Source organism: Monodelphis domestica, chromosome 2 (genome assembly GCF_027887165.1).
Source record: "Monodelphis domestica isolate mMonDom1 chromosome 2, mMonDom1.pri, whole genome shotgun sequence".
NCBI classification, from domain to species: Eukaryota; Metazoa; Chordata; class Mammalia; order Didelphimorphia; family Didelphidae; genus Monodelphis; species Monodelphis domestica.
The window spans coordinates 241,803,865-241,948,043 of NC_077228.1; the positions used below are offsets into that span (position 1 = coordinate 241,803,865).

General features: G+C 37.8%; 1 protein-coding gene across 2 annotated transcripts; it reads right to left on the reverse strand.

The window, feature by feature from the left end:
- Window positions 1-408: 408 nt before the first annotated feature.
- Window positions 409-76,651, reverse strand: DHRS7C (dehydrogenase/reductase 7C). Of its 2 annotated transcripts, none has more exons than XM_007482978.3 (7): window positions 76,633-76,651; window positions 72,976-73,135; window positions 48,646-48,758; window positions 44,944-45,154; window positions 39,360-39,452; window positions 2,452-2,607; window positions 409-661 (listed from the first exon to the last, which is right to left on the reverse strand). In XM_007482978.3, the coding sequence occupies exons 2-7, from the start codon at window positions 73,127-73,129 to the stop codon at window positions 453-455; spliced, it is 936 nt and encodes a 311-aa protein (XP_007483040.2). In that variant the 5' UTR covers window positions 73,130-73,135; window positions 76,633-76,651; the 3' UTR covers window positions 409-452. The 2 variants fall into 2 exon arrangements, with proteins under 2 accessions (XP_007483040.2, XP_007483041.1); XM_007482979.3 differs by lacking the exon at window positions 76,633-76,651 and adding an exon at window positions 73,425-73,576.
- Between the last annotated feature and the right edge of the window lie 67,528 nt (window positions 76,652-144,179).

Below are 144,179 nucleotides of genomic sequence, written 5' to 3' on the forward strand. Positions count from 1 at the left end.
TTGAGAGCTTTATTAAAAATATTATGGTAGTTGGAGACACCATGAATTTGATAGCTTATTTGGACTATCTTTTAAAAGTTTTGTTTCATATGAATTCAGTATATTTCCTTGTTTGGTTTGGGTGAGTTATCTGTTTTCCCATGAAGTAGGTACACCAAAGGCTCCCTTTTTCTGGTTGTCAGCCTTTAGGACTTGGGGGAGAAGAGGGTCAAGGTCTGTCCTTGGTGTGAGGACTATCTTCAATAACCTATGGAATTAAACCAAGTAGAACCAAAAAATCTCTTCGCTAGTGCTGGATCTATCATTACCTGCATTGGCCAGTGTCTTCTACTAGGCTCAAGATGAGAAATATAAAGTTGCCCTTATGCTTAGGACAACTTCTGTGCTAAGTCAAAACTGACCACTTAATTACTGTCAAAAAACAGTTTATTTCCATCATGGTCATTGTCATGTTACCTGTCCTCTGGGACATTTAATTTCTCCTTGACTCCACAGGCCACCACAGCAAAAAAGAACTCTGGAAAAAAGGTGCGAATGTAGATGGCAGCCTTGGGGATGGGGTTGGCTATGAAAACCTCCTGCTTCTTTCGTCTTATTGTCTTCATCACTTCTTCAGCAACTTCCACAGGGTGTACCCCATAGGCGAATTTTCTAAAAAAGACTGGGAGATCAAGGAGAAGGAAGAAATAACTAATAATAAGGATGCAAATTAAAATCACTCTAAGTTTTCAATTCACACTCAGCAAATTGGTAAAGCAAACAAAAAATAAGTCAATGTTGGAGAGACTACTGGAAGACAGGTATTCCTTGAGTTGGTCCAAACTTTCTAGAAAACAATTTGAAATTATATAAAAAAGTGACTAAAATATATCTTTTTATCCTAAGATAGGCCATATGTCCCAAGGAGGTTAAAGACAGAAAGAAGAATTCCACATAAAGCAAAGAGAGAATTATTGTTGTTGTTTTTTTAAAGCCCTTACCTTCTGTCTTAGAATCAATACTGGGTATTGGTCCTAAGGCAGAAGAGTGGTAAGTGACAAGGGCATTGTACCCCCAGAAACTCAGGCAAACTATTATCAGGGAAACTCCCTTGCTCCCTTGCATCCTTGTGACTCTGAACCTAAAAACATCCAATGACCCCTCTGGGGTCGTGAGATGACCATCCTCCTTTGATTGTCCTCTAGATTTGAGATGGACAGAGAGATGCACCTGCAGGCTACACCTCGATCTTATCAGGCTACATCTCAGACATCTGTTTGTTCCCTAAAACTAAGGAATCTTTATTTCTCCAGGCAGATGATCACCCCACCTCACCAAATGCCTGGGTGACTAACACTCTCTGTTGTAAAAAGTATAAAATCCCCAGAACTGATGTTGTCATGGGGAACAGCCTTTCCTTTCATGCTGTCCTCCCAAGGAACTGCTCCCCATCTTGCTGTTCCACCTTGCTATCCTCCTGGCCACTCTCAACATTACTTTCTAAATTAATAAATCTCTTTTTTGTTTTTAAGCTAAGTTTTGGAGTCTTGCATGCTTGCATGCTTGCAAAAGATATCCTTCCCGAACCCCAAGGGTATCCTTCCCGCCCATAACATCTGGAGTCCATTCTGAGTCGGTGGCACTCCCAGGGGTCAGTGACCAGAGGAGCCAGAGTTCAATCCTCGCACTCTGTGCAGTTGCGTGTGGCGAGCAGCTCTGTTGTCGAGGCCTACTAGCCCTGAACCCCTTTTGCCCTTGATTAAAGAGTGATTTTGACTATTTAATAGTTCTGTGTTTTTTCTAGTTAACAAGGCACACAGGATGGTCAAGTTCATTCTGTCTAAGTCTCATGACATGACTGGGAGAATGAAACGGTTTTGTAGCATTTCAAGCATTCTAGGAACTTTGTGAACCCAGACAAGACAGGTCTCATGTTGGACCCACCATTCTTAATCTTTTCTGGGTCTTGTCATCCCCTTGAAGCAGTCTATATCCCTTCTCAATAAATGTTTTTAACTGCATAAAACAAAATAGCTAGGATTATAAAGGAAATTAATTATATTAAAATTCATTTGTGAATTAAAAAAAAACATTCATAGACTGTGAATCAAGAACCCCTGTCTTAGATCCAATCTGTCCATTGCTCTTCCTCTACACCCTTTGGATATAATACAGCTAGGAACTTCTCAAGGTCTTCCAGTCCAGATCTACATGTTTTGAGCTATGCCATGATCCCCTCCCAATGATCCCCTGCACTTTGGATGTTGGTATTGTGATATAGGGGTTGTTATAGAAAAAAAGGTGGTAGGTGGCAGAGGATTTGCAACCCCAAATTGTGGATTCAGCAGAAAAGGACTATTCCCAGAAGTCATGATGTTAGGGTGCCTGGTGCGCTGACAAGAGGTCTTCCCCAGGATCTGTCCCTTATGTCATCCTTCTTTGACCCATCCCTGTGTAACTCAGAAATCTCACATTTCCAGATGGAAGCTTCCCAATTCCCTGGCTCTGTATACATGTGGTAAGATCTGATGAAAGTTGGGCTCACGGTGCTAATGACCACTTCAAATTCCTCCACTTCTGCTCTGAGACAATCAAAAAATCCCTGGGCAGCATGTTTTGAAGCAGCATCTAGAAGACAAACAAAGCAGAGAAGAACATGTATGAAAGACCACATTTCTTCTTTTCTGTGATATAGGAGAGTCTTTTAGCGGCAGATACCTAGAGAAGAAAGTCATCCATTTCTAGGACTAGGGTTTGTTTGTTTTTTTAACCCTTACTTTCTGTTTTATATTTATTTTAAGGCAGAAGAGCTGTAAGGGCTAGGCAATGGGGGTTAAGTGTCTTGCCCAGGGTCCCACAGCTAGAAATTGTTTGAGGTCAAATTTGAAACCAGGACTTTCTGCCTCTTGGCCTGGCTCTCAATCTATTGAGATACTTAGCTGCCCCACTAGGGCTAGGTCTTAATGAGATGGGATAGAGGAGTTATCTAATGCTTCCTAAGGAGACTTTGTCCCACTGAGATAGATCTATTGAGGAAAATCAATATTATGCTATATATCATTTGATATTTATTAATCTATTAATATACCCTTTTCTGTCAAAACCTCTCTTAGCCTATCTCAAAAGAGAACTCTTCCATTCTAGCTGAGGAATGTAATTACTCCCAGCCACTGAGGCATCTATGTGGGCAGAAACTCTTAATTTTGTTGACTATGTAAACAGAAGCCAGACAAGACTAGGTCCTCCCCCAGAGATATGCCCCTTTGTCCTGGCTATTCCCCTTATCAAAGTTGAGGGTGACTTGTTCTAAAAAAGGGAGGCCAAGGCAGTAAAAACCTATTTGAAGTGGCTTATGTTTTTCTAATCCAAATGGCTGGGGGGCAGCTGTCTATTATGAGCAATTGGTCATACCTGAAGGCTGCCAGAGCCTATGAAAAAATTCATATCCTTTTGTTTTTTAGGGGAGATTTCAATGATGTATTGTCAAGAAGACAGACCTGGACTTAAAGGCTCTTTGACCCTTATTTGGCATCTTTGGTCACTGAGAGAGATTGTTGACCTCAACTCATTAGTTATTTTTGTTAGACTGTCTAATAAATTTATATCCATAACATTCTCAGCATTTCATTCACAATGCTGTTCATATCTACTCATACCTTAGCAAAGGAATCGACATGTTATAAAGGTCTAATAGTTCATCAATTCTTTTTTTCCCAGTGTGTCCTAATCTTCTTTTAAAATTTAAAAATTATTATTTATTTATTTTTAATATTTTATTTTTAAATTTTGAGATCCAAATTCTCTCCCTCTCTCCTATCCCCTCTCACACTTATGGAAAAGGCTATAATATCAATTGTAATGTGAAATCATGCAAAATATATTTCCATATTAGCCATACTGACATGGGCACTGTACCCCAGAAATGCAGGCGAACTATTATTAGGGAAACTCCCTAGCTCCCTTCCATCCTTGTGACTCTGAGCCTAAAAACAACCAATGACCCCCCTAGGGTCCTGAGATGACTATCTACCTTTGATCATCCTCTAGATTTTAAGATGGACAGAAAGATGCACCTTCAGGCCACACCTCGATCCTATCAGACATCTGTTTGTCCCCTAAAACTAAGGAATCTCTATGTCCCCAGGCAGACCCCAGTATGATCACCCCACCTTATGCCTGGGTGACTAACACTGTTGTAAAAAGTATAAAATCCCCCGAAGTGATGTCATCAGGGGGAACAGCCTTTCCATTCATGCTGTCCTCCCAAGGAACTACTCCACATCTTGCTGTTCCACCTTGCTATCCTCCTGGCCATTCTCAACATTACTCCCCAAACTAATAAATTTCTCTTTTTTTTTTTTAAATTTTTTTTTATAACCCTTACCTTCTGTCTTGGAGTCAATACTGTGTATTGACTCCAAGGCAGAAGCGTGGTAAGGGCTAGGCAATGGGGGTCAAGTGACTTGCCCAGGGTCACACAGCTGGGAAGTGTCTGAGGCCAGATTTGAACCTAGGACCTCCCGTTTCTAGGGCTGGTTCTCAATCCACTGAGCTACCCAGCTGCCCCCTCTCTTTTTGTTTTTAAGCTAAATATTGGAGTCTTGCATTCTTGCAAAAGGTATCATTCCTGAACCCCAGGGGAAACATCTGAACCCCACAATAATACTAAAAATAAAGAGAAACATATAATTCAATTTGTACTCAGAGTTCATCAGCTCTTTCTGTAGCATTTCTTCATCATGAGTTCTTTGGAATTGTCTTAAGTCACTATATTGATCAGATTAGCCAAGTCTTTCATAGTTTGATCACCATTACAACACTGCTGTTATTATACACAATGATTTCCCAGTTCTCATTTCACTTTGCATCAGTTCATATGGGACTTAAATATAACATATTTAAACATAAATATGGACATAAAACATATGGTTTTAAAAAATCATCCCTTCTGTCATTTTTCATAGCAGAATAGTACTCCATCATAATCATATGCCATCACTTGTTTAGCCATTTCCCACTTGATGACCATCCTTTCTATTTCCAGTTCTTTGCTGCTACAAAAAAATTGCTATAAATATTTTTGTACATATAGCTTCTTTTGAAACAAAAAGTATGTACAGTTTTATAGCCCTTTGGGCATAGTCCTAAATTGCTCTCCATGATGGTTGGATCAATTGGCAACTCCAAAGAAAAATCTATTAGTTTCTCAATTTTCCCACATTCTCTATAACATTTGTCATTTTTCTTTTCTTACATATTAGCCAATCTTATAGGTGTGAAATGGTATCAAAGACTTTTAATTTGCATTTCTCTAATAAGTGGTGATTTGGAGCATGTTTTCATATGATTATAGGCAGCTTTTGTTTCTTCATCTGAAAGCTACCTGTTCATACCCTTTTTTTTAAAAAATAAAACCCTTACCTTCCATCTTGGAATCAATACTGTGTATTGGTTCCAAGGCAGAAGAGTGGTAAGGGGTAGGCAATGGGGGTCAAGTGACTTGCCCAAGATCACACAGTTGGGAAGTGTCTGAGGCCAAATTTGAACCTAGGACCTCCTGTCTCCAGACCTGGCTCTCAATCCACTGAGCTACCCAACTGCCTCTCCTGTTCATAACTTTTGACCAACTGGGGCCTGGCTACTGACTTGTTGGGGTTTGAGGCCTTAGATGCTTGTTTGTCAGCATTGTATTGCTTTCCCTTCTTGCCCTAGTGAAACAGACCTTTCTTGCCAACTTTTTAAATGATCTTGGATAGGAAATTCCTTCCCACCCACACCTCCCCTATAGAAATATTTTTGATTCTACTACTCTGGAATTCATTTTGAGGTATTTGAAAAATAGTTATTTGTACAGAGAGTTTCTGCTTTATTCTGCCATCTTTTTATTTGGCTTTTTAAAGACAGTAACAATGGTTGATATAAAACATTTCTTCCAAAAGTCTGATGCTTACTCACCCACAGGTATATACAGAATCCAGGGCAAGGGTGGGCACTTAAACTATACAATGGTGGTGAGGTACACATATAGTATACATATATGGCAATGGGGTAACTCACAGTTCCTGATTAATGGAAGTCTTTTCTCCCTTTCTTGAGTCCTCATGAACTTCTTTGGGATGGTGCTCTGCTAGGCTGTGAGGATTTGTACCTTTGTAGAAGTCTAAAGCTGCTCTTCTTCATTGTGTTTAGTTTTTCCTTAGTCTGCCTCTCTCTTGTGTATAATTGAAAATCTGTTACCCTAAAAAGAACTACATTTTCCTGGAGCCCACTGACTTCCTGTCATTATGTACTTCCTGAGGGGATAAATATTGAGTGGGCAGTCCTGCCCTTGCTCTTGGGCATGCGGCAAGCATGATGACAGTGGTGAGTAGGGAATTTGAAATGGCTGATCAGCTATGGGCTTGTGGTCTTTATTTTTTATCCTCTTTATTCCTTGATTTCTAATGATCATTAATAAACCTCCTAAAATATAATATTTTATTATTGAAACTAATTTTAATTTTTACACTTGGTTGCATGTGTTGTCTCTCAACAGTCCATTTTCTCCAATGACATTATCAGTGGAGGGGTTTGGAGGGAGTGTAACACCCCTTCTAGGATCACTTCCTTCCCCCCATCCTCCTTATTGCTCTTTGTTACAGGTTCAAGGGTCTGCCTCCCTAAAGTGTTCATGAGTCTGGAGTCATCCAGGCTTTGCAACTGGTCTTATATTGTCCTGAACTAGCTAGTAGTAATATAGAGATCTGGAAGTATGTCTGATTTTTTTCAGATAATTACAAAATATTTTCAATCTTTATTCAATGATCTAAGTACTTCCATTCCTCCTAAACTGATTGCTCATTCACACCTACTTTGCAATTTTGATTTACTAATTAATTCAGTCAAGAAATCTGGGCTGAGGGCAGTTAGGAGAGAGAGCCAGACCTAGAGTTGGGAGATCCTGAATTCAAATCTAGCTTCAGACACTTCTAGTTATGTGATCCTAGGCAAGTCATTTAAACCCCAGTACACAGTATTTATTCTAAGACAGAAGATAACGGTTTAGAGGAAAAAAAGAATCTGGATTGTTTGTGATTTCATTAATTGTAGTGGAGAGACAAACATCTAGTCTGCCATATGCAAAGCAATTTTCAGAAGGTGAGCAATAGCACCTGTCATGAGGGTAAGTGGTTCCTGTAGGAGGTGACACTTGAGCAAAGCTTTAAAGGAAGCTAGAGATTCTAAGGAGAAATAAAGAAGGAGTGCACTTTAGGTGTGATGGACAGCCTTTGTAATGGCATGAAGATAGGCCATATGAAGTTTATGGGAAACAGAAAGTACGCCAGAATAGAGGGTTTACAATAGAGCAACCACACAAGCTTGGAAAGGGAGCAATACTCTGAGGGCCTTTTAAATTCTACACTCTCAGGCAATTTATTCTATCTATGATTATTTTAAATGAGTTATCTCTTATAATCTCTTCTTGGAGGGCTTTGTAGAAAAGAGGCTCCTGTTGCAGTCTCTTAAGTGAGTAAGTAACATTCAGACCTTGTGCTTTAGGAATATCATTTTAGTTACTCTGTGGAAGATATATTGAAGAGAGAAAAGACTTAAGGAAGGAGAACAATTAGAAGACCATGATAGTAGTCAAGCAAAGAGGTCAGGAAGGCCTGAATAAAGCTGGGGGTCATAAGAGTAGAAATTTTTTTTTATCACATTTAGTCATGTGAGAAACTTCTGGAGGTAGAGTTGACAAGACTTGGCCATTGACTGGATATTAATGTGGAGGGAGAGGGAAGAGTTGATAATTTGGAGGTTGCAGACTTGGTTAACTGGAAGGAAGGATGATGCCCCGAATAAAAAGAAATGTTAGAGAGGAAGGGAAGATAATGAGATCTATTTTGGACAAGTATGATTTGAAATGCTTATGGGAATCCTAGTTAGAGATGTTCAATAGGAACTGGCAACATGGTTCTCAAAACAGACTGGAGCTAAATGTATAGAACAAGGAGTTATCTACATAGAGGAGATTATTGAAATCCCAGGAACTGATGAGCAAGGCAATCTCTGCCTTCAAGTGTAAGGGGTAAAATTATGGTTGGACTGAATATTTAAGAGTATGGTCACCTGGAATTAATTACTTAATTCCAAATGAATTACTCAAGTCAGAATGACTTTTATGGTAGTCTATTTACAAATAGAGAGAGTGAAAGTAAGGAAAATGAGAGAGAGAGAGAGAGAGAGAGAGAGAGATAACTGCTCTGGCTTGGTCTGAACCAGGCAGGACTTCAGAGGCCCCAGCAAAGGGGGCACAGAGGTTAATAAACAAGGATTATAGCCACAAGGCCTCCTCCATGATGAGGGGCCTCTCTGGAGGCTAGTGCTTCCAGAAAAGCCAAGGAAAGGGAGTCAGCCTTTTTCACTCACCCACATTACAGTCCAAAGAGAAGAAGTCTGAGGTCTCAAGCCTGAGCTCCTCCAAGGACAAGTTCAAAAGGGAAGAACCTCCTCACAGGAAGTTATCACCATATTTAAAGACAGTTCTTTGCATCACTTCCTGTGCCTTTGGTCCACTTTTATATGGACCAATGGTGGCTTTAACTTTGCTTTGGACTGCCCAGGGGGCAGTCAGTTGTTTTTGATTTGTCACTCATTAGCATATGTGGTGTCATAGACCTCCTCCTCCCCACTTAAGGATGAAGTAGAGGTGAAAAATTCCTGGTGGATAACATCTTTAAAGAATAAATAGGGGAGATTTAATCCCATCTTTACATAAGGAATTTATATTTTAATAAGTGGCATTAAAAAGAACAAGAAAAAGATATGTTCTTGGTATGGAAATGGTTAGGAAACATCATGTTGGACTGGTTCAATGTGAGAAAAAGTAAGCATACTGACCTATATGACCATGTGCAAATCATTTAGCATCTCAGTTAAAAGATGCAGAAAAGGTGTTGACATGCATTAGCAGTAAGTTTCCTCTTAAGGGAATTCCTGACACTAGTATAATCACAAATCCAGTCCCTGCCCTTAGATTATCCCTTGAAGATAGCTCACAAGGACTGATTTCTACATTTGAGCCATAAAATAAACATCAATTTTGAACCCTGGAAGAGTCTTGGTACTTAATGAAAATACTGGACTCTATACAGAGGTAAAAAAGTTATCATTTTGGGGGGGCTTCAAGTCTCTTTTTTAAAAAAGGAAAAGACTGAATCTCTGGGAAATGTGATTAAATTCATCCTTTCCCCACCATACTTCCTCCTCACCCCAAATTCTTTCTATATTCTCTTTTCCCTTTTATATCATATTTCATCTCCTATTCATCTTTTAAGACCATCCATCTGCTCCATGAAGTCGTCCATGACTATAATACACTATGATATCCTCTCCTCCAATACAATAATATTGTCTGTACTATAATTGACAATTAGAGTTATTTAAAAACAGAACAGACTGCATTGAAATATTTTCCTCATGCTAGTATTCAAGCTAAAGCTAGGCTAGGTGTTCACTTGTATAGGATATAGAGGGAATCATCATTCAGGTGCAGATTGTACTAGTAGGCCATCAAGTCTTCAGAATCTAAGAATTGGTGATAGATAGTTGTGCAAATTCAATATATTCAACAATTTGTGAAACGTATATGAATCTTTTGTGTGCATAGTTAGGTATTAGGGAAGACACACAAGTCTCTCCAATATAGTTTTTTTTTTTTGGCTATTGTATCACACTGTTGACTTATTGACTTTGAAGCCAGCTAAAATCTGTAGACATTTTATAGATTATTTCCTAATAATACCATGCTAATTCCTAATAATACCATGCTAACTTTTGTTTATGAAGCTGATTTTTAAAATTCAGGTACAAGACTTTACATTTATCCCTATTGAAGTACATTTTTATCAATTTGAGCTCATTTACCTCACATATCAAGATCTTTTTGGATCCTGACATTGTAATGAAGAGTTTATTATTCTTTCTAGTTTTATGTCATTTGCAAATCTGAAAAATGTTTTTCTTTTTTAAACTCTTACCTCTAAGCCTGGCTCTCAATTCACTGAACTACTCCCTGAAAAATGTTTTTCACCACAGGACCAAGCACAGTTTACCTAATTCTCATTGGAAGAATGTAAACTTACTTTAGCACAGACACTGAGCCATTAACAACCAATATTTGAGACTGGTTATCCAGAGTTTTTTGAATCCACCTAATTATATCCATCTATGTTACTGGCTAATTCACATTTTTCCATCTTATTTGTCAGAATAGTATGAGTTATTTCATCAAAAGCTCTGCTGAAAATCTAGGCAAACTCTATCAAAAGCATCTTCCATACCAATTAATAAAATAATCTTGTAAAAAAGGAATTATGAAAGAAATCATAAAAGAAAACTGCCCAGATATTTTAGAAGCAGAGGATAAAGTAGAAATGGAAAGAATCTACTGGTCATCTCCTGAAAGAATTCCAAAATGAAAACTCATGTACTTATGCAGAGTTAAGTGAATAGAATCATAAGAATAATTTCTACAAAAGCAACAACATTGTAAAGACAAATAACTTTGAAAGTGAAAAAATCCACTAAATGCAATGACCAACCATGATTCTAGAGGACTGCTAAGGAAGTCTGTGAATAATTCACTGACTGAGAGATGATGGACTCAAGATGAAGAATGATATATCTCTTCTGACACAGCTAGTGTGACTTTTTGTTTTGAATATTTGTTATGAAAATTCTATATCTTTTATTTTTTATTTCTCCAGTTGAGAATGAGTGTGAGGGAAAGAAAGTCTAAGATAGGATGAATCCCTCCTTTTCCCCACTGACTATACTCACACACAAAGAGAAAGAAAGAAAAGGAATCAAGCATTTTTTTAATGAACAGAAGAAAATGGAAGGAAGAACAAAGAATAATTGACAAACAAGAAAGCCTTGAAAATTAAAGTTTGAAGTAATTATGTATTTTATATAAAAGTGAGCTATGAATATATGAAGTTTGCCATTTCATGTGCAATCTTTATTTTCCCATTTTATTCTACAGATGCAAATGTTCATTTTACTTGGTATTTGTTAAGTTATGAATAAAAATTGTTGTGAAATATTGCATATATATTATCATTTGATGTGTTGGTTGGTTTTAATTACTTTTCTTATCTGTTTTCTTGGTTCTTTATTACATGGGATAACTCTTGGGAGGGGGAAGGGAGAGAGATATCTTTAGAAAATAAGGTGATATAAAACAAAAGATTTCAACAAAAAAATTTAAAAATAAGATATGGGTAGGAATTCAGCAGGGAAGGTATAATATTTCAAGTTTAGGAAGAATATACAAAGGTACAAAAGTATGGGGGTATAGATGAATCTTTTTTGACAGGAGCATAGTATAATGAGGGCAAATAAGGGTGGTAAAAGTCCTTTACTATACAAAGGAGTTTAAACTTTACTTAATAAGTAAATAACTTAATAAGGCACCACAGAAGATTTCTAAGCAGAAGAGAGACTTGACTAGATTTGTGTAAAAAAAAGATTGTTGTATTTACTCTGTGAAGTATGGATGGGAAAGGTTGAAAATAGGAAAGCATGCTAGAAGGTTATTTCATGGACCTAGGCTGGTATCAATGAGGGCCCATTTATAAGGATTGTATCAGCAGAAATAGAGAGGAGGAGATTGAGGTTAGAGATATTTTCTTAATTTCTTATCTACTAGGTTGTAAATTACCTAAAAGAAAAGGATTGTTTCATCCATCTTAGGATACTGCATAATGCTCAACACAGAGATTTATTTTAATAAATTCATGACAAATATTTGTGAAATGAAAGTATGAATGACTAAAACAGTAATCTTTAAAGTGGAATGCACACAAGTCTGATACACAACCCAGTCTGCTGGAATGTAAAATATTAGAATGAAGGAGGGCAGCACAGCAGTTCCACTCCCTTGCAGCTGCTGCCTGCCTTTTCTGTTCTCTTTTCTTTTATCTTTTGCTCAGTGCAAGCTCTACTAAACTGCTGGTCAGGAATGTTCCTCCCCAGGCATATATGCCAGCTGGCTGGCAATTATTCTCTACCTGTGCAGAGCTCTCATCAGTGGGTCTGAGGTTCAAGTAGCCAAGAACAGAACTCTCACATTTGCAACACTACTTCCAAAACATCTCTGCCTCTTAAACCTATTGAACAGCTGAGAAGCAAATAAAGGTCATCCATGAACAGGAAACCAGATCCTTTTTCAAAATAGTTTGATTTGTGTCTTGCACTGACTCTTGCTTGATGATTTTTCTATTCCCCAAGTCTTTTGCAAGCTCTTGCTTATTAGTATGCTGTAACTCTGTGTTATGTATTGATAAATTTGGTTCTTGTGTGTTTGTTCCTTCCTGTGGATCTGCTATTATATCCTAGTTTTGTTCTTCTGCTACAGACTTCTCTTGTTGTTTTGAACATGCATTTTGCAATCCATCATCAGTTTGCAATGGAATTGCATTATCATGGTGACTTAAGGATGGTGTAATAATGTTTGTGTTTGCTTTTTCTTGTGCAATTATTATTGGTTGGAATTCTTTGGCATAAGGATTGGCATAAGGAAAAGTTTGACTTTTCTATTGTCATTGGTATGTTCTTTTGTAATCTCATCCCTGCTTTCAGTATCATTGTCTCCAGGAAGTCTGCTAATTTGAATGTTCTCTGTTATTGCATTTTCTCGACATTGCTGTTTGCTCATGTGCTTCAATTAATTCAGTTGCAGTTTGTTTAGAATCTTTAGAACCCTCTACTATTTGTGTCTCATATGGTTCTGTTTTTGTTTTTTCTATTTGTTCTATATTTTCTCTTTCTAAAGTATTTTCTTTTCTTTCTGTTAAGTTACTTTTGTCTTGTGCTGAGAAATGTTGCAATTCACTCTTACTTGGATCTAATCTTTCATGTTCTTTTCTTTTTAAGTTATAATGTCCTAATAAGTTTAAGGTTTGTGTATTACAGACTGTTGCTAGATCTGTTCCTTTCCCTTTTTTTGTATTTTGTTCCACTGTTTCAAAAATTTTCTCTTTAATCTCTGTTACATCCTTATCTAATTGGATTTCTTTTTCTATCTCCTCTTTAGTTTTATTTTGTGCTTTTGGAACCCCAAATTCTATTTGCATGCAGTCTCCTTCCTTTTTATTTTCCCCCATTTTCTTTCCCATTTTTCCTTTTTGATGTTACCCCATGCACCTGGCTTCATAACTGACTTTGTTTAGTAGCACATGAGACTACTTGCAAATAAGGTGGTTTCGCCCCTTGTTGGATGTATCTTTCCATGGTTTCTAAATTTGGTGCTTGCAATGAATTCTTGAAATTACAATTACAACATTTTGTATTTGTTTGTGTATTGTTGCTGCTATACTTTATGCTGCTTTTTCAGGACCTCTGTTTGTTATTAGCTTGGACTAATTATGCCTTTAAATAACAGTCTCAAGTCATATGACCCATTTTTTAGTTGTGTCATCTCCTCTCTCATGGCTAAAATCATCACAGCCATTTCATTGTCTTTTGCTTTTTTCTCATAAATTAGATGCACACCTTTTTTATGGCATAGAATAATTGGATTAAGAAGAATAATGTTCCAGCATATGTGGGAATGAATGAAATCAAGCGACTTACACTTATATTCAGTCATTGAAAATTTTCATAGATGGTAAGCAGAAAATAAATATAATCTGGAATCTTGACAAAAAATAAGTTGTAAAACATATAAAAGAAATGTCTAATCAAGGCTAGATAACCCACGGAAAGTAATAGTTTCTTTGCCGTCTTGTATCTTGAAAAGCTTTTTGCAACAGAAAAAAAAATGTTTTTTTTTTTTTAAGTCTGGCCCTTTAAGAGTTGCCTCCTCCCTTCAGAAGGAGTGGTTTCTTTTGGCTATGGTATTGTTAGGCTGATTAGTTGCACTCAACACTGCTCTCAAAATGGCTGCTTTCCACAGTCACATAGGCTTTTGAGATGTATGTAGGCCCAATTTCTCTGAAACTTCTCTGACAACTCCAACTGACTTCTTTTTTCCAAATTCTTGACATAATAGGTTGGAAAATGTAGCTGGCTCTGCCAAAAACTGTAATATTTATTGTGAAAATGTGTGGGAAATGAAGAACAGAGGATATGGAAGGTTTTGTTGCAGGGAATGGAATTGTTGAAAAGGAGAGAGGGAATATGGCTACTGGTGAGGTAAAAGGAGAGAGATGGCCCCTGCTGAGAGGCTATTTTTTTTTTTAAAATGGGGTTCCTGAGAAATGGGCCACTTGCGATAGCCTGAGGGGATGTCTTCTCTATAGAATGATGTTGCAGATACCCCAGAGCAGGAAAGCCCAGACCCTCCTGAGGGACAAGCCTCCCCCCAGACTTAGTCGCCCAGCAGGGGTCCAATAAGGACAGTTTATAGTTGAATGCTTGTCCTGAGGTTCAGCTCCCTTTTTGTCCCCTGAAATGTTAGTCCTCTTATCTGACTGCAATATCCAATAAAAATGAATTTTAATAACAAGTTGGATTGGGAGGGTATCAGGGAAGAGGGAAGAGGAATTCTCTAGATGAGGTTTGAGTCTCTCTCAGCTTTTGAGCTGAAGCCAGGCCTCACAGGCTGGTGGATGGTTTCTCTTATTCCTCTCTATGCTATATATGTGCTAGCTTGCTTAATTTCAAATTCTTAGCAGGAGACAGCAAGAGGAAGAAAGTTCTGATCTTCAGAGCTGGTTGGGCCTCTCTCTTCAGTCTGACACCCCTAAAGACTGGCCTTACAGTTCAAACTGCTTCCCTTAAGTCCTTCTGTTGATGACATGATCACAGGAATTGAGGAGGAGTACAGAGTTGGGAAAATCAGGAAAATAGAGAGGTCTCTATCCAGAGACCGGGAGAAAGGCTCCTTCCAGTTCCAGGGCCAGGAAGGAAGTCCTAGTCACAAGACCAACTGCCACTCCCAGTTTCCCCTTCCCCCACCACCTGTCAGTCTTGTCAATATCTTCTCCCTCTAATATTCCACCTGCTGTTGGTTCCAACTCAGTGACAGAAAGTCTAGAACTTGTTTGAGTTTTCCTTTCCACAACCCTAAGACCTTTTCCCAGAGGAAAAGCATTCCAGAGGAAAAGATTTTAAAGCATCCCAGAGGAAAAACATCAAGAAAAACTGCTAGAGAGAAGAAACAGAGAAAAAGCTGAAATGGACAGCTAAGATTTTGAACTTTACAAATTTGTTTTACTAGAGAGAAGAAACAAAGAAAAAAACTGAAATGGATAGCTAAGACTTTGAACTTTGTAAATTTGTTTATATAACAAAAGGACAGAAGGAAAATGAGACTTATATGTAAGACTGGGTGGGTTGAAATAATAAAACAAAATTAATTTCACATATTAGGGAAATAGCATGCATCACTACATAACTTGGAAGAAAGAAGAGATCCATTAGTCAACATGAAAAGTGGAAATCTGAAGAATCTTGATAAGTATTAATTCAACACAACACTATTAGACACAAAACACAAAATCACAAACTGACATATTGGGAGACCTTGTTTAAATAAACAAGTGTCTGAAATTGTATTTATGCAAAATGTAAATATGTATATACTTAGGTCCATAAGGTCTTAGGCAAATAGAAAGATCAATTGTAGCATACCAGGTATATTAACATCTTAGAAGTATGATTGGTGTATTGATATTGTATCTTATGAGTTCATATACCACACTCATGGTCATGTTACTTATTGATTATTGTATTTCAAAATCTTCAGTCCAAAGGACAAAAGAATTCCTGAGCAGGACAATATTTGCCATAGGGTCTTAGCTCACACCTTGAGACCACATTCCTTACCAAGTCACATGTTTTTTTAACCTCCTACTCGTCAATTGAGCCAATGTTAAAGCCTATGCCATGCCACATATTCATTAGCTATCTCCCACTCCACATTCCTAAAGTCTTCAATAAAAGTTTGAGGGCACGTGTAGTATAGTGCCCCTTCTCAATACCATCAGAGGGGCATAGCAAGATGTAGCCCATATTTTTTTTAACTCCTTGTCTCTGAATTTTTATTCCTTTATCTCTCTCTTTCTCTTCTCTATCCATTTTTTCCCTCAGTTTCCAATCTCCTTCTCAGGTGTCCACTCACAAGAATTTTAATATGTAACTATAGGAGGTTACATTATGGCACCCAACAGATTATAAATCACTGAGGAGACGTATTGGGTTCAAGATTGGAGACGGATCAGCAGACCTGCACTTGGCCAGTGAGGTGAGTTGCTGTTCCATTCTGGAATATGGATCAAAAACCTGTCTTTTCATATTGTGAAGTCTTTAAAACTAGGAATTAAGATCTCAGAAGTTTAGCTCCAGGTGTTACTTAAAGTTATCTTGAAATGTCCTAACTTTCCAGAACAAGGAGTATTTACTAAACAAAATGGCATTTAATAGGTAAAACTATGAAACAAAGTAAAAAGAAGACAGAATATTGCCAACAATTTGGATCACATGGAATATAGTCAGAATACTACACAAAATGTGGAGAGTTAAGCTGTTTCTCATTTTCCACCCCCACCTTTCACTAATTCTACTAACACTTACATATCACTATTGGTCTTTCAACTTTTATGGCTTTAACTGACTCTATCAATTCATTCCCTACCCCCTTATTCAAGGCTGCTACAGAAGCTGAGACTGTCTGACCCTCCCCCACCTTAGGAGGATTCTCTTTGTCCTCCCTTCCCCCCACTCCTCCCTGAATTTCAACCTCCACCTCCACAAAAACCTAAAGTAGGATTACAATCATCCTAACTCTAGAGAAGAAAGCAGGTAAAACAGCTTCTCCAACAGAAATTAGAAATAATTCTGAGAATGAAGAAGTAAATTTAGAACAGCCTAATAATGTTGCATTCCTGACTCTTAAAGAGATCAAAAACAGGGTAATTCAGTATGGTAATGAAGCTCCCAACACCAAGTTGCTGCTGGACAAGATAAGCTAGCAATCTCTAAGGCCAAATCATTGGTATCAATTGAATCTAAGCTTATGTAACTTGGAAACCACTATTTCAAAAGTTATGCAAGGAACAAGCTAGAAAAAAAAATAAGTAAATCCATGTGCCCATTACCTATGATGAATTAACTGGCACAGGTAAATTTAGAAGTCTTAATAGTTAATTGTTATATTCGGAACAAACCTTTAATCACATTGGGCTAGTTGCTAAAAGAGCAAGGTAAATGGTAACTAAACAATGTAATGTTAAAGAGTTCTTTGAGGAGAGAATTCCTCAGAAAAGGGCTATAAGAAAATGCCAAGACATAAAAATTTTGGTCCACAAGAATCGGATGGCAGTGAGGGGGCCCCAAGCAGGGAGCTACTCAGCACAACATGTATCACTGTAGAACATCTGGCCAACAGACCCCGGTCAGGAGACATGAACATGTCAACACCCAACACATAGATTCCAGGAGAAACTAGTACCGACACCCAAAACATAGATTCCAGGAGAACTTGTAGGCCACGTATGGTGGTTAGTGATATGCTGACAGGCTCGGGTATAAAAGACTCTGCACTCACAACTGCAGGCGGAACTCTTGTGCTGAGCTTCCCCTGGCGCGGACCAGAATAAAGGACCCTTCCTGCTTAATTGCATTGTCTGTGGGTTTTTCCTTGGTGGTGGGCGACGCACTGGACCCTAACATCTGGGGGCTCGTCCATCTGCCTCGTCCCCACCTTGGAACCCCTGGATAAAAGGGCAAAAGGCACTGCCTTGGACCGGACCTTCAGGTGAGCCGAGTGGGGTGTGAGAGTGTGTGTGTGTGTGGTGACCGCATGTGTATGGGGGAGAAGAGGACCCTCAATGAGCATACGGCTTAGTGAATGACACGTGCCTACGGTTTATATAGGCCATTCTATGCTACGCTCTGAGGCCCATCCCGTTCTGGGGTGAGGGGGTTCACCCCCGCGGCATCGGTCTGACCCTCCCACCTGTTTCTGAGTGTTGACTTGGGAGTACCGCAGTTCTGCGTTATTCGTGAGAAGGCCAGTCGGGAAACTAAGGAAGCATCTGTAATCAGCGGGAGGGGAAGGATACGGTCCAGGGCAGGCGCCGAGATCGGAACTTCCAGGTGGTTTGAGTCCCCTGGGACAGAGGTCTGACTCGGTCGTACAGAGTTAAAGTCTCCGTCAGGTCTGACTCTGTCGTATGGAGTTAAAAGTCTCCGTCAGGTTGAGAGAGCCCCGAGCGTGGAGCTCCGTGTCTCCGCTAGGTGGCCACTGCTCTCAACTAGTTTGAAGGGAAAGGGGTTTGAGTCCCCTTTTGGGAAGATATTGCACCCCTAAGGGAGACCAGGGGACACCCCGCAATCCCTAGGTGATTTTTTTACAGCCCCAGGAGGCCCTCATAAACACACTGGGTCTTTTTGGCCACACGGGAGAGGCTGGGAAGCCAGCCTCTGACGAGCGGTTGCCAGTATCGGAATTTTTTTCCCTTTCCGGTATCACCCCCCTCCTAGCCCTAGCCTCCGTGACCTATCTCCTCATCTTCGCCTTAACCTCAGGACCCAATATGGGTCAAAGCCAGTCTACCCCCCTAGACCTGGTCCTCCAACATTATGAGGACTTTAAGTCAAGAGCCGAAAACCTGAGCCCGATAGTTCATAGGGGAAGGTTGCAGACTCTCTGTAATGTAGAGTGGCCCACTTTTGGGTGCGGGTGGCCCCGAGGAGGTACTTGGCAGAACAGTATCATCTCTGCCACCCGGGGATGGATCCTCCTCCCTGGACCAGAAGGACACCCGGACCAGGTCCCTTATATTTTGACCTGGCAAGACTTAGCCTTAGATCCCCCATTTTGGCTGAAACCCTATACGGAGGCTATCCACATTCTAGTGGCTTCACTAGACGATAAGAGCAAGTCCAGGGAACAGCCTGAGAAACCTGATCCTGAAAAGCCCTGCCCGCCTCCAATCCTCCCGCCACCCGAGGAACCTCTCCTTGACCCACCTCTACCACCCCCTCCCTATAACCCCCAATTGTACCCTCCCCTCCTCCTTGAGGGAAATGAGGCAGCAGCAGTACAGGGAGCAGGCTTACTCAGCCCTTCCCCAGCCCATCGCACCAGAGGTCGAGTACAATACAACTGCTGCCTCCCATTCCAGCGGAAGCCCCCTCCTCTACCACCTTCCTACTGGTCCGCACCGTCGGACCTATGGTAGAAGGAGGTCCCCTGGTTTTTCAGTACTGGCCTTTCACTTCTTCTGACTTGTATAATTGGAAACATCAAAACCCCCCCTTTCTCTGAGCAGCCCCAGAAACTAATAGACCTGGTTGAGTCCATTTTTCTCACCCACAGTCCCACTTGGGATGACTGCCAGAAATTACTCCGTACGCTTTTCACTAGCGAAGAGCGAGATAGGATCTTTGCGGAAGGGAAAAAGCTGGTCTTGGGGGACGATGGGAGACCCACCACCGATCCTGTGCGCCTCGCCGCGGCGTTCCCCACCGAGCGACCTGACTGGAACTTCGCCACTGATCAAGGTAGGGAGTGTCTTCAGTCCTACCGCCAGACTCTCCTTCCTGGGCTTCGGGCAGCAGCCCGTAAACCCACCAATTTGGCTAAAATGGATTCTGTTAGGCAGGGCCCCGAGGAGACCCCTGCCGCATTTCTTGAGAGGCTGCAGGAAGCTTTTCGCATCTATTCCCTGGTGGACCCGACAGCACCAAATAGCCAGACGGCTGTTCTCCTTGCCTTTGTCAATCAGTCAGCCCCTGATATTCGCAGGAAGCTCCAGAGGGCCGATGCATTTACAGCCCAATCTCTAGCCGAATTACTTAAAGTAGTTGAAAAAGTTTTTAACTCCCGCGAAACCCCTGAGGAACGAGCTGACAGATTAAGACAGGAGGACATTGCTAGACAGGAACAGAGACAGAAAGAGACTGAAGAACGGGAACTCAAGGGTTTGTAGGACCTCCAGTCCAGGGAAGAGAGGGCTAGAAAGCAGCTAATGCGGACCCAACAACATACAGCCCGGGTCCTCGTGGCAGCTCTAACCCAATCCCAACCCCCTCCCCTCAGTGAGCAACCGCCTGACTGGAGCTCACAGGGCCCTTGCTTCTTCTGCAGGAAAATTGGCCATTGGCAGTGTGACTGCCCCCGGAAGATGCAAGGCGGAATGAGGCAAGGCCGGCAGGGCCCCCCTCCCTCAATGTGCTGGGATGGCCCCTCCAACATAGACAGGGGATGGCCCAATAGAAATGTTATCGCCTTTGCTGAGGATGACTGAAGGGGACGGGTCTCAGGTCCCCTCCCTGAGTCCTGGGTTTATATTGAGGGGAAACCCCTTCCCATGCTTGTGGATACCGGAGCCGAACATTCGGTTCTCCTGTCACCCTTGGGGAAGACCAGCTCCAAAACCTCCTTGGTCCAAGGGGTGACGGGGTCTAGCCGATACCCCTGGACCACGGCATGGACCATCAACCTAGGAACCCGCCAAGTTTCCCACTCCTTCCTTGTCATCCCTGAGAGCCCGGCTCCCCTTATCGGGCGGGACCTCCTCCACAAGATCGGAGCCCACATTCACTTTTCTCGCGGGACCGTGTCCGTCATGGATGATTCGGGGGCCCCCCTCATGGTCCTTACCCTAGCCCTCCAAGATGAACACCTTTTATATTCTTACCTAGGCCCCCTGGATATTCCCCCCCCCCCCCCCCCACCATGTGCGACCATGGGTGGACTCCATTCCTAAAGTCTGGGTGGAACTTTCCGGAGTAGGGCTGGTCATAAACCAACCACCCATTATCATCCCCCTCAAGAGTGGGGCCACCCCTATACGGGTTAAACAATACCCGATGTCAGCCGAGGCCAGAAAAGGCATTCAACCTCACATTAAGCGCCTTCTAGCCTCTGGGAGCCTTACACCTTGCAAATCTCCATGGAACACCCCACTCCTCTCCATCCATAAACCAGGCACAGGGGATTACAGACCCGTTCAAGACCTACGGGAAGTCAACAAGCGTATTGAGGACGTCCACCCCACCGTCCCAAACCCGTATACTCTCCTTAGCAATCTACATCCTTCCCTGACCTGGTATACTACTTTAGACTTAAAGGATGCCTTCTTCACCCTCCCACTTGCTGCTGTTAGTCAGCCCATCTTTACCTTTGAGTGGGTCTCCCCTGAAACCCACTCGACTATCCAACTCACCTGGACTCGACTTCCCCAGGGGCTAAAACTGAGCCCGACCATCTTTAGCAATGCTTTGGTGGAAGATTTGAAACCTTTTCGCCAGCTACACCCCGCTGTGACTCTTTTTCAGTATGTAGATGACTTGCTGATTGCCTCTACTACAGAGGAATCCTGCAAGGAGGCTACAAGAGACCTCTTCCTCTGCCTCAAGGCTGCTGGCTACCGTGTCAGTGCCAAGAAAGCACATATAGCCCGCTGAGAGGTCACCTTCCTTGGCTATCGCCTGCACGATGGCCTCCGCTGGCTCACCCCAGCCATGACCAGGCCATCCTTTCCATCCCCACCCCCTCCTTGCCTCGGCAGGTACGGGAATTCCTGGGATCTGTGGGATACTGTCGCCTTTGGGTGCCCAACTTTCTTTGGACAAGAGATATTTTATCTGTAATGAATTTTAGTCTAAATTTTAGTCTAATGTTAGGTTAAGCACCACAGTGCAAATAGAATTTTTAAGGCTTTTAATTAGATATGAAGCTACATTTGCTGATCCAGTCATGTGACTTGCTTCTAAAACTATTTGGATATTAAAAAGAAAATTCCTCCAGCAGATTGATAAATTAATTCTGCCACCTGGATGACTTAACACCTCCATCTTAGGTTAAACATTTTTATCACAAGTACTGGAATTAGTCAACAGAAAAGTTAATATTCAGTACAATTGTTTAGATGAAAAGCCTAAATTGGTCTATGCTTTAGAGAAATTTCAAATATATCCAAATTTTAAATATATAGGGACAATTGTTTTTACATAGGACATTAGGTCACCAAGAATAGAAATAAGTAGAAATGGTTTATAAAACAAACTTGAATGATTTTTAGAAACATTGACAAAGGTGTTTAAAAAAAATTAAACACAGAAGAGCTGATATAATCATTAGTTACTTTAATAGAAAATTAATTCTCCTGCTGGGAGCCATCAGGCCACAACGCCTTGACAGAGTCATGCCTGGTAGCTGGGGAGACCACAGAGTTGTCCTTGGCGAGATGTGATTGCCCACCCAACCTGCTTTACATGACCTCTTTCATCAATGCCCCTTACCTATGAATTGACATGATTATTATTCCCCCTAGTCTCAAAAGAAATAATGCAAGAGCAAAACACCTGTACCCTAATTCCCCAAAACATCACCAAAAGATCAGACCCTTAAACCCTATCCCAAAAAGACTATCATGGGTTAACTTTTCCTTAGGTACATAATTCCCAGCAAAACCGCAGCTACAAGCTAAGCCCATAACTTTCCCACTCACAGAAGCCTATTCTCATGAAGTTAAAACACAAATCAATCATAGAGGCCCAAGCGATAAGTACATCAAGCTTCATTATGCCTCAGTGACTTCGATTACACAAATCAGTAATTCAGGAAATCCCTAGTAAAGAACCCTAAGAAATGACCAGTCTACTCACATCCGGGTAATCATGGCTGCAATCTAGACGCCACACACTTCCTCTCCCCGGCACTGAACAAAATAGACTACATCAAAGGATCATAAAAATCACCTTTGGAAGAACAGAAGGACTCCCCAGTACTCCCCAGTACACCACAGAGGCGAAGGTACTTGGAGTTTGAACATTTCCACATTATAATAAGAAGGAGGTAAAGCTTGCACAGAAACGTGAACTGAGCCACTCTCCCCCCCCCCCCACGTCCCCCACCAAACCAGAGTGAGCTACCGGAGCGCTCCCTGGGACAGTGAGTGAGTGGGGAACGTCTCTGTCTGGGGCGGGGCACTCCAGGGTCCTTGGGATCTGGGGACTGTCAGGAAAAAATGTCTCAGGGCGGTTTCACGGGAGAACCCGGCACTGAGCACAGGGGGTCCGCGGAGCTTTATTCGGGGTGGTTGTGCTGAGCATCTGGGCTGAGCTAAACTCCAGGGGCGGACCACGCGCTGATTATCTGGGCGGAGCTGAACACCTGGGCAGTTTGGCTGTGGTCAGGGGCCCAGCGCTCTAAGAAACCTTGGAGGCTGGGAAGAACTAGTCTGAGGCAACCTAAATTCGCAGAAAACCCGCCCATATCACCCAGATCGCAGAAGAAAAAGGAAAGGGGAATAAAACCACCAAAGGGATGACTCACATGGCCCAAAATCAAGCCTCCAGGAAGAAAGGGAAAAAAGGTGACTAGTGAAAACTTTTATGGTGGAAGTACCCATGGAAAAGAAGAGAATGAGGAGGAAATAAAAAAAAAATCAGAACATGCCTCCCAAAATGGAAACTATCAACAAGCTCTGGAAGATCTCAAACTGGAATTTATCCAAAAGATGGAAACCTGGAAAGAAAAATGGGAGAAAGAGATCAGCAGTCTGACAGATAAGACTGCTCAATTGGAAAAAGAGCTCGAAGCATCCAATAGAAGGGCAGACAAAGCTGAAAAGCAAAACCAGTCCCTAACGACCAGAATTAAGCAACTCGAAGAAAGTGAGATCATAAAACAGCAAGAATCAATAAAGCAAAGCCAAAAAATTAATGAATTAGAAGAAAACATAAAATATCTCACTGAGAAGGTCACAGACTTGGAAAACAGAGGGAGAAGAGACAACCTCCGAATTATCGGTCTCCCAGAAAAACCAGATATAAACAATAAACTCGATATTATTCTACAGAAGATTATAAAAGAAAATTGCCCACACGTTCTGGAGCAAGGGGGCAAAATAGAAATAGAAAGGGTTCATAGAACACCCTCTATACTAAATCCCCAAAAGACAACCCCTAGGAATGTAATTGCCAAATTCAAGAGCTTCCAAGAAAAGGAGAAAATCCTACAAGAAACCAAGAAGAGGAGCTTCAGATATAAGGGGGCTCCCATAAGGATCACACACGACTTAGCGGCTAACACACTAAGAGACCGCAAAGCATGGAACACGATATTTAGGAAGGCAAGAGAGCTGGGTCTCCAACCAAGAATCAACTACCCAGCAAAACTGACTATATACTTCCAGGGGAAAGTATGGGCATTCAACAAAATAGAAGATTTCCAAGCATATGCTAAGAAAAGACCAGAACTTAGTGGAAAATTTGATATCCAAGCACAGAAAGCAAGAGAAACATGAAAAGGTAAATATGAAAGAAAGGGAAAAGGAGATGAATCTTATCTTTTTCTTTAAGTCAAACTCTCTTCTATAAGGACTACATTTACATCAAATTATATATATTAATATGTGGGGAAAATATTTTGTGTAACTCTCAAAAATTTTATGCATCATAAGAGTAGTTAGAAGAAACATGCATAGGGAAAGATTGGGGCATTAAGAAGATTTGGGGAAAGTGGGGGCAAAGAAAGGAAAAGGGAGGGGGGACCATCGATAACACTAAGATTTACTTCAAGAAATAGGGGGGGACTTAATAGAATAATCTTTCTCATATAAAGATACACATGGGAAGGGGAGGGAAAGAACTCTCATATGAGAAGGAGAGGAAGAGAGCGTGAAGTGGAATTACTTAAACCTTACTCTCAGTGAAATCAAATCTGAGAGGGAAGAACATCTAGATCCAGTGGGATCCTGAATTCTATCTTATCCATTAGGGCAAGAAAGAAAGGAAAATTAAGGAGGGGGTGGGGGAAGGGAGCATAAAAAGGGAGGGGCTAAAAAGGGAAGCATCTCAAGGGAGGGGACTAGGGGGACTGACCTAAAGTAAATCACTGGTTCAAAAGGAGATAGCTAAAGAAGAAAGGTCAGAACTAGGGGAAGATATCAAAATGCCAGTGAATCCACAAATGACAATCATAACTTTGAACGTGAATGGGATGAACTCACCCATAAAATGTAGACAAATAGCAGATTGGATTAGAACCCAAAACCCTACCATTTGTTGTCTTCAAGAAAGACATATGAGGCAGGTTGACACTCACAAGGTTAGAATTAAAGGTTGGAGTAAGACCTTTTGGGCCTCAACTGATAGAGAGAAGGCAGGAGTTGCAATCATGATATCTGACAAAGCCAAAGCAAAAATAGACCTGATCAAAAGGGATAGGGAAGGTAAATATATTCTGTTAAAAGGGAGTATAGACAATGAGGAAATATCACTAATCAACATGTATGCACCAAATGGTATAGCATCCAAATTTTTAATAGAGAAACTAGGAGAATTGAAGGAGGAAATAGACAGTAAAACCATATTAGTGGGAGACTTGAACCAACCACTATCAAATTTAGATAAATCAAACCAAAAAATAAACAAGAAAGAGGTAAAAGAGGTGAATGAAATCTTAGAAAAATTAGAGTTAATAGACATATGGAGAAAAACAAATAGGGACAAAAAGGAATACACCTTCTTTTCAGCACCACATGGCACATTCACAAAAATAGATCATACACTAGGTCACAGAAACATGGCACTCAAATGCAGAAAAGCAGAAATAATAAATGCAGCCTTTTCAGATCACAAGGGAATAAAAATATTGATCGGTAAGGGTACCTGGAGAGCCAAATCAAAAATTAATTGGAAATTAAATAATATGATACTCCAAAATCGGATAGTTAGAGAAGAAATCCTAGAAACAATTAATAATTTCATTGAAGAAAATGACAACGGCGAGACATCCTTTCAAACCTTATGGGATGCAGCCAAGGTGGACCTTAGAGGAAAATTCATATCCCTGAGTGCATATATTAACAAATTAGGGAGGACAGAGATCAAGGAATTGGAAATGCAAATCAAAAAACTTGAGAACGAACAAATTAAAACCCCCCAGAAGAAAACCAAACTAGAGATCCTAAAAATTAAGGGAGAAATTAATAAAATTGAAAGTGACAGAACTATTGAGCTAATAAACAAGACTAGAAGCTGGTACTTTGAAAAAACAGACAAAATAGACAAAGTACTGGTCAATCTAATTAAAAAAAGAAAAGAAGAAAGGCAAATTAACAGCATCAAAGATGAAAAGGGGGGCATCACTTCCAATGAAGAGGAAATTAAGGCAATCATTAAAAATTACTTTGCCCAATTATATGGCAATAAATATACCAACGTGATATGGATGAATATTTACAAAAATATAAATTGCCTAGACTAACAGAAGAAGAAATAGATTTCTTAAGTAATCCCATATCAGAAAAAGAAATCCAAAAGGCCATCAAAGAACTTCCTAAGAAAAAATCCCCAGGGCCTGATGGATTCACCAGTGAATTCTATCAAACATTCAAAGAACAGCTAACCCCAATACTATACAAACTATTTGACATAATAAGCAAAGAGGGAGTTGTACCAAACTCCTTTTATGACACAAACATGGTACTAATTCCAAAGCCAGGCAGGCCAAAAACAGAGAAAGAAAATTATAGACCAATCTCCCTAATGAATATAGACGCAAACATCTTAAATGGGATACTAGCAAAACGATTCCAGTAAGTGATCAGAAGGGTCATCCACCATGATCAAGTAGGATTTATACCAGGGATGCAGAGCTGGTTCAATATTAGAAATGACCAGTCTAAATTTGAATTGTGTTCCCAGTAACACTCAGCCTCAATGGTATGATTGTTGAATTGTCTTCTAAGAACTGCTGATTAATTATTCCATTTTATTAAAAGCAATATGTAATTTTACTTGATTATTTGTAAGCTCAAAACTTCTCACAGGGTAATGAGAAAATTAAGCCACCTGTGACAAAATCTTTTATCTTGTGTGTCTTTATTCTGTCTTTAATTACAATACAAAAATATAGAATATTAATCAAGTGATCTGTTAAAAGTTAATGTATCACTTTTGCAATTATTTCTCTTTGATACTGTGTATCTGCATGCCAAGAAAATGGGTTTAAAAATAAAAATCAGACATTGGGATAGTGGAGCAGCTGTTAGGTGCAAAGCAATCTAATGGCTGCTATGATTAAGCTGTCTTCAGTTTGTTATTTTTGTTGACTGATCGCCACCAGTCGGGAAACCCTGAAATCGTGGACAAGGGTGGAGTTTGCCCGTAGCACTCTCCTCTACTAGAAAACTTACAGTTGAGGCTAAGGAAGAAATGCAAAAACTTGATACAGCTTTATCCGAAAGCAAATTATTTACAATTAATCATTCTCAAACTGATGTAGCCTCAATTTTAAAGATAAGACATACTCTCATTGATGCATGGCATCAGAGTGGACACATTATTGGATGGATTCAAATTTTTAACCAGTAGACAGAGTTATTTATTAGTTGTTTAGAACTGGCAGAATTACTACTTACTCAAATTACAAACATTGGTCCTGATACTGATGTTAGTCTAAACCCCTGTGACAAGAATACAAGTTCAAATGTTACCTGTACCATATCTATTTTGGCAACTGAGTTTTGCAAAGTTTATAGGTAAAAATTGATAATATAGATAAAATTGATAAGTACCCAAATCTTGTAAGTTATGAATTTATATATAATTGTTTTAAAAAAATAACATTATTGCACCTTGTTGATAATGCTGTGAATACTTTCACTGCATCAAATCAGGAAAAAAGCAGAAGCTATATATCAGACAGTAATGTAATGTTGATACATGCACAGCATAGATTTTTGCAGAAAGCAGAGTTGACTGCAGTTAGACACATGCTTAAGATCATAGCACAGAAAAATAGACATTGAAAGAGAACACCCTCTACACTAAACCCCCAAAAGACAACTCCCAGGAATGTAATTATCAAATTCCAGAGCTTTTGAGCTAAGCAGAAAATCCTATAAGAAGTCAAAAAGAGACAATTCAGATACCAAGGAGTACCAATCAGTATCACACAAGACCTGGCAGCCTCCACACTAAAGAACCGCAAGGCCTGGAGCATGATATTCAGAAAGGCAAGAGAACTGGGTCTTCAACCAAGAATCACCTATCCATCAAAACTGACTATATACTTCCAGGGGAAAGTATGGGCATTCAAAAAAATAGAAGATTTCCAAGTATTCATAAAGAAAAGACAAGAACTTCCTAAGTGGAAAGTTTGATAACCAAACACAAAGATCAAGAGAAACATGAAAAGATAAATAAGAAAGAGAGGGAAAGGGGGAAAATGTTTTTTTCTTATTAAAACACTGTTCTTTAAGGGCTACAATGAGATCAAATTATATATATTAATATATGGGGAAAATGTTATTTGTAACTGTCAAAAATTGTATTCATTATTATAGTAATTAGAAGAATCACTCAAAGGAAAAGATTGGGCATTAAGGGCTATAAGATGATATAAAAAAATAAAAGAAAAAGGGTTGAGGGAATCAAAGATGGTACCAAGAGACACTTGAAGAAATAAAACAAATAGGATAACCTTTTTCACATAAAGATACATATGTGAAGGGGAGAGGAAGAATACTCTTATAAGAAGGAGAGGAAGAGAGTGCTAATAGGTAATACTTAAACCTTACTTTCAGCGAAATCAATTCTGAGAGGGAAGAGCATCTAGATCCATTGGGATCTTGAATTCTATCTTCTCCTACAGGGTAAGTGAGAAGGGAAAACTAAGTGGGGTAGAAGGGAGGGAGTACTAAAAGGGAGAGAGAGGGGGGAGGGAACTGAACAGGCCCTAAATAACAAAAAACCAAGAAGGGAACAAAAAGGGAGGGATTCAAAAGGGAAGCATATTAAGGGAGGGGATTAGGGGGATTGATTAAAAGTAAACCACTGGTTTAAATGGATATAGCAAAAGAAGAAAGGTCAGAACTAGGGGAAGATATCAAAATGCCAGCGAATCCACAAATGACAATCATAACTTTGAACATGAATGGGATGAACTCACCCATAAAACGTAGATGAATAGGAGAGTAGATTAGAATCCAAAATCCTACCATATATTGCCTACAAGAAACACACCTGAGGCAGATAGACACTCACAAGGTTAGAATTAAAGATTGAAACAAAATTTATTGGACTTCAACTGATAGAGAGAAGGCAGGAGTTGCAATCCTGATATCTGACAAAGCCAAAGTAAAAATACATCTGATTAAAAGAGATAGGGAAGGTAAATACATCCTGATAAAAGGGAGTATAGACAATCAAAATGTATGCACCAAATGGTATAGCATCCAAATTTCTAAAGGAGAAACTAGTAGAATTAAAGGAGGAAATAGATAGTAAAACTATACTAGTGTGAGACCCCAACCTACCACTATCAAATTTAGATAAATCAAATAAAAAAAATAAATAAGAAAGAGGTAAAAGATGTGAATGAAATCTTAGAAAAAATTAGAGTTAATAGATATATGGAGAAAAATAAATAGGGACAAAAAGGAATACCTTATTTTCAGGAACACATGGTACATTCCCAAAGACTGACCATGTACTAGGGCATAAAAACATGGCAAAAAAATTCAGAAAAGCAGAAATAATAAATGCAACCTTTTCAGATCATAAGGCAATAAAAATCAGTAAGGGTACATGGAGAGCCAAATCAAAAACAAATTGGAAATTAAATAATGTGATTCTCTAAAATAAGTTAGTTAGAGAACAAATCATAGAAACAATTAATAATTTCATTTGAAGAAAATGACAATGATGAGACATCCTTTCAAACTCTATGGGATGCAGCTAAAGCAGTACTCGGGGGGAAATTTATATCCTTGAGTTCATATATTAACAAATTAAGGAGGGCAGAGGTCAATGAATTGGACATGCAAATCAAAAAACTTGAAAGCGAACAAATTAAAACCCCCCAGAAGAAAAACAAATTAGAGATCCTAAAAAATAAGGGAGAAATTGATAAAATCAAAAGTGATAGAACTATTGAACTAATAAATAAGACTAGAAACTGTTATTTCGAAAAAACAAACAAAAAAGACAAAGTACTGGTCAATCTAATAAAAAAAGGAAAGAGGAAAACCAAATTAGTATCATGGATGGAAAGAGAGAACTCGCCTCTAATGAAGAGGAAATTAAGGCAATCATTAAAAACCATTTTGCCCAATTATGTGGCAATAAATATGGCAATTTAGGTGATATGGATGAATATTTACAAAAATATAAACTGACTAGATTAACAGAAGAAAAAACAGAATTCTTAAATAATCCCATATCAGAAAAAGAAATCCAAAAGGCCATCAAAGAACTCCCTAAGAAAAATTCCCCAAGGCCAGATGGATTCACCAGTGAATTCTATCAAACGTTCAAAGAACAGCTAATCCCAATACTATACAAACTATTTGACATAATAAGCAAAGAGGGAGTTCTACCAAATTCCTTTCATGACACAAATATGGTACTGATTCCAAAGCCAGGCAGGTCAAAAATGGAGAAAGAAAACTACAGACCAGTCTCCTTAATGAACATAGATCCGAAAATCTTAAATAGAAAACTAGCAAAAAGACTCCAGCAAGTAATTACAAGGGTTATTCACTATGATCAGGTGGGATTTATACCAGGAATGAAAGGATGGTTCAATATCAGGAAAACCATCTACATAATTGACCATATCAACAAGCAAGCCAACACAAATCACCTTATTATCTCTATAGATGCAGAAAATGCCTTTGACAAAATACAACACTCATTCTTATTGAAAACACTAGAAAGTATAGGAATAAAAGGGTCTTTCCTAAAAATAATAAACAGTATCTATCTAAAGCCATCAGCAAATATCATCTGCAATGGGGATAAACTAGATGCATTCCCAGTAAGATAAAGAGTGCAACAAACATGCCCATTATCACCTCTATTATTTAACATTGTACTAGAAATACTAGCAGTAGTAATTAGAGAAGAAAAAGAAATCAAAGGCATTAAAATTGGCAATGAAGAGACAAAGCTATCACTCTTTAAAGATGGTATGATGATCTACTTAAAGAATCCTAGAGAATCCACTAAAAAGCTAGTTGAAATAATCAATAACTTTTGCAAAGTTACAGTATACAAAATAAACCCACATAAGTCATCAGTCTCAATTAGAAAGAGAAATTCCATTCAAAATCCCCCTAGACAATATAAAATATTTAGGAATCTATCTGCCGAGACAAACACAGGAACTATATGAACACAACTACAAAACACTTTCCACACAACTAAAACTAGATCTGAGCAATTGGAAAAATATTATCTGCTCATTGGTAGGACGAGCTAACATAATAAAAATGTCCATCCTACCCTAACTTATCTATTTATTTAATGCCATACCCATTGAACTTCCAAAAAACTTTTTTACTGAATTAGAAAAAAAAACACAACAAAGTTCATTTGGCAGAACAAAAGATCAAGGATATCCAGGGAAATCATGAAAAATAAAATGCAAAGGAAGGTGGCCTTGCAGTACTAGATTTCAAACTATTCTATAAAGCAGTGGTCATCAAAACAATTTGGTACTGGCTTAGAGACAGAAAGGAGGATCAGTGGAATAGACTTCGGTTAAGTGACCTCAGCAAGAAAGTCTACGACAAGTCCCAAGATCCCAGATTTTGGGACAAAAATCCACTTTTTGATAAAAACTTCTGGGAAAATTGGAAGACAGTGTGGGAGAGATTAGGTTTTGATCAACACCTCACACCCTACACCAAGATAAACTCAGAATGGGTGAATGACTTGAACATAAAGAAGGAAACAGTAAGTAAATTATGTGAACAGAGAATAGTATACATGTCAGACCTTTGAGAAGGGAAAGATTTCAAAACTAACAAGACTTAGAAAGAGTCACAAAATGTAAAATAAATAATTTTGACTACATCAAATTAAAAAGGTTTTATACAAACAAAACCAATGTAACCAAAATTAGAAGGGAAATAAAAAGCTGGGAAACAATCTTCATAACAATAACCTCTGACAAAGGTCTAATTACTAAAATTTACAAAGAGCTAAATCAAATTGTACAAAAAATCAAACCATTCTCCAATTGATAAAAGGGCAAGGGACATGAATAGGCAATTTTCACTCAAAGCAATCAAAACCATTAATAAGCACATGAAAAAATATTCTAAATTTCTTATAATCAGAGAGATCCAAATCAAAACAACTATGAGGTATCACTTCACACCTAGCAGATTGGTTAACATGGCAGCAAAGGGAAGTAATGAATGATGGAAGGAATGTGGCAAAGTTGGGACATCAATTCATTGCTGGTGGAGTTGTGAATTGATCCTGGAGGGCATTTGGAACTATGCCGAAAGGACATTAAAAGACTGTCTGTCCTTTGAGCCAGCCACAAAACTGCTGGGTTTATACCCCAAAGAGATAATAAGGAAAAATACAAGTAGAAGAATATTCATACCTGCACTCTTTGTGGTGGCCAAAAATTGGAAAATGAGAGGATGCCCTTCAATTGGGGAATGGCTGAACAAAGTGTGGTATATGTTGGTGATGGAATACTATTGTGCTCAAAGGAATAATAACGTGGAGGAATTCCATGGGAACTGGAACAACCTCCAGGAAGTGATGCAGAGTGAAAGGAGCAGAACCAGGAGAACAATATACACAGAGACTGATACACTGTGGTGCAATAGAATGTAATGGACTTCTCCATTAGTGGCAGTGCAATGAACCTGAACAACTTGGAGGGATCTATGAGAAAGAACACTATCTACATTCAAAGGAAAAACTGTGGAAGTAAAAACACCAAAGAAAAACAACTGCTTGATTACATGGGTCATGGGGGATATGATTGGGGATGTAGACTCTAAATGAACATCGTAGTGCAAACACCAACAAATGGAAATGGGTTCTGATCAAGGACACATGTAATACCCAGTGGAATTGTGCCTCAGTTATGGGAGAGGTGGGGGAAGGGGTGGGAGGAATACAAAATGATTTCTGTAACCCAGGAATAATTTTTGAAATTGACCAAATAAAAAAATAATGTAAAAAAAAGATTATAGCACATACTTGTAAAATCATATGTGATTCATTATATTGTTTATATGGTTATTTGTTTAAAAGATATGAATATTAACCTAATGCAAGATACAGAATTTGTTCTGTTATTTCACATTACAATGAATACTATCTTGCGAAGTCAGAGTGAAAAATTTTATAACACACATTTTCTCTGACATGAACCTCCCTTGACCTATGTATAAGGGAATTTCAAAAATAAATGGCTACCAGTCTCTCCTTTTTAGGAAGCATTCACTACTATATTAGAATGCCAGATCTATCGAATATTCTATACAAACAAGTGAAATTCCTTCGCAGTGCAAATTTTGTGGACTATATAATATCTATCACTCATTTACCTCAAGGAGTTAACTGCAGAATTTTGAGAACTGCACAATTTTGGCAAAGGGAGGCATCACAATACAATTCTGTTGCAAAAATAAAAAAATAATATATGATTGGAGATAATTACTCTCAACGTATGTGCTAAAGCTCAAAATGAAGAAGTATGCAATGTTATTGCACATCTTTTAAATAATCTTGCACATTTAGCCATTCCAAAACAGTTTAAAAACATTGGAATAACAGTGTTTCTACCAGCAATCGATGGACTAAGTTGGACAAATCATGGAATATCTCTCATAAGACTGGTATTTGAGAAAATTCTTAAAAAAAGCAATTGGAGAAAGGGCTCAAAGAAATTTAAAAGCCCAAATTAAAAAACAAAAAGGATATTTTCAGTTACTTTCTAACTGAATAAGACCCAATAAGTCTTTCATTTGGGGTCGAGATTTTGCTTCTATTTTTGCAGATATCAGAAGGCCATGGAAGAAAACCAAAGTCATCAAGCATTTCCAAAGAAAGCCAGCACAGAGAGAAGAGAAAGCAGATGTCTGTTCAGCATCAACCACAGCACAACACAGAAGCCAGACACCAGAAAAAACAGCAGATGAACAAACAAAGCAAAACCACTGACTTAGGGACAGGTCTAATGCACTATCAACACAGATGAACTTTTACTGAGAGGCAGTTTACCTACAAAAGACTTGCAGACATTCTATTCTAAAAGTATATTGGTATTTGTTGTACGATCAATGCGTATCATGTACCTGAATACTTAAAAATTGTATTTGTACAATATGTAACTTGCAATTCTTTTATTGGAATTGTTCCATGTTACCCAAATTTGATCAAAAAACAAATTGTACAATTGGAAATGTTATAACAGTACAATGGATACTGTTCAATTGCAACAGAAATTGTTTAGATTATCCAAAATGTATGTATGAGAATTGTCTTAACCGGTTCATTTTATATTTGCAAAAAAAAAAAAGTATGTCTTTATTAGAATCAGACTTATTTAAAAAACAATTTAGCTAGAAATTGCATTTAAGCTTTTAAATGAAAAAAGGCATGTAATGGTACTCCTAATCATCAATCACTTCTCCATCCCAGAAGGGCTATATGCTACTCCCACGCAATAACATTTTGAGTGTAATGATAAGGATTACACTGTATAGTAGCCCTGGATTTTTTTTGAATATTACCAGGAGATAAAGACTATAGGTGTAATAGATGATATTGGAGGGTATATTTGATGGTTACTAGATAACTAATAGATCAGGTAGTTATCTTCTTTTGCCTACCCTCCTCCCTCTATACCTCCCTTCCTCCTTCTTCCAATCTCCCTTCCTCTCCTCTTCTTCCCTTCAGTTTCCCCTTTCCCCTTCTTCAGCCTCCTTCTAAGTCACTCAGGGTGAACTATGATGTTTCAGAGGAAATACTTTTCTCTTCTTTATCTCAAGTAAGGGTTTATTGGGGAGAACAGGACAAGATGGAGGATGGAGGTAAGAGGGTTGGATGTTTCCCTATTATCTACAATGAGTCTTAGGTTGGAGGATATTGAGAGAAATGGCAATTCAGTCACTACCATGAAACTGAGCAAGTCAGAGAGAGATATATGTACTATTGTCCTTCTGCTTTCAAATCAGCCAGGCCACCTCCAACTTGATTATCCCAAGTCCCAGAAATAAACCCAGCTTCTTCCTTCAGGGTCACCACCATCAACACAAAGCCCAGAAAACCAGCCAGCAGTTGGCTGTTGCCTTTAACTGTTTCCCGGTCACATTCCAAATGGAATTTTCCTTCGATTGACAGCTGATCAATCTCCAGCTTCTTGTCTTGCTTCTTGTCCTTTTTGCATGCCTTATAATTTCTCTCCTCCACATAGGGGACCCAACAGGATGATAACATTGGGCCAAGGATTTGCTTGTATTTCTACTGATAATGGAAACATGTGGACATCCACAAAGCACATCACGCCATGTGACACAGGACCAGGAAGAGAAGCAAACAACACAGATAACATCGATCACCAGTAGACCAGATGCACTTAGGACACATCTGATGAGATGCTCACTGGTGACTACACACATGTCAAAGACTGACATTACACTTCTCAATTATATTCACTATCATTACTCTGATGGACACTTGTTATGATGAAATCTATTGGTCTATTATACCTAAACCCCAATATTAAGAATGTTAACTCGTATAGACAAGCCCCCACTTGTGTATGTTAATGACACTAGATGAATACCATACCCAGTGTTAGCCAAAGACATTATTATGGAATCAGAAGGGACTAGCTACAATTGTTCAGACACTACTGTATACCCTTCATTTTGTATGTCTATGTTATGTACTGACAAAAAGAATTTATTTTGTATACATTGTAAAATTTAAACTTGGATTGTAAGAAATGCTACTGATAACAATTATATAGGCATTGGTATGACTCTCATAGGAAATTTTAAAAGATACTTATTTTAGCTAAGAAAAGAGGTTGAAGCTTGACACACTAGAATTACTTATTCATGTCATTTCAACCAAACAGGATAATGTATTACAAATTTTAAAATATGATAATGTTTAATATGAATGGCAATCTGTAGTACAGCACATTAAAGATGCTTGGGGACATCACGAAAACACATTGGATATTATATATTTACAACAAGAAATTAACGTTAGACCAAATTGTATATGAGGAAGAAGCTGTAGAAATTGCTTCTAAATGGGAAGAAACTTAAGTTTCTATTAACCCAAAAAATTGGTTTGGCAGAATTAATTTTACAAACATTGGCAATGTCATATTCTTGGTTGTTATATTGATTGGCTTATTTATACGGAAGAAGAGGTTTAAATAAGGCTTATATCAGAAATATGCAGCCAGAAGTTGCAATGTCATTTCATTCTCATCATTCTTGTTATTTAAAAATGATATAGAGCAACAACCAACCAGAATGTAAGGTTTATGGGAATATTGGTACCTTTTAAATGCGCATTAATTGTTGTATTAATGTTTTTGAAAAGCTTTTAATGCTGAAAAATTTTGTACGCTTATAATGTGAATCTTGGTCAACTTAAATTAGGGAAATAGAAATCATTTTTTAATGAAAATTCTTGTATTACATATTGGCTTAGCTAAAACATTGCCACATGAAATGTGAGCCATGAGTTTAAAATTTTGTGTTAATTGTATTTTTATTTTCCCTGATTATTTTTTCAGATTATTTTCCCCATATATTTTCTTTTAAGTACTAGAAGTATATTGAAAGCAGTATTAAGATTCTTATCCTTAAATATGAGTTAACAATATCTATAAGCTTTACTATATATGCTTACCCAAAGTCTTGAGACTGTAGGATCCTGCAAAAATTTGTTAAACCTCATGGGACTAATGTTGAGTAAGTTATTTTGTCTGATTGCAGAAGAAGGGATTGCAATTATACATTATACTTTTCCAGGAAGCCTAAGACATAGAGAGGCCTATAATCCATATGAGATGGATAAATATTGGTTGCTAAGGTTGGAGGTAAAAGGCTGTGGTGTTTTGACACCCTCAAACACAGGTTGGCCTGGTACCAAAGTTCCAATCAAATATCTATGTGGCTTGGCTTAAATATCCCAAAGACTATGCATGATCAGACCAAGGGAAAGGAAAGACTTCCCTTTCATCTCAAACTATAGTCCCTTTCTTTAGATTTAAAGGTCTAGCAACTTCTTACAGTCTTGGCTGAACATGGGTAAAATGCTATATTAATGCACCTGTCCTATAGGACTATGGAACTGATCACATTAATTCAGGATGACTGACTAGTGAGTTAAGGTCATTTTTATTTTCATTATTGGTCTTGCATAAATTTTTTTAAATTTAATTTTGCTATTTGATTTAGAATTCATTTTTTATTTGTTATGTTGGCTATACTCGTTATTTTTGTTTAGTTTTTAATTTCTTTTTACCATTATATACTCTCATCTTAATTTTTAAACAAAAAGGGGGACATGTAGCATACCAGGTATATTAGCATCTTGGGAATATGATTGGTGTATTGATATTGTATCATGTTACTTACTGATTATTATATTGCCAAATCTTCAGTCCAAAGGACAAAAGAATTTTTGAGCAGGATGATATTTGCCATAGGGTCTTAGCTCACACCTTATTAGACTACATTCCTTACCAAGTCACATGTTTGTTTAACTTCCTCCTCTTTGATTACGTGATTGTCAATTGAGCCAGTGTTAAAGCCTATACCATGTCACATGTTCATTAGCTATCTCCCACTCCACATTCCTAAACTCTTCAATAAAAGGTTGAGGGCATGTGTAGAGCCCTCTCTCAATACCATCAGAGGTGCACGGCAAGATGTAGCCCATATTATTTTAACTTCTTGACTCTGAGTCTTTGTTCATTTGTCTCTCTCTTTCTCTTCTCTATCCATTTTCCCTCAGTTTCCAATCTCCTTCTCAGGTGTCCACTCAAGAGAATTTTAATATGTAACTACAGGAGGTTATATCAATAGATATTTCTATTTGACTGACATCAGGATGTGGAACTATGTATATTATTGTATTATACCTAAATAATCTCTATAAATAATGTGTAGCATAACAGGTATATTAGCATCATGGAAGTATTATTGATGTATTGATAGTGTATCCTATGTATTCATTTACCAGACTCATGGCCATGTTACTTATTGATTATTGTATTGCCAAATCTTCAGTCCAAAAGACAAAAAGAATTCCTGATCAGGATATTATTTGCCACAGGGTCCTAGCTTAAACATTGTTAGACCATATTCCTTACCAAGTCACAGCTTGATTAGCCTCCTCCTTCTTTGATTACGTGATTGTCAATTCAACCAATGTTAAAACCTATGCCATGTCGAATGTTCATTAGTTACCTCCCACTCCACATTCCTAAACTCTCCAATAAAAGTTTGAGGGCATGTGTAGAGCCCTCACTCAATTCCATCAAAGGGGCATGGCAACATGTAGCCCATATTTTTTAACTCCTTGTCTCTGAGTCTTTATTCCTTTGTCTCTCTCTTTCTTTCCTCTATCCATCTCCTGCTCAGGTGTCTACCCACGAGAATTTTAAGATGTAACTACAGGAAGTTACATAATGTATATACTATAATTAAGTTAGTAACAGTGATAGAGTCTGTAAATATTTAGCATAGCATGTATATATGTTGTACATAAGATTAGGTTATAGATTAGACTAGAGACTTAGATAATAGTTATAATAAATAGTGAATAGATTAGGAGTAAATTAAGCATAACATAGACAATTAGTTATACATAGGCATAGACTTAAGCTGCATTTGCAGATAGTAATGTTTTAATTGTTTATTTTAAAGCTGATGTTGAAATTGTGTTTAATGGAAATATATATAATAGTTTGCTATCTGTTTTGCTTCGGTCCTTTCTCCCTAACCTGGAATGGGTAGACCTCTGGTCCTGTCACTTGATCTTCTGAGACCCTATGCTACCCTGCCTTCCTACCCTGGCACTGAAGTCAAGGAAAAGAGAAATTTGCTTGACTAATTTAATTTTAAAATGTGCATATTAGTGAAAGGGACTGAAAAAAATAGTATCATGATTGATACTGTCTTTAGACAGTCAATGATACATTTATTACATTTGGACCTATGTGTCTTTGTGAAATCTTTCTCAGTTATTACAATTATTAAAACTAAGTATCAAAATAAAATGAATGTAGAATAAAACCTTTGAATCACTGTATCATAAAGTATTAAAAATTTTAAAAGCAGATTCAATCATATCAGTTTTTTATAATTGTATAAAAAGATTTTTCTAGTTTAGTAAATAAAATTTTAAATTATTTAAAAATACTCATTTCATCCTTTAAAGTTGCTCTATTTTAAACATTTTATAAAGTACATAATATGTTAGTTGAGTAATACATGTATTTTGGAGGTACAAACTCAAATCATTATTACTGATAGGATATATGTTCAAAAATGTTTGGAGGTTTTTGGACCAAAAGACACTCTAGGCCTGCAAATCTCAGTTTGCAGTCACATACAGTTCTACATTTTGGTTTAACAACTTACATGCAGTTCGAAGTGGAATTCCAAATCTTCCCTGAATGTTATTGACCAATACAATCTGACCTGTTCTTCGCGAGATCATGTTGGGAAGTAGGGCTAGAAAATACAGAAATATTAGTGCATTGAAATAAATGTCTTCATTATATTTACTAAATGAGTAAATAAACAATTCCTTCCTGGCTAAGGATAAGATATGAACAGCATAAGAATAAGAATAATATATAAGGGAGCTTAAAAAAGATATAAGGAAATTAAATGGAGCAATGGATAGAGCTCTGGCCTTGGAATCAGGAAGATTTTAATTCAAATCTAGCTTCAGATACTTATTAGCTATTGACTCTGGCAAATCACTAATCTGTGAGCCTCCATTTCCTCATCGATTTGATTAGTTGTTTTTCAATTGTGTCCAACTCTTCATTATCTCATTCAGGGTTTTCTTGGTAGAGATACTGGAGTGGTTTGCCATTTCCTTTACAGCTTATTTTATAGATTTGGGAACTGAAGCAAACAAGGTTAAGCAACTTGCCCAGGGTCACACAGCTGATAAGTATCTGAGGTCAAATTTGAACTCAGGAAGATGAATCTTTGCAACTCAAGGCTGGGCATGCTATCCACTGCTGGGCAGCTATCACATAACTGCCCTCCTCATTTATAGTACAGGGATAATATCAGCATTTCCTTCTCAGGATTGTTGGGAGGATAAAATGAGGTAACATTTGTGAAGTACTTAGCACAATGTCCATAATTGGTATTTAATAAAAGTTATTTTTTTTAAGAACTGAAAAAGTTAGGTGTTTCCTCTTCTTATCTCAAAAAACTCTTAAGTGTCTTAGAAATAATTGTGAGGAGGCCTGGTGGCCTATGAGATAATGGAGTGAATTGAAAAATAGTTCCCTTTGTGAAACTTGGGTGGATTGTGATTGTAGGTTTTAGCCTTAGTTTAGCTTTATGGTTTAATAGATTAACAGTTATATGATGTAACACACACACATAATGTAATTTGTGCAATGGTTGAATTATTTTTTGCTTACAAACTTTTTCACTGATCTTTTCCATTTGTACCATTTCCCCAAAGAACTAATTAACCAATGAGTTTGTGGATAAATTTCAGGGTGTTCATGGACTTGGAAAAAGACTTCCTTAAGAGGGAAACACCTTAAGGCAGCAGCTCTTAATCTTTTTTTGTTATGAACCCTTTGGCCACATACAGAAGAAAAGGAAAGTCTAGTGGTTCCTTATTTCCTCTAGGAAAAAAAATATACACTCCTTTCCTTGACTTTAAAAGTCCTTCACAGTGGTCTCCTATTTATTTTTTCCAGATTTGTTTCAAATTAACCTCCTTCACATATGCTATGCTCTTTCCAGTAGCTTCTACTTCCAACTATTTCTATAGAAGGTCCTATCGAAAATTATGTTGACTGGGAAATGTGGTTCCAAGGCCTGCTAGTCAATCAGTGTTGAGGGGAGGCATCATTCAGTCTTCAAAATAATATTTATCTCAGGGAACTTATATTTGAAAGGGGGAGGCAATACACACACACACACACACACACACACACACACACACAAATGCATACCAAACATAAACAAAGCAGAAGCAAGGCAACCAGATAAAAGGTACCAGGCAATGGGGACCAGGAAAGGCCAAATGGGGAGTGGGGGAGCCAGCACAAAGACAAAGAGTGTTGGGTAGTATGTTTGGACCATAAAGTGTACAGGTGAGAATAAAGTGTAATAATTATATAATCATAGAATTTTAGAGTTGGAAGAAACCTCAGAGGGATTTTAGTCTAACCTATAAATGAAAAGAATTGAAAGCTCTGAGAAGGGAGAAACCACCATTACTCAAGGCAGCTCATTCCACTCCGACAGATTTAATTGCTAAGTTTTTTAAGATATCAAACCTAAATTAGTCTCTGAAACTTCTACTCATTGCTTCTAATTCTTCCCTTTAGGAACAGGCAAAAAAAATTAAATCTCTCCTCCATATAATGACACTCAAAATATTTGAAGATAATAATTTTTGTATTCTTCCTGAGTCTTATTCTTCAGAATAAACATCCCCACTTCCTTTAACTATTCGTTTTATGGCCTGGACTCAAGGCCCTTCAGTATCTTGATTGCCCTCCTCTGGATAATCCCCAGTTTGTCAATATTTTTATTAAACTGTGTTGATCAGATGAAATCTTTCAAGCACAGAATATAGATGGGATTGCCACCTCCCTGTTCCTGGAAGCTATGCCTGGCTTAATGTAGCCCCAAATAGAGTTAGCTTTTTTTTTTCTACCTCATTGTATATCTAACCCATATTGAGCCAGCAATCCATTAAAATCTAAATCTTTTAAAAATAAATGGCTACTTAACAATGCATCCTTATTTTGTATTTGTGAAATTGATTTTTTTTATCCAAAGTTTAAAGTTTTACATTTATCCCTATTGAAGCTCATCTTATTAGTTTCATCTTAATCCCTTAGGCTGCCAAAATTCTTTTGTATCCTTGTTCTGTCATTCTCTGTATAATTATTTTCCCCATATTTTTGTCACCAGAAAATCTGATGAGCAAACTAACTATGTCTTTATCCAAGTTAATGTTAAAAAGTTAAATCTCATCAGATCAAGCACAGATCCCATGTATATTCCAATGGAAATCTTCAGAGATATTGACACAGAACCATTCTTTAAGACTAGTCATTCAACTAGTTCTGAATCTATTTGATTTTATCATCTAATCTATATTTGCCCATATTTCTTATAAGAATAGTAGAAGATACTTCATTCAAAACTTTGTAAAATCTAGGTAATATTCCCCTTTGTTCACTAATTTAGTAATCTTGTCCTCATAAGATGAGATGATGTATTTAAAGTGCTTTCTTTCATATTTTAAGATCCATATAAATATCAGCTGTTATTATTGTTGTTATTATTTGTTTTGGGACTGGGTCTTCTCATTTCTCCCAGGTTAGAGCTATTCATAGGTGAATCCAAATATTGATTGGGGGTAGAAGATTTTATTTTTCCTTAGGCAGCCTGATGGTCCTCTGCTCCTAGGGGGCTCACCATATTGATGCTGGATTTAGCAAGGACACCTGAATAGTTTTAGCCCTGTGTTGGCAAACCTATGGCACATGTGCTGGACTGTGCCAGAGGGGGCTGCTCCCTTTCTCCTCTTCATATGCACCTGAGGAATTTCTTTCATCACCTGCCCCTCTGCCCAGCAGACCAATGGGAGAACTTCCTCCCTCCCCTGTCTGGGGTAAGGTGAGAGGCTCACATGTGGTGTGAGGGTTGCAGTTTCGGCACTTGGACTCTAAAAGGTTTGCCATCACTGCCTATGTCTCAGAACTCCCTAACTCAGACATCTCCAGTATCAGAGACATGGGCCACCATGCCAGCTTATTTTTATGGTTATTAAGAAGGAAATCAGTCCAAGAGAGATACTATACTCCAGAATGAAATTATGAAGGCACAGATTAAATAAGATGGAAAATATGGAATTGCCTAAAGTAGTGATGGCAAACGTATTGCATGGGTGCCAAAGATAGCACACAGCATACTCTTTGTGGGCACTTGGCCACCTCCCTTCCCACCCTGCCTCCACCCCCAGACTTTGTTACTAGAAAGGCAGAGGATCTTGGGTGGAGTTGCTCTCTTACCCCTCTCCATCTTGCCTGATGACATTTTTTTCATTTCCCTGCCCCTTTGCCCAGCATCTCAATGGGAGTGCCCAGGGGATAAGGTGGGTGGCTCACAGGTGGCAGAGCTAGAGGAGAGCAGAACACTCAGGCCACTCCCCTCCCTCCTTTACACTTGCTGAGGACATTCCTCACTTTGCCCACCCCACTGCCCAGCAGTCAAATAGGAGCACTTGTGTGGGGGGCATGGCACACAGTCTCTGGGGGAGTGGGCACAGCACTCAGTCTGGGGGGTGAGGTAGGATAGGCCCCAGAACTCCATCTCTAAAAGGTTTGCCATCACTGGTCTAAAGGGACCATATTTGGAAGAAACTCACAAATCAACTCAGATATTAAAAAGTCAGATAATAATAGCTAGCATTTTTAAAAGGGCTTTAAGGTTTACAGTACTTTATATATGTTAATTTACATGATCCTCACAACCTTGTATCTGTTATTATGTTGTAACTAACTATAGTTATTTTTATTCTCCAGATTCTCATTTTAAATAAACTAAGGCACAAAGAGGCTAACTAACTTGTCCAGAGTCACATTACTAGTTAAGTTTCTGAAGCAGGGTTTAAACTTGGTTCTTCCAGTCCCTAGGCCTTGTAATCTATCCAAAGTTCCACCTAGCTAGCTCTGCAGAAGATAGAAGCAGGAGAGGCTATCAAAAGATGAATGTGGCATAGTCCTGTAAAAATAATGTTGGAACTGCTAAAGTTTAGATGGTGGGGAATATTAAGAATGATAAAAATAATTTTAAATTTGTTTTCAAGTTATGTTGAGGAAAGATCAAGGAAGGGATAGAACCATTAGTTGTTGGAGGGTTAGATGAGACCATGATAATGGAAGATGGAGAGAAGAAATAATTACACAACCCTAATTTTGCTTTTTATTTTCCTCTGCCAGGAATAATATTTTTTTCTTTTAACAAAATGTTAAATATGAACACTACTATTTAAATATTAATACAACTATTTAAATTTAAGCACATGAATTTCAATGCATAAAATATCATAATACCTTTCCAGTTCTGTCTTAGCATCCATCAGGTTTCTTTGTCCATTTATTCCAATTCATTTTCTCCTAATATGGCCATAAATTGGCATATCTTCTGTTTTAGTTCTGGGTTTTTTGTTTGTTTTTGTATTTTATGTTTTCCAAAAAAATTTCCACATTTATTTTTATTCCTCTGGTTTGTTTATACTAATTACCTTTAATATTCCATAACATTAATATCAGTATGACAGAGAGTAAGATGACCTCTGGACCAGGAAGACATATGTCAAAATCCCATTTCCTAATGCAAAATATCAGTGCCACCATGGGCACCCTCTATGAACCTTTATTAACTTTCTAAGATTAATCTACTAAATTATAGATGGGATGTGATAGGTTTTGTAGATGAGGTTTCCAGTGAACAAAATTAGAGATCTTTGATGTATATGTATATGAAAATTATATAGAATGATGATATGTATTATATTAGCTCTGCTAGAAAGTTTGCTCCATAAGGGCAGAGGATTTTTCTTAATTTTCTTTTAATTTTCTTCCATATGTAGATTGTTGTCCATAACAGACATTTAAAAAAGTTTGTTGAATGAATGAAAAAAATCACAACACAAAGGCTGAAGATAAGTCCAATCTTTTAATTTTGTAGATGGAGAAAAGTGACAACAAGCTAGTGGCAGAGCTGGGACAAAACCCTGGGTCTCTTGAATTCTAACCCTTTTACACATTGGATGTGTGCATCTGGTATTTTCAAAAACTAGATTAAAATCTTTCTAATCATCCTTTGAACTGAAATCAAAGGAAGAAGGAAGTCTATGATCATCAAGGTATCTAACAGAAAGAGCTATTTCCTGGGAATCAAAGGTAAAGGATTCTTGGAAAAAAGGTCTAAGCCACAATACCTTTGGTCAATGTGATGGGTCCAAAGTAGTTGACATCCATGATCTTTTTGTCAAGTTCCAGGGAGATATTCTGTGCAGGGCCTTTCACCTTCATGCTTGCATTGTTAATAAGAATGTCTACACAGCCATAGCAATCTAAGATTTCTTTGGCTACATCCTGGACACAGCTGATGTCTGAGAGATCCAAGAGAACAAGCTTTGGTGTAAATGTCTAATGAACAAACCAAAAAGATAAAATCATCAAGGGGATAGTTTCCCATCCAGGGGAGACAGGCCAATGTCCAGGGAATGGCTGGACTTTTAAAAGAAGATGGTTAGACAAATACTTCATCATATGCCATGCTTACAGTTTACCTCTGCTTTATAGTTTGTCTCCCCACAATTCTGCAGGGTAGATTTTTGTTACTGCTATTGTGAGGTTCAAAATTCTAATTTTATCAATGTACCTAACTCCCATGTAAAAAAGGAGCTCCTTCTCCTCCACCAATGCTGATAGGTAATATATCTATAACTTAGAGACTTAAAGAGTTGTCTGGAGGTAATGAGAGTTTAAGAAATTTTCCTACAGTTAATATAGCTAGTAAGTGTGAGTATGAAGACTAGAATCCAAGCTTCCTGATTCCAAATTCAATATTTTTTTTTTACTATGCCACAGAATCTCAGAGTGGAAAGTGACTGGAGTGATCAACTTGTCCAATCTGTGTCTGAAGGAGGAATCTTCTTTATAATATCTTGAGGTTATCTAGCCTCTGATCTGTGTGAGGAGGAGCTCATTATTTCCCAAAGCAATCCATTATATTTTTGAATAATAGTTAGGAATTTTTTCTTTGCATTGGGCTAAAATCTGCCTCTTTTTAACTTCCATCTAGTTTTGTCTTTTGAGTGGCCAGTGATAATAATATAACTGTCTAGTAAAACCTTGGAGTCCTACCAAGAGCAATATTCTTTTAAAAAATGTTTTATTGAATACATATAGCTCCAAAATTCCTTTCTTCCCCAAATCAAACATTCTCTTTTAACAAAGAAAAATATATAATAAAATATACCTGGTCTATCGACCCTACCTAAATATATGGTCCTGTTGACCCCTAACTTTATACCCGCAGGAAAGAGAAATGTTTTATTGGTTCTCTTGAATCACTATTAATTTAAAAAAAAATTCTTAACTACTTCTTCAGGTATTTAAGCCAGAAAATATGGGGAAATATTATTAAATACTTTTTAAAAATCCCCAAACCCAAGCAATGACATAAAACAACATAGAAACAAGAGAGTCAAAGATGATGAAGACTTTGTTTTTAAAGAGCACAGAAGCAGATGATACATGTTTGTCATTGCATTTATTATTGTAAAATCATAGAATATTAGAGCAAGGAATCATCCCATCCATCTAGTCCAACCCCTGATTTTCTGGATGAGGAGAACGAAACTCAAAGAAGGAAATTAATTTGCCTAAAATAACAGTAAATTAGTAGAAAAACCAGGAATAAACCTAAATTTCATGATTTCCTATCTGGGATTTTCTCATTTTATTCAAAGGTATGCTGGAGCAGTGAGAGCCAACTTTTTATGGGAACATTTATGCTTTTGGAAATTGGCAAAAACTACAAATTAAGATCACTTATTTTATTGTTCAGACTTAAGAAAGTGATGGGGAAATAGAGGATTAAACTTAACATGCATACTTTTTTTTGAGAGCTACCTGTTATTGAGTCAAGATAGATTAGAGATCATTTAGCCAAATGAGTGTTGTCCTGCTCAGATATTTGTCACTCTTTGAATTGTTGTCAGGTATAGTTTACCATTTATATATAAATCAATTGATTTCATCACAATATCTTGTTTCTTTTTCACTCTAATCAGTGTCTATCAGTCTATTCCCCTACCTTATTCACTAAATTGGCTCACAATGAATTTTTGATATATTAAAAATACAATCTACCCTCAAAATTTTAAGATTTGTCGTTATGGAAGGTAATAATTTGTGTGTGTGTGTGTGTTTGTTTCTTGACTCTTTATTCCCCCCCTTTTTTTAGAATATTTTTCTATGGTTACATGGTTCATGATCCCCCCACCACACTTTCATCCCCACTTCTGAATCTGACAAGCATTTCCACTGGGTTATACATGTATCATTGTTCAAAACTGATTTCTATGTTATCCATACACACTGCAGCAGTGTGATCCTTTAACATCAAAACCTTATAGAAGGTAATGATTTTTTTAAAAAGTTATGCCAGGCTTTGAAGACATACTGTGGTTGAAGGAAAACTGAATTTGAAATTAAAATCTTAGAATGAAGCTCTCAAAATAGAGGTAGAGATAGGGATGAGTCCTATTATTTAATTGGCTTAGAGCTTCCTTCAATAAACAAATTATCATTTTTCTTAAATACTGACTCTGATATGTGTAAATCTGTGTAAATCAGCTGTGTAAATCTGGCTAAGTTGCTTTATCTACCTGGACCTTCTGCCTCCTGAAGACAACATTTCTGAAATAATTATTTGTCACCTTGCCAATGTGTGACTTTTCAGGATACAGCAGTATTTTAGATGTGTGACTTTGCATCTTTGTCTGCCAAATAGCTTTAGAGAGGAAGGTAGAAATAACTTTTGGTGTTTCTGAACCTAAGCACTTTTGAAGCCCTCAGTTCCTGAATCTAGTTGAAATTGTTAGAACCTTTCTTCTTAAAAACAGAACTATAAGGGTCAATATTATTTATAACTAGGAGCTCTGTTCTTCATTCTTTCCTTACTCTGTTGTCATAGGAATGTATATATTTCAAGAAACCTTCAAGTTATAGTGATTACCATAAAAAAAAACCAGATCTCTCTACATTACTGATTTGTTTATTTTTTAAATTAATATAGGGAAAGGGAGCAAGATCAAAAATTTTGCCTTGAAGCTTTAGAGTTAACTTAATTTAACATTATTGACTCACTCTGGTTCAGGCTACCGAAACTTGGACTACTTTAGTAGTGTCTTGGCTGGTTTCTCAGATTCCACTTTCTGTCTCTCCAATCCATCCTCCACACAGTTGCCAAATTAAAATCCCTAAAGTACAGATCTAACTATGTTATGTCTCTGCTCAAGAGGCTCCAGTGTGTCCCTTTTGCTTCCAAGATAAAATACAAACTTCTATATCAGATCCTTAAGGCTTTTCACAACCTAACTTCAACTCACTTTTCTGGACTGATCTTATATTATTTCCTTTCATATACTTTTTTCTTTAGCCAAACTCTTCTTTTTGCTTCTTTTCACATGGGACATAATGCCCCACCTCTATTCCTTTACATAGTAGGCATGTTTTTTTCATTTTCCTTTCTGAAAATTCTTAAGTTTCTTTAAGTTTAACTTAAATACTATGTTCTATGTGACTCGTTTCCTGAACCAGCTTGTTAATACCATTATCCCTACATTGTATTTATTTTTACTAATTTTAAATTTCAATTTATTTAATGTATTTTTATTAATGAATTGATATCATTGAATTATTATATTAATAAATTAATTAAATTTTAATAATTTGATCATTTACAGTTGACTTCTTAAGTGTTTCTCTTCAGCAGCATGTATGGTATGGAAAGGCAAAGATAATTTTATTTTTGTTATTGTGTTTTTAGTACTTAGGATAGTACCTCACACCAAGTAGTCATGGAAAAATGCTAGTTAGATGAATGAACAAATGAATGAAAGCCTTACCTTGCTTGGGTCTGCCACACTAATAAGTGCATCATACAAGATTTCTAGCTTCTCCCAGTTCTTGCCACATAGTACCAACCTGGCACCACCAGCATGAAACAGTCGAGAACATTCTGTTAAAAAGCATTGAAAAAGAGAAGGTAAATACAGGTGTCCCTTCCACATGGTGACTTTCCTCAGTGTGGTTTTGAGATACTGCGGGGGGGGGTAGGGAAGGGAAAGACAGAAGGAGAGAGGGGAAGTAGATGGCTGAGATAAAGATTACAATGATAGGAAGAGATGTTAGGAGGTATGAACCTACTTCAAATGTCCTGAAGTTCCAATTCCTGAAAAGCAAATCTCTGGATGCACTTGATATGGAAAGCAAAGTTACAAAGAAAAAAATATATTTAGGCATTGGTCTCTGATGCTTCTGTCAGGAATTTGAACTGATGTATTCCTCTCCCACCCTAATGGTGAGAAATTGGAATCAAATAATTGACATTAATTATTATAATTACATTAAATGGTGAGCTCCTTGAGGACAGGGACTTTTATCACTTTTTTGTATTCTCAATGTTGCCAGCATGTGGCCTAGCACATAGTAGGTGCTGAATAAATGTTTATTATTTTTTCTTTTTTTAAATTTTATTTAATTGATTAATTTAGAATATTTTTCCAGGATAACAAAAATCATGCTCTTTTCCTCCCCTCCCCCTAACCCCTTTCCATAGCTGACACACAATTCCACTGTGTTTTACATGTGACCTATTTCCATATTATTGATATTTGCACTTTTGTGTTTCTATTCCCACAAATCTTCCTCTGAATGTGGATAGTGGTCTTTCTCATAAATCCCTCAGAATTGTCCTGGATTATTGCATTGCAACTAGAAGAGAAGTCCATTATGTTTGATTGTACCACAGTGTATCAGTCTCTGTGTACAATGTTCTCTTGGTTCTACTCCTTTCACTCTGCATCAATTCCTGGAGGTCATTCCAGTTCACATAGAATTCCTCCAGTTCATTGTTTCTTTGAGCACAATAATATTTCATCATTAACAGATACCACAGTTTGTTCAGTCATTCCCCAATTGAAGGGCATTCCCTCATTTTCCAATTCTTTGCCACCACAAAGAGTGCAGCTATGAATATTCTTGTACAAGTCTTTTTCCTTATTATCTCTTTGGGGCACAAACCCAGCAGTGCTGGATAAAATGGTAGACAGTCTTTTAGCATCCTTGGGGCTGTAATAATTAAAATTAAATAATAGGTCTTGCTACCCAGAGATATATATTTTATAAAGTTTATTATGAAGGGTAGACAATCATTCCTAAGTAACCTGGCTGCATGGAGCCTAGGCTGCGAGTTCCCTTCTCATTTTCCCCTCACCTCTCCTTGTCCCTTCTCCTCAGACTTCCCTCATGGTCTTCCCATCCATCTCTCCCTTTCTCTCGTTGGTCTCCCCCGTCCTGCCCCAAACCTTAACTTTTATTGACGTACAGACGTATAGTGACGTAAGCCGACACAAACCTGGCGCAACTGTAGTATGTCAGGATGGATAGGTAAAGTTACTCAGGAAGAGGGAGGGGATGAGCTTCCTTGACACAGGGCATAGTTCCAAATTGCCTTCCAGAATGGTTGGATCAATTCACAATGCATTAATGTCCCAATTTTGCCACATCCCCTCTAACATTTATTACTTTCCTTTGCTGTCATGTTAGCCAATCTGTGAGGTGTGAAGTGATAACTCACAGCTGCTGTGATTTGTATTTCTCTGATTATGAGAGATTTAGAACATTATTTTTCATGTGTTTATTGATAGTTTTTATTTCTTTATCTGAAAATTAAATAAATGTTTATTGAGTATTACTGATTGGTTGAATTAGGAAATGTTAATTTCTTAATTCTTTATTATATACCTTACCTTTTGTTTTATTTAAATGTTTTTTGCTTTGACTTCATGTATCATATGGCATGGTCAGGCAGTTCAGAATTAAAGATTTGGAAAGACACTGACTCAAAACAATTCACTGAATAGAGGTCTAAGAATAGAAATTTTGGGAACCTGTGGAATAATCTTTTCATTGTGTTTGAAGATGAGAGACATCTGATTAAACATTACTGGAAAATAATAAGAAAGTGATGATAGTTCCATAAACATATACCATAACGTTTTTATGTTTTTTATGTAAAATTTCACAAATTTCTAAAAAGATTAGACAGATCTTCAGGTTCTAGGCAAGTGGGTTTAATTTTCAATTTCCAGAATATTTTACTAAAGTTGAATGAGTGTCTATATTTGGTCTGGAATAAATATGGTGAACATGGAACAGAGAGCCATCTGGTTGAAGTAGGGTGAATCAGTCTTGTAGTTGACTAAACCTGTGAACTTTAGATTACTCCACCCTACTTAGTCTAACAAAAACAGGACTGTCTACACCCATACTTAAGGATTAAGTATTTAGGAGGATGGCCTATGACAGACATATGCTAGCAAATGACAAATCAGAAACAACTGACAGAGCCCTGGGCTGTCCTAAGTCAAGCTTAAGCTACCATTGGTACATGTAAAACACAGGAAAGTGATGTAAAAACCATCTATATATTTCGCATCACTTCCTCTCTTCGGCCTCTTTGGCGGTGGAGAGGTGGCTGGCAGAGCATACTGAGCATTTCAGCATCTTGGGTGGAGGCTGCTATTGACCGGATTTAGTGGTGAGTTTTCCTTGATACCATACTGGAGGAAACTGAGTAGCCTAGTTCAAGTGAGGCATCTTTACTGAGCTCTATCAGAGTTTAGGCTGTTTCTTTCTCCTCTACCTTCCAAACACTATCCTCTTAGAAAGCCACTAATCTTCTTCAGAGACCTTGTGGTAGAGGACTTTGAACTCCCCCTGGCATAGGCCAGGCAGGAGAAATTCTACATTCTTTCCCTCTCCCTTCTCCTTAACTCCTTCCCTCTATATTAATTAAAATCATCATAAATTTCCAAACTGACTTGAGTATTTTATTTGGGATATTCCCTGGCAACCAAAAATTAATTTTGATTAGGTCACAACCCTAAAATTATCCTTACAAACCCCAGATTTTTTAATAGACAAATCACTATCTTGGAGTTATCTAGCACAAGTTTCCTTGCAAGGTATTCTTTTTTTTTTAAGCTGAGGATTAGATTTTATATTTATCCCTTATTGAATTTGATCTCATTGGATTCAGCCCAAAATTTTAGCCTGCCAGGATTTTTTTGGATCATGATATTCAATGTCATGACATCCTCCTAGGTTGTGTTATTTGGGGGGGGGGGGAGGGAGTCATCTATAAATCTATGCCTGAGGAGAATTTAACTACATAGGCAAGCAAATACAATATATCTTTCCAATGTTCATTTGTAAGCATTGAAATTGTAAAGATATTTTAAAATATATACTATTGGTTGTCCACCTTCCTTAATGTTGACTATTTTTTTCCCACCTGAAAGTCTGTACTATACAAATCCACATCCAATATCCAGCATTTTCTTCCAAACATTTTTATTAACCTTACTGATATTTAGTATGCAACTTGATATTGATTCAATATTCAATTTAAAAATCAGATAGTCATACATCATGTATGGTACATGAAATATACCTATAAAAAGGAAGTTTCACAGAGAGATTGATAGACTTATCTTGACTCACTTATTTGCTTTAAACATATCATATTATAACATTATAGTTTATATGTGCCTAGTTAAGTGAACATACTAAATGAATGAATAAAACATTTATTTATTTATTTGCTTATTTTAAAATCCTTATCTTCCATCTTGGAAGTCAATACTGTGTATTGCCTCCAAGGCAGAAGAGTGGTGAGGTCTAGGCAATGGGGGTTAAATGATTTGCCCAGGGTCACACAGCTAGGAAGTGTCTCAGGCCATATTTAAACCTAGGATCTCCCATCTCTAGGACTGGCTCTCAATCCACTGAGCCAGCCAGCCACCCCCAAATAAAGAATTTATTAAACACTATGTACAAAGTTATATACTTTGTATATATACTAGTTATAGAAATAGAAAAGAATTGCATGAACTCATACTCTATATGTTTTTTTTTTAAACAAACTAACCTTCGGAAAATGACTAGTGGCTTAAAATATTCCTGCAAAGAAACCCCTTATTAATGGTAATATTTTAATAACATGAGCACAAATGTCAGGGTTGACACTTCTTTTTCTAGTACAAACTCCTTATCAGGCAAACTCAGATCTGACAAGAACCTGGCCAGAGTCAAAATTATCAAGAGTTCTTGAATGATTTATCCATGCTAACTATTCTTAATAATGAATTTTACTCTAAGTACATGCTGTTCCTTTAGATTCTAACTAATGATAGCATGAAGATATAATTGTTTCATTATTATAGTTTTTTACATTAGGCTTTTGCTGCTGGAAATGTGTCACTTTATTATCTGCACATTAAAAAAATTTGGAAACAGAATTTTCAAATATGTTGAAGAATTTTCCATATGAAGAGTTTCAGTGAGCTTTGAACCCATTCATTAAAAATATAAAAATGTCACATTAAAAAAATTGGAAATCCTTGATGAAGGATACTGACATCTCTACCTAAGTTTTTTCTTTCTCTTTTTAAATTTTAGTTTTATTTTCAGTTCCAAATTCTTTTCTCCTCTCTTACCCATGAAGAAGTTCCCCAGCTTCTGAGAGTTCTGTGTGGAGTGTTAGTTTGCAGGATCTCTTGCTGTCAACTTGTCCCTGTTAAAATCCCTTACTACAAAAGTCAATTGAAGACTGAGAGGAATCAAAGAGTACATTTCCCCCCTTTCTTTATTTCTCTTGTCTTTTTTTTCAAAACATGGTTAATGTCAAAATATATTTTGCATGACTTCCTATGTATAATGAGGTCCTAGGTTCAAATCTGGCTTCAGATATTTCCAGGCTGTGTGACCCTGGGCAAGTCATTTAACCCCCATTGCCTAGCCCTTACCACTCTTCTGCCTTGGAACCAGTACACTGTATTGATTTCAAGACAGAAGGTAAGTGTTATTATTTAAAAAACAAAACAAAACAACAACAAACCCCAGCCTTAATTACTACTGTAAGAATTTGTTTAGAATAATTAAAGAAGTTATAAGGGTTTTAATCTCTATTCTAAGTTAGAAGTTAGGTATCCCCTAATTCCTTCCCCCTCCCCTCCCTTTAGTTAAATAAACCTGTTTTATATATATATATATATTCAAATGTGTATATATATACAATATGTATATAGTTCAAAACTATATACATATAGTAAGTTTTGAACCCTTCTTTTAACTCACTTATTGCATTTGGCGAGTCAGTAGGGCAAACCTACAGAAATTAGCTTAGGCCAGAGTAAAACAGAGAGATCAGTGGGTTGGCAGTTGAACCAACTAGCAACATTCCATTGTCCTTTCCAGCACTTGGTTGATCTCCAGGATCCTGGGACACCGAACTCTGACTCTTGATAGATTCAGAAGGGGGTTTAAGTTTTAAATAGCCAAAGGCCAATAGCACATGTGGTAGGAAGACATTTTTTTTTTGTTCTGTTCTTTGATGTTTGTTATTACTAATCACAGTGGATAATAACAACACATATCCTGTGTTTTATAGCAATTTCATGTACACATTGTACATCATGTCAGATGACATGACAAATGTTATTTTGTATTTTTTATGGAATTGTTTCTTACATATCCTTTATGGGATTTTCACCTTGTTTCCCCTTTGTTGTTATATTGTTTTAGGATATGAATGGTTGGAACTAGTGATGTCTTTGACTATCAGAAATGTGTTAGCTTATGTACCACTGATGTGCTTATTTTTACTTGTTTTTTTTTTTACTGTCTGCATATAAATGCAGAGTGTTGTTTTTTGCTGTTGGTTATAAAATAAGGGTAATTGTTTTATGGATGACAAAAGATTCAGAAATGAATCAGATGATTATGGTAATGAAAAATAAGATAGAAATGATGGAACAATGTATGAAGGAGAAAATGATTTTGAATAATGGTGTTTTGAATGATTTTAAGGAGAATGCTATAGATAAGGAAAATAATAAAAGAAATATTAAGAAAATTTCTAGATTGGAAAGGGAGAATACTGACTGTAATAAAACCCAAGCATGTTGTTTCCTCTAAGGGATAACCTGTGGTTACACAAGATGCAGTATATAAGGTAAAAACTCATAAATTGTTTACTCCTGAGGATTTGGAAACAATCAGATGTAGAACCCTGTGCTTTTCCAATGAACCTAATAAAGCAATGAAGGAATTTCAGAGGACTAAAGAGGTCTTTTGACCTATGCTGATTTTTACTTATTAATGAAGGAATTATTAACCAAGAGAGAAAAGGACCAATTCATAGAGGGAACTAGAAATTATCCATCTTTAACCCCATGACCACAGGATTTTGAAGGTGTGGTTATGAATTCATCCTCTGATTATATGAAGATGAAACAATCTAGCAGGTCAATCATTGATGTAATGAAAAGGCATACCAAAGGCACTAATTCTTGGTCCAAATTTGAGAACATTAAGCAGAAACAAAATTAATAGCCAACTACTTTTTTAGAGAGAATAACAGATGCTGATGAAATAATTTTAGGCCTTAATGTGTTAGCCGACAACACAATTGCACACATCAAGAGACTATTTGTAAAAAATACATGTCCTAAGATAAAGTTATTTTTTAAAAATAATTGCCCAGATTGGGAAGAGATGGGCTTGGAAGAATTAAGGAGAAAAGCAATGTAATTATGCATAGATAATGCATAGATAATGATGATAGATATGAAGACAGGGATACAGTAATTGAGGATTTGAAAAAGAAATTAAGGGATGCTGAAAATAAAGCAAGGGACAGTGAAATAAAGGAAATAAAAGCAGCGGCAACACTTAGATCTGTGCAACCAAACAACCAGTACAAATCATGAGAAAGGGATCTGGACCTCCAAGATGTTTCTTATGTAATTGAGTAGGACATTTTGTTAGGGAATGTAGATTCAAAGGGCAATTTTCTAGGCAATTGAATTGGAATAATGGATATAACAGACAGTATAATAATAATTGTAATAACAATAATTATCAGAGAAGAAATACTAATAATTGTCCTAATGCTTGCTGTCAGGGAGCTCAAGCACCTGATTTGAACACTATGCAAGAGTGGGTAAAATCAGGAGTGAGACTCAAGTACAGCCAAGTAGTTAGTGGACATAAGGGTGATCAGAACAAATGGGCATGTTTATTATGAAGGTGTACCCGGAATTCTCAAGTATTTGAAAAATCAAAGGAAAATGGATTGGAATTAAATGGAATTGAATGTAATGGAGATAAGGTTAATAAATTTATAAATATTGTGATTGAAACAAAGGATAATGTAATTAGTGTTAATAATTGTGAGGAAAAAGAAAATTATACTGTAAAATTAGTTGGAAATTCTAATGATTGTGAAATAATGGAAAATAATGAAGAATGTAAATTGGATAACGATAATGTGATTGTAAATGAGAACAATGACACCAAGGTAGATATTAAAAAGACCAATGAGAATAGTGAAAAAGCTTATGATGGTGTTAAAGATGTGAAATCCTGGGAATATCATGCAATTCAATCAGATGTAAATTTGGATGGACAGGAAATGACTGAGCTTTGTACTGATGTTACTATGCTAGCACTGATGTTGGAAACTTTTCAACCACCAAATAGTTCAGAACCATATGTGTCTATAAGTATTAGAGACCAGATTTATGAACTTCTGGTTGACACTGGGGCCAGTAATCAGTTTTGCAAAGTTTTCCCAAGAATTATAGAGCTGTTGGTACAAGGGAAGTAATAGGTGCTATTGGTAAACCACAAAGAGTAGCAAAATTACAATTAAAAATTATTACTTTAGGTCCATTATCTGTGGAGCATGAATTTCTTTGTATGCCAGACTGTCCAATTAATCTTTTAGGTAGAGATTTATTATGCAAATTAAAGGCAATGATCCAATGTATTGATACTGGTGATATCTCATTACATCTACCAGAAGAATCTCTAACAGCTTTTCCATTGTTATTCTTAGATTCAGTCAGTACAGAGGGTGGCTTAGATTCAATCTATCTAATACCTGAGGATATCCCTGAAAATCTTTGGTCATAGTCTTCCACAGCTGTAGGTCTATTGAAATCAGCTACTCCAGGCAAGGTGAGGACTAAGGAAGGACCATTTCTTTATGTACCTTAATATATCTAGACTAAAGAAGCAATTGAGGCTATAAGGCCAATCACTGAACCCCTAATCCAACAAGGAATCATTGCTTCTCAGAATTTAATACTCCTATTCTTCCAATCAAAGTTAGATCAGAATGGCAAAGTTGTATATTGTTTTATACAGGATTTAAGAGCAGTCAATGATTATATAATCAAGACTCATCCTGTTGTACCAAGTTCAACTGTTATAATTTCTTCCATTCCAAGTCAGGAAAGATATTTCACTGTGGTAGATTTATGCTCAGTTTTTTCCTCAATTCCAATTCATGAGGATTCTCAAAAGATCTTTGCTTTTACCTGGGGAAAACTCAGTGGACATGGACTCATTTGCTCCAGGGTTTTACCAATTCTCCTAGCCAATTTTCACAAATTCTGAATAGAGATCTAAAAACTATAACATTCAAAGAAAGTAAATTGGTGCATTTTGTGTATGATATTCTTCTTGCATACCCAAATGCTAAGGTGTGTCTCAGAGATAGCAAGATTCTTTTGTTAGAATTATATAAGCATGGGCATAAAATATCTAAGGCAAAATTGCAATGGGTTTTGCCTCAAGTGCAATATCTTGGTTTTGTGTTATCAGAGGGTTCCAGAAGTATCACACAGAAAAGAATAGCAGATATCCAGAAACTGAGTGCTCCTAAGACCAAAAAGAAACTCAGAGTTGTTCTTGGAACGACTGGTTTCTGTAGACAATGGATACCTGGATATAGTGTATTAACAAAATGTCTAACAGATTTAACCAGGAATAGAGAACCAGAACCTCTGGAACTAAAACCAGGTCTTAAGTAAGCCTAAAGAAGACATTTTATCTGCTCCAGATTTGGGTATATATATAAAACTGACTATACAAAACCATTCCAACTATTTGTTAGTGAAACTACAGGTATTGCTTCTGGTGTACTGACACAGACTTTAGGACAAAGTTATCGTCCAATTGGATATTATAGTTGTCAGCTTGATCCAATAACTGAAGGTATTGTCTAAGGGGTGTAGCAGCTGCAGCTGTGTTAGTCCAGAAGTCAGCAGACTTAGTTTTGGAATGTCCATTGACTGTATATTTCTCACATCAAATAGAAGCACTAATGAGGAAACTTCCTACTCAAGCTTAATCAGATCAAGAATCTCTAAGTATGAAATTATTCTCCTGGTGTGTGAGAACATCCAGTTGAGGAGGTGTAGTGTATTAAATCCAGCTACACTTCTTCCTGATTTGCCAAAGAATGGTGAATCATTACATGAGGGTGTAGAAGTAGTAGATCTAGTGGATAAGCCTAGGATGGGTTTGAAAGACACTCCTATTGAAAATCCAGACTTGGTATTATTCACAGATGGTTCTTCATATTTGTGTGATGGAATTCGATGTACTGGTGCTACAGTGGTCACAGAACTTGAGACACTGTGGTATTGCTCATTACTTTGTGACCTTAGTGCTCAAGGAGCAGAGTTGTTGACATTGAAGCAAGCATGTCTTCTAGCTGATGGTAAAAGTGCTAATGTTTTTACAGACTCTCATTATGCATTTTCAGTATGTCATGCAACAGGGAAGATATGGAAACAACAAGGTTTTATTACTGCATTGGGAAAACCAAGTGCACATGCAGAAATAATAACTGGAAGCTGGAACCTATCCAAAAACTGAAACAGCTAGCAGTGATCCGTTGTAGAAGTCATACTTGTGGCAGAGATTCAGTTTCTAAAGGAAATCATAAAGCTGATATAAATGCTAAGTTTGCAGCCCAGAATGCTCCAGAGTATGTAATGAATTTCTCAACTTTTGAGTCTGGTGATTTAGAAAAAGTTTATGTAGGCTCAGAGATTTAGAAGTGGAAGGAGAAATTTGAAGCAAGGAAAGAACATGGAATATGGGTTGCAGACACTGGAAAACTGCTATTACCAAAAGATTTATATACCTATTTGTATCAAGCCATTCACAAGAAAGTTCATTTTGGTACTCAAGCTATAGTAAACTCTGTAAAAAGGCAATGGGCATCACCGGGAATAAGTACTGTTGCAAATGAGATCTGTACAAGTTGTTCTGTTTGCCAAAAATTCAAACAAGATACATTCAGAAAGAAAGGTTTGGGTGGTAGACTTTTGGCATATTGTCCATTCGAGAGTTTGCAAATTGATTACATCAGCATGCCAAAAGCTGGAAGATACAAGTTTTGTCTTGTAATTGTTGATAGATTAACAAAATAGTCTGAAGCTTTCCCATCTAATAATAATTCAGCTAGCTTTGCGGTGAAAGTGTTACTTAAGTAAATTGTTCCTAAGTTTGGTGTACCAGTTATCATAGATTCTGATAAAGGATCTCATTTTACACAAGATATCCTGAAAAGAGTCTATGAGAATCTAGGAATAACACCTAAATATCATGTTCTTTATCATCCACAAAGCTGAGGTCAAGTGGAGCATGTGAATAGGGAACTGAAGACTATGGTGGGAAAAATTTGTGCTGAAATTCATCTAAAATGGCCAGATAGTCTTCCCATAGCTTTGTTTTACCTATGTACAAGACCAAGAGCAGATTAACATATATTATCTTATGAAATGCTCTTTGGACATGCTCCACTGCAGGTAAAAAACTTGTAAGACTGTTTATACATCTCTCTTAGGTGGAGATTGTCAACTTGTTTCATATTTAAGTGGATTACAACAATGGCTTAGAGAATTGCATGATATGGGAGTATTGATTCAATCTGGTCCATTGGATTATTCTCTTCATAATTTTGAACCAGATGATATGGTGTATGTGAAAATTTTTGCAAAAACATTAGCAACACAAAAGAGTTGGGTAGGTCCTTATACAATTGTGTTAGTTTCACCATCTTCAGTGAAAGTATTAGGAAGATATTCATGGTATCATTGCTTACATATTAAATTAGCTCATGAAATTGATAATGGAAATGTAGAAATTGTTGGAGAAGAAAATGAAGAATTCATGGAAATCTGAGATTCATCAGTCAAATAGAGTCTGCAGTCAAAAAGATCAGTAAGGAGTGGACCATTCCAGTGGAAGAGGACATTCATATGGAAGAGGACATCCTGCAAACCAATATTTCACATAAAACTCTCAGGAGCTGGGGCACTGAACACACAGGCAGTTTCTGAGGGCACTCCTCTGGAATAGAAAGAGGCTACTGTTTTTCTCTAGCTCTAGGACTCTAGACTTGAATCTAGGAGAGTCAAGAGGGTTTCTGTTTGGTATTTCTGGAGTAGACCCAGAGAGCCAGTGATTCCCTCTTCTTTGGCTTTCTTTCTTCTTTTCCTTTCTTCTTGGCTTTTCTTGGCCTGTCCTTGCTGCTGTTAGTGCTGCTGCTGTAAAGTGGATTTCAACAGAGCTGTTACTGGGACTACTGTTGACTCAAAGAGGACTTCTGGTTGTGAGATTCTTTGCCCCTTGTCCTTGTTCCTACAAAACACCCTAGCCTTAATTACTACTATAAGAATTTAGTTTAGAATAATTATATAAGGTATAAGGGTTTTAATCTCTGTTTGGGGTTAGAAGTTAGGTATTCCCTAATTCCTTTTTTCCCTCCTCCCTTTATCTAAATAAACCTGTTATTTTTATATATAAATAGTGAGCTTTGAACCCTTCTTTTAACCTACTTATTACACTTTCACCTGTATGTGTTTGGAAAGGTGACTTCCCCAGTGACCTTTTGGGACCAAATATGCTTCTGATTTCTGTTCTCTATGTATTTGTTTAGTTCAATAGATGTAGCAGCCAAGGATGTCAAGCTCCCAGACATAAGTAGCTATGTAAAGTGTTTTTTTTAGGAAGAAAATTTGGGGTCTTTTTGGACATATTTTCATCAGAACCGACTATTCTTTACTCCCTAACCACTTGTAAAATTCACTGATGTGAGCTAACAATAAGCTCTCTGTCAAACTCCCAGCATAGCTGTAATTACATGATGCTTGTGATGGGATTACCCCTGCCCCTAACCTTGCCTTGAAATGATAATATTTTATTATCCAAGGGTTTCTCTCCATTAGATGAACTGCCTATTTCATGGTGGTCCTTCCTAATTTTCCTATAAGAAAAGGCAGCTACTATAGAGCTGTCCTTATAGGATAAAGCTGCATCTTAAATGTTAGTTCAATACATCAACCAAAGACATTCATGTCAGCAAAACTCATAAGACTGTGCTCTTCATAAATCCCAAAACATTTTCAAGCAGCTTTTACTCTTACTCTGTAGATCAATTTAATTAAAAAACAACAAACCTATGAAGACACTTGGAATATGAAGGCAAAAAGCAAAACAATTCCTTCCCATTGAGGAGCTAGGGTGATGTAACATGTACATGAGTAAGAAATAGAAGAACAAAGTAATTTGAAGAGAGAAAGAGAATGCTTATAACCATAGACCTGAAAAGGTTTATTTAGTAGGTTTCACCTAAGCTACACTGTGAAGAAAATCTTCCTAATGGCCTCAAGGTTGTGGCCAGTTGAATTACCCACTGACAACCATTAATGGTCTTTCCTATTCTTAGATGCCCCAGTTAAAACTATTTCCAAATTTTGCTAAGAGTTTGTCAATGCATTTCATCATATATTTTCAATGCTGTGGCATTTCTTTTATCCCAGTGTCAATAGAGGAAAAAACATTACTAGATTTGTAGTTGGGAAACTTCAATTTGAATCCTGTCCATATTTAGGTAATATTAAGCAACTTATGTTAGGTAGTACAGTGAATAGAATGTGAAAACTGAGTTTAACTCTAGACTTACACATTTTACTAGCTATGTGGCCCAAGGCAAGTCTCTTAACTTTTCTTTGCCTCAGTTTCCTTATCTGTAAAATGGAAATAATAGTGGAACCTACCTCCCTGGGTTGTGAGAATCAAATGAGGTATAATTTGTGAAGTGATCTGCAAATCTTAAAGCATTATATAACCTATATGACTTTCTTTCTGAGGCCAGCCTTTCTTAGTCTCAATTTCCTCATTCATAAAATGAGAATTAAATGAATCCTAAAGTTCTTTCTAATTCTTAAAATTCAATCATTCTATGAACTTAAATCTAAGTCTGACTCTCAGGTTGGTACTGATTCTGGTATACTTATATTTTCTAAGCTAATTTGGCCTTGAACTTGAATAAATGTCAAGTCTAAGAATGACAGGAATATGGGATAATGGAACACCAATGGTATAATAGAAGTTGGAAAAAATTTATATCAAAAAGAAAAATAAGGCCTATTTTATACTTTGTATTTAATAAGGTGCCTTCTACAGTGTGTATATGTGTGTTTCTTCCTGCCCAGTTTTGTGCCTTCAAATGAATGGGCAAAAAAGAAACCTTTCATGGGATTCTGACTTCTAGTCTGAGTTAATATAAAAATATTGATTGCATTGTTAAAACAGGGTCTTTACTCTTTATTTGGGGGATTCCTTCATCCAGTTTCAATCTTCTTTATATATTTTACAACAAGCAACCTAATGATTTTTGTTCAATTGTTTTTCAGTCATGTCCAACTCTGTGAAACCTATTTGGGGTTTTCTCAGCAAGTAGTTTGCTAGTTCCTTCTCTAGCTCATTTTACAGAAAAGGAAACTGAAGCAGACAGGGTTAAGGTTCCTAGGGTCAAACCACTGGTAAGTACCAGATTTGAATTCAGAAAGATGAGTCTTCCTGAGTCCAGGCCTGACACTTTATCCACTGCACCACTTAGCTGTGCAATCTAGTTATAGAGAATTTATTTTTATTAAAATAATAAAGACACAAGAGAAAAAAGTTTCATCTCTCTTATATGGGAGTACCACTTAATTTTATCCAGAAGTCTTCTCCTTCAGGTTATGGAAATGGAATAAAGGTATTAGTGATAAGATCCAGGTCCAAGTTCTGAGTCCTGTCCTGGGACAAGGAAAGCAAGAGAGAAATTTAAAATGGGGACCAAAGGTAGATCAGTTTCTTTGCTTTTTCATTCATCATGAATTTTTTGGAAGCTTCCTGCCTCAGCCACTCTAGTCCAGAGCCTTCTCTGCTCACTGTTCACCAATTGATTTCTCTTCATGACTGGGAAATCCTGGTTCCTTCTTTGGTTTCCAGGATGACCTGACTCAATTTCCCCTATGAAAAACCTATGGATCATCCAACTCCCACAGAGGGGAAGTGTGTCACAAAAACCTCCTAAAGTGTAAAACACAAGATTTTTAAAAAAAAATGGAGTGTATTTTGTTATTTAATATTTTAATAGGAAAAACATTATCAAGTATTGAACTTACATTGTGATTCACATTGTTTAGAACACCTTTTGTGAAACACTATATTGGTTTGTAGGATTATAGCTTTAGAGGCAGAAAGAACCTTGGAAATCCTCTAGTCAAACCCCACCATTATATAGATTGCAAAATTGAGGTGCAGCAAAGGGAAGCAATTTGCTCAAAGTCATGCACCTTGGGTCCTAGTCCAGCATCTATCCTTCTATACCTTTTTGTCTCATGTTCTGTGATTTGTGACTTGTGGAATGCCACTGAATCTTTATAATCCTTCCATTTTTCCTTTGTAAAATGTTAATAAACATACCTCATTTTCCTCCCTCAAGTTCCCATACAGGATTCTGCACATGCTGGGCATGCAGTTAATGCTTGTTGAATGGCAATAAAGGCACCGAATTGTAATTAAACGAGAGAGGCTCAAACAGCAGTCAGCAAATGATTTACTCTCCCCCTTTTCCATATCATCCTAATAGCATAGCTGGTGTGAAAGCAGTTTTCATCCTTGGGAATCATGCCAGCTTGAGTTCTGCTGAGTGAGGGAAATCTGAATCATGCAATTATACTAACAGCTGCATCCTTATGAAATCATTGGGATAACTAAGACAACAATCTCTGAAAAAGGCAAGGAAATTGCTGAGAAAAGAGAAGGCACACATTAAGTTCTATGGTGTAAGATAGAATATCTTACAAAAAATAAAGTTCAGAATTTTCTAGTGGGTAGACATTTCTTAGAAAAATGATGAACTTGCTTCCTGGATTCCTTTTTTCCCCTCTATACCTCTTTCCTCTATAACCCTCTGACCCTCTGCATGAAGATAAACCATGGGTTTTGGAAGTGAAAAAGGGGAGCAGGTCAGATCCTACAGTTTTAGGCAATTTTGGTGAGAGAATTATTGTTGGTCCTTCACTTTTTTAATTTTTAATTTTTAATTATTTGGCTGGTCCTTCACTTTTGAAGACCAGTGACATCACAGGATGCATGAATTGGATTTAAGTGAGGTAGAGTTGCACAAAGTTGTCAGCCTAACTCTCTCTTCTAGAGTCATTCTAGTCCAGTGGCAAGACAAAAGTCAGTATAACTGAAAATGGCCCAGCATGCAGTAGATGACTTTGGCATTTTTGATGTTTGAACAAGCTCTAAGGGCTCCACAGCATCTGTGTCAGTTGTCTTCATGGCTATTGGAACAAATTGTTCTCATCTGCCTTTTCTACCCTACCCAAGCATGATGGGAGAGTAACCCCTTCATGGATGACTAAGTGTAGTCAAGCCTTCAGAGGCTAAAATTGGAAGACAGATGGAAGGCTTCCTTTTAAGACAGAATAATGCCTTCAGCAGAGATACTCAAAGAAAAGATTAAGCCAGAGAGCACTAACTAGTTGGGAGTATCCAGCTTAGAGTAGAGCTCATTCTTTTCATAAGAAAGAGATTGTACAAGAGACAAGGACTCTAGATATAACCAAAATCTAGAAGCAGAGGAATGCTCCAAAACCTGCCTGTAGTCAGTAGAGATTACATACCAGGGGGAGACAACCCATATGGCAGAACAGGTCCTGGCAGAGACAATGAATCTGGCAGAGGAATGTTCAGTAGAGGCAATGCATCCAGCAAAGCAGTATCTAATGAAATATATGTGTAAACTACTTGCCTGGCAGAGATCAGCACAGAGCATGCCTGGAGGGAGTATGGGAAAATACTCCAGAAGATATTACTGCCTTGCAACAATGGAAGAATAAATTGTTACTCCACTTGTATTGCCCTGATCACATTTGTGTCCTTCTATAAAGTGACCCTGCCTGCCCAGAGATTGCAAGAGACAGGTCCCTCTGTGCATCTTTTTTGTCTCCCTGGGATTCCCTAGTATGGGTAATTATGCTCTGCAGGGGGCAGAACCCACCCCAATGTTCCCAGTTTTAGCACTGTGAGTGATAATCTCTAAATGCTTGACAAAAAGGACACTCACAAAAGGACAAAAAACACTCACAGTGTTTTCCAGGAGCCAAAATAAAGTCCAGGGAGGAATTGTCCTCCCTAAATTTAATTAAAATGGGTCTGCATTTTTAGAAGGAAATCTAAGGGCTAAAGTCACTTGCTTGGGTTCTTATGGCTATTTATAGTTCTTAGTTTCACTAAAAGGCCTTTCAGTGTAATTATAGTGTCTGCTCTGATATTCATGACTTAAGGGGGGGATTTAAAAAAAAGATGCTATTTCATGAAATGATTTTGATTTGAACTTATTGTTGAGTCACTTTAATTGTGTCTGACTCTTCATGACCCCATTTGAACTCTTTTTTGGCAAAGATACTGAAATTGTTTGCTATTTCCTTTTCTAGCTTATTTTATAGATGAGGAACTGAAGTAAACAAGGCCAAGTGACTTGCCCAAGGTCACACAGCTAAAAAGTATGTGAGGCCAGTTTGAACTCAGGAAGATGAGTGTTCTTAACTCCAGATCTGGCACTGTGCTACCTAGATTACCTTGTTTTGAACTAGTTTTGCCTTTTGACATTCCTGGGTACTGATGAGAGAGAAGTACCTTTAATGTATGAGTTAATTTTGTTTGGGAGATCCAATCTGCTAGTAGGGACAGGAGGTTTCTTGAGATGCTGTATCCTTATCAACTTAATGCATGGAGAGAATCTGATTCTTATTAATTATTCTCAATTTTACATAATATTTTACCTGTTTTAAGCTTCACAATAGCCCTTAAGGATATCATGTACTATTACCTTCATTTTACTGATGCTCAGAGAAATTAAGTTATTTTCTTAGAATTTAATATTAAATGCCAAGATTGGGACCTGACCCTGGATCTTTTGACTCTAAACACAGAGCTCTATGCACAAAAACAGGCCTCTATTCATAATTTATTAGGGACAGTAAGGTGGTTCAGTGGATAGATCCCTGGGCTTGGAATCAGGAAGATTCATCTTTATGAGTTCAAATTTAACTGTGAACTTGGCAAATCACTTAATCCTATTTGTATCAGTTCCTCATGTGTAAAATGAACTGGAGAAGGAAATGGCAAACCATTCTAGTACCTTTGCCAAGAAAGTCCCCAAATGGGGTCATGTAAAGTTGACTGAAACTACTCAATAACACTTCTGGGATACAGATGTTAGCTAAATGCCCATGAATTCTGGAAAGGTCAAGGGTAGATTTTTAGGGAACAGGATCAAGTAGAGGGACAGTGAGTACTGGTTGGCTCCTATTTGTTCTTGTCTGTACAGAATATAAAATCAGAGTTGGAAGAAACTTTAGAGTAATCTACTAATTTTACTAGTCACATGAGGCCCAGAGATTATCCCTCTAGTTAATGGTAGAGTCAAAACCTGAAACCAAGTCAGTGGACTTCCCAATCCAAAGCTCTTTTTACCATACCATAATGATCTTCTCTTCCCAACTCAGAAGAACATGATCATCTAATGTTATTATTGTTTGACCTTTATTTTTGAAGAGAATCATCTAAAATCTTATGGCTATTGACCTACTGGTAGTAAGGAGAATTTTCAAGTGGTCTAAGGCTATGGATATACAGAAAGAGAGAGAGAGAGAGAGAGAGAGAGAGAGAGAGAGAGAGAGAGAGAGAGAGAGAGAGAGAGAGAGAGAGAGAGAGAGAGAGAAGCTGTGTAGCAGAATAGCTAGAATGCTGGATTAGATTAGATCTAGGAAGACCTGGATTCAAATTCCTCATTTTTATACTTACTAGATGTATGACCTTGGGTAAATTACTTAACCTCTGTGATTCTCATGCCATGACCACTAAGGTCTCTTTTAGCTCTAAATCTATAATTATATGATCCTTTACATTTGCTTGTTTTTTTTTGTTTTGTTTTTTTTGTTTGTTTGTTATTTTTTACTGTTGGTATAAGACAGCTGGCTAAAATTAGAGGCATATAGTAAAACATGGTTAGACTCATGTACCCTTCTAGGGACAGCTTTGGACCTTGACATCCTTAATAGATATGAATGCAGGGAAGATTTCCAACTCCTTCCAAACACCCCCTTTTTCACCCCTGGCCATGTCTTACATAACTTTTCCCAATATACATATATATATATATACATACATATATAGAATTACAGAATTTGGGACTTGGAAGGGACTTCAGGGGCCATTTAGACTATTTTATAAACAAAGGAATCTGCACTATTATTTATCCAATCAGTACATATTCAGCTTCTACTTAGAGGTGTAGCAAAGAAAGGTGACACCCCACTTCTAAGGGAAACCAATTACATTTTTGTCCTGCTCTAATTTTTAATAATTTTCCCCCAACATCAAGCCTCTTTGTAACTTTGCACTTTCTTAATTCTGCCCTCTAGCAACTAATCTCTCTTCCACGTGACAGCAATCATGTCCTTCCTGAGGTCTTTTCTCCAGCTTAAACTTGTTTAATTCACTCAACCAATCCTAATATTACATGGGATTGATAATACTGATTATAGATTTGATATTATTATCATTATTAATTGGACTATATGGTAAAGTTGTAATTGTTGATTTAATAGTAAAAGATAGTCCCAGTTATTAGTTGCTTGAATAGCTGAGGATGACACACATAATTTGTAGCAGTAGTAAAATAATAATTTATAATCATATAGATTTTCTTGCACGATGACTTATCTATACCAGTAAGTTTTCTCCCTGTTTTTGTAATTAACTTAGCCAATGGAGAGACTTGCTTTTAAGATGGCGATGCAAAAAGCTGTAGTGACCATAGATAATTGGCAAATTCTCCACTGAGGACACAGACATTTCACTATCATCACCCTGAATCTCCCCTAAAAATGAGATGTCAGTCCCAAACTCAGAACCCCTTTTTATTGGAGAGGGCAATAAACAAGTTTGTAAGTTTCTCAATTTTCTCTATAAAGACCTGCCACATCATGGTCTCAGATGATGCTGGATATGTCTGCAGGCCATTGACTTGTGTGATTTGCTTGCTGTCATATTAAAGTCAATTTGCTCAGAGGATTTGTTCTCAGATTTTTTTCTTTGCAAACTTACAGCTCTTCACCATTCTGGTTGACTTCCTCTAGATAATCTTCAGGTTATGCTTTTTTTTCCTTTTCTTTTTAAAACCTTTCTTAATATAGTTGCATCCCAAACTGAATACATAACTCCACAAGAAGTCTTCTTTCATTTCTTTACCAGACCATTACTCCTTATACTGGTTACACTTTCCTCCCTTCTCTATTTCAATTCCTTGGTGAACAAATCCACACTACTCTTGAACCTCTTACTCTCTTGTCCTATTGTGGACTACAAGCCCCAATCCTGAATTATTCCTGAAATCTACCTTCTTTGCTCTTGTTCATGTGCATAACACTGGAGGAAATGATAAAACCATGCTGACTCAGTAAATATATTTATCTGATTTCTAAGGGGTCCTCACTACATCAAGGCAATCCTACTACTCCTAATCTCCCTCCATTATTAATTCCCTGTCACACTCATGACAGACTCTCTCTTGCTTACCACTCAGATACAATCAGTTGTCAAATTATGTGATTTATTTCTTTCTCTATTTCTTTACACTCACATAGCCACCATCCTAATTCAGGCTCTTATCATCTCTCACCCAGACTATTGCAATAACCTTTTACTTGATCTCCCAGTCACAAGTTAATCCAACTCCAAACCATCTTTCCCTTGGAATTACTAAGTGAGGTGGTACTGTGGATAGAATGCGAGGCCTAGAGTCAAGAAGATCTGAGTTCAAATCCAGCCTCAGACACCAGCCACATGAGCTTGGGCAAGATACTTATCCCTGTTTGCTTCATATTTCTCATCTGTAAAATGAACTGCAGAAGGATATGGCAAACTGCTTTAATATCTTTCCCAGGAAAACCACAAATGGAGTCATGAAGAGTTGGACATGACTAAAATGACTGAACAAGTGATTCTTCTAAAGCGAAGGTTTTCCATTGGTTCTCTATTACCTCCAAGGTTATATATAAGGTTCTTTTTACAGCCTGACCCCTTTTCCCCTTCCCAACTTCTTACACTCTATTCACCTTTACTCACTCTGTGATTCATTCATACTGGCCTACTTGCTGTTCCTTGTACATGACTCTCCATTTCCTGTCTCCATGACCATTTACTGGGGTTCCTATGCCTCTAACCTCTAACTCATAGCATCTCTGGTTATATTTAAGACTAAATTCAAGAATTGCTTCCTTGGGAGGCCTTTCCTGGAATCTCCATTGTGTGTTTTTTTCCCCCAAGTTTTGGAAAATATTATTTAGTTAATTTAGAATATTTTTCCATGGTTAGAATATTCATGTTTTTTCTCTCCCCTCCCCCAGCATCCCTCCAGTAGCTGACACATAATTCCACTGGGTTTTACATGTCATTGTCATTTACATGTCATTTATAGGTCATTGATCAAGACCTATTTCCATAGTATTGATATTTGCACTAGGGTGATCATTTAGAGTCTACAACCTCAATCACATCCCCATCAATCCACGTGATCAAGTAGTTGTTTTTCTTCTATGTTTCTATTCCCACAGTTCTTCCTCTGAAAGTGGATAGTGTTCTTTCTCATAAGTCTCTCAAAATTGTCCTGGATCATTGCATTGCTGCTAGTAGAGAAGTCCATTATATTTGATTGTACCACAGTGTATCAGTCTCTGTGTATAATGTTCTAATGGTTCTGCTCCTTTCACTTTGCATCCATTCTTGGAGGTCATTCCAGTTCACATGGAATTCCTCTAGTTCATTATTCCTTTGAGCACAATAGTATTCCATTACCAACAGATACAACAATTTATTCAGTGATTCCCCAATTTTTGCCAACACAAAGAGCATGGCTATGAATATTTTGGTACAAGTATTTTTCCTTATTGCTGGACTCTCCATTGTTGTTGATGTAATTTCCTTGGGTTGTCTTCCATTTAATTTATATTTATTTTATATTCTGATTTACATGTGTTATGTTCTCCTTTACAATGTAGACTTCTTAAAATAGGAACTGTTTTTGCTTTTTTAAAATATGCTCAGCATCTGGTACATGATAAGCTTTTATATATATATATATATATATATATATATATATATACATATATGGCTTTGTTAACTGATTGATTCATGAAGGCATACTATGATAGAATTAATTCTCCTTATTGCTAGAAATTATAGCTTTTTTATGCAGTTGAATGTGTAGTTAATTTTTTTGGCTGCCATGTTTTACTCCTGACTCATATGGAACTTAATGTTTACTCTATTGCAATAATTCTAATTATTCCAAAAGCAATTTCTGTCTAATTGTGCTTCTTCCATCTAATATTGTGAAACTGACTTTTTATACCAAAATCTAATTGTTTATATTTATCCCGATTGGATTTAATCTTATGGCTCAATGTTCTATACTGTCTAGATCCTTTTGGATTCTGACTTGGTTATCTAAAATGTTAGCTAATGCTTGCTTAATATTAATTTTTTTTGATATGAAGGAGAGATGAGAGCCTAGAGACTTGCACATATATGGTAGTCCTAGGACAATAAACTTAGCATTTTGTCTGGAGTCAGGAAGACCTGAATTCCAATATCACTCACTAGCTGTGTAACCCCAGGAGAGTCACCTAAACCTCTATTTTCCTCATTTATAAAAAGAGATTAATAATAATAATAGGACCTACCTGAAGATCAAAGGAGATAATAAATATTAAGCACTTAGCACAATGCCTTACATAGTAAGCTCTATGTAAATATTAGCTATTATTGTTATTATTAAGCTTAATTATGATAGTTAGCATTTAGTAATTTACAAATATTATCTTATTTATCCCCCAAAATAACCCAGGAAATGTTACTAAACCCATTTTATAGGTGAGAAAATTGAGATTGAGAGAGGCTAAGTGATTTGTTCAGGGTCATGTACTTATGGTAAATGTCTCATCCAGAACTGAACTCATGTCTTACTAACTCCAGGAACAACATTCATTCACTGGGCCCACAAAGCTTCTCATATATTTAATACTATACATAATATTACATGTAGGTGATGGAATACTATTGTGCTGAAAGGAATGATGAACTGGAGGATTTCTCTGTGAACTGGAGAGACCTCCAGGAACTGATGCAGAGTGAAAGGAGCAGAACCAGAAGAACCTTATACACAGACAGATACACTGTGGCAAAATCAAATATAACAGAGCTTTCTACTAGCAGCAATGCAATGACCCAGGACAATTCTGAGGGAGTTATGGGAAAGAACACTATCCACATCCAGAGAAAGAACTGTGGGAGCAGAAATGCAGAAGAAAACATATGATAGATCATGTGGTGTGAGGGGATACGATTAGGATTTTGGCATTAAAGGATCACTCTATTGCAAATATGAATAATATGGAAGTAGGTTTTGAATATGTATAAGCCAATAGAATTGCTTGTCAGCTCTAAGATGAGGGAGGGAAAAATCATGAATCATGTAACCATGGAAAAATATTCTAAATAAGTAAATAAATTTAAACTTTAAAAAATAATCTTACATGTAATAGTAAGCATTTATATAGTATATGTAGTTTAGAAGTACTTATCATTACTTCCTCAAATCCTTATAAATATCTTGTGAAGTAGGCATATTCATTTTATAAGTGTAGAAACTGAGATTCAGAGAGTTTAGATTGCCCAATATAAAAATTAATTGGCAGACCCAAACTTGAACCCAGTTCTTCTAACTAGGCCTACTTCTATTATTCCACATTGATTCTTGGGGCATTTGTATTTTTCATTTAAAAATTAATTTTGGCTCTCAGCTACTCTCTTGGCACAGTCAGTGTGTGTGGTCTCACCCAGATGTTTTTTTAATTTAGATTTTCATTCCTCAGATCTTTACAGAGGAGACCCTGCTGTCAAAATTGTGCTTGAGAAATGTATTTATTCTAGGGCATCCACTTCTACCTTATTAAGTTCTTTCTAATTAAAACTAGAAGCCTGTCATCCTTCCTTTTAGTATATGTAAGAAATACCATATGGTAAAAAAGTATATCAGTCAAATTACATATCCAGGATCCATAGTCTCTTAGAAACGTGATAAAGTTTATAAATAAATAGATAAAGTTGATAAGGAACAGGTAGGTGGCTCAGTGGACAGAATGACAAGCCTGAAGTTAGAAGGACTTAGGTTCAAATCTGCCCTCAGATACTTCCTAGCTATCTGACCCCAGGAGTCATTTAACCCTAATTGCCTAGCCTTTGGTGTTCTTCTGTTTTAGAATCGACACCAAGACAGAAGGTAACAGTTTTAAAAAAAGCTGAAAAGCATAGGAAATTTTGAAAGCAAAATTCTAGAGTGATCAAATTAACATTGTTTTTAGGACTGAGACAGGTAAAGTAATCTTTTAAGATTTCATTTTGGCATGAAGATCGCTGTGGGTTCTTCCAAGCTATTTTAGCAGGAAAAAAAAAGCTCCAGTAGACACTACAAAGCTGGAAAAGTTTTCAACCAGAACTTCAGAGATGGACCAACCAACCTGTGGATGTTTTCAGCCACAGCAGCTTCCCAAAATTGCACATTAGTGGTAATGATAGAGGTCCATTTCCATAGAGATATTCTAGACATGCTTTGAGAAATGTTAGCATTATTGTAATGAATGTGTGACCTCAGTGAATGGATTCTATTGAAGGGGGCTAATACCATGCCAGTGTGAATTTTGATCTGCTTCTCGCAATAGGTTTCACATTATTCTATAACTACACTTTGCTCACAGTGCTGTATAAATCCTCTAAGAAGTGGTACAGACAGGCATACCTGGTTCTACTTTAAAAAGCTTATGCTGTTTCTCAGCTTTCCCTCTTCCCTCCCAATGCCAGAGGGTAGAATGGAGAACAAGTGAGAGTTGTTGACTTACCCTTGCCTAGCCCTGAGATGGCATCAGTGATCACAACCACTTTGTTCTGGACTGCCGACTTTGACCACAGCCTGGAAACTTCTTGGTAGATGAAGAGGATTCCACTGATTGCCAGAAGGAGCAGAGGCAGCATGAGCACAGCCATGATTCCCATCTTGCTCTTCAGGGTTAGTGTTGGATAAGAAGAAAGTACAATTAAAGTTTTAAAAAGAGACATAATTTATCCTACAAAAATGCTGTAGGACCAAATCCAGCAGTACATGCTAGAAGTGACCCTGCCTGCCCAGAGATTGCAAGAGGCAGGTCCCTCTGTGCATCTTTTTTGTCTCCCTGGGATTCCCTAGTATGGGTAATTATGCTCTGCAGGGGGCAGAACCCACCCCAATGTTCCCAGTTTTATCACTGTGAGTGATAATCTCTAAATGCTTGACAAAAAGGAAATTACTCACAGTGTTTTCCAGGAGCCAAAATAAAGTCCAGGGAGGAATTGCCCTCCCTAAATTTAATTAAAATGGGTCTGCATTTTTAGAAGGAAATCTGAGGGCTAAAGCCACTTGCTTGGGTTCTTATGGCTATTTATAGTTCTTAGTTTCACTAAAAGGCTTTTCAGTGTAATTATAGTGTCTGCTCTGATATTCAGGGACACATGCCTGCTATATCTGGTTTCAGAAAGTTTGCCAGTCCTTTTAAAGCTCTCTTCTTGCCTGGCTGTTAGAAATTTCCTGTGAAGGTTCAGTTTGAGAATTAGGGATCAGGATTTTGGATTTGGTGTCCAAACATGCTTTATCCTACTTTCTATAAAATGGCTAAACCATTGTGTATTGAAGGGAAGTTGACAAAATGAGATCTGACTAAAGGAAATGGAGGTGTTCTATCTGGAGAAGAGAAGATAGGGAAAATGTGAAAAGATATGTCTTCAGATAAGATTGAAGGACTGACATGTAGTAAAAGAATTCAGTGTATGCTAGGTCATAGTCATACTCGATCACCGAGAGACTACCACCATGTATGCTAGGTAGCTCAAGAAGAGAAAAGGAATGAATGGAAGGAAGTATAAAAGGATGTAGATTTAACCAGGCAACAACTAGTATTTATTAAGCATATACTATGTGTCAGGCATTGTGCTAAGCACAACAGTGAGAGGTGAATGAGGACTGAAAAAAGACCATGAAATTTAACATTTAGGAGGTACCACAGTAGGTAGGGTGCTGAACTTGGAGTTAAGAAGACCTGATGCTGCCTCAGTTATCTATGAGTTGTGTGACCATGGAAAATTGACTTAACCTCTCAGACTCACTTTCTTCATCTGTAAAATGAGGATAATAATAGAAGTTACTTCACAGGATTTTTGTGAGGATAAATTGAGATAACATGTAAAGTGCTTTTAAACCTTAAAGTAAATGCTAACTATATTAGCAATTATATAAATAACTCTTTTATGTAGCAATGACTAGACTTATTCTCCCAGATCAAGGATGATCATGTCTCAGGTACTCATGGGGCCGGGTTTTCTGTGAGTGGCAAGAGAATATTTTTCCTTAATGCTATATTTTAGCAAAGACTATATTTTATTGTTTTTCCCTCTCTCTGTTAATCACTAGCGATTAGTATCCCACTTCTACTTAATCAATGAATATTAATTAGATTTTACAGAAATATTTACTTTGAAGATATAGCAGGAATAGAATATTATCATCAGTGAATTTAAGACTTCATCAAACTTTGAGATAAAGAAGAGATAATGACAACCTCAAAAAAAATAATCAAATTTTCTTTGCCCAAAAAACCAGGGTATTATCCTTCAGTCCAATGTTCCACATGAAGGAAATTCTTTCTGCCTATTAATTCAGAGACAAAATGCTTAATTTTACTAAAAATACTCACAAGTTGAACAGTTTACCACTATTGTACTGTTTTGAATTCAAGGAAATTTAATGAGTCTTGATGATTTTCAAGGTTACCCACTGAATGGCTTGTCATATCCTAAATGGTTTCTCCTTGTATCCATAATAGGTATTCATTTATTAACCGGGGAAAAATGAAAAGGTCCTCCTACAAAGTAAGAAATCTCTCATAACATCCTTCCTTCCAGGGAGTACTAGTTTTGCTTATGGCCTAGATAGCCTTTATTCCAACTGGAAAGAAGATATTAGGTTGCATGTTAATTGCTTTACATATTTATATATAAATATGTTTATTTATATATTAATTTCTCCTCCTCCTTCTCCTTTTCTTCCTCCTCTCTTCCTCCTCCTTCTTCTACCTCTTCTTCCTCTGCCTCTTCTCCTTCTACTCCTCCTCCTCCTTCTCCTTCTGACTACAGGCCTAGTTTTCTATCCACTGTGCTACCTGGCTGCCCCATATATGGCTCTCCTTGAAAGTTTTCCATCATTCTTATTAAAAATGACATTTTGGGGCAGCTGGGTAGCTCAGGGGATTGAGAGCCAGGCACAGAGATGGGAGGTCCTAGGTTAAAATCTGATCTCAGACACTTCCCAGCTGTGTGACCCTGGGCAAGTCACTTGACTCCCATTGCCTAGCCCTTACCACTCTTCTACCTTGAAGCCAACACAGTATTGACTCCAAGAAAGAAGGTAAGGGTTTAAAAAAAAATGACATTTTGAGATATGAAGATTCATTGTTGTGGTTCAGGCATTTTGGTTATAGGAACTGCCAGTAGTTCCTATATAATGAACCCATGGGTGGTGACCTGAGAAGGAGAATGGAGACTGTAGGAATATGGTTGAAAAGATTAAAGATAGAGGGAGAAACACCGGAATAAAGACTCAGAGACCACAAGTTAAAACACGTGGGGAGTTGCAAGCTCCGTTAATATCTCTCTAGAAGAAGAAAACAAGCAGAGAAATTAGAAGTAGGAGAAACCTACTTCTATGTATGTGGGGAGCTGATATCTCCAGGATATCGCCCATGGACCAGATGGCCAAAAGATTAATGGGAGATATGTGGGGCAACTGTGTTGCGTGAATCAGTCAGACATGATGAGCATTATAGGCAAGACCTAAGAGGCAAGAGAGAGAGCAAAGGCAAGGGAGGCAAGGCAAGAGATATAAGAGGGAGGCTCGCACATGTTCCCCAACTTTTATTGGAGATTTTAGGAATGTGAAGTGGGAGGTGAATGAATATGTGACATGACATAGGTTTTAACATTGGTTGATTTGATAATCACGAAATCAAAGAGGAGGAGATTAATACAACATGCGCTTTGTAAAGGAATGTGGTCGGACAAGGCACGAGCTAGGACACTGTGGCTGGCAACGCATTGCCCCATCCAGGAATTCGCCTGTCCTTTGAACTTGTCCTTTGGATTGTCGCTTTCCATACAATGATCATTAAGTGATCTGACCATGAGTCTGGTAAATGAATATATCAATCATACTTCCAAGGTGCTAACATGCCTGATATGATACATTGGTCATGTCTGACTCTTTGTGATCCCATTTGGGAATTTCATGACAGAGATACCAGAATTATTTTCGATTTCTTTTTTCAGTTCATTTTACAGATGATGAAATGGAGACAAATGGGGTTAAGTGACTTACCCAGGGTCACAATTGAACTCAGGAAGATGAATCTTCCTCACTCCAGGTCCAACACTTTATCCATTGATTCACCTACCTGCTCTAGGGAAATACTTACCTGTCCCAATATTTCATTAAGTTTCATGTAAATGAAAAGGAATTCTGTAGCTTGCTTCCTCCTATAGCTAGATCAAGATTCTGTGTGAATATTATATTTACCAGTGTAATGATGGGGATGTATGACAAAAGAACCATTGGGGGAAATTGGAATGTAAGAATGACAGTTGGAAACTGAACAAGGACTTCTGGGAAATTCCCCTGAGGAGCAGGGTCTTAGGTGCTGAGATGCAGAAGGAAGGAGCTGTATCTCTGGGCCATTTCAAGACACCTGTGGAGATTTCTGTCACTGATACAAATCCTAACTTCAAGGATTCCTGTTTAAAATATTGCTCGTTCCTGTCAAGAAACCCAATTTCTTCAAAGACTTTCATTCCATGAACTATTGAGATACTATACTCAAATCGGTGAGCAGTGCTCTCCTCTTTTCATACCTCTCCCGTGACTATGAGAAAACCTTGTACTTCAGTAATTAGTTTTATTTAGAAAGAGATTTAGGGTGACCCAGAACCTCTCTAACCTTTACCCTTTGCCCCCATCAACAATTAAATCAAAGAGCCAGGGAATTCAATCTCATTTGTTTATATCTAGAAAGTCCATTGGCAGACTACATCTTGTTGCCTGTCTTTCAAGAAGACACAAAGGGGAGGCTTGTGAGCGCCCCAAACCAGTGCATATCTGGATTGAGGTCCCACATACATTTCCTTGTAGAGAAGACTTCCCCGCTGCCCTTGAGGGCAGGCATGACCACCCTGGGGTAAGCCTTCACCAAGGGGAGATCGCCATTTTGTCTCCCATAAGTAATTCAGGGACTCTGGGAGGGAGTAGTGAGGGAAGTCATTTTCATTAATCCTATATTCACTGCCTTTAACCCTCATTTCTCCATCTAAGGAGTGTGAGTCCCCCCAAAATTACACCAGTAAATTTAAACCAATCCACAAAAAGCCAGCATATTTCAGGGCATTTATTTATATTCATGTATTTCCTTATTATCATCAATTGATCTAGGTCATTAAAGTTCTATTAGAGTTTTTTGGTCCAAGAAAGAAACCACTTTAAATAATTATTCAATACAAAAGCCTACCTATTAATTTAGAAAGAAAAATTTTAATTTTATTAAAAACACCCCAAATTGGAAGTGTTTAGGTCTATTGCATAGAATTCAATGAAAAGCAATAAGTTTTAATGAAATGCAACCTTACCCTTAAGACTTTTTTTTTTAATCTTAAAGATTTCCCCTTATATCTCCAAGAGATATTAAGTTGTTAATCACAGCAAACTGAAAAGGTCCTTCCACAAAATAAGAAGTATTTCATACCTTGCTTCCTTCTGACATTATTCTTTTTTTTTAGGGCTTACCTGTTCCAATTAGAATGAACACATTGAGTTTCAAGTCATTTACTTTAGCACAACATGAATGCATTCATCTTTTCCAAAACTGTGTTCCTCACTATAAACAGATAGTTTGGGGATGGTCTATTGGGTACAGGATCAAGAATACTCACATTTAATGTCTTTCCTTTCCATGTAAAGACCTCAGCCTTTAAACTAAATGAAGTCACAAGAAATATGTACTAAGCCATGAGAATTATGTCAAAAGTCCCTTTGTCAATCAATATTTGAAGGCACTAAAACTGTTTTTTGATTTTAGTAGACTAGATACAGATATTCATTAAAGCTTTTCAACATTCTCTTTAAATGCTGCTTTGTGAATATATAGGGGGAAAAAAGACTCACCTGCCTCGATATTACTTTATAATTACTATGAAAGTGAAAAAGAACTCTGTATCTTGCTTTTCCCTAAAGCTAGGTCAAAGCTTTATGTGGATATTACGTTTTCCAGTAAATGAAATCTTTCCACAGAGAGACAAGAAATAGATGATCATGGCATTTATTTTCTTTTTTATATCCTTCTATTATCATCAATGAATCTAAGTTCATTAAGGTCCATTAAGGCTTCCTTGACACAAGAAAAAGATCTTCAGTAATGTTCTACACAAAGGAAATTCATCCTGCCTATTAATAGAAAGCATAGATGGACTTATGGAGATGGAAGATCCACAGTCAAAGGAAGATATTCTTGTTGGAGCAATTATGGGAGAGGTAGGCAGTTTTATTTCTACTCATTCCAACCCCCTGGGAAGTCTGGAAATGTATTTTTGGGATGGGCTTTCTTGGGCTAACTCAGACCTCACTTCAAGGGCTGAAATTTGAACCCTTGTCTCCTAAATACAAATTCATATTCTACTGTACAATTACATATTCTAATACAATTATTATATCTGGAGTCTACTTAAAGTGGTATACTGGCTTTCAAGTTGCTTCCTTTCCTCTCTATTTGTCTTTGAAGAGAAGAGACATATGCATGGGATATGGAAAACAAGTTTTATCACTAAGCAATTAGGGAGAGCTCATCTCTCATAAAAGTGATGTGGTTAGGGAAGTTTTTCCTTCCAAAAAGATAGAAGGTTTCTGGAGGTCTTTTCTGGCATTCATGACAATTCAGACTAATAGATGACCTGAAATGGCAGCATGGGGAAGGTGATCTGCAAGAGTTACATAGAAGATGCAAAATATCTGTGTGGACAACAATGGTAGATAACAGATGCTGGCTTTCAAGCAGTATTTCACCTTTTCTCACCTATTCTCAATCCCTCACTCTGGCTGCAGCGAGTCTTTTGGAAAAATCTATTTCTAAAACTACTCAATGAAGAGACACTGTACTCATTTAGGAAGATGTGTTGTGATTCTCATTACTTTAATATTTTAATTCCCTGATTAAATATTTACTTCATCAATTCTGTTCCTTGCTTTGTTAGTATATTGATGACCTCAATATCTAGCCTTAAATTAACTTGAGAAAATCCTACTTTTGAATTGGATGGGGAAAGTGAGCCAAGGTAGATGAATTATCATTAAAAGTTTCCATAATTACATACATAATAAAGTCTGTAAGTGTCTAGTGGCAATGGGACCAATGGACAGTAGGATCAATGCTATTACTCAAATTCAACCCAGTTCTTCTCAAAATAAAGGCTAAAGTCCCTTGTGAAACTAGCATCCTATGAGTCTGAGCAAATTTAGAATGATTGAGCAGCTATTGCTGAATTTGTAATTTGATTTCAAAGAAAAGTTCAAATTTTTAGATTGAGCATATTCTGCGATAAGAAAAAAAATCTAATCTGACTAATTGAAGTACAGAAGTATCCTTGTCCCTTTTAGCCCATTGTATGCCAGTAGAGATGCTGGGGGCCATCAGTCCACGATGCCTTGACAGAGTCATGCATGGTAGCTGGGGAGACCACAGAGTGGTCCTTGGCGAGATGTGATTGCCCACTCTATCCCCCTTGCATGACCCCTTTCATCAATGCCCCTTACCTATGAATTGACATGATTATTATTCCCCATACTCTCAAAAGAAATAATGCAAGAGCAAAACACATGTACCCTTATTCCCCAAAACATCACCAAAAAATCAGACCCTCAAACCCAATCCCAAAAGACTACCATGTGTTAACTTTTACTTTGGTACATAATTCCCAGCAAAACCACAGCTACAGGCCAGGCCCAAAACTTTCTCATGAAGCCTGCACACAAATCAATCATAGAGGCTGTGATATGGAAATCACTTTAAAAGACTGATATATATTAATTTAAGGTTGCCAAGGAATTCAGCTATGTAATTCCTAAATGAAAACTCAAGTCAGCAGTCAACCTTTTATGGAGTTTTTAATTACAAACAGTAGGAAGAAAGGTATGAGAGAGAGAGAGAGAGAAAGGGGAGAGAAGGGAATAGGGCTTAAATACCCACTCTGCTTAGGCTGGGCCAAAGGCCCAAGGCCTTGGATAGCCGAGGCAAAGAAGAGATCAGTCCCTATCACTTACATGACCAAAATGGAGAAACAGTCTGAGGGCCTCCACTCCAAGCACCAGGCTCCAACCACCTCTTCTCTTTCACACAGGAAGTCCCCAGAACTCCTCAGCTGTCCTCTACCTCATTTCCTGTGTCTCACCTGTGCCAATGGTGGCTCTAGCTTCCCCCAGGACTACCCATAGAGCTGTCTGCATGTTGCACATGCCTGTTGAAGGCCATATTCTCAAATAATTAAATCTTGAGCTTTGCTGCAGCCCTTCCTAAATCCTATTACCCTGAGTAGAGTGGAGATTGTAGTTTCCAAGACCTGATTCTGTCATTCCAAGTATCTCTATTGTTATTGATCAGGAAATAGCCAAATCCCATCCTCTAAAGAATGATTTGAACAGGGTTGAGTAGTTTTGAAATTCACAATTCCCCCTGAGGCCCAAGGAAGGCTAACCTCTCCGATGGGTCTTGTAAACATACTAGCTATGAAATTACAATAGTTAGAGATAAGGGAAAAATAGGAGAGAAAGAGAGAGACAGCAAAACCAATGTTTTGCTGGGCACATTGACAAAAGCCAATTAGGGGGCAGTCCCCTTTGGCAGAAGAGTGTATATTCAAAATAAATTCAATCAACCTTCAGTTCAAGCAACCACACCCCAAAGTTCATTCTTGATCTTGATGTAATATAGGTTTTCTGGCATCTTTCTGTAACAGTTCATTCTCTGGATTTAGGAGTTAGCAAGCTTCTTCCTTGAAGATGTTTCTCAAACAAAAAAAAACTTTTCAAAATCTTGGAGTTTTATTAAAATACAATCCCCCCTGAAGTGGGTGTTAAAAAAATCCAGTTCAGCTCAGGATGCATTGTTGAGTTATGGGGTTATATGAGTCAGTTATTAAAATAATTCAAAAACAATAAAAACAAAACAAACAAAAAACCAAAAATATATAAAGGGAAAAATATGGAAGAAAGCTAAACTTTTGGGAGAAAGGAAAGAAAAAAAATTCAAAATCAGAATCAAAATACCAAAATCTACATATAAAATGTTGAGTAAACAAGAATAACTTCATAATGGGCCCTTGTAAAGGTCCAATTTACAGTAATTTCTATCCCACAAGTCTGTAGGACAGAATGCAGTAATATTTCACTTACCCACTTGCAGCCAAGACTACAGGTAGTTGTCATATTACAAGAAGGAAAGGAACTAGAATTTTATTTTGATAGGGAAGAGTCATTCCCTGGTGTGACTTTTTTTCATTCTCAAGGATATAGGGAGCCAGCATGATAGTCAAATTTTTGTACTTGTATGAGTACTTCATAAAGAGTGTAGATACGAGGAAGTCCTACGACTTAACATATGCCAAGCGTTGCAACCTTGAGTCCACATTAGTATTTCCTGTGTGCTCTTTTGGCACTATTCAGGTAAAGTCTGTGCTCCTTGTTTTTATCCCATTTCCTGAAATCAGACACAAACATTAATCATAGTCCCATAACATTTTATCAATAAATGGCAGGTTCCCACAGTCTAAAGCTGTTTGGGTATGTATATTTAAACTTATATTACTGCAGAGAGAGAGAAAAAAAATTAATTGTATGTACCTTTTGTACAAGAAATGAGGAAACGGGAAAAAATTCAAATATTCAAAAGAAAAGCAATAATAAAAAATAAGGGAAAAAGAAGAAAAAAATCAGGAATTCAATGTGTTTTTGCAAAAACAGCATCCACTTGTTATCTTCAATGCATGTGATAGGATACAATGTGTTTTTGCAAAAACAGCATCCACTTGTTATCTTCAATGCATGTGATAGGATACAGTTAATCAGTCTCAGCAGAAAATGCTCTCTTTACATGTGAGTAATGAATCCAAGAATCCTTTTCTCCAACCTTTATAGATGTTGGAGTAGTTAACAATATTTGGAATTGTCCTTCCCATGAAGGCTGAGTTGCTACAGTACACTTGAAATTCTTGATATAAACTTTATATCAAGCCTTTGGCATCATTATGAAATCTATCTGTAGATGTTCAAAAGGTGTGTAAGCCAGAGGACGTCCCCCAAAAGCTTTTTCACGATATGCATGTTGGTTATATGCCTGGCAAATGGAGCAGGCTGAACATACTTTAGAGGCTATAGTAGTTATACCAGGGGCTATCCATACTCTCTTGACAGAGTCCATGATGCCCTGGGTGCCAAAATGACCATTTTTATGAATAGACTGGCAAATTTGGTTATAGAAACTTCTAGGGAGCAGGGGTTTTCCTTCAGATGACACCCATACTCCATTAATCTGTTTTGCTTTAAATTTTTGTTTCCATTTTTCCACTTCCTTTTCATTATAGGAAAGTGATAAATTTAAATTATCAGTGGTTGTTAATGTTAAAATTAATCCAGGTCCTTCTATGGCTGCTAGTTTTGCAGCTGCATCTGCTCGGTCATTTCCTCTAGAGACAGGGTCAGAGCCACCTGTATGGGCAGAGCAATGAACTACAGCTAGGGCTTTAGGCAGTTTGAGAGCAGAAAGAACTTCATTAATAACTTCTGCATTAGCTATGGATTTTCCAACTGAGGTTAAAAATCCTCTCTGGAGCCATAGCATCCCGACTGAGTGACAAATGCCAAAAGCATATCTAGAATCTGTAAAAATTGTTGCCTTTTTATCCTTGGCAATTATACAAGCTTGTTTTAGAGCTATGAGTTCTGCTCCTTGAGCGCTAATGTTAGAAGGTAGTGAAGCTGACCATTCAGTGGCAAATTCTGAGACTACGGCAGCTCCAGTGTAACGTATGCCATCCCTCATAAAAGAGGAACCATCGGTAAATAAAATCAGATCTGCATTGTCTAAGGGAGTGTCCAAAAGATTATCTCGAGGCTTTTCTATCATGGACACTAATGTTTCACAGTTATGTAATGGTTCTCCTGAAGTAGGTAAATCTGGAAGCAAGGTGGCAGGGTTAAGAGTTGAACAGCATTTCAAGGTAATATTTTCACTATTTAATAAGGTTATTTCATACCTTGTAATTCTCTGATCCGAGAATGCCTGTGTTCTATGTTTTATCAATAATGCTTCTATCTCATGTGGGCACATTATTGTTAATGGACATCCCAATACTAAATCAACGGTTTTTGTCACTAGTAAGGCTGTAGCAGCTACTCCTCTAAGACATGGTGGTGCTCCTGCTGCTACTGGGTCCAGTTGGGCAGAATAATAGGCAATTGGGCGCTGAGAAGGTCCCAAAGTCTGAGTTAACATGCCAGAGGCTACTCCTCTTCGCTCATGCACATATAAAGTAAATGACTTGTTGTCAAGTTTCTCCTTCTTCCCCTCTCTGTGGCCAGAAATCCCCAAATGCCATTCTGGGAACATTCTGTTTGGAACCTTCTCCTTGATTGAGAGGCAGGTCCCCAGCCTTGGTTCTTGCATCTTGACTTACACGTCCTCTCTCTCTCTCCATGCCTCTACCACACAGGGAAGCTGAGAGGGAAAATCAAGGGGAATATTGTAATATTTAAAATAGTGGATGCCATAAACGGTGGCAGTTAATAGTTGAAGATAAAAATTGTGATAGATATAAGAGTGGGTGAGTAAATTTGACCGCAGAAAATATGTTTCACTACAGTGTCTTGGTTTTTAAATCAAATATAAGGTGGTCGCCAGGAAATATATTGCCAATTTTGAATATACCCAAGTCAACTGGGTTTTATAGAGACTTTCAATTAATAATACAATGAGGAATTAAAGAAAGAGAGAAAGAGTAAGAAAGGAATAAGTATGAAGGGCCTTAAGCCAATATGGCCTAGACCTGAGTCTTAAGAGAGAGAGATCAGTCAGTCAGTCTTTTATCACTCACCACACGGTCTGTCTAAACAAGGATTCTAGTGACACCAGGCCAGCTCCATCTCAGCTGACTTCACCAGAGAGAGTTCCAGCCAGAGTCCTCCTCAAAGAGAGATCCAGCCAGAGACTGTTTCAAAAGGCCTCTCTCCAGAGCCTCCAGAGGGACAGAGTCCCCTCAGAGGAGCTCCAGCGAGACTTCCTTAGAGATTGTCCTTGGTTCCCTTTCTCCAATCTTTATGGATGTTGGAGTAGTTAACAATATTTGGAATGGTCCTTCCCACGAAGGTTGAGTTGCTCTAGTTCACTTGAAATTCTTGATATAAACTTTATCTCCTGGGTTCAGGTCATGCAGAGAAAAGTCTAATGGTCCAGCTTGTACTGCAGCTCCGGATTCATGAAGTTCACGTAGTTTGTGCTGTAACTCCTGTATATAGGAAGCAATAGTGATATCTCCCCCTAATAGTGATGTATATGCCAGGGAGAAAGGCTTAGCCTGGCAGATGTCCAAAAAGAATCTCAAATGGTGAAATATGTAAGTCTCCTCTAGGCCTGCTTCTAAGATAAAATAGGGCCAGAGGGAGAATTTCAGGCCATTTTAAATGGGTCTCAGTGCATAACTTTCCAATCATAGTTTTAAATTCTTTATTCCTCCTTTCAACTTGGCCTGAGCTCTGGGGATGATATGGAACATGGAATTTGGGAGTTATCCCCAAGCAAGAATATATTTGGTTTAAGACAGAATCAGTAAAATGACTTCCTCTATTGGAATCAATACGTGCTGGCAGGCCAAAACGAGGAATAATTTCTTTTAAAAGCACCTTAGCAACAAAAGCCTCCGTGGCTCGGGTCGCAGGAAATGCTTCTGGCCATCTGGTCAGTTGATCTACTATGACTAGACAAAATTTATAATGTCCAGCCTTTGGCATTGTTATGAAATCTATCTGTAGGTGCTTAAAAGGTGTGTAAGCCAGAGGACCCCCACCGAAATCTTTGCCATGAAAGGCATGGTGGTTATATGCCTGGCAGGTAGAGCAGGCTGAACACACTTTAGAGGCTATGGTAGTTATACCGGGGGCTATCCATACTCTCTTAACAGAGTCCACAATGCCCTGGGTACCAAAGTGACCATTTTTATGCGCAGATTGGCAAATTTGATGATAGAAACTTCTAGGGAGCAGGGGATTCCCTTCAGACGATACCCACACTCCATTAATCTGTTTTGTTTTAAATTTTTGTTTCCATTTTTCCATTTCCTTTTCATTATAGGCAAGTGATAAATTTAAATCATTAGTGGTTGTTAATGTTAAAATTAATCCAGGTCCTTCTATGGCTGCTAGCTTTGCAGCTGCATCTGCTTGGTCATTTCCTCTAGAGACAGGGTCAGAGCCACCTGTATGGGCAGAGCAATGAACTACAGCTAGGGCTTTAGGTAGTTTGAGAGCAGAAAGAACTTTATTAATAATTTCTGCATTAGCTATGGATTTTCCAACTGAGGTTAAAAATCCTCTCTGGAGCCATATCATCCCGACTGAGTGACAAATGCCAAAAGCATATCTAGAATCTGTAAAAATTGTTGCCTTTTTTCCCTTGGCAATTATACAGGCATGTTTCAGAGCTATGAGTTCTGCCCCTTGAGTGCTAATATTAGAGGGCAGCGAAGCTGACCACTCAGTGGCAAATTCTGAGACTACGGCAGCTTCAGTGTAACGTGTGCCATCTCTCATAAAAGAATAACCATCAGTAAATAAGACCAGATCTGAGTTGTTTAAGGGAGTGTCCAAGAGATCATCTTGAGGCTTTTCTGCCATGGATACTAGTGTTTCACAACTATGTAATGGTTCTCCTGAAGTAGGTAAATCTGGAAGCAAGGTGGCAGGGTTAAGAGTTGAACAGCGCTTCAAGGTAATGTTTTCATTGTTTAACAAGGTTATTTCATACCTTGTAATTCACTGATCAGAAAATGCCTCTGTTCTGTGTCTTAGCAACAGTGCTTCTACCTCATGTGGGCACGTACTTGTCAATGGGCATCCCAATACTAGATCAACAGTTTTTGTCACTAGTAAGGCTGTAGCAGCTACTCCTCTAAGACATGGTGGTGCTCCTGCTGCTACTGGGTCCAGTTGGGCAGAATAATAGGCAATTGGGCACTGAGAAGGTCCCAAAGTCTGAGTTAAAACACCTGAAGCTACCCCTCTTCTCTCATGTACATACAAAGTAAATAGCTTCTTGTAATCTGGGATGCCTAGAGCGGGGGAAGACAGGATAGCCTGTTTTAGATCTGATAGAGCTGACAGGTGTTCAGGCTCTAATTTGAGGGGTTAAGGGACCGAATCCCTTGTTAGTGCTATAAGGGGTTTAGTAATTTCCCCATAGCAAGAAATCCATTGTCTACAAAACTCTGTTGCTCCCAAAATTGCTCTCAACTGTTTCTTAGTGGTAGGAGCACTTAAATTTTGAATATTCTCAATTCGTTTGGGAGAAATCAAGCGGGCACCTGCAGACAGGATGAACCCCAAATATTCTACTTTAGGGAGGCACCACTGAACCTTATCCTTTGAGATCTTATGACCTCTTTTGTGCAATTCCAAAAGAAGGTGCTTGCTATCTTCCTGACATGTTTCTGCATCTGTTGAGGCCAAGAGTAGGTCATCTACGTACTTGATTAATTTGCTGTTTTTAAATTTTATATTATCTGTATCTTGGCTCAAAATTTGCTCAAATAAGCTTGGGCTGTCTATGAAACCTTGTGGCAAATGACTCCAGCAGTATTTACGGCCCTGCCAGGTGAAAGCAAAGATATATCTCGAGTTTTCATGTATGGGTATGGAAAAGAAGGCTGAGCACAAGTCTACTACTGTAAAGTATGTAGCTGTGCTAGGAATAGAAGAAATAATAATATTGTTGTTGGAAACTACGGAGTGTCTCTTTATAATGTGATTGTTCACAGCCCTTAAATCCTGCATGAATCTATAGAGGTGTTTGCCATCAGGCCCTCTTTTTGTTTTTTTAATGGACAGGATGGGCATGTTGTATTTAGATTTACAAGGGATTATTATTCCCTGTGCAATTAATGAGTTAATTACTGGGGTAATTCCCTCAATTGCCTCTTTTGAGAGGGGATACTGAGGAATGGAAGGAGGTGGGCTAGATTTAGTTTTTATCTGCACAGGAACAGCCGACTTAAGTAAGCCTACATCGGAAGAAGATGTGGCCCAAAGAGACTCCGGTATATCTTCAGGTATTGCAAAGGTGGGATGCTCTTTTTTCTCCTGACTCTCTGAGAGAATTACAGGGAGCAAATTTAAAGATTCCTCCGGTACTTCCAATGATAAGGAACCATCTGGGGAGCAGGTTATTGTGGCTCTGAGCTTGCATAGAAGGTCCCTCCCTAACAAATTTAAAGGGGAGTCAGGCATCAAAAGGAAGGAACGTTGTACCTCTAGGGGTCCTACAGTCATCATTCTAGGAGGAAGTCTTTTAACTCTTTGGGTTATTCCTGAGCCAACATTCTCTGAGCCAATAGAATAACATTGTAAATCAGGTGTTCTCTTTAATACAGACCAGGAAGCTCCAGTGTCTAATAGACAATCATAATAGGTGTTACCTACCTTTAAAGTAACATGGGGTTCATTAGTATGGGGGGGTAGTGGATAGGGACAACGGGTAGTAGGACATCAGGGTCCGGAAAATCAAAGGTTGTATCCTCTGATTCCTGTGCCCCAGCCCCCTCCCCCGCCCCCCTGGACACCTTCATTGTGTTTGGAAAGTTTCTTGGGCACCCCCCTGAAAAGCGCCCCCCTGAAGGGCACCCCCCTGAGGGGCATTCGCGCCTCGAGTATTTTTTGGACGAGCACCATTTTTTATATTTTGTTGTGGAGTTATTTCATTTGAATTATCATTTTCCCAATATCCATTCCTATAGTCATCATTCCTAAAGTTGTGGTTTTCATTGTCATAATTATATTTATTTCTATAATTATCACTTCTGTAGTTGTTATTAAACTGAGTATTCCTTCCTATAATCTTGAGAAAAGCTCTACACTGTACCGTATTGTGGCCCTTCTTCCCACAGAAGTGGCAGGTAATGGATTGATAATTAGATTTCTGGAGAGGGGCAAATGTCGTTGGTTCATTATCATGCCCACTTTCTAATTTAGTTATCCTATCTATTACATATCTCATTTTTCTTCATTTCCTCCATGTCATCATTATTTTCTTCCTCCTTTTCTTTGTTTCCCTTTAAAACATATATAGCTGTTTTTCGCAATTCTTCAAGGTCCATATCTGACTATCTTGGGCATTGTGTTCTAAAATAATTTTTAATTGCTTTGCAAGAGTTATTGTCAAAGATCCTTCTAACTTGTCTTAAGCTACTCTCTTTAGTTAGTTCCCAATCTAAGTATCTGTCCCCAAACTCGATTATTCTATCCATGAATCTGAAGGATGTTTCTTCCTCCTTTTGCTTAATTTTTTCAAGTTCCATCCACTTATCTGTACTGTCTGCACATTCCTTCATTGCTGTAAGGATGGCCTCTCTACAAAGGTATAGTTGTAGATAATCCTCAGGATTATTATAGTCCCATTCAGGATCCTGAGATGGCCAATGTGCTGCATTACGCCCCCGGGTTTTGTTGACATGAGCAATTATTTTATTTTTTTTCATGTTCAGTTAAAAAAGCCTGTAGCAAGTTCTCAAAGTCCTTGTAAGACAGATTATACTGAAAAAATATGTCTCCCATCTGTTTTGTTACTAGAAAGGGATCTTGTTCATATGTGGGGATATTTTGTGTAAATTCATTTATTTCTTGGGGAGTAAATGGTACCCTGTGTCTTAAAGTCATCACATCTCCATTCCATCCTATTTCAGGTACTTCTCTTAGAGGAAACAGGCCTCTAGTTGAGTTTTGTACCTGTGGGTCAGTTTGACAAGGACAGATTTTTCTAGGATGACAAGATTCCCTTTTGGCTGGAATTTGGTTTTCTGTAGGAGAGGGAACATGAGAAACTGTGATTGGAGGGGAAGGGTTTTGGGGATTAAATTCAGTCAAAATTTGTACTACACGAGAGAAGCAGTCTGTTAACTGAGCTATAGGGAAGGTTTTTTCCATCTCTATCTTAGGGAAGGAAATTTCCTCATTCAAAGGTTGAGAAACAGGTCTGTTTCTGGTACAGTGGGTGTTTTCCAATTGATCCTGTAAGAAACATTTTAGATCTTCTAATTGTGCTTGCATTTTATCCTCAATTTTTTTCATTTTAGCATCTCTAAATACAGTATTGAGGAGTACAAAAATGACAGTACATATTAATATAAAAAATTTGAGGTATCCTGCATTCCTCAGTGCTCCTAATTCTTCAACTGCCATATAAATGTCAAAGAATGTAGTACTCATTTATATATATATATTTTGTAATTATTTCTCTAACAGTCTTCACAAAACATGTGGGGAGCAGGGCAAAGCAAAAAAACTTTCCACAGGGGTTTTTTTTCCTAATCTAGGAAGTTGTTCCTTAAGGGAAAGGATATTTAGAAACAGCTCTCCCAGCCAGGACTTTAAGGTCCTGTTGCTGAGATTTAAAACAGCTGTTTTCTATCTAACTATCAGAGTCACATAGCTGGGAAGTATTTGAGGTCCAATTTGAACCTAGGACCTTCTGTCTCTAGGCCTGGCTCTCAATCCACTGAGCCACCCAGCTGCCCCTTAAGATTAAAGGGAAGAAAAAGAAAAAACTGCTGATTCCAATTTAACTTAAGGAGAAAAGAGAAGAGAGAAGAAGTTTTTTATACTCACTTGTTCTAGCAGCTGTGTCTTTAAGCCAAATTAGCTGTTAAAAAGGACTAAGTGGTGAGAAAGTAGAGTAAAAAGGCAAGAAAATTCAGAAGTTTATTGAGAGAATTCTTTAGACTCCCGTGTGGTCAGCCACAATGTGATATGGAAATCACTTTAAAAGACTGATATATATTAATTTAAGGTCGCCAAGGAATTCAGCTATGTAATTCCTAAATGAAACCTCAAGTCAGCAGTCAACTTTTTATGGAGTTTTTAATTACAAATAGTAGGAAGAAAGGAGAGAGAGAGAGAGAGAGAGAGAGAGAGAGAGAGAGAGAGAGAGAGAGAGAGAGAGAGAGAGAGAGAGAGAGAGAGAGAGAGAGAGAGAGAGAGAGAGAGAGAATGAGAGAAAAGGGAGAAGGGAATAGGGCTTAAATACCCACTCTGCTTAGGCTGGGCCAAAGGCCCAAGGCCTTGGATAGCCGAGGCAAAGAAAAGAGATCAATCCCTATCACTCACATGACCAAAATGGAGAAACAGTCTGAGGGCCTCCACTCCAAGCACCAGGCTCCAACCACCTCCTCTCCTTCACACAGGAAGTCCCCAGAACTCCTCAGCTGTCCTCTACCTCACTTCCTGTGTCTCACCTGTGCCAATGGTGGCTCTAGCTTCCCTCAGGAAGTCCCAGAGAGCTGCCCCCTTTGCACATGTCTGTTGAAGGTCATATTCTCAAATAATTAAATCTTGAGCTTTGCTGCAGCTCTTCCTAAATCCTGTTACCCTGAGTAGGGTGGAGATTGTAGTTTCCAAGACCTGATTCTGTCATTCCAAGTATCTCTATTGTTATTGATCAGGAAATAGCCAAATCCCATCCTCTAAAGAATGGTTTGAACAGGGTTGAGTAGTTTTGAAATTCACAAGGCCCATACAATACATACAGGTACACTAAGCTTCAATATGCCTCAGTGACTAAATTACACATATCAGTAACTCAAACTCCCTAGTAAGCCACCTGTGATGAAATCATTTATCTTGTATTTTGTCTGTAATTACAATACAAAAATATAGAATGTTAATCAAGTGATTTGTTAAAAGTTAATGTATCACTTTTCCAATTATCTCTCTTTAATTTTGTATACCTGCATGCCAAGAATATGGATATAAAATACATCCCAAGCCTGGGAATGTCGGAGCAGCTTGGAGATGCAAAGCAATCCCATGGTCATTATGATTAAGCTGTATTCTGTTTGTTATTTATTTTATTTTATTTATTTTGACTGATCATTCGCCACCTTTCGGGAACCCTGGAGTCATGAGTGAAGCTGGACTCTGACCATGGCATTCTGGCGCCCAAACAGGGACTACTCCCAGCTAGGTAAGTCCCCTTCCCCTTGCCCTAAAAGTTTTGAATGGATCAGGTTCTCCCCCTGGAAGAGGTCCTAGTCCCCCCTGTGGAAAGAGCAGGGTTTGGGGAGGGGAGGAGTGGGCTCACAAGGAGGAGCAGATTCAGAACAGGTAAAGTTAGGAGAAGCAAAGGGCTGCCATGGGACACAGTGAATTAAAAGAAAGCAAGCTATTCACTGAAATAATTAAACACAGTTTTCAGAAAAGGGGAGTAAAGGAGAGAGAAGCAAGTAAGTCACAGTTGACTAAGTTCTTGGAGCTTATTCAAAATTACAGTCTGTGGTTCCCCAATGTAAGGACAGTAGATTTAGACACAGAAGAAAAAATTGGCCCTGACTTAAAATCTTATAACATCCCCATTCAGGCTAGACAACCACCAGCAACACCCCCAACCTGAGGGAAGGAGGAGTGAATGGATGGGAATGAGGGGTCCCCCTCCTCCTCAACCTCCATTACCTCTAGATCCTTGGCTATAGCAAAGAAAAGCCCATTTTTCAACCCCTTGTCATCTGCCTTTTCAAATAAGGCTTGTGGAGCCAAAAACTTTCTTCACCCCTCACAGTTTTAAAGGGATAGTACCTTGGAAACAGTAAGATGGATTTTTTCATTCTTTCTTCTTCCTTTTTCTTTTTTCCTCAAGATATTGAATAAATAGCATGCTTCCTTTAGTACATGTTTAATGTTTGTTATGTGTGATTCAACGTATGTCTGTGTCATAAGTTTTGTGTTTGTGTTTCCTTAATTGGTCATTTACAAAAATTGCTTCAAAGCCCTCTGCTGAAAAGAGGTAATTTGTGTTCCAGAAATCTTCTCTCCTTTTGTTTTGGAAAGGGCCCATCCAGAAAAAAAAGAGAGAAAAAATGATTTGGAACATACAAAGGGAACTTTTATCCCAAAAATTGACTATTCTCTAAGATTTGATATTAAAGATCTGTATAGGTAACCTTGAAAAACTGCTAATTAGTCTGAAAATGTACTGTGATAAGTGGAATTTTATGGTGATGATTGTGTCTCAGTTAGAAGTGATATGTTAGCTAAATTCATTTCTGTTCAAGCCAGAGGTCTGTTTATCAACACTAGGACTGATGGTTGAAGGTAATTAATTGACAGCTTGATATCAAGAGGAATTTTTCCTTTTTAAAAGGCAAAAAAAGCATACTGAATGCTTAGTAAAATGTAAGATGTTTATGTGTAAAATTCAGTCAGATAACAGTTATAGTGGAGAACTTTTTCTAAGAATTAAATTTTGGATTGCAAAATTAGTGTCATTCAAAGACAGCAACAAGTGATTGCATATTAGCATTGAGATTGTAAAAGTTCAGAATTGGTAATTAGCATAAGTGAATTTGCATAGTTGTTAAGTATGTGATGTATGGCTAGGGTTGGATGTTATACTTAATGGGAATATATGTGCTATGAATAAGAAGAAAATCTATTCAAATATAATTTGTTATAATGTCATAATAGATGTACACAAAATATGTATGAAATTGTGCTGTGAAGGAAATTAATTTTTATTCAGATTGTGTATAGTGCAATTGGCAAAGGAAATTTGACCAGTCCAGAAATCAAATAAGATTCATTATTAGGCTATTAAATATAGGTAAAAGTTAAGTTGCCTCTCCCCCATTTATAGTAAGAGTAATAGAAACAAAAACTGAAGGTTTTATTCTGCTTGGAGCAGAAGTTTGAAAGGAAAAATGGAATCTTAAGGAAATATTAGGGAACTTTAAACAAAGTGAATTTGGATGTTGTTAAGTTTTTAATTAATATATTGGGAGTGATTTAATATTAAGGTTTTAAAAACATGTAACTAAAGTGTTAAAAAAGGATTGAAAAAAAAGGGAAAGATCTCAGACTACAAGTGCAGTCAAGCATCCTGGATACGTTCCAAAAGTAATTTAGCCCCTTCCTCAGGTACAGGAAGGAGAACAAAAGTGCTTGTAATTATTTTACATTTATATTAAACAACCAATACAACAAAATACTTTAAACAGATAGAAGTTTTCAGCTACCTTATTTAAACTTTAGAGATATAATTTGAAAAACCTGAGAGGTTAGCTGATAGCTGGAATAAATCTTGTTCTGATAATAAGACATAGTACACCTAAGGCTTAAAGAAGTAACAGGAATTTTAAGAGTTTATTTGAGTATGCCTAAATATTATAATTTCTATAAACTACTATTAAGTAAAAATATGTGCTTTTCTAGAAGCAGACAGGAATAAAAGTTTTTTTTTTATTGAAACTGCACAATTTGGCTATGTGATACAACTGCAAAAGTCTAAACTATAAATCTAGAATCCTAAAGAAGCTCAGGTTAGAGAACATGCCTTCCTTTTAATAACAACAATTGATATATTACAGTTCGTTAAACAAAAATAAAAATGCAATGATTTATGAATAATTGGATTAACTGTTTAAAATGCTAATATAAATGTATTAGAATTGAAAGACTTATGGTTCAAGTGGTTAGGATAAACTTTTGAGAAAATATATAGATTGCTTTTTATACATCAAAATGTCAATTTTTTCTGTAAATGCTTCTGTGTGTACCAGAATACATTCATGATATAAATTTAAGATCACATTTTGAAAAGTTAAGTATATTAACCCCTCAAAGAAATTGTTTAGAATTGCTAGGTTACAAACTTGATGACTCATTCTGAGTCCTTGCTACCCCTCCCTTCTTTCTCCCACAGCTAGAGTTAAGTAATCGTTCACTAGCTGGCAAACAGAAGCAGTTTTTTATTTCATTGATTATTGGAAAAGGGATTCCATTATCCACCTTTATGTATGAGAATCCACATATAATTTTGACAACAATAATCCTATGACTTTAAAATAATACTATTAAAGATTTTATTTTAAATTTTGAGAAAACTTGTTACCCATCCCTCTTCCTACTACAGTAAAGAGAATTCTTAGAGAGAACACTAAAAAAGTTCTATTATAGAAGTGATTCAGACTTTCGGACAAGATGGCGGCTTAGAGAAAGCTAAAGTTCAGATCTCCGGAAACCCTTCCCTACCAAACTCAAACTATATGCTCCTAAGGCACCGAAATTCAAAACAAACAACAGCATAGACCCCGGAAATCCTCCTCCTGGACCTGGACCTGGATCAAAAGATACGGCCCCGCCAAAAGCCAGAACACGAGATCACTCGGACCTAAGGGGTAGGCAGAAGGAAGGTCCCAGGACCCATCCTCCCCAACCTAGAGCCCTGAGTCCGAGGCAGCAGAGGGAACCTCAGAGCCTCAGGGCCGGCTATCCTGAAGGCCGCTTCCTGAAAACAACCTGACCCAGTAGAGGGGGCACCCAGACAGCAGGGAAACAGAGAGAGATGGGGGAGCCTGTAACCCCCTGACCAGATCCTTCCATCTGAGTCTCTCCGAAGGTCCCTGCCTCAGGGCATACTCAGTCTGAGTTTAATCCTATCAGGAGCCCTCTGAGCTCCAGGAAGCCATGCCCCCCCTCAGAGAGCAGGGTCATCTGAAACAACAGTAACCCTCAGGGCTGGCAAAAGGGCCTTGGAGCTGAAGGCCGCTCCTGAAAACAACCTGACCCAGTTGAGGGGGCACCCAGACAGCAGGGAAACAGAGAGAGACAGGAGGAGCCTGTAGCCCCCTGACCAGATCCTTCCATCTGAGTCTCACCAAAGGTCCCTGCCTCAGGGCATACTCAGTCTGAGGTTAATCCTATCACCAGCTCTCAGAGCTCCAGGAAGCCGCGGCCCCTCCCCCCTCAGAGTGCTGGCTCTCCTGGCCAGCTAAGGCACAGAAACAAATACTCCAAGGAAAGGGCCGAGCCAGGCTCAGAGCGTGGAAGTAAAGCAACAGAGAACTGAGGAGGGCAGTAACACGGAAACACCAACAATTCCTGGCTTCCCCGGGAAGACAGAACAACAACTGCATAGAACAGACAATCTGCCTAGGGCTAAAACCTCTGAACACCAGACAGAGATAAGAAAAGCTAGTCCTCCCCACTCAGATAGAGATGGCAAACTCCACAGAAGCACAAAAGCCCCTAAATTCCAAGAAAAACAAGAAGAAGGGGGGCGACTTTGGACACATTTTATGGAGCAAAAATACAAAATACAGAGGAGATAGAAGAGGAAACACAAGCAAATGATCCAAAACCTTCCAAAGGAAATGGAAACTCTCCACAAACCCATGAAGAATTTGAATCAGAAATGACCAAAAAGATGGAAGCCTTCTGGGAGGAAAAGTGGGAAGAAATGCAAAAGAAATTCACGCATCTACAAAACCAGTTTGACCAAACTGAAAAGGAAAACCAGGCTTTAAAGGTCAGAATTAGGCAACTCGAAGACAACGAGCAGGTAAAAGAGCAAGAATCAATAAAGCAAAGCCAAAAGATCAAGAAAATAGAAGAGAACATAAAATATCTCACCGACAAGGTGACAGACTTGGAAAATAGAGGGAGAAGAGATAATTTAAGAATAATTGGACTTCCAGAAAAGCCAGAAATAAACAGCAAACTCAACATCGTAAGACAAGATATAATCAAAGAAAATTGCCCAGAGATTCTAGAACAAGGGGGCAATACAGCCACTGACAGAACTCACAGAACACCCTCTACACTAAATCCCCAAAAGACAACTCCCAGGAATGTAATTGCCAAATTCCAAAGCTTTCAAACAAAAGAAAAAATTCTACAAGAAGCCAGAAAAAGACAATTTAGACATAAAGGAATGCCAATCAGGGTCACACAAGACTTTGCAAGTTCCACTCTGAATGATCATAAGGCATGGAACATGATTTTCAGAAAGGCAAGAGAGCTGGGTCTTCAACCAAGAATCAGCTACCCAGCAAAACTGACCATATACTTCCAAGGGAAAGTATGGGCATTCAACAAAATAGAAGATTTCCAAGTTTTTGCAAAGAAAAGACCAGAGCTCTGTGGAAAGTTCGATATTGAAAAACAAAGCGCATGGAATACCTGAAAAGGTAAATATGAAGGAAAGGGAAAAGGAGAAAAATGTTATCTTTTTCTTTTACCCAAACTTTCTTCTATAAGGACTACATTTATATCAATCTATGTATACTAACATGTGGGGAAAATGTAATGTGTAAATAGGGGGAAAAGAAAGACCATCTTTCTCACACAAGTATTCACATGGGAAGGGGAGGGGAAGATAACTCCTATAAGAAGGAGAGAAAGAGAGTTTTCACTTAAACCTTACTCTCAGGGAAATCAACTCTGAGAGGGAAGAACATCCAGATCCATTGGGATCGTGAATTCTATCTTACCCAACAAGGGAAGGGAGAAGAGAAAACCAAGGGGGGAGGGGGGAGGGAACACAAAAAGGGAGGGAAGAAGAGGGGGTAGGGGGAGGGAACAAAAGGGAGGGACTAGAAAGGGAAACATATCAAGGGAGGGGACAAGGGGGACTGATTTAAAGTAAATCACTGGACTAAAAGGTAGAGCTGAAGAAGAAAGGTTAGAATTAGGGAAGGATATCAAAATGCCAGGGAGTCCACCAGTGACAGTCATAACTTTGAACATGAATGGGATGAACTCACCCATAAAACGTAGATGAATAGCAGAATGGATTAGAATCCAAAACCCTACCATATGTTGTCTTCAAGAAACATACATGGGACGGGTAGACACTCACAAGGGCAGAATTAAAGGATGGAGTAAGACTTTCTGGGCCTCAACTGACAGAAAGAAGGCAGAGTGGCAATCATGATATCTGATAAAGCCAAAGCAAAAATAGACCTGATCAAAATGGATAGGGAAGGTAATTATATTTTGTTAAAAGGGACTTTAGATAATGAGGAAATATCACTAATCAACATGTATGCACCAAATAATATAGCACCCAAATTTTTAATGGAGAAACTAGGAGAATTGAAGGAAGAAATAGACAGTAAAACCATATTAGTGGGAGACTTAAACCAACCATTATCAAATTTAGATAAATCAAATCAAAAAATAAATAAGAAAGAGGTAAAAGAAGTGAATGAAATCTTAGAAAAATTAGAATTAATAGACATATGGAGAAAAATAAATAGGGATAAAAAAGAATATACCTTCTCAGCACCACATGGCACATTCACAAAGATTGACCATACATTAGGTCACAGAAACATAGCATACAAATGCAGAAAAGCAGAAATAATAAATGCAGCCTTTTCAGATCACAAGGCAATAAAAATAATGATCAGTAATGATATGTGGAAAACCAAATCAAAAACTAATCGGAAATTAAACAATATGATACTCCAAAACCGTTTAGTTAGAGAAGAAATCATAGAAACAATAATTTCACCGAGGAAAATGACAATGGCGAGACATCCTTTCAAACCTTTTGGGATGCAGCCAAAGCAGTAATCAGAGGTAAATTCATATCCTTGAGTGCATATATTAAGAAACTATGGAGAGCAGAGATCAATCAATTGGAAATGCAAATAAAAAAACTCAAAAATGATCAAATTAAAACCCCTCAGCAGAAAACCAAACTAGAAATCCTAAAAATTAAGGGAGAAATTAATAAAATCGAAAGTGATAGAACTATTGATTTAATAAATAAGACAAGAAGCTGGTACTTTGAAAAAACAAACAAAATTGACAAAGTACTGGTCAATCTAATTAAAAAAAGGAAGGAAGAAAAGCAAATTAACAGCATTAAAGATGAAAAGGGGGACAGCACCTCCGATGAAGAGGAAATTAAGGCAATCATTAGAAATTACTTTGCCCAATTATATGGCAATAAATACACCAATTTAGGAGAAATGGATGAATATATACAAAAATACAAACTGCCTAGACTAACAGAAGAGGAAATAGAATTCTTAAATAATCCCATATCAGAAAATGAAATCCAACAAGCCATCAAAGAACTTCCTAAGAAAAAATCCCCAGGGCCCAATGGATTCACCAGGGAATTCTATCAAACATTCAGAGAACAGTTAATCCCAATACTATACAAACTATTTGACATAATAAGCAAAGAGGGAGTTCTACCAAACTCCTTTTATGACACAAACATGGTACTGATTCCAAAGCCAAGCAGGTCAAAAATGGAGAAAGAAAACTACAGACCAATCTCCTTAATGATTTGAGAAATTCATTGCTTCTCTCTCCCCCTGCTGTATTACTGCACCCTAGTGACAATAAAAGTTCCAAACCCATTTAAGCCTCTGCATAGATTGTACGATGTGTTTCCCCCACAACTTATAGAAATTCTTGCTATGTATTTTAACAAATTGTCTTAATCCCTCCATTCCTGCTATCATCGTATTTGTTGTTAAATAACCATCCTTTTTTATGCGTGCTGTTAATATGGCTATTGACTGGTATGATGGTCCAGGCATTTATGCCCTACAATTAATTTCCAACAGTTTAAACCATCCTAAATCCTTCATTGTACCCCTTATTGGCTATCACTGAACTCATTGCATCACTAGCAACCTTCCCTACAAGGAGTCTACATTACATAGACAAATCATGGGTTATCAGTCACTCTGGCACCTCCCTTTATTCAGTCTCATCCATTGCTAATTCATTTTATGACAGCATCTCTTCCCTCATTTCCAACAGTGATTTGACCCATAACTTTATTGCTCATTGATTTGCTATTGTCTTATTTTTTCTTATTCTTTTTTGCTTTCCAATCCTCATCTGATACCTAAGGTCCACCATTCGGCAACTCCAAATAGAACTGAAGTCTCTTTAGCTCAAAAATTAAAAAAAAGGGGGTGGGATATGCTGGGGCCCATCAGTTCACGATGCCTCGACAGAGTCATGCATGGTAGTTGGGGAGACCACAGAGTGGTCCTTGGCGAGATGTGATTGCCCACTCTATCCCCCTTGCATGACCTCTTTCATCAATGTCCCTTACCTACGAATTGACATGATTATTATTCCCCCTAGTCTCAAAAGAAATAATGCAAGAGCAAAACACATATACCCTTATTCCCCAAAACATCACCAAAAGATCAGACCCTCAAACCCTATCCCTGTAAAAATGGAGACTTGAATCCAGGACTCCATTCCCCAGAAGTCCCAAAATGCCTTGTAACCTCACCTGGGTCGAGAGCAAGATGGGGTATTTAACCTGGTTGTAAAGGCTACGTGCTCTTTTATCTACTTCCACTTCAGAGCAGACGAGTCTCTCATGATGTGAGTGAAATTAAATTGGGCCTCTCAGCCCACCTAGCACATGTGCTTTCTTATTCTGTATTTTCTTTAATTTCTTTAATCCTTAACCTTTAATAAACCTCATAAAAATATAATACTCCTTACAGAGAGAAACTAATTTCTACCTGCCTCTGTTTCCCAAAATTTTAATCTTTACAGTTTGGTTTACCATGTCGGGAAAACGAAATACTCTCAATCTTCTGATTCTTTTCTCTACTAAGTTTAGCTTTTAATAGCTAGTGCCTAGAAATTTTTTTGATCCACATTTCTCTGGTCGAGGTTTTTTACCCTTGCAAAGCTGCTGCTCGTTCCAGTCATTAGATAGCTGACTGGCTCCTGGACTGGCCTTTCCCTGCCTGCCTACCTGCCTGCCTGCAGTCATCTGCTCCAGACCGGTTTGCTGTTTGACCCAGATTGCAGCTCACCTGCCCACCCCGGCTGCCCACTCCGGCTCCTGGCCCTGCCCATCCTGGTGCTCTCTCTCGCTCACCCGGTCCCTGTTCAACCCAAATCCTTGGAACAGATCGCTCAGGACTCATTTCTACCAGCTGGTAAAGATGGGGTAATTTTTCCTTAGGCACGTGGACTGGGGCAGGAGGCAGTATCAGAGGGGAGAGAGAAAAAGGGAGAGAAGAGACTTTCAAAACAGGAACTTAAAAGCATGGCTATTTTACAAGAATATCTTTTAATTGCATTGATCCTTTTATTGACTTCACCTGCATGCCAGGGAAAATATTCAGCTCTGTACAACCTTTTAGCCAACTTTGGGAAGGCAGTTGGGTGTCCCAGTGGACTGAGAGCCAGGCCTAGAGACAGGAGGTCTTTGGTTGGAATCTGGCCTGAGACACTTCATGGTGGTGTGGCCCTAAGCAGATTGCTTGGACCTCATTGCCTACCCCTTATCAATTTGCCTTCGGACAATAGACATCTAAATGGGTAAAAAAAAACAAGGAACTTTAAAAAGACTGGAGGTTATATATTTTAAGGCATTTCAGACTCCAATGGTTTATACAAATCTCTGTATTTCTATTGCATTTACTGTTTGCTTTGTTTAGGGCTTAACTCTGTGATTTTAAATTCGTATATTACTGCATTAAATATTATTCTGTTACACTGAATCATTTTAATGTACTGAGTTTTGACTATTGTTAAATTCTGTTGTTTTCCCCTTATAACCACATTGAACAAATATCATTGTAATTAAGCCCATATTAAAAAAGCAAAAACAGCTTTTCTATTTTTGCCTTTGTAAATTGTCACATAGAGGATGGATGGATTTCAGAACTGGTTACAATTGCTATAACAACCTTTGAAAAATTTAATGTGCTAAATATCTCAACTGATTCTAAGGGTTTTTTAAACATGATTTAAAATTTTTTTCTTAACAATCTCTGGTCATTTTTGCCTGCCCTTACCACGAGGTAAGGCCCATTCTAGTAGCTGAAGTAACCCCCAACCTTCCCGCATTTCTAAATATGTGAATGGAAGATGGGGCAGTTAATCTCAGGGAATTTGTACCCGTAAAAAGCCTCCAAAAAGGAGCATCTCACATTTATACTCTTCAGCTCACTACTTTACTTCCACCAGAATGACATCTAGAATTCTTGATGATGTTCTAAACCCAAAATGAGTTTTACTTTGTTTAAAAATGTGTTTTATTGCCAAGGTTGAAAGATTGCTATGTTTGTAAAAACTATGACAGTATCCATTGGTTCATAGGCTTTTAAATGTCATACAGCAACTCGTGTAAATATGTGTGTTTGTTTGCTATTGTAATTAATTGGGCTATTGAGAATTTGGGGGATATTGATGTCTACATATTTGTACTACTGTTCTTTAAAAATAAAAAATGTTACCTTGTTCAATTCATTTGCTCATACTTACAGTGGATCATGGCCAGATATGAAGAGGAAATGGATCTCATTTTTGGTGAGAAAGCCTTGTATTCTACATTTTTTTAGCTGACACAGTGTGTCAATGATTATAAGCTATATTTTTGAATTTTTAAAAACTCTTTTGTTATTAAAATTTTCTTGCATGTGCAATATACTATTTCAGATTTTTTTTATTTTTTCTTTCCTTTTTTATATTTCAAGCACATGTCACCAGTATTAAGATTTTCTTTAACTTTTTGATTTTTCAGTACTATAAGTTTAAGATACATTTGTCAATGCATGTCCCAAAAGCTCGAGACTATAAAAATGATGCCACTAACTGCTTAAAATAAATTATGGGACTCTACTTAATGATTCTGTCTGATTTTGGGACAAGATATACACAAAAGAGCCATTGCACAAGGCCAAAGAAAACCCAATCCAGGATGGATTGATGCACTTCTAGGCCAATGCAAAGGTTTTGAACCTAGTGTGAAGACTCTCTGTGTTTAACATTGTTAGACATAGGCTTTCCTTGTGTCCACACTCACTCTGAAAATACTCACAGAGGAGTATCCTCAAAACCTTGGCTCCTATAATCTGGTCCCATTTCTGTCTTTCATAGTGTGGTACCTTTCTGTAGTCCTCGCTATTGACTGGGTAAATGTCTCATTGCTTAGATCATTTTAATTGGGCCCTGATTCAAGGACTTGTTATAGATTTATTTTTCTTTTACTTGGAGTTTTTACACTCTATAAGACTTTGATTGTCTATATTTTCATCCAGAAATTTTTCTTTTTTATTTGGATTTTTCTGATGTCTTTTTAATTTCTCTTGCCAATTGATTCATATACCTCATACCTCAGCCATGCATCCTTAAGTGATCCTGTATTTTCAATCACCCACAACATGGGGAAATGTAAAAAAATATCATTATTTTAAATTGCAAAGTTTAAATTCCTTTTGAGAAGAATTTTAGGTAAAGAAAGATGATACCTCTCTGAATCCAGAAACTGAACTGTTGGAGAAGATACCATGAAGAAGCCTCCAGACCACAAGCTGCACAAAAATGAACTTTGGGTGTGGTTGATTGAACATTTATTTGTATGTATGCTTTCATGCCAAAGGGGACTGCCCCCTAACTGGCTTTTTGTCAATGTGTCCAGCAATTATTATTTTTTTCTTTCTCTTATCCTCAAATTATTGTAATCTTTAAGTTGATTATGTTTTCATGATCCTTTTGGGGAAATTTTTTTTTTCCAAAAATGATCACACGAGGAATTTAAAAATGGAGACTTAAATCCAGGACTCCATTCCCCAGAAGTCCTTGCTCACTTCCCAAAATGCCTTGTAACCTCACCTGGGCCGAGAGCGAGATGGGTATTTAACCTGGTTGTAAAGGCTACATGCTCTTTTTTCTACTTCCTCTTCAGAGCAGACGAGTCTCTCATATGTGAGTGAAAATGTGAGTGAAATTGAATTGGGCCTCTTGGCCCACCTAGCACATGTGCTTTCTTATTCTGTATTTTCTTTAATCCTTAACCTTTAATAAACCTCATAAAATATAATATAACCTCAATATAATATAATATAATAACTAATTTCTACCTGTCTCAGTTTCCCTAAATTTTAATCTATACATCCCAAAAGACTACCGTGGGTTAACTTTTACTTAGGTACATAATTCCCAGCAAAATCGCAGCTACAGGCCAAGCCCAAAACTTTCTCATAAAGCCAGCATACAAATCAATCATAGAGGCCCATACAATATGTATAGGTACAATACAGGAACACTTCAATATGCCTCAGTGACTCAATTACACAAATGAGTAACTCAAACTCCCTAGTAAGCCACCTGTGATGAAATCACTTATCTTGTATTCCGTCTGTAATCACAATACAAAAATATAGAATGTTAATAATACAAAAATATAGAATGTTAATAAAGTGGTTTTTTTTTTTTAATATATTTTATTTGATCATTTCCAAGCATTATTCGTTAAAGACATAGATCATTTTCTTTTCCTCCCCCCCACCCCCATAGCCGACGCGTAAGTCCACTGGGCATTAGATGTTTTCTTGATTTGAACCCGTTGCTTTGTTGATAGTATTTGCATTAGAGTGTTCATTTAAAGTCTATCCTCTGTCATGTCCCCTCAACCTCTGTATTCAGGCAGTTGCTTTTTCTCGGTGTTTCCACTCCCATAGTTTATCCTTTGCTTATGAATGGTGTTTTTTTTCTCCTGGATCCCTGAAAGTTGTTCAGGGACATTACACCGCCCCTAATGGAGAAGTCCATTACGTTCGATTATACCACAGTGTATTAGTCTCTGTGTACAATGTTCTCCTGGTTCTGCTCCTCTCGCTCTGCATCACTTCCTGGAGGTTGTTCCAGTCTCCATGGAACTTCTCCACTTTATTATTCCTTTGAGCACAATAGTATTCCATCACCAACATATACCACAGTTTGTTCAGCCATTCCCCAATTGATGGGCATCCCCTCGTTTTCCAGTTTTGGGCCACCACAAAGAGCGCAGCTATGAATATTTTTGTACAAGTCTTTGTGTCCATTATCTCTTTGGGATACAGACCCAGCAGTGCTATGGCTGGGTCAAAGGGTAGATATTCTTTTGTCGCCCTTTGGGCATAGTTCCAAATTGCCCTCCAGAATGGTTGGATCAGTTCACAACTCCACCAGCAATGAATTAATGTCCCTACTTTGCCACATCCCCTCCAGCATTCATTACTTTCCTTTGCTGTTATGTTAGCCAATCTGCTAGGTGTGAGGTGATACCTCAGAGTTGTTTTGATTTGCATCTCTCTGATTATAAGAGATGTGGAACACTTCTTCATGTGCTTGTTAATAGTTTTGATTTCTTTATCTGAGAACTGCCTATCCATTTCCCTTGCCCATTTATCAATTGGAGAATGGCTTGATTTTTTGTACAATTGATTTAGCTCATTATAAATATGAGTAATTAAACCTTTGTCAGAGGTTTCTATGAAGATTTTTTCCCAATTTGTTGTTTCCCTTCTGATTTTAGTTATATTGGTTTTGTTTGTACAAAAGCTTTTTAGTTTGATGTAGTCAAAATTATTTATTTTACATTTTGTGATTCTTTCTATATCTTGCTTGGTTTTAAAGCCTTTCCCCTCCCAAAGGTCTGACATGTATACTATTCTGTGTTTACCCAATTTACTTATGGTTTCCTTCTTTATGTTTAAGTCACTCACCCATTTTGAATTTATCTTGGTGTAGGGTGTGAGGTGTTGATCTATTCCTAGTCTCTCCCACACTGTCTTCCAATTTTCCCAGCAGTTTTTATCGAATAGTGGATTTTTGTCCCAAAAGCTGGGATCTTTGGGTTTATCGTATACTGTCTTGCTGAGGTCGTTTTCCCCCAGTCTATTCCACTGATCTTCCTTTCTGTTTCTTAGCCAGTACCAAATTGTTTTGATGACTGCTGCTTTGTAATATAGTTTGAGGTCTGGGACTGCAAGGCCCCCATCATATGTGTTTTTTTTCATTATTTCCCTGGATATCCTTGATCTTTTGTTCTTCCAAATGAACTTTGTTATGGTTTTTTCTAAATCAGTGAAGAAGTATTTTGGTAGTTCAATGGGTATGGCACTAAATAGATAAATAAGTTTGGGTAGGATGGTCATTTTTATTATATTGGCTCGTCCTATCCATGAGCAGTTAATGTTTTTCCAATTGTTCAAGTCTAGTTTTAGTTGTGTGGCGAGTGTTTTGTAGTTGTGTTCATATAGTTCCTGTGTTTGTCTTGGGAGATAGATTCCTAGGTATTTTATTTTGTCTAAGGTGATTTTGAATGGGATTTCTCTTTCTAGTTCTTGCTGCTGAGCTGTGTTGGAGATATATAGAAAAGCTGATGATTTATGTGGGTTTATTTTGTATCCTGCAACTTTGCTAAAGTTGTTGATTATTTCAATTAGCTTTTTGGTTGAATCTCTAGGATTCTTTAAGTAGACCATCATGTCATCCGCAAAGAGTGATAACTTGGTCTCCTCCTTGCCTATTCTGATGCCTTCAATTTCTTTATCTTCTCTAATTGCTACTGCTAGTGTTTCTAGTACAATGTCAAATAGTAGAGGTGATAATGGGCATCCTTGTTTCACTCCTGATCTTATTGGGAATGCATCTAGTTTATCCCCATTGCAGATGATATTAGCTGTTGGTTTTAGATATATACTGTTTATTATTTTTAGGAATGACCCTTCTATTCCTATGCTTTCTAGTGTTTTTAATAGGAATGGGTGTTGTATTTTATCAAAGGCTTTTTCTGCATCTATTGAGATAATCATGTGGTTCTTGCTAGTTTGCTTGTTGATGTGGTCAATTATGTGGATGGTTTTCCTAATGTTGAACCAGCCTTGCATCCCTGGTATGAATCCTACTTGATCATGGTGAATGATCCTTCTGATCACTTGCTGGAGTCTTTTTGCTAGTATCCTATTTAAAATTTTTGCATCTATATTCATTAGGGAGATTGGTCTATAGTTTTCTTTCTCTGTTTTTGACCTGCCTGGTTTTGGAATCAGTACCATGTTTGTGTCGTAAAAGGAGTTTGGTAGAACTCCCTCTTTGCTTATTATGTCAAATAGTTTGTATAGTATTGGGGTTAATTGTTCTCTGAATGTTTGATAGAATTCACAGGTGAATCCATCAGGCCCTGGGGATTTTTTCTTAGGAAGTTCTTTGATGGCTTGATGGATTTCAATTTCTGATATGGGATTATTTAAGAATTCTATTTCCTCTTCTGTTAGTCTAGGCAGTTTGTATTTTTGTATATATTCATCCATTTCTCCTAAATTGGTGTATTTATTGCCATATAATTGGGCAAAGTAATTTCTAATGATTGCCTTAATTTCCTCCTCATTGGAGGTGCTGTCCCCCTTTTCATCTTTAATGCTGTGAATTTGCTTTTCTTCCTTCCTTTTTTTAATTAGATTGACCAGTACTTTGTCTATTTTGTTTGTTTTTTCAAAGTACCAGCTTCTTGTCTTATTTATTAAATCAATAGTTCTATCACTTTCGATTTTATTAATTTCTCCCTTAATTTTTAGGATTTCTAATTTGGTTTTCTGCTGGGGGTTTTTAATTTGATCGCTTTCGAGTTTTTTCAATTGCATTTCCAATTGATTGATCTCTGCTCTCCCTTGTTTGTTAATATGAGCTTTCAGGGATATGAATTTGCCTCTGATTACCGCTTTGGCTGCATCCCAAAAGGTTTGAAAGGATGTTTCGCCATTGTCATTTTCCTTGATGAAATTATTAATTGTTTCTATGATTTCTTCTTTAGCTAAACGGTTTTGGAGTATCATATTGTTTAATTTCCAATTGGTTTTAGATTTGGTTTTCCATGTACCATTACTAATCATTATTTTTATTGCCTTGTGATCTGAGAAGGCTGCATTCATTATTTCTGCTTTTTTGCATTTGTGTGCTATGTTTCTGTGACCTAATGTATGGTCAATTTTTGTGAATGTGCCATGTGGTGCTGAGAAGAAGGTGTATTCCTTTTTATCCCTATTTATTTTTCTCCATATGTCTATTAATTCTAATTTTTCTAAGATTTCATTCACTTCTTTTACCTCTTTCTTATTTATTTTTTGATTTGATTTATCTAAATTTGATAATGGTTGGTTTAAGTCTCCCACTAGTATGGTTTTATTGTCTATTTCTTCCTTCAATTCTCCTAGTTTCTCCATTAGAAATTTGGGTGCTATATTATTTGGTGCATACATGTTGATTAATGATATTTCCTCATTGTCTAGAGTCCCTTTTAACAAAATATAATTACCTTCCCTATCCCTTTTGATCAGGTCTATTTTTGCATTGGCTTTATCAGATATCATGATTACCACTCCTGCCTTCTTTCTATCAGTTGAGGCCCAGAAGGTCTTACTCCATCCTTTAATTCTGACCTTGTGGGTGTCAACCCGCCTCATGTGTGTTTCTTGAAGACAACATATGGTAGGGTTTTGGATTCTAATCCATTCAGCTATTCGTCTACGTTTTATGGGTGAGTTCATCCCATTCACGTTCAAAGTTATGATTGTCATTTGTGGACTCCCTGGCATTTTGATTGCCTTCCCTAATTCTAACCTTTTCTTCTTCGGCTCTACCTTTTAGTCCAGTGATTTACTTTGAATCAGTCCCCCTTGTCCCCTCCCTTGATGTTTCCCTTTTTAGTCCCTCCCTTTTTGTTCCCTCCCCCTACCCCCTCTCTTTCCCTCCCTTTTTGTTCTCCCTCTCCCCCTCCCCCCCTTGGTTTTCCCTTCTCCTTACCCTTGTTGGGTAAGATAGAATTCAAGATCCCAATGGATCTGGATGTTTTTCCCTCTCAGAGTTGATTTCCCTGAGATTGAGGTTTAAGTAAACCCCCCCCCCCTCTTCCTCTCCTTCTTATAGGAGTTTTCTTCCCCTCCCCTTCCCCTGTGAATCTTTGTGTGAGAACCATTATTCTATTTGGTCTTTCTTTACCCCCTATTTATACATTACATTTTCCCCACATATTAGTATACATAGGTTGATATAAATGTAGTCCTTATAGAAGAGAGTTTGAGTAAAAGAAGATAACATTTTTCCCCTTTCCTTAATATTTACCTTTTCAGGTATTCCTTGCTCTTTGATTTTCGGTATCAAACTTTCCACAGAGCTCTGGTCTTTTCTTTGCAAAAAGTTGGAAGTCTTCTATTTTGTTGAATGCCCATACTTTCCCTTGGAAGTATATAGTCAGTTTTGCTGGGTAGCTGATTCTTGGTTGGAGACCCAGCTCTCTTGCCTTTCTGAAGATCATGTTCCATGCCTTACGATCATTCAGCGTAGAACTTGCAAGGTCTTGTGTGACCCTGATTGGCATTCCTTTATATCTAAATTGTCTTTTTCTGGCTTCCTGTAGGATTTTTTCTTTTGTTTGATAGCTTTGGAATTTGGCAATTACATTCCTGGGAGTTGTCTTTTGGGGGTTTAGTGTAGAAGGTGTTCTGTGAGCTCTGTCAGTGGATGTATTGCCCCCTTGTTCTAGAATCTCTGGGCAATTTTCTTTGATTATATCTTGTATCACCATGTCCAGTTTGGTGTTTATTTCTGGCTTTTCTGGGAGTCCAATTATTCTTAAATTTTCTCTTCTCCCCCTGTTTTCCAGATCTATCACCTTGTCGGTGAGATATTTTATGTTCTCTTCTAATTTCTTGGTGTTTTGGCTTTGCTTTATTAGTTCTTGCTTTAAAGCCTGGTTTTCTTTTACAGTTTGGTCAAACTGGTTTTGTAGATGCGTGAATTTCTTTTGCATCATTTCCCACTTTTCCTCCCAGAGGGCTTCCATCTTTTTGGTCCTTTCTGATTCAAATTCTTCATGTGTTTGTGGAGAGTTTCTATTTCCTTTGGAAGATTTTGGAGAATTTTCTTGTATATCTTCTTCTATCTGCTCTGTATTTTGTATTTTGGCTCCATAGAATGTGTCCAGAGTCGCCCCTTTCTTCTTATTTTTCTTGGTATTTTGGGGCTTCTGTGCTTCTGTGGAATTTGTCATCTCTGAACGTGGAGGATTGGCTTTTCTTGTCTTTGTCTGGTGATCAGTGGCTTTAGTCCTGGGCAGATGTTGGTTCTATGAGCGTTCCCTGGGTTAAACTGAATATGCCTCACTGGAACTGGAATGGAAGGGTCGGACCACGAGGCCACACTCTCCCCCTGGCTCGATTTCCGGAAGTTGCCTTCAGAATCCCTGGCCGTGAGGCTGTTTCGTCGGCCTGCGGGGGGATGGGCTGCCGCTTCCCCAAGCTCCGAGAGCACAGACTTTCACTGAGACTTGGATAGCAGGATCCAGCCCGTGAGGCTGTCTTGCCCGCCCTGAGGGTTGCCGTTGTTTTGACCAGCTCTCTGCAGCGGAGGCCCCAGGCAGTAACTTTCACCCGGACCGACCGGCTCTTTGCAGCGGAGGCCCCAGGCAGTAACTTTCACCCGGACCGACCGGCTCTTTGCAGCGGAAGCCCCAGGCAGTAACTTTCACCCGGACTGGGACTTGGGTAGAAGACCCTGAGGGTTGTTGTTCCTCAGACCCTGCTCTCTGAGCCCGGCGCGGCTGCCGCTTCCGGGAGCCTTGGACTCTGCGCTCCTACCCCTGAGGTCCGAGGGATCTCGGGTTCTGGCTTTTAAGGGGAGCCGTACCTTTTGAACCGGGTCCAGGTCCAGGAGGAGGGTTCCCAGGTTCTGTGCTGTTGATCGTTTTGAATTTCGGCGCCTTAGGAGCTTCTAGTTTGAGATCGGTCGGGAAGGGTTTTCCGGAGATCTGAACTTCAGCTTTCTCTAAGCCGCCATCTTAACCGGTGGTTTGTTAAAAGTTAATGTATCACTTTTCCAATTATCTCTCTTTGATTTTGTATACCTGCATACCAAGCGTATGGATATAAAAATAAATCCCAAGCCTGGGAATGTTGGAGCAGCTCGGAGATGCAAAGCAATCCCATGGCCTTTATGATTAAGCTGTCTTCTGTTTGTTATTTATTTATTTTTTTATTTTGACTGATAGCTCGCCACCTGTCAGGAACCCTGGAGTTGCGAGGGAGGCTGGACACTGACCGTGGCATAGAGATATGATTCATCATAGAAAATAATTTATAAAAGCCTCTTTTATAATTTTTTATCAAGGATGCATGAATACATGCATGTAGTTGTTGTTCAGTCATTCAGCCATGTCTGACTCTTGGTGACTGCATAAATCATGGTATGCCATGCTCTTCTGTCCTTCACTATCTCCCAAAGTCTGTCAAAGCTAATGTTTGTTTGTTTGTTTTTTTCTATCTCATGTGTCCATATCATCCTCTTCCATTCCCTTTTCTTTTTGCTTTCAGCCTTTCCCAACATCAGAATCGTTTCCAATAAATCTTGCTTTCTTATCATGTGGCCAAAGTATTTGAACTTCAGCTTTAGCCTTCTAATGACTAGTCTGAATTAATTACTTTAAGTATTGACTGGTTTGATTGTGTTGCTGTCCAAGGGACCCTCAAAAATCTTCTCCATCACCACACTTTAAAAGCGTTAATTCTGCAGGGCTCAACTTTCCTTATAGTCCATTCCTCATAGCCATACTGGAAAACCGATAACTTTGACTATATGGACCTTTGTTGACAAGGTGAGGTTTCTTGCTTTTTAGTATGCTGGCCAGATCTGCCATAGCTTCTTTAAATTTCATAGCTTCCATTTCCACCTCGAGTGATCTTTGAGCCAAAAATATAAAATCTGATCCCACTTTCATTTTCTCTCCCTCTGTTTTCCAGGAAGTTGGGACCAGTTGCCAAGATCTTAGTTTTTTTAATGTTAAGCTTCAAGTCAGCTTTTATATTCTCCTCTTTCGCTCTCATCAAGAGATTTCTTAATTCTTTACCTTATTTCCTCACCTACAAATCTGAAATTGTTGATATTTCTTCCAGCAATCTTAATTGCAGCTTTTGATTTTTCCAGCTTGGCATTTTGCATTATGTACTCTACATTTAAGTTAATAAATAAGGTGACTTCTTGTACTCCTTTTCTAACCTTAACCCAATCAGTTTTTTCCATGTTTGGTTCAAACTATCACTTCTTTACAGCTTTCTCAGGAGTCCAATAAGATGATATAGTACTTCCATCACTTTGAGGACTTGCCACATTTGGTTGTGATCTTCCCAAAGACCTTACTTAGTGTAGCCAATAAAGCAGAAGTTGTTTTTTTGGAACTCCCTTGTCTTCAGAATCCAGCAACTGTTGTTAATGTGCATGGAGACGATTCTATAAAGATAAGAAAAGGAGACTTCTGGGTAAGCACATTGGCAGTCTAGGTGTGGGACACTTCCTCTCCTCAGCACACACCAATATAGACCACCTCAAAAGCCCAAAAAACCCCACATCTTGACATCATACTACAAGAAATCATCCAAGAAAACTGTCCTGATGCTCCTGAACAAAAGGCAAAACTAGACATTGAAAGAGTTCATAGAACACTGTCCAAACTAAATCCTCAAAAGACAACTCCCAGGAATTTAATTGCCACATTCCAGAGCTTTCAAGCTAAGGATAAAATTCTACAAGAAGCCAAAAAGAGACAATTCAGACACCAAGGAGCACCAATCAGGATAACACAAGACATGGCAGCTTACAAACTAAAGGACCACAAGGCCTGGAACATGATATTCAGAAAGGCTGCCACAGGTGGGGTCCAGCCTCACTCCAGACTCCAGGGGTTCCCAACAGGTGGCAAATGATCAGTCAAAATAAATAACAAACAGAAGACAGCTTAATCATTACAACCCTGGGATTGCTTTGCATCTGATACCTGCTCAACCATTCCCATGCCTGGTTTTTAGTTTTATACCGATTTTCTTGGCACTCAAATACATTATGTAACACACATGTTCCAAGAGAGATAATTGGAAAGTGATACATTAATGTTTAACAAATAACTTGATTAACATTCTACATTCTTACATTATGATTTCAGAAACAAGATAAATGATTTCGCCACAGGTGGCTTAATTTTCTCATTACCCTGTGAGAAGTTTTCAGCTTACAAACAATCAAGGAAAATTACTTATTGCTTTTAATAAAATGGAATAATTAACCAACAATTCTTAAAAGACAATTCAACAATATGAACACAACTACAAAACACTCTCCACACAATTAAAGCTAGATCTAAACAATGGTAAAAACATTTATTGCTTGTGGGTGGGATGAGATAACATAATAAAAAATGACAATCCTACCCAAATTAATTTACTTATTTAGTGCCATACCCATTGAACTACCAAAAAACTTCTTTACAAAATTAGAAAAAACATAACAAAGTTCATTTGGAAGAACAAAAGATCAAGGATATCTAGGGAAATCATGAATAAAAAATGCAAAGGAAGGAGGACTTGCAGTCCCAGATCTCAAACTATACTATAAAGCAGTGGTCATCAAAACAATTTCGTACCAGCTAAGAGACAGAAAGGAGGATCAATGAAATAGATGTGGGGGTAAATGACCTCAGCAAGACAGTCTAAGTCTATAAGCCCAAAGATCCCAGTTTTTGGGACCACAACCCACTAATTGATAAAAACTTCTGGAAAAATTGGAAGACAGTATGGGAGAGATTAGGTTTGGATCAACATCTCACACCCTACACCAAGATAAACTCAGAATGGGTGAATGACCTGAATATAAAGAGGGAAACTATAAGTAAATTAGGTGAACGCAGAATAATATACTTGTCAGATCTATGGGAAAGGAAAGAGTTAAAACCAAGCAAGAGCTAAAAAAAATCACAAAATATAAAATCAATAATTTTGATTATATCAAATTAAAAAGTTTTTGCACAAACAAAACCAATGCATCCAAAATTAGAAGGGAAGCAACAAATTGGAAAACAATCTTCATAACTGACATAACTGACAAAGGTGTAACTGACATAACTCTGACAAAGGTGTAATTACTCAAATTTATAAAGAACTAAACCAATTGTGCAAAAAATCAAGCCCTTCTCCAATTGAAAAATAGGCAAGGGACAAGAATAGGGAATTTTCAGTTAAAGAAATCAAAACTATTAAAAAGCACATGAAAAAGTGTTCTAAATCTCTTATAATTAGAGAAATGCAAATCAAAACAACTCTGATGTATCACTTCACACCTAGAAGATTGGCTAACAAGACAGCAAAAGAAAGTAATGAATGCTGGAGGGGATGTGGAAAAGTCAGGACAACAATTCATTGCTGGTGGAGTTGTGAATTGATCCAACCTTTCTAGAGGGCAATTTGGAACTATGTGCCCAAAGGGCACTAAAAGACTGTCTGCCCTTTGATCCAGATATAGCACTGCTGGGTTTGTACCCAAAAGAGATAATAAGGGAAAAGACTTGTACAAAAATATTCATAGCTGCACTCTTTGTGGTGGCAAAAAATTGGAAAATGAGGGGATGCCCTTCAATTGGGGAATGGCTGAACAAATTGTGGTATATGATGGTGATGGAATACTATTGTGCTAAAAGGAATAATAAAGTGGAGGAATTCCATGGAGGCTGGAACAATCTTCAGGAATTGATGCAGAGTGAGAGGAGCAGAACCAGGAAAACATTATACACAGAGACTGATACACTGTGGTACAATCGATTGTAATAGACTTCACCATTAGTGGCAATGCAGTGACCCTGAACAAGTTGGAGCAATCTACAAGAAAAACCAGTATCCATAGTCAGAGGAAACACTGTGAGAGCAAAAACACTGAAGGAAAACAACTGCTTGAATACATATGTCAAAGGGATATGGTTGGGGATATAGACTAAATGAACATCATAGTACAAACATCAACATGGAAATAGGTTCTGATCAAGGACACAAGTAATACCCAATGAAATTGCTCATTGGCTGTGGGAAGAGAGGGAGGAGAGGAGGGAGGAAAATAATGTGATTATTGTAACCAAGGAATAATGTTTTAAATTGACTAAATAAACTAATTAAAATGAAAAAAGCAATTCAACAATCATATCATTGAAATTGAGGGGTACTGGAAACATAATTCAAATTTAGAAACTCTAGGGAGTTTCTGAGTTGCATATTTGTGTAATAGAGTCACTGAGGCATACTGAAGCTTGATGTACCTGTACTTATCACATGGTTCTCTATGATTGATTTGTGTGGTGGCTTCATGAGAATAGGTTTCTGTGAGTGGGAAAGTTTTGGGCTGGGCTTGTAGCTGTGGTTTTGTTGGGAATTATGTACCTAAATAAAAATTAACCCATGATAGTCTTTTTGGGACTGGGTTTAAAGGTATGATCTTTTTTGGAGATGTTTTGGGGAAGGTATACAGGTATATTGCTCTTGCATTATTTCCTTTGAGACTAGGGGGAATAATAATCATGTCAATTCATAGGTAAGTAGCTTGATGAAAGAGGTCATGTAAAGGGGAACTGGATGGACAATCACATCTTGTCAAGGACCACTCTGTGGTCTCCTCAGCTACCATGTGTAACTCTGTCAAGGCATTGTGGCCTGATGGCTCCCAGAAAAAGGCAAGAGAATTGGGTCTTCAATGAAGAATCCCCTATCCATCAAAACTGACTATATATTTCCAGGAGAAATCATGGACATTCAACAAAATAGAAGATTTTCAAGTATTTTTAAGGAAAAGACCAGAACTAAGTAGAAAGTTTGATATTCAAAAACAAAGAACAAGAGAAACATGAAAATAAGAAACAGAGGGAAAAGGGGAAAAATGTTTTTTTATTCAAACTCTCTTCTTTAAGGGCTACAATTAGACCAAATTATATATACTAATATATGGGGGAAATGTTATTTGTAACTCTCAAAATTGTATTCATTATTATAGTAATTAGAAGAATCACTCATAGGAAAAGATTGGGGCATTTAGTGCTTTAAGAAGATATGCAAAAAAAAGAAAAAGGGTGTGGGGGGAATTGAAGAAGGCACCAAGAGATACTTGAAGAAATAAAATAAATTGAATAATCTTTATTACAGAAAGATACACATGGGAAGGGGGAGGGGAAGAATACTCTTATAAGAAGGAGAGGAAGAGAGTGCTAATAGGTAATACTTAAAACTTACTTTTAGTGAAATCAGTTCTGAAAGGGAAGAGCATCTAGATCCATTGGGGTCTTGAATTCTGTCTTATCCTACAGGGTAAGTAAGAAGGGAAAACTAAGGGGGGTGGGGGATCAGGGAGTACAAAAAGGGAGGGAAAGAGAGGGGGGAGAGAACTTAACCAGACCCTAAAAAAGCAAGAAAGTAACAAAAAGGGAGGGGCCAGAAAGGAAAGCATATTAAGGGAGGGGGTTAGGGGGATTGATTAAAAGTAAACCACTGGTTTAAAAGGATATAGCAAAAGAAGAAAGGACAGAACTAGGAGAGGATATCAAAATGCTAGGGAATTCACAAGGGACAATCATAACTTTGAATGTAAATGGGATGAACTCACCCATAAAACATAAATAAATAGGAGAGTGGATTAGAATCCAAAACCCTACCATATGTTGTCCAGAAGAAACACACCTGAGGCGGTAGATACTCCCAAAGTTAGAATTAAAGGTTAGAGCAAGACCTATTGGGCCTCAACTGATAGAAAGAAGGCAGGAGTCGCAATCATGATATCTGACAAAGCCAAAGCAAAAATAGATCTGATTAAAAGGGATAGGGAAGGTAAATACATCCTGATAAAAGGTAGTATAGACAATGAGGAAATATCACTAATTAACATGTATGCACCAAATGGTATAGCATCCAAATTTCTAAAGGAGAAGCTAGTGGAATTGAAGGAGGAAACAGATAGTAAAACTATACTACTGGAAGACCTGAACCTACCACTATCAAATTTAGATAAATCAAATTTAAAAAAAAAATAAGAAAGAGGTAAAAGATGTGAATAAAATCTTAGAAAAATTAGAGTTAATAGATATATGGAGAAAAATAAATAGGGACAAAAAGGAATACACCTTCTTTTCAGGAGCACATGGTACATTCACAAAGATTGACCATATACTAGGTCATAAAAACATGGAATACAGATGCAGAAAAGCAGAAATAATAAATGCAACCTTTTCAGATCATAAGGCAATAAAAATCATGATCAGTACATGGAGAGCAAAATCAAAAATAAATTAGAAATTAAATAATATGATTCTCCAAAATCGGTTAGAGAACAAATCATAGAAACAATTAATAATTTCACTGAAGTAAATGACAATGATAAGACATCTTTTCAAACTCTATGGGATGCAGCCAAAGCAGTACTCAGGGGGAAATTTATATCCTTGAGTTCATATATTAACAAATTAGGGAGGGCAGAAGTCAATGAATTGGACATGCAAAGCAAAAAAACTTGAAAGCAAGAAAATTAAAAACCCCAGAAGAAAACCATATTAGAGATTTTAAAACGTAAGGGAGAAATTAATAAAATCAAAAGTGATAGAACTATTGAATTAATAAATAAGACTAGAAGCTAGTATTTTTAAAAAAACAAACAAAATAGATAAAGTACTGGTCAATTAAATTTAAAAAAGGGAAAGAAGAAAACCAAATTAACAGTATCATAGATGAAAAGGGAGAACTCTTCATTGGAAAATGAAGAGGAAATTAAGGCAATCATTAAAAACTATTTTGCCCAATTATATGGCAATAAATATGGCAATCTAGGTGATATGGATTAATATTTACAAATATATAAACTGCCTAGATTAACAGAAGAAGAAGTAGAATTCTTAAATTCTTAAATAATCCCATATCAGAAAAAGAAATCCAACAGGCCATCAAAGAACTCCCTAAGAAAAAATCTCCAGAGCTTGATGGATTCACAAGTGAATTCTATCAAACATTCAAAGAGCAGCTAATACAAATACTATACAAACTATTTGACATAATAAACAAAGAAGGAGTCCTACTGATTCCAAAGCCAGGCAGGTCAAAAACAGAGAAAGAAAACTACAGACCAATCTTCTTAATGAACATAGATGCAAAATATTAAATAAGATCCTAGCAAAAAGACTGCAGCAAGTGATCAGGAGGGTTATTCACTATGATCAGGTGGGATTTATAATAGGGATGCAAGGATGGTTCAATATCAGGAAAACCATCTACATAATTGACCATATCAAACAGCAAGCCAACAAAAATCACCTGACTATCTCAATAGACGCAGAAAATACCTTTAACAAAATACAACACTCATTCCTATTGAAAACACTAGAAAATAAAGGAATAGAGGGGTCTTTCCTAAAAATAATAAACAGTACCTATCTAAAACCATCAGCCAACATCATCTGCAATGGGAATAAACTAGATGCATTCCCAGTAAGATCAGGAGTGCAACAAGCATGCCCATTATCACCTCTATTATTTAACATTGTACTAGAAACACTAGCAGTAGCAATTAGAGAAGAAAAAAAATTGAAGGTATTATCACTGGCAATAAGAGACAAAGTTATCACTCTTTGCAGATGACATGATGGTCTACTTAAAGAATCCTAGAGAATCAACTAAATAGCTTGTGGAAATAATCAACAACTTTAGCAAATTGTAGGATACAAAATAAACCCACGTAAGTCATCAGCATTTCTGTATATCTCCAACACATCTCAGCAACAAGAATTAGAAAGAGAAATTCCATTCAACATCCCGCTAGACAATATAAAATACTTAGGAAACTATCTGCCGAGACAAACACAGAAACTTTATGAACACAACTACAAAACACTGTCCACACAACTAAAATTAGATCTGAGCAATTGGAAAAACATTAACTGCTCATGGGTAGGATGAACTAACATAATAAAAATGACCATCCTACCCAAACTCATCTATTTATTTAGTGCCATAACCACTGAACTTCCAAAAAACTTTTTTACTGAATTAGAAAAAAACCATAACAAAGTTCACAAACAAAAGAACAAGAGATCAAGGATATCCAGGGAAATAATGAAAAAAAGGCAAAGGAAGGCAGCCTTGCAGTACCAGATCTCAAACTATACTATAAAGCAGTGGTCATCAAAACAATTTGGTAATGGCTAAGAGACAGAAAGGAGGATCAGTGGAATAGACTTGGGGTAAGTGACCTCAGCAAGACAGTCTATGACAAGCCCAAAGATCTCAACTTTGGGGACAAAAATCCACTATTTAATAAAAAAACAAACAAATCTCTGGGAAAATTGGAAGACAGTGTGGGAGAGATTAGGCTTGGATCAACACCTCACACCCTACACCAAGATAAACTCAGAATGGGTGAATGACTTGAACCTAAAGAAGGAAATCATAAGTAAATTATGTGAACACAGAATAGTATGCATTTCAGACCTCTGGAAGGGAAAGATTTTAAAACCAAGCAAGATTTAGAAAGAGTAACAAAAAGTAAAACAAATAATTTTGATTACATCAAATTAAAAAGTTTTTGTACAAACAAAACCTATGTAACCAAAATTAGAAGGGAAGCAACAAATTGGGAAACAATCTTCATAACAAAAACCTCTGACAAAAGTCAAATTTACGAAGAGTTAAATCAATTGTACAAAAAATCAAGCCATTCTCCAATTGATAAATGGGCAAGGGGCATGAATAAGCAATTTTCAGTCAAAGAAATCAAAACCATTAATAAGCACAGGAAAAAGTGTTCTAGATCTCTTATAATCAGATTGGCTAACATGACAGCAACAGAAAGTAATGAATGCTGGAGGGGATGTGGAAAAGTCAGGACATCAATTCATTGCTGGTGGAGTTGTGAATTGATCCAACCATTCTGGAGGGCAATTTGGAACTACACCCAAAGGGCGATAAAAGACTGTCTGCCCTTTGATCCAGCCATGCACTGCTGGGATTATACCCCAAAGAGATAATGAGGAAAAATTCAAGTACAAGAATATTCATAGGTGCGCTCTTTGTGGTGGCAAAAATTGGAAAATGAGGCGATGCCCTTCATTTGGGGAATTGCTGAACAAATTGTGGTATATGTTGGTTATGGATTACTATTGTGCTCAAAGGAATAATAAAGTGGAGGAATTCCATGGGGACTGGAAAAACCTCTAGGAAATGATGCAGAGAGGAACAGAACCAGGAAAACATTATACACAGAGACTGATACACTGTGGTACAATTGAATGTAATGGACTTCTCCATTAGTGGCAATGCAGTGTTTCAGAAGAATCTAGAGGGATCTATGAGAAAGAACACTATCCACATTCAGAGGAAAAACTGTGGGAGTAAAAACACTGAAGAAAAACAACTGCGTGATTACATGCGTTGAGTGGATGTGATTGGGGATGTAGACTCTAAATGAACATCCTAATGCAAACATCAACAACATGGAAATGGGTTCTGATGAAGGTACATGTAATACCCAGTTGAATTACATGTCAGCTATGGGAGGGGTAGGTGGAGGGGAGAGAGGAATAGAATATGATATTTGTAACCAAGGAATAATGTTTGAAATTGACCAAATAAAAATTAAAAAAAAAAGATGAGAAAAGGATATAAAAATCATTAGGTATTGATGTCCTTTTCATCTCCTTTATGGGGGACCTACATTATCAAAATGGTCCTGGATGATCAATATAGTTTAGATCCTTGAACCTTAAGCACTATAGTATAAAATGGAGTACAAGGTCAGCCAAGTAGAATGAAATAAAGCAATTGTCAGTTTGTTTCAATGCTGTGAAATAGCATACTGTTGATGGCAGTTTTGTACATGTTCAAAACTCCTACCTTGAGGAATTGAATATGGATAGAATGCTGGACTTGGAATTTAGAAGTTCTGTGTTTAAATCCAGCCTTGCATACTTCTGTGTGATCCTGGATAACTTACTCTCAGTTATCTTATTTATAAATGAGGAAAATAATCAGATTTACAGAAGATCAAATGAGTTTACATATGTAAAGTGTTTTGCAAACCCCAAAGCATTGGCTGTTAGTTTCATAAATGGGTTCTTTGAACTATTTTAGTTAGTAATACAATATAATATACCTTGATTCAACCTGTGGTTCTTGTGGTATTGTGCAAACACAGTGAGAGTTCTTATCCTTTCTTTAAAAGTGAAAAAAACAAACTATGGCTAGGTTTCTGATTTGCCTTTCTGGTCTTGCCAAAGATGGTTCTGGCTATCACATTTTTATTAGATTCCTTCCAGTACTCTGATGACAGCTGCAAAGTCTGGAACCTGGAGCCAGTTCATGACTGTAGTTTATTTCAGAACCCATGAAGATCACTCTAGTGAGCAGAAAGATGAGGTATGAAGTCTCATATCAGCAAGGGGCTGATGGGAAGAGTAGTTTTTCCTAAATGGAAAGAAAATGAAGGATCATACAAGGCAGATTTTGAAAATTTTGTCTTTATGCTGAGAAGAGAGGCCTTGGGCAGGAAGTGGTATGTTCTATGATCCTGAACTGAATATAATGATGAGAGGTCGCAGTTTTGACTAAATCACTCAGAAACTTGTATGCTTTTGTCAGTGGAAATGATATTAATGAAGTATTACCGTCTGCTTTTATTGCTATGCCTTATGGACAACTGGACTTTTCCATATGATTTGCAGCTAAAACTTCCCATGTTTCTTCTTCATTAGAATGTGAAACACTTTGAGAAAAAGGAATTCCATTACTTTTCTATTTGTAGCCACAGTACTTCACATGTTGTACATAATATGAACTTTATAAATGCTTATTTCATTTATTCATTTAATAGATTTTCTGTTTGCCTGGATGTATCTGCTTGCAATTGCAATGGTGAAGTTATCCATTTCCCATTTCCTTTCTTTCTCCCTTGCTTTATTGCTGCCTGGCCAACTGGTACCACTAAATGTAGAGATTTGTATCTTTTTTTTTTTAATGTTGTCTATATTTTGTTATGGATGTTGTTTCCAGATAAAGATTTTGTTTCATCCTGAGTATTTACAATAAACAAGTAGAGCACCCAAAGGAGGAAGGTCAAAAGGAAACTTGAGACCATTCCCTTACACTTAACCATTAGCCTATATGAAATCCCTTTCTAATGACACAAATAAGAGCTGTATATGTAATACCTTAGCTCTTACAAATTAACCACAAAAGGCTTGGAAAACAAAAGAAAAACATATGGAGCATTTAAAAATGGGAAAATATTAGATATAGTATTGTCTTAATTTAGTTCATTTCTCAAATTTCTAGTCCCATTCTGAATGAAATTCATCTAACAAGGAGAATCATGTTTCCATTGTTAAATCTTTTAGAAACAGTCATTGGAGGCTAACTTCTCTAACCTGAAGAAGAGGTGAAGAGATGACCTATTATTTAGAGGAAAGAAATGCTGCAAAGCACAGTTATGAAGAGAGACATAAGGCTTCAGATGGTGTCTACTTTTCAGTAGAGGAAGACAACCTTGTCTAGTCCTTGCTTTTTCTAGAGGGAAAAAAAAAGAATTTACAAATGTAAACTAGGAGCATAGGAGCCTAAGAGTCTACGAGTCCTGGCTAGAGACACTAAGTCCTCATTTTTCTTCATTTGAACAACTGTTTACTTTCTGGAAGTATTCCAGCTTGTGACTCTGAGGAACATGGCTAGTTGTGTGAGCAGAGAAAAGGAAGATGAAGGCAGGAAGGGAAGAGAGGAAGCAGCAATAGAGGTAGAGAAAGAGCCATAGAAAAGAACTTCATGGAAGTTGAAGGTAGAAAGAGTTTTAAGAAAGAGAAGATAGATATTTGACTGCCAAATATAAGCAAGTCCAAAAAGTAGGAAAACTGAAAAAGACTATTGTATTGACTCCAGTGTTTCATTCATTTAGAATACTGATTATGGAAAATAAAATTTAGGGGATAAGGGTGGAAATTTTTTGTATATAATTAAGTAAATAGGAAAATTTTATTTTTGAAGTGTCATTTGTTAAATGTTTTTAAATTATAGACATTTTCTTAAAACAATACACAGCAGTGGTTTTAAGATGGAAGGTAAGGATTTAAAAAATAAAATAAAATTATAGACATTCTTAGATTATAATAAGAAATAACATGAAACTAGATTTTAAATCTTTGCTTTACATTGGTTTCCAAGTGCAAACATTAATATAAAATAAAGTCATGCTATTTTGAGGACTTTTGCCTTTTGGGGCCTATTGTATTTGAAATGACATTATAATTTGAGTGAGGGAATCATTATGAAATCTTTTTTCTTTCCTCATGTAAAAGATTCTGGAATTACTCTCCCAACCTACATATGTACTAATAGGTTGGATACCCAAAAGGCAATCAACTAGATTTCTAACTCAGTTTTCTAAGGGGTACCCTTGAGGAGGTAGAAGAATCTTTCTAATGGTCTCCCCATCTCAATCCTTTTCCCATTCCAATTCATCCTCCATTCAGCTGTCAAATCATTTTGCTAGAGTTTATGCAGTTCCTGATGGCCAAGAGTTGAAAGTCCATATCCCACCCAGAGAGTTTTATCAGTTCATTTTCCTCACTATCAGGGAAGGAAAAAGGTATTTATTTGCATTTTGTGTCATGTGACCAACAATCAAGTCAAAGTGGAGGAAAAACAGTTCTGCTAGTCTTTCAGGAGAAGAGAATCTACAGGAGAATGGGAAGGGAAATATTCTATAAATGGAGATGTCCTAGGGGGAGTCTTCTGTATGCATACCCAGAATTGTCTCAGAAACAAATCAAAAGGCAATAGACAGGTAGAGAATAGCTGAGAATGCTCTGAAGTGGAGGGTTCTATTCCATACCAACTTGAACTTCTAGAAACAGGCTTCCTCACAGCCTCTACAGACATTTTATCAGATAGAGCACCTAAGACCTGGACCCTCATTGACCATTCTGCAATCATATTTATATCTTGAATATTTCACCAATTTGTTTACAACATGGTCAATATCTTGTATGGTTTCAAGCACTTACTAGATAATGTCTCTATGGTATACACATAGGCATACATACATATATGTAGATGCATGGATGTTTGTTTTAAGCCATTCAGGAGGAATTAGAGAGTTAGAGGTAGTTGTAGAAGGAGCTCCTTGCACTTGTACCAGAGGGCATCAAGGCAAGGAGGAGATTTTCTTTTCTTTTCCTTAATCATGTCAATCATAACAACTGATGCCAATACTGAATCCAGTAAGAAGCAGAGCCATTTTCTCTAGACAGACACAGATACACAAAGAGAATATTCAAGAGTGAAAATAGCTTTGAGGAGCATGAGCCCTCACAGAAGAGCAGAGGCAGCTACAGACTAATAAAAAAAGCATAATATAGGAGCTCAGCCGAGCAATTCACTCAGTAGAGACAAAACATCCAAGAGAAATTACAAAAGGATTATACTAAGTGTTAAGGTCCGGGAATTCACCCACCACCAAGGAAAGATCTCAGGCAATGTAATCAGACACGGATAAGGTCCTTTATTGGGAAGACTGATACGTGCATCAGTGGGAACCTCTACCATCAGAGTTCCGAGTTGCTTCTGACAGGCTGGGCTTTAAATACTTTTCTGTAAGCCTGGTTTTCCAGCCCCTTATCCTTGGAATTTTGCCTGCATGTATGGCTCTTATCTGCTTCCTACTATTCTTGGAACTTTGACAATTCTATATTGTTGGGGTCTTCCTGGCCTGTTGTTTGACATATTTGTGGTTCTGACAAACTCCCAAGGCCAGCCAGCTGTATTTTCAAGGCTAGTCAATTTTGCCTCCCTCAATAGCAGATGAATTTCCAGGTCCTATAGTACCAGTAATTGTGAGAAAACTCAACTGTAAGTTTTCTTTACCACATGTCTATCTTACATGTGTACCTCACTTCTTACTTCTCATGGATTTTTTATTGTATTGTATTTTTAGAAAATCAGAATCCAGCTTTATAGGTATTACAAATCAGCAAATTATTTTGTTAAGAGCTATTTAAATTTACTTGTTAATTATTACTTGGAAGCATATTAGTGGGGGCCTGTGAGCTATATATAATGTTAGGAGTACAAACTCACAGGGTTACCCTTAAAGTCTAAGGAGCCAACCTGTAAATACAAATACAAATACAAATTAGTGAAGTATTACAGAATGAATGTATAATTTTCTCAGAAAAATGGTGATTTTCTATGCACTTCTTCCCTACCCTGCATCTCAAAATTTAGATCTCTCATCTGCCATTTCTTTTCTGCATTCCCAGTTTTATCATCTACATTCAAGTAAGAAGAAATGAAAAAAAAATAGTTATACGAAACCAAAAATACAGTTCCAAAATTCTAGGATCTCTAGAAAGATCATTTAAATAAATAAATAACAATTCTTTCTCCTCCAAGGTTACTTTGGATTTGATTTGTATATGTCTTGTACATATCTATCTATCTATCGATCTGTCTATCCATCCATACAATTTGTCTTCCCCATTAAGACATATGTCCCTTGAGGATCAGAAAATGTTTCTTTTATCTTTGCATTTTAGTATGGGTGTTTGGGGAAGGATTAGCTCTTCCAGCATGAGGATTTGCTGAGTCCTTTTCAGGGCTGCTTATCCACCTTTCATGTCCACCCTTCATCCAACTCTCACTGTCTCAAGCAGAGCATGTCTCATGTATAGCAGCCATACCCCAATTGTAAGGATAATTTTAGCGTTGTGACCTAATCTAAATTAATTTGGTCGCCAGAGAAAATCCCAAATAAAATACCCAAGTCAGTTTGGAAATTTATGATGATTTTAATTAATATAGAGGGAAGGAATTAAGGAGAAGAGAGAGAAAGAGGGTATAGGTTTTCTCCCACCTGGCCTGTGCCAGGGGGAGTTCAAAGACTTCCACCACGAGGTCTTTGAAGAAGATTAGAGGCTTTTCTAAGAGGATAGTGTTTGGAAGGTAAAGGAGAAAAGAATCAGCCTAAACTCCAAGAGAGCTCAGTGAAGATGTCTCACCTGAACTAGGCTACTAAGCTTCTCCCAGGATAATAGTATCAAGGAAAACTCATCACCAAACCTGGACAATAGCTGCCACCACACCAAAATGCCGAAACACTCAGCAAGCTGCTGCCAGAGCCACCTCTCCGCGAAAAGAGACTGGAGAGAGGAAGTGACGCGAAATATATATATATATATATATATATATATATATATATATATATATATATATATATATATATATATATATATATACGGTTTTTACATCACTTTCCTGCATCTCACATGTACCAATGGTAGCTTAAGCTTGACTTAGGACAGTCCAGGGGTCTATCAGTTGTTTCTGATTTGTCATTTGCTAACACATGCCTCTCACAGGCCATCCTTCCCAAATACTTAATCCTTAAGTATGTGTATAGATATTCCTGTTTTTGTTAGACTAGGTAGGGTGGGGGTAATCTAGAGTTCACACAATAAAACCATCTCAGCAGATAGGCCAAACCAGATTGAAGGTTAACAGACAGGTCTTAAATCTATGTCTGAGGTAGAGGGATGTCTCCCACAAGCATGTGAAGAATTCTGGCAGAATGGGTAGATGAGAACAATTTGTTTCAATGGTGGTGAAATTGACTCAAGAGAGTGCTATGGAGTGTTTAGAACTTGGTTAGACATTCAAGATGCCAAAATCAACCACTGCTTTCCAGGCCATTTCCAGTTGTTTTGATTTTTTTTGCATTGTCATTGGACTTCGATGACTCTGTCAAAGAAAGGGAGGTTGATGATTTGGTGCAACTCTGTCTCACTTAAATTCAATTCGCATTCAAGTTAAGACATGCCCCTGTGATGCTACTGATCCTCTTGAAAAACAAAGGATGAACAACAACAATATCACTTAGTACAGTGTGTGTACCCATAGTAATCACTCAAAAATGCTGTTGATGATAGATGTTCTCAGTCCAGCAGGTCAAGGGGTTTCCTCTGAATACTGTCATTATAATTAGTTGATCTATGTTTCATAGATATTAGACTGGTCTCCCCAACTAGTTCATAAATTTCTGGAACACAGAGTCAATTACCCACAGTTATTGGAATACAATTCTGGGCACATATCAACCTCTTTATAGATGATTGATTGAAAAGGGAAGAAGGTAAAGAGAAATTATATTTCATGTCTGAAGGAGACTGTGGCAACTCTTTTCTCTCTCCTTAGATTTTCATTCATATTTGACATAGAGTTCTCATCTGGCTCATGCATTATCAGAAGATAATATGGAGAAGATGACTAGGCCTTTCTCACATTGGTAACCAACAACACAACTCAGTTTAAAATTGTGTCTAGTCACTAGAAATTTCCTTTCTTCATTTTCATAGAGCAAGGACACTGCCCTGATTAGGAAGTGGACTTGTGATGTAAACTGTCTACCTATTGTAACCCTGACTAGATTTAGGTTTATACCCCATATACCCCAAGGGCTATTTCTATATTTCCTGAATAGGGATTCCTGTTGAAATAAAACTCTAGATACTGTAGCTCAGATTCACTCAATAGATGACCCATAGAGAAGGACTAAGATTTTTTTTGGTCAATCCAAGTAAACTTAAGCAAAGTCACTTCACTTTACCTAATGGATTTCAAAGATTTTCCATACTTAATTGAAAGTATTTGGTTGATTGAAACTTGTTCTTATCAGGTTATGGTATTAGGGCTTAGTACCTGATCAGTACTTTAAGTGAGATGGGATAATTTATTTACTGACTTAATGTCCTTTTCCCCTATATGTGTGTGGCTCATGTTATTCCTTTAGAATATAAACTCTTTGAATAATAGACAGATGTTATTTTTTTCTTTACTTCCATATGTCCAGAATATGGCAAAGTTATTTGCAGATTCATAAATATAAATTGAATTGAAGTAGAGGCATGGGTAGAGGTATGAAATCGAGTTATCATTTTTGTGTGACATACCGCCTTCTTATTCTCTACAACCTTTCAGATATTATTGTAAATTGTATAATGGAGGGAAGGCAGGTGGCCCAGTGAATAGAACACTAGGCCTAGCATCTGGGTTCACATATGGCTTCAGATATTTATTAATTGTATGATCCTAGGCAGTTACTTAATCCTGTTTACCTAGTCTTTGTCCTTCTGTCTTAGAGTTGCTCCTAAGACAGAAAGGGTTAAAAAAAGAAAATGGTAAAGTGGTGGCCCACTGTTTCATAAACATAGACTCCAGTTATTGCAATAAGAACACACTATTCAACAAAATCTGTTGGAAAAACCAGAAAGCAGTTTGGCAGAAATTAGGTATAGAACAGCATCACATACCATGTATTTATATAAAATACAAATGATTATATGACTTAGACATAAAGGGTGACAGCAAAACAAATTAGAGGTACAAGGAAGAAAATATCTGTCAGATATATGGATGAGAGAAGAATATGAAATGAGAGAAAATTGTAAAAGGTAAAACAGACAATTTTGAACACATGTAATTTAAGAAATTTTGTTAACAAAAAGAAATGTAGTTAAACATTAGAAAAGAAGCAGACAAATGGGAAGAATCTTTGTAGCAAGCTTCCCTGATAAAGATCTCATTTCTAGGATATGTAGTGAAATGATTCAAATCTATAAGAGTAAATCATTGATTAAAAAGTCAAAGGATATGAATAGACAATTTTCAAAGTAAAAAAGCAAATAATCACATGAAAAATGCCTTAAATCAATAATAATTAGAGAAAATGAATTAAAACAATTCTAAAACCATACATTCTTCAGATTGACAAAATTGACAAAAAAAACAAAAATGACAAATGCTTGAGGGGCTAGAGGGAAAATAGTTATATTAATGCACTTTTGGTAGAACAATGAATTGGTCCAATCATTGTGGAAAGCAATTTAGGACTATGTCTCCTAAATTATTAAACTGGACTGTTAAATTTATTTGTGTTACCAGGGATTTAATTTCTAAATCTCAAAATGAGTTACTAAAGTAAATGGAATTTATGGTAGTTTATTTTTACAACAGAGGGAAGATATTAAGGAAGAGAGAAAGAGAGGAAACTCCGACTTCTTTTGAGCCAGGTAGAAATACTAAGATCCTAATCAGGGAAAAGAGTCTTAAGACGATGGTTCTTTTCTCAGATGTGTAAACCTCTGAGAAAGTCAGGGTCACTAAGTCAGCCTTTCACTCACCAACAGTGACAGTCTAAATGGAAAGAAGTCTGGGTGTCTGTCTTCCGGTCGCTTCTCAAGTGTCTGTCTTCCAGTCTCTCCTCTGAGTCAGAGATCTACTTGATCTCCTGGAATTGAATATATCTTCTTCTGACTTCTGATGCTCTTTTTAAAGATCTTTTTCTCATGTGTCACCTCCCCTAAATTTCACATCTACCAATCACAGCAGACACTTTTCTCCAGGACTGCCCACTCTTTAGTTAAACCTTCTTTGGTTAGATTATACCTTTTTGGGTTACTTAACACCTTTTTTGGTTAGTACACCTTTTGTAGTTACTTAACACCTTTTTGTAATGAAAATGGGTAGATCTACTTAAAATACTGAGTTGTCACCTTTTTGTAGATTAAAATCTAAAAATAGATTGTGGATTACAATTCAATCTTCCCAAAAAAGGAAGAGCTAAGTACCTTCATTGTTATAATCAGGGGATTACAATTTAATCATCACAATAAAGGAAGAGTTAAGTATCTTCTTTTTACAATCAGGAGATAAGCTAAATCCAATATTCATAGGACATACATATTTTTTGACCCAGAAATACTGCTACTAGATCTGTACTCCAATGAGGAAAAGTACTCATATGCACTAAAATATTTATAGTAGCTCTTTTTGTGATGACAAAAAAGTGGAAGCTGAGGTGATACTCATCAGTTGTGGAACCACTGAAAACAAGTCATGGTAAATGAATGTGATAGGATACTACCACTCTAATAAGAAATTATGAAGGGGGTAAATTTGAGTAGACTTAAGTGAACTGATGAAAGTGATCTGAGAAAAACAAGGAGAATAATTTATAATGCAACAGCAATAATGTAAAGATAAAGTCTGAAAGACTTAGTTTCTCTGGTCACCCAATGATGAAGCACAATTCCAGAAGACTCGTGATGAAACTTGTTATCTTTCTCCTGGCAGAGTGGTAATGGAGTCAGAGTATAGATGGAAACATTTGATTGTTGGGGAATGATCAATGTGGAAATATTTTTTGCTTGACTATAAATGTTTTAACTGGTATTTTTCTTCTTTTGTTTTCTTAATGGGGGAGGGAAGAGGAGAGAGGGAGGGCAGATCTTTGTAAAAATAAAAAATTAACTGTAATGTAGTTTTTTCCATTGTCTCTCATATCCAGGTTTGGTTACTTAAATTCATCACGTGTACCTAGGTGCTCTTTTACAATCTCCTCACTTGGGCTTAAATTAATTTTATTCTGTCTTTTCCAGTCCAAAGATATTCTCTGTAGAGAAAACTATAGCAGAGGTTAAAGTAGTTCTACTTTCCATGCTGTCTTTATCATCAATCTCCTGAGCAGTGGTTATATCCTTTCTTTGATCTTCCTCTTAGGTCTCTCCATAGCTTCTGTCTTAGATACTGGCTACCTGTGACCTGGGCCAGCTCATTTCCTTCCCTCTCTGTAAAATGAGGTATTGGATTGTCAACATGGAATTTAGGAATCCCAAACTTGTGGCTTAGTGGGATCTGATGAACCCCAATTTTAGATTTAGCTTGTAGATTGGAGACCCCCCAAACTTGTCCTTGTTCCCTGTTCCCATGAGAAATCTACCCTGAAGGGAAATGATGACCCTGGGTGAGATAAGCATATGCTAAGGACATTATTTGTTTTATGTAGTGTCCCCTATTGTATTAAAACCTTTCTCAGGAAGATCCACACCTGAGCAGGAACCATCCTTCAGTATCTTTTGTAAGCAGCCCCTTCTCTTATATCCTAGCCTCTAGCTATGATTCTTTTCCCTAGCTTGATTGTATCTTGTCAGTGTAGTTTGAACACTCCCATTTTCCTTGTAGCCATAGTAATGTCAATCACTTTCCCTGCCCCTGGATTTCCCAAAGGGTATATAGGTTCCCCAAATTCTTTTGTTCCTCAGAGTTGTCATCTAGCCCTAGGGATAACATCTCCAGAGTCCAGGGTTTGCACCCTGAAAAGGTTGTGGCTCCGACTCTGAGTAAAGGGCCAAATTGGACTTATCCCTATCCTGATTAAAGACTTGGTTTTTCTGACTATTTAATAGTTCTGTGTTATTTCCAAGTTAACAGAATAATCTCTAAAGATTGGGATACCATGATGTTATAAATCTAGCTGGTTATTTCTCATTTGAGAGTATTAAGATGAATGATAGAAACTATAATTTTTCTAGAGGGTTCGGGTGGGAGGAAGGGTTTTTAGTGGTAACCTTTTAGCAAAAAGCTAGAATTGCCCCCAGGGCTCTGATTATCTCAACAAACAACTCATTGCTAGGCCCAGGAATAGAAGCACATGCTAGTATGGACTCCCATTCCTGGTGCACAAAAAGAGTTTCATAGGAGGTCCTCTGCCTGAGGAGGTATATGTTTTGGTGCTTTTCATAACCTAAGAGCAAATAAGCCACACATATGGAGACCTTTAAACAGATCTAGCCCAGGCATTTCCAAATATACTTGCAGAAACGCTGACCCCTAATGTTGTTACTGTCATGTAAATTTAGCAGGGGCTATGCTTTGGAAATGCCTTGGACACATCTCATTTTCTCTTCTGTCTTGCCTGAGGAAGTTGCTGAGAGCATGGCTCTAGAAAAATTGTCTGTGCCTTTTAAGGAGGGGGTGGAGTTGGATAAAGAGGCTGGAGTTAAAAAACTTTGGAGAGACACTAGACCTTTCCAGAAGTGTTCAAATTTAAATGGGATCAAGTAAAGGACTCTTAGAGGAGGGTAAAATAAGGAAGATTTGTGCAAAGGATTCATGGCTCTATAAGTATTAAAGACAGGGAGAAGTGGCTGAAGTGTACTCAGATTCTTCAGAGAATTGTGCTGGACCTTGTGAAAAATCAGAGAGGGAGATGCTCCCAGGAGTGAGCAGTGTGGTGTCTGGGAGGACAACAGAAGGGCCTCTACCATATTCCTCTGCCTTTCTAATGGATACTTCTACTTTCCAAGAAACCAAGGAGCTCCACTCCCATAAGAAGCTCTGTTTCCCAGTGTTTGCTCAATATTTCCTCCTACTGATACTGCAGTTGTCAGTCAAACCGGTAAGAAAATTCTTTTTTAAGAAAACAAATAAGAACTTAAAAATTTGTGGCCAAATTGGGTTCTAATCCTACCTTTGCTACTTACTACTTGTATGAATTTGAATCATTAACTTCACATTTCTGGATTTCAGTTCCCTTGCTTTTAAAATAAGGGGCTTGGACTAGATGGAGCTCTAAGTTCCCTTCTAATTTTAAATCTATTTCTTATTGAAGAACCAATGTGCCCTAATTCCCTAGCCAATGGATGTTATACTCCATTTAATTGCCTGACGAAGTTAAAGAATAGCAGGTTTGGTCTGAATCCCAGAATGAAAGAAATCATTTGAAATTGTGCTTACTATAATAATCTGTGTAGCTCAACTCTTTTTCTTGAAGATTCCTAAAGTGACATCTCTACTCTCAAATACTGCTCCCAGTGTTAAAAGCCTGGAAAAGTAGAAACCCTGAAAAGAGAGGGATCATAGTTCTTAGAGATGGAGTGCGCCTCAGAGGCTATTTAGTCCCAAACCCTCATTTTATAGGTGAGAAGCATGATGAGATAGCATTGAGGTAGCAGAGATGAGATTTGACCCCAGGTCCTCAAACTCCATGTACCTGTTGCACTATACTATGCTGCCATTAATTTGCTGGGTGACTCCATTTGGGCATCAATATCCTCATCTATAACATAAGGAAGGTGACTTCTAAGGATTCTTCTATCACTTTCATGTTGTTATTGTTGAGTCATTTCAGTCGTGTCTGGTCCTTTGTGACACCATTTGGGGTCTTGACAAAGATAGTGGAGTGGTTTGCCATTTCTATAGAGAACTAGCTTATTTTATAGGTGAAGAAACTGAGGCAAAAGGGATAATAAGTGATTTTCACACAACCAGTAAGTGGCTGAGACCAGATTTGAACCCATGGAGGTGAGTCTTAAAGAGTTGCCTGAGGCAAGGAGAGGTTAAGAAACTTGGCCATGGTCAAGGAGCTAGCAAGTGTCAGAGGTGGGATTTGAACCCAGATCTTGCTGACTTCCAGTACATTCTATTATTTACTAATATATTGAGAGTTGGAATAATTTGCAAAATGCTGGAATTTTTATTTGCTGCTTTAGCATAATAATTCTGTTTGAGCAACTTCCACTTTACAGAGCTTCCTTTGAGTACTGATTAGAGGCTGGACATAGATATAGTTCCTAACAAACAATATCTATAGAGCAGCAACTATTACAGGGCACCTGGAGCTTTGCCCTAGATTTTGGCATCCTGGGTGGCTTCTACTCTCCCACTTCCTGAGTGTTGACTCTGGGCTACTTCTCCTGTCTCCCTAAACTTCCAGTGGTTGCAGGTGCTTCTCTTGGAGTCATCTGCTTACCAGGTGAATAACACCTTTTAAATCACCTGGCCTAAATGGATAATTAGGATTAGCATGGCATCAGCCAAAGATAGGTAGGATCTTAAAATCAGGGCCCAAACTGACATTTCCAATTTACCCAAACCATTAATAAATTCTTTGAGGTTAGATACTATGTTTCACATCTCTCCCAGTCTCCCCAGCACCAAGCATTGTCCATAGAGTAAGTACTGACTAAACGTCTGAAATTGATTTAACAGTTTATTTGTTTGCTGTCAAATAATTCACCTTATTCCCTGGCTTTATTGACTAGTTATAATCATTTGAGGGGGCTCCATCTTAGATTCAGGGTCTTTAGACATTTAAATTTGAACTGAATGGATTTAGCCTGTATGGTTTACAGTCCATGCAATTCAGATCCCTCTTCTATCTAAGAATAAACTCCTTTCCCTTCCCATTCCTGTCTAGCCTCCCATACCTATCTGGTTTGGACCTTTCATCTCCTCCAGTTCCCATCCTTTTTGCACATCCTTTTCTATCAGGCTTTCTGAAACCCACCTCTATTCATAACCTTTCTTTTCTATATCCCTACCCCCCATGTTTTGATATCCATTGAAACCTAGATGAAGATATTCCAAGCCAGTGATAATTACCCCTTCTCTCATACTACTTGAGATATAGGGTCAAGAAAAGGAGTTAGCATATTCCTTGCTTCTTATTGCCACTTTCAAACCTACCTCTACTACCATCATTCAGCAATCACACTTTCTGCTTTAAAATTCACTGCATCCTGTTCAGACCCTTTTAGCTGTCATTCTTATGCTTCTCTCTTCTAGTCTATGTCCTCTTCAGCTTCTAAAGCTTGTTTCCAAGATATATCGATACCCATCTCTTCCTCAATTTGCTCTTGTTCTGTCTGGTTCTGGTTCCAATTCCAAGGAGGAGACACACACGGTAATGCAATACACAAGATGTACTTTATTCAAGCTATAGCTTGGGCCTCCACAAGAAGTGGAAGACTCTGAGCCTTTCCTAGACCTGGCTTATATAGAGGGGATAGGGAAGGAAGGTTGTCCTGAAACCCAGGCGACAAAAGAGAAGACACATCAATTTTAGTCTCTGCTACCCAGATGTTTCTCTTTAACATATGGTCATGGTGACCTAGGTCAGGTCAGTGAAACCTGAAGTTCTGAAATAACATATCCTCATGGTACTAAATAAGGACATGTCAATATAATATATTGATTATATATATGTATATATATAAAATTATATAATATAATAAATAAGGACATGTCAATCTTAGTTCTTGGGATAAGGGATCCATTAGGGGGTCATCTGGAGGGCAAGTTCCCATGATATCAGTCTGTTTCTTCATTCCCCACTTCTTTTTAGGGAAATGAGGAATCCTACTCATGGGAATGGAGTCCTTATAGGGGCATTGATGTCATTTAAGGGTAGATATTGCTGTCTTAGGACCATGAGTTGGACTGTATTAATCCGGTCTTTCACAAATTGGACCAAGCGATTGAGTATACAAGGCCCAAAAGCCAGAAGGAGGATGAGAATGACAAAGGGTCCTACAAGTGTGGAGATCAGGGTGGTGAGCCAGGGGGATTGATTAAAGATTTGTTGGTACCAGGGTCCAGCCTCAATCCACGCTTTCTGGCGTAGGTCGAGACTTTTCTTAAATCCCACTAGAGATTCCCTAGCAATCCCTGTGTGATCAGCATAGAAGCAGCATTCTTCTTCTTTTTTTTTAATTTTATAGTATTTTATTTGATCATTTCCATGCATTATTCATTAAAGACAAAGATCATTTTCTTTTCCTCCCTCCACCACCCATAGCCGACACATGATTCCACTGGGTATCACATGTGTTCTTGATTTGAACCCATTACCATGTTGTTAATATTTGCATTAGAGTGTTCGTTTAGAATCTCTCCTCTGTCATGTCCCCTCAACCGCTGTAGTCAGGCAGTTGCTTTTCCTTGGTGTTTCTACTCCCACAGTTTGTCCTCTGCTTATGGATAGTGTTTTTTCTCCTAAATCCCTGCAGATTGTTCAGGGACATTACACCGCCACTAATGGACAAGTCCATTACGTTCGATTATACCACAGTGTGTTTGTCTCTGTGTACAATGTTCTCCTGGTTCTGCTCCTCTCGCTCTGCATCACTTCCTGGAGGTCGTTCCAGTCTCCATGGAATTCCTCCACTTTATTATTCCTTTTTGCACAATAATATTCCATCACCAACATATACCACAATTTGTTCAGCCATTCCCCAATTGATGGGGATCCCCTCGTTTTCCAATTTTTGGCCACCACAAAGAGCGCAGCTATGAATATTTTTGTACAAGTCTTTTTGTCCATTATCTCTTTGGGGTACAGACCCAGCAGTGCTATGGCTGGATCAAAGGGTAGATATTCTTTTGTCGCCCTTTGGGCATAGTTCCAAATTGCCCTCCAGAATGGTTGGATCAGTTCACAACTCCACCAGCAATGAATTAGTGTCCCTACTTTGCCACATTCCCTCCAGCATTCATTACTTTCCATAGCTGTCATATTAGCCAATCTGCTAGGTGTGAGGTGATACCTCAGAGTTGTTTTGATTTGCATCTCTCTGATTATAAGAGATGTAGAGCACTTTTTCATGTGCTTATTAATAGTTTTGATTTCTTTGGCTGAGAACTGCCTGTTCATGTCCCTTGCCCATTTATCAATTGGATAATGGCTTGATTTTTTGTACAATTGATTTAGCTCTTTATAAATTTGAGTAATTAAATATTTGTCAGAGGTTTTTATGAAGATTTTTTCCCAATTTGTTGTTTTCCTTCTGATTTTAGTTACATTGGTTTTGTTTGTACAAAAGCTTTTTAATTTGATGTAGTTGAAATTATTTATTTTACATTTTGTGATTCTTTCTATGTCTTGCTTGGTTTTAAAGTCTTTCCCCTCCCAAAGGTCTGACATGTATATTATTCTGTGTTTACCCAATTTACTTATGGTTTCCTTCTTTATGTTTAAGTCATTCACCCATTTTGAATTTATCTTGGTGTAGGGTGTGAGGTGTTGATCAATTCCTAATCTCTCCCACACTGTCTTCCAATTTTCGCAACAGTTTTTATCGAATAGTGGATTTTTGTCCCCAAACCTGGGATCTTTGGGTTTATCGTATACTGTATTGCTGAGGTAGCTTGCCCCCAGTCTATTCCACTGATCCTCCTTTCTGTCTCTTAGCCAGTGCCAAATTGTTTTGATGATATTTTGATGCTGCTTTGTAATATAGTTTGAGGTCTGGGACTGCAAGGCCCCCATCATTTGTATTTTTTTTTCATTATTTCCCTGGATATCCTTGATCTTTTGTTATTCCAAATGAACTTTGTTATGGTTTTTTCTAAATCAGTAAAGAAATTTTTTGGGAGTTCCATGGGTATGGCACTAAATAGATAAATAAGTTTGGGTAGGATGGTCATTTTTATTATATTGGCTCGTCCTATCCATGAGCAGTTAATGTTTTTCCAATTGCTCAAGTCTAGTTTTAGTTGTGTGGCGAGTGTTTTGTAGTTATGTTCATATAGTTCCTGTGTTTGTCTTGGGAGATAGATTCCTAGGTATTTTATTTTGTCTAAGATGATTTTGAATGGGATTTCTCTTTCTAGTTTTTGCTGCTGAGCTGTGTTGGAGATATATAGAAAAGCTGATGACTTATGTGGGTTTATTTTGTATCCTGCAACTTTGCAAAAGTTGTTGATTATTTCAATTAGCTTTTTGGTTGAATCTCTAGGATTCTTTAAGTAGACCATCGTGTCATCTGCAAAGAGTGATAACTTGGTCTCCTCCTTGCCTATTTTGATGCCTTCAATTTCTTTTTCTTCTCTAATTGCTACTGCTAGTGTTTCTAGTACAATGTCAAATAATAGAGGTGATAATGGGCATCCTTGTTTCACTCTTGATCTTATTGTGAATGCATCTAGTTTATCCCCATTGCAGATGATATTAGCTGATGGTTTTAGATATATACTGTTTATTATTTTTAGGAACAACCCTTCTATTCCTATGCTTTCTAGTGTTTTTAATAGGAATGGGTGTTGTATTTTATCAAAGGCTTTTTCTGCATCTATTGAGATAGCATTCTTCTTTAAGTGTGACACATAGGCCTCCTTCTTGGAGGAATAGAAGATCCAGCCTCCCCCTCCACACCCCATTCTGGAACACTACTTCTGAGAGGAAAGTAAGGAATTTTTCTAAGGCCTCCAAGGATTGTTCAATGCGGCGGAGGTCAGTATCAACTGCAACAGAGCTTAGTTCTGCTTTAAAGGAAAGAAGAGAGACTATCCCTGTTCCTAACCCTGCTAAACCAAAAATAGATGCGAGGGTCACGGCTAGGACTGGTTCACAGTGTTCCCGGAGGTGTGGAAGTTGCTGCCAAACCGTTAGGAGCTGATCATTACTGTGATAGAGGATCCTGGATAGGACTATAACTAACAGACTGTATTCCTGGGATAAGGAAGCCATGGAAATGCAGGGCATAAGGCCAGTCCTTGAGCAAGCCCATCGGGTTCCCTGGGGTGGAATGAGATATTTAGCAGAGGGCTTAGGTGTATCGGGGATGCAAGTAGAAGGGGCTAGGGTAAGATTCCCAACACAGGTTCTGGAACCTGTGATAGACTGGAGATCTATCTTCTGGTCTCCCCTTCTGGTCTCCCCAGTCACACTCAGGAGGGGAATTGCTCTGAGAGGAGTTGTAGCTGACATTTAGGGCTATGGCATCATGGGGGGGGAGGGGCTGCACTCAGGCAAAGCCAGCAATGAGAAGAAAGGTTGGGGAAGGAACTATTCAGGGAATGATAAGATTCTTTGACTATGGGCCACAGGGGGCTAAGAACAGCAGGGGGATACATAGGAAGGTTGGGGGCCAGGGGTCGCAAGGCAGGATTAGGTCCAGCTGAGGCAGGATTTGGTCCAGCCGTGGTTGGGGCTCTGGATACGGCCGGGGGTCACAAGGTAGGGTTCTGGGTACAGGTGATTTTTTGATGAGCAAAAGGCCCCCTAGGTCATATTCATCCAAATAGTAATGGAATCCCCAAGTTTTTCCTGTCAACCAGCTATCATGGGTGGGTTGGATTATAGTGAGGTTGAGGTACTGGCAGTTTCCCTGTTTTAATGGTCAAGTGTGTCCTGTCCCATCAACCTCATGTGTGGTACAGCCATAAGAGCTCCATTGGAGTGTGAGCCATGGGTCAGGGACCCCAGGGACCCAGTCGGTGGCAAGGATCTCACAGCCCCAATAAGCACAATAATAGTGACAGGGATCATTGCAGTAAGATCTACCAGGGTTTGAAGTGGGGCAGAGATAGTATCTGAGCTGGTTCAGGCAAGATTTTATGGGGGCCAAATCACAAGGGTATGCTGTGAAGGAAGGGGCCCCTAATGTAGTGACCAACTTGACAACAACCTGGTCTTCCCATCTCTGCAGAGTCCATTGCCAAGGTTGATGGGGATTAGAAGATTCTTGTACCAAATTAAGGGGTTGTCGGAGCAGGAAGTACAGGATCAGCAGGAGCTGCATTTCTACGGGTCACTCAGAGCTTGAGTGGATTGGACAGATGTTTATGGATAGTCCAGGAGCCTTTGGGTGGCAAGTTGCTTTCTGGATATGGGAATGGTGTATCCAAGATCCAATCCCATCCACTTTGAGTGCTAAGGGGGTAACAAAGAGGGTTACAAAGGGACCCTTCCACCGGGGCTGTAAGGAGCCTTTCTGATGTCTTTTAACCCAAACCCAGTTGCCAGGTTGGTAAGAATGGGAGTCATAAGGGACATGCTGAAAGAGGTCCCTGACTCGAGGCCAAAGATCCTTCTGAAAATGTGCTAGACTCAACAGCATAGGCTGTAGTTCAGGAGGTATGTTTCTTCCCTTCGGGTTTGGGAGTGTGGGAAGAATGAGGGGTAGGGAACCATACAGGATTTCATAAGGGGTTACGGATGAAGCTCCCGGGGTGTTCTGGGCTCGGTACAAGGCCAAGGGAAGGAGGGTCACCCAGTCTACACCAGTCTCAAGGACCAATTTGGTTAAAATCTCCTTAATTGTTCTATTCATCCTCTACCTGGCCTGAACTCTGGGAATTATATTCACAATGCAACTTCCAATGTGTCCCCAGAGCTGTGACCACCCCTTGTGTAATTTTACTCATGAAGGCCAGACCACTGTCTGAGAAAATGGTCTCAGGTAACCCATACCAAGGGATGATTTCTTCATGAAGCTTCTTTGCAACTATTAACGCAGTTTTGATCTTAGTCAGAAATGCCTCTGGCCATCCTGAGAAGGTGTCAACTAGAACAAGGAGATATTTAAACCCAAACTTTCCCGGTTTTATTTCAGTAAAGTCAATTTCCCAATGCTGAACGTCTGGTTCCCTAAATCCTCCATATTCTGGAGCTTGCGGGCGAATATCTGGTGCTTCTTGGTTAACAAAGGCTAAAAGAATGGCAGCCCGACTAGTTTCTGCTTGGGGGTCCATGGGGCTATAAAGCCAGAATGCTCTTGCAGACATTCTAAAAAAGCTTTCTCAGTCTCGGGGTCTGGGGTTGGTGCTCTCCCTCTTCCCCTTGTGCAACTTGCCAGGGGACTAGAGTGGGGGCTAGCCGCTGCAACTGCCTCCCCGGGAAGATGATTTAGATCAGGATACAAGGGGGCATAAGGAGGTGGGGAAGGATGGGGGTGGTATTATCTGAATCCTGTAGAACTGTTTCTTGGGTGGGGAAGGGAGAGAAGTGGTCACCTATAGTTGGAGGGCCAGAACTTGGGGAGAGTCCTGCCTTGTGGGGGGTAGGGAAGGGGAAGGTTGTAAAGGTTGTAGGAAAGGCTACAAACCACAAGGGTGGGTTCAGAGCCAGATCTTGCCAGGTGATTATATATGGGGCCTGATCTGGGTGACCAAAGAGTCCAGGGTCCAGGATGCGGGAACTGAGGCAGGAGATGACCCCCAAGTTAAAAGTGCCTCCTTTCGGCCATCCAAGCTCAAGGGTAGGCCACTTCGAATCACAAAAGGTAACGAGGCATCCCTTCTTAACAGTGAGGGAGAGATTCTGGGCCCACTCCTTAAAGACGGAGAAGTGAGCCAGGACCATATTTAAGGGGGGTAGATGTTTGTTGACCCATGAGGACTATTAAAGGCCCAAATATAGAAAAACACACAAGACAAATAGTAAAATCCAGACGACAAATAGATGTGGAAGACAAACAACAGAGATACAGACTTTCACTAGGTTTTGGGGCAGGCAAGAGTATACTCCCCCGACCCCAGGGGCTTATCTTAGAGATCCTATTCCTTGGCACGTCTGCCAGCATGGAAATTTTTCACACTTACCGTCCAACAGTGCTCCTTAGGACTATTGGGTCCTCAGAGGACTCGAACCTCTGTTGCAGGGACCCGGTCCCTGTCCCAAGTCCAACTTTGGCAGGGGGCCTCTAACCATCCCGAAGTTCCTGTCCCAAGTCCAACTTGGGTGGGGGGGCCTCTAACCACCCCAAAGTTCCTACTGAGCGCTCTTAACAAATCCTCTAGAAGGGAAATATTTAAATCTCTCGAAACAACAGGGCTGTTCTGGCCCGGCCCCTCGTGAGACTCGGGAACCCCGTACTTGGCAGGTCCTCACTCAGAAACAGGTGAAAGGGGGTCTTAATGGATCCGGCTTGGCAATAGGCTGTCTCCATATAATCTGCGGAGCATGGAATCTGCGGAGCATGGAATCTGCCAGCCACTTAGCCACTTATGCCGCAATCCAGATCCTCCCTTTCCCATAAATATTCACACAGAAAACCACACTCAGATTTCCCTTCAAGGATTCAAGTACCTTTACCACTGTGTGGTCCAAACCTTTGGAATCCCAGGATGAGCCCCCAAATGTTCTGTCCGGTTCTGGTTCCAATTCCAAGGAGGAGACATACACAGTAATACAATACACAAGAGGTACTTTATTCAAGCTATAGCTTGGACTTCCACAAGAAGTGGAAGACCCTGAGCTTTTCCTAGACCTGGCTTATATAGAAGGGATAGGGAAGGAAGGTTGTCCTGAAACCCAGGCGACAAAAGGGAAGACACATCAATCTTAGCTTCTGCTACCCAGATATTTCTCTTTAACATATGGTCATGGTGACCTAGGTCAGGTCAGTGAAACCTGAAGTTCTGAGATAACATATCCTTATGGTACTACATAAATAAGGACATGCCAATCTTAGTTCTTGGGATAAGGGATCCATTAGGGGGTCATCTGGAGGACAAGTTCCCGTGATATCAATCTCTTTTTTCACTCTAAGTGTCATAATTCCTAAAAATAGTTCTATCTATCCCAATATTCTCAGAACTTAACCTCAGAAACATTATTATTTTGTAAATTTTAAAATAAGACATTTTTGTTATGTTATGCTCAGATAAAGTCTTTATCTTTTGGATTATAATACTCTCGGGGGGGAACAATAGGCTTCCACTTCTGGTGGCTAGTATCTTCCCTCACTTAGCCAGGTCATCTGGTGATAATAATTCATTTATTATTAGTATGTATTTTTATTTTTATAAACCCATATCTTCTGCCTTAGAATCCATACTGGTATCAATTCCAAGGCAAAAGAGAAGTTAGGGATAGGCAATTGGGATTAAGTGACTTGCCTAGGGTCACAAGGCTAGGAAGTGTCTGAGGTCAAATTTTAATCAAGGACCTCTTCTCTCTAGAATTAGCTCTCTATCTACCAATGAAAATTAATTTTTAAAATAATTTTTAAAAAGTATTTTTAGGAGAGAAAACAATAACTTAAAAAAAACCTAATCAAATAAATAAACACAAAAAGAGGAGCAAAGTCCAGTGAATTACCAAATGACAAAGTAAATGCTTGTGTTGTATCTTCTTCCAGGCCTGTCCCAAATTCTGCCATATTTGGGCCTATTTTCCTTTCTGCTTTCTCCTCCCTTTCTTTTCAGTTATAGAGAAAGAGTGACTATAGTCCTTGGCTTAGAATCAAGAAGACCTAGATTTAAATTCCTCCACTGACATCAACTGTCTAACCCCTATGAGCTTCAGAAATTATCTATTAAATCATAGAAGTGTTTCAACATATGCATTGGTGGAGAGAGTTCCTACACTGGGAATTATATACAATGATTAAATCATAGATAAAATTAGGTAACATTTATACATACTTTGAGGTTTACAAAATGTTTTACCTTTATTATCTCATTTGACATTGAACAACTGTATGAGGTAGGTACTATTTTTATCCCTATTTTATAGATGTGGACACTGAGACTACAAGATATTAAGTAATTTCCTCAGGGTTATACTAGTAGTCTCTTGGTAACCGAGGATGACGGTTGTCTTTGTGCGCTTACATAGCTAGTAAATCTCTAAGAAGAGATTCAAATTCAGACCTTCTACCCATTGTCAGTTTTCTTCCCATCTTTCAAATATTTGTATATACCTATAGTCAGTATATATATGTGTGTGGTTCTACTGATTGGTGACTGAAATTATTGTGGAAATAAGTCATTTGCTAGAAGGAATATTTGAAAACAGTCACTTCTTTTGTTCATTTTGTAGAGTTAGAAATTGAACTGTAGTGGGAGAAATAACTTGCTTATATATTCTGAAAGGGACCTCAGAAGTGTTCATTTAACAGTTGCAGACATCCTGTAGAACAGTTGCAGAGATTGAGGTATACAGAGGTTAAGGGACCCTTTAAAGGACACATAGCTAATAAGTGGCAGACCCAGGATTTGAATTCAGGTACTTTGTCAGTTAAGTGGCAAATTTTGATGTAGACTCTAGGTCTCTTAACCTGCATTCCCAGTGTTCTTTCTAATATGTATTACTTATATTTTAGTAATTAAAGCAAAATCTCTGGTGTTAATTGCCTGATATTTCAAATGAAAACAAGGTTTTGGTTTTTACTTGAATTATCCAGATAAATGCTTTGGTTTTTTCATTTCTTTTATTATATTCACACAGCCAATCTCTAAATTTGTTTGCATGTTTGACTTAAATTCTGTATAAGCAAAAGGATTGGGGATACTTTTGAGTTGACTTACACACTGGAAAAACTCTCACCATAATGTAGTATTTCCAGTATTTGGAAACCTTTTTTATGATCTCATGATGTGACAGTAAACTACATTGAACATTTTTCTTTTTCTTTCTGAGGATGGGTGGGCTGACAAATAACCTGGATTTCATCTTGTTTCTTTTAGGCTTCAATATTTGTTTTTTTCTGACTATGTTAGTAAGCGTTCTCTTGGGTTCAAAGTTGTTTTTGTTCCCCTAGTATGTTTATTCTGGAAGTCTTCATAGACTTCAATGATTAATTTTGCTTATAGATTCCTGCCTGGTGTGGAATATAAATAAGTGTGGGGAATTTAGGGGCAGGAAGTTTTCATCAAAAATTTACTCACTAAAAAATGTCAAAATTTACATTTTAAGTAAGACAATTTACTTCCTAAGAATGAAATTTTCTTTGTATGTGTAGGCATTTATACAAATTTGTTAATTATTAGTATGTGTTCTTATTATGTAAATTAAAGTGCATTAGTGTGTTCAAGAAAGATGATGAATCAGTCTTATACCTAACATATTCCTACAGAATGACAGCATTGGACTGAATGCACTCTAAAATCCTTATCATTTCTGAATTTAAAGGATACGACTTCATTACTGGTCAGAGACCACTTAGGCAGTTATTAATTTGAATTTTCAAATTTTCTTTAGCGTTCATATGAAAAACTACAACTAAGTACTCTGAGTGTTTGCTACTTCAATTCATTGTTGTGTTTAGAAAGATAAAGTTCTTAAAAATAAAAATATCAATTATGTTTTTATAATTGCCATCATTATTGTCATTATTTAATTTGTAATGAGAACATCATATTCTGGAAGGTGCTAGCTATGTGCTTGCCTCGGTTTTATGGAAATGGCAAGGAATTTTTCTCAGCTCTCTTCAAGTATTTTATAGGTTAATACTGGGCTATAAATTTACAAGGAGAGACAAACAGGCAGACAGACAGAGACAGAGCAAAACTGGCAAATAGTGTAGGTCTGATGTTGGGAAGGGATTACTTGTTCAGTGTGGCTGCCTCCTTTTTTTTTGTGGGGAATCCAAACTATAGGGTAACAAACAGGAGGAGTTGTATAGCAACATTCTGTGAGACAGAGTTGGGAGTTACCAAAATATCAAAAGGTTGCCCCATTGATTGGATGAACAAGTTGTGGTATATGGTATATGTGGTATATGGTTGTAATGGAATGCTATTGCACCATAAGGAATGATGAACAGGATGAGTTCAGAAAAATCTGGAAAGACTTATATGAATTGATAACAACTGAAATTAGCAAATCCAGAACAATGTATACAGTAACAAAAGTATTTTACAATGATCAACTGTGAAGGACTAAACCATTATCAGCAAAGTAAGTCTCCAAAATAACCACAAGGGACTCATGAAGAAAATGCTTTCCATTGGAATCTGAGTGCAGATCAAAACATGTCATCTTCCATTATATATTCTTCATGAGATTTCTGTTGTATGATATATGTCTTCTACCATGACATGAGCAATATGGAAATATGTATTACTTAAAAGTAAGGGCATAAGGGGGCAGCTGGGTACCTCAGTGGATTGAGAGTCAAGTCTAGAGATG

Excerpts from the sequence above, each read along its gene's own strand:
- DHRS7C (XM_007482978.3), bottom strand. The coding sequence starts at position 73,129 with ATGGGAATCATGGCTGTGCTCATGCTGCCTCTGCTCCTTCTGGCAATC. Across the intron at positions 45,155-48,645 it reads GTGTGGCAGACCCAAGCAAG|ACATTTACACCAAAGCTTGT; the intron begins GTAAGGCTTTCA and ends TTTGTTCATTAG. Across the intron at positions 39,453-44,943 it reads ACCCATCACATTGACCAAAG|CCCTACTTCCCAACATGATC; the intron begins GTATTGTGGCTT and ends TGTATTTTCTAG.